Source organism: Athene noctua, chromosome 7 (assembly GCF_965140245.1).
Source record: "Athene noctua chromosome 7, bAthNoc1.hap1.1, whole genome shotgun sequence".
NCBI lineage: Eukaryota > Metazoa > Chordata > Aves > Strigiformes > Strigidae > Athene > Athene noctua.
The window spans coordinates 5,226,386-5,353,445 of NC_134043.1; the positions used below are offsets into that span (position 1 = coordinate 5,226,386).

At 39.0% G+C, this 127,060-nt stretch overlaps 2 protein-coding genes across 2 annotated transcripts in view; both read right to left on the minus strand.

Annotated features, from left to right (window-relative positions):
• ARHGAP15 (Rho GTPase activating protein 15) overlaps positions 1-27,916 on the minus strand; it is a 312,620-nt gene extending 284,704 nt beyond the window's left edge. The window contains exon 1 of the mRNA XM_074910919.1: positions 27,737-27,916. Coding sequence (XP_074767020.1) covers positions 27,737-27,901 — 165 coding nt within the window. The 5' untranslated portion in view covers positions 27,902-27,916. The remainder of the gene's footprint in view (positions 1-27,736) is intronic.
• Positions 27,917-62,175: 34,259 nt separating this feature from the next.
• On the minus strand, positions 62,176-117,359 carry KYNU (kynureninase). Its single transcript, XM_074910710.1, has 13 exons — positions 117,176-117,359; positions 111,729-111,849; positions 104,827-104,909; positions 99,078-99,139; positions 97,594-97,665; positions 96,138-96,212; positions 94,667-94,813; positions 87,225-87,323; positions 86,379-86,452; positions 68,975-69,027; positions 67,387-67,472; positions 63,816-64,046; positions 62,176-62,328 (listed from the first exon to the last, which is right to left on the minus strand). Exons 1-13 carry the CDS (start codon positions 117,342-117,344, stop codon positions 62,176-62,178), a joined length of 1,425 nt encoding a protein of 474 aa, XP_074766811.1. The 5' UTR covers positions 117,345-117,359.
• Between the last annotated feature and the right edge of the window lie 9,701 nt (positions 117,360-127,060).

Below are 127,060 nucleotides of genomic sequence, written 5' to 3' on the forward strand. Positions count from 1 at the left end.
TGTGTATGTGTATATATATTGAAAACTTTTACTGTTTAAATTCAGCGTCAGTCATTAATAATATAATATGGAGTTGAGATCCTGTGAAATTCAACGATTATCTCCTCTTTTTTTAACTGAAGCCAAAAAGCAAGCAACAAAATATAGTCTCAACTAGTTTCCACTGTATTCATCATAATGCATTCTCTTTTTCCCTATTAAAACAGAGTTAACCAAAAGTCATAATGTATTCTGTTTATATTCAAGTGTCTGAATATAGAAAATGTTCTTAATTAATCCAGAGGGCCACGCTTAAAAAACAGTTAAACATATTATGATCCCATATTTTTTCTGCACACATTGCTTTCATGTTTATTTGTAAGCACTAACATTTTTAAGCCTTGAAATCTATATCCTAGATATTGCTCTACTCTCCTAGTCAGAGCTAATGAGCTTAATGAATTATCAGTTCTAAATTTAATACAAACATTTCAAAGAAAGAGATAAAACATTCTTCACAATTCAAAAGTTTCTCTGACCTATTTATGAAGAATATCACTTAACAATTTCATTAAGGGTGAGTAACAGCTGGTGACATGGCTGTGTCCTAAAGTGTTTTTCTCTCTTAATATTCTGCATCTTAAGCAATCGAGCTTTCATAAGAAATACTTTAGTTAGTGGCAGTCCCTCCTTTGGGGAGAAAAAAAATGTCAGACCACATTTTCTGTATTTTGCAATCTTGTTTTCAGGAGTGTCATGTTCCTGTTTTATTAGCATGTAGGGTAAACAAGAATGATTTGCTGATGCTGTTGAGAGAACTTTTAAGATTAGAGTCTTTCTATTTAGATTTTGGATGGAACTTAATATTAATGCAAGCAGAGGCATGTATATAAATTCAAAATAAATGAATTCAATTTATCTTTTTCTTTATCTTTGCTGTTCAACAACTCTGAAGGTTCTATAGTGCTCATGACATATAACTAAACTATTCAGGTCTAGATCATAGAAAGTCTTTCTTACCCAGATCCCCCATTCTAATTATTCCTTAACATACAACAGAGCATATTGCTCAGCAATGCTTTCTAAAATATAGTCTTCACTCATCCAAATTAAATAACAAGACACACCACCACTCCACAGTATCTATTTTAACATTCAGCTGCTCTCTCCAGGAATCATACGTGTCTGTTGGGGGCCCTATATGCAACTGTGAAGTGTACAGCACCGATCAAGAGCTTTCGGTCTGGTCTTTGGTTCAAGGATCAGAGCATTAGCAATAGAAATGCTTACATTTGATACATGCTAAAAAGAATATAGCAGAAGCATTAAATCCATCCACAGCCAAATGAAGAGAGGAGATAGTAAAAAGTACTGGTTTTGTATTACTTTATTAGTGGTAGTGTAGTAAAAGGACAATAGTAAGATTTCCAGGAAATATGAAAGGAGAAAAAAAAAATCCAGTTATGGATCACATTATGTGCTTTAAAAACCTCTTCACTGTATGCAAAGCAGAAATGTCAAGGAAAACTGTATGTGTACAAGGAGAAAAAAAATAAAATTAGAACTCTTACCTGATTATTTAATGTGATACTTTTGCTAAAAAAGATGTTTCTCTCATAGGGCAAAAATAAAAGAAATTGCATTAATTTGTAACCCAGCCGTGAGCAATCTCACACAAGAAGCTCCGAAGTCTGAATCTAGTTACAGAAATACCACCAAAATCCACAACTATGTAAGCCAAGATCAAGGTCTTCTGGAAAAACACCCCAAATATTTGGCTTACAAATGGAATTAACGGAAACTTCAACAAAGTTCTTACTCATGTCTACCAGCCTTTTGGTTTAGAAATAGAACTTTTTAAAGAATGAATCAAAACATCTTGAAAAAAAACTCAGCACCAGAGGCAATATATTCTTTAAATCCAGTTTTATAAAATTCCAGGAGGCCTTACACAAATTTGGTCTTAAATATATTTTACAAATACTGCTGAATAAGTTTGTTATATCACTTTCTTTATGAAATATTTAGTTCAATGTTAAAATGCTCTTAGCAGAACCTGGGTGACAGTACTCAATATACCTATGTTCGAATATATTCACAATTTTCAGTAGCATACCAAAATATTCAGAGGGAAGTGTAGGCTCAATTGTTTTAATTCTTTCATTCAGTTTTTAATAGACAGACCATAAAGGAGATGCTTTGAGTTTTGTTTTTTTTCCTCTGTAGCTCCATTCAATTACCCTAATAAAGAGAAGAAAAACCTAAATAATATCTGTCACAAGTCCTCTACCTCACCTCCCAGGGTATGATGAAAGGCAGAGATTTACAGAAGTTCGTGAGATCCCTTTTTGGGAAAGGCAGCTTATCAGCAGTTTTCTGATTTGATGAACATTCTTCAGTCAGCAACAATGTCACCTGCAGCATTAAAAAATCCACTCTGCGAGCGCTTGCAAGTCTGTGGGCAAGTCTGGTTTTGTTAAATTCAGCCTCAGCCGGCCCCCCCTTTCCCTTAGCTAAAGGGTATCCATCTCCTACCAGAGTTATTTCAGCATCTAAGCACTAATCCGTCATCATCCTTTCTACAAAGGCAAAGCCTCCATTACATATGCCTGGTATCCCGGCGTGAAGGGACAACCATCTGACAACTGCTGTTTTAACAATGATGAAGTAAAATACAATAACCTGATGTTTAATTTCATTTCTTTCTGTGTTCCCATTTGTTCTTTAAATTCTCCTTCTTTTTGTGGGAATTCATCACAACCAACTCATTCCTACTCTCTTCAAATAGCGCGGCGTTGATTTAAAGAGAGACTTGGAGGACTGATTTGGATCTTATTTCCCATTACAAGCATATTTCTGACCTAATTCATCTAGTCAAAGAGAAGCAGCATACTTCTTTTTGATTTCAACCAAACCTAGCAAAATCAAATCACATTTCTCAAAAGGCCCAGACAGGCTGCTCTAGTGCAAAGTACAGACAATTAATTATTTCCTGAAACATCATTCTGAATTCACTTGTATCCCTAATTATTTAAGATAATTGTAAGACATTTTAAGTTGTTATCAAGATTATCAAATAAGTTATTCATCACAGGTTATTTGCCCACAGACACCACCTACAAGTAGCCTGGGAAAACTATAATTTGTTTGAACAAGCAGCACCTGGAGCAGCAGAGCTCTGCTTTGGATGAAAAACTCCAGGATGACATCTACCTGCTGTTTTCTCCATCAGTTGCTGTACTGCTCCATCAAGGAGAAGGCCGTTACGGAAGTTCTGTTAGATTTTTACTGAAAATATTGTCACTGTTCATGCTTTGACATGTCTTTTTAGGGATCTAACTATTGTTTTGCTTCATCCTACCCACACTGCAATCATGGATGTGGAGATTCCTGTATAAACACCCAAAAAAAGAGAGAAATCCCCTACTGTTGAACCCCTACTTCTGGATGGTGCTCTGCTCTGGACCTCATCCAGCAAAGCACTCTGCCACGGGCTTAAGTGTTTTTCTGGATCAGGGCCAGAACACTCCATTCTTTATAGGATGGAACTTACTGGTGGCAGCCTGAAAGTTTGCAATAAAAGTACAAACTGGTCACATAAACTTTTGTGAAAACCATTCCCTCAACAGAGAGGGAGGGGTGATACCTGATTTAGTGATGTCTGTGGTCATTTTGTTCCCAGTCACTCCCGTACTGCAGTGACAGCTCATAATTGCTTAGATAGAGAAACTTAACAAAAATGTATTGTAGCATTTCTTAATGGCCCCATCCCTTGAAAGACACCTAGGCAATGGGAAGTGAAAGGAAAAATCCTGTAACATTTCACTCACTGCCATGCTCAGAGTGGTTTGTTTTAAAGATCCAGTCTTTGGCAGTATGGCAAGCCCATTGGTATCTACAGAAGCTATTTGGAAACAGCTCTGCCATAGCATGGTTTCTCTTCTCCTGAAAGGCACGGAGAAAATCACACAAGGCTGCCCACTTGGAGACGTTTCTTTGTCATCTCAGCAGATAAGGGGTTTTGGTTCATCCTCAAGAAAGGGAGGCTCTCAAGAAACAGCGGGAGCAATTCCCTTCGCCCACCTGACCTGCGGCAGTGGATGCTCCTCGTGCACTAGAGCTGTGCAATAGCTCAGCAGAAGACCCCATTCTACCCCAGAGAAAGCTCCTGTGGCCCAGTGGGCTCCTTGCCTGCAGCTGTGGCCACTGGTGCTCCTGGCTTGCTCTGGAACCCTCCTATCACCACCCTCCACAGGGTTACATTAGAACCACATGTTTGGGGATTTTTTTTCCTCCTTGCTTGTCCCAAAGAGATTTCTTCAGAAGAAAAATTAATGGAGACTACAAGGCAGTATAAGGTGACATTAGCTCACTCTGGTTCTGTTTTTTGTAAGGCTTGCAGGGAGCAAGAGGCATGAAGTACAGTTTTAGTCCTGCCCCCCCCCCCCCCCCAGCCTTCATTTTCTCCTCACCCTCCATCCCCATCCCTAGGCCCCCAAAAACTTACTGTTATACAAGTTACCAAACATTTTGCTTGGGAATAGGAACTTGCATGGATGGAGTATTTGTGCACTGACTACAGACCAGATAATCTCTCTATGCATCATTTAATAAGAAAACCACTTCATAGTCCTTACAGGCTTGAGTTTGTTACATATGATATACTCTCAAGCAGAATCTGCAGACTGAAATCGGGGGGGGGGGGGGGAAAGCAGGTTTGTGTTGCATTCCCCCTGCATGTCTCCCTTTGAGCACACTGCCCTCTATACTCAGTTCAGATCTCCAGAGCCTGTGAAAATAATGATAATGGTTTTGCTTCCCTTGACCTCTTGTTCCCTTATAAATCAGAATCCTATAGACCTTTCCCACAGTGTGAGGGTCCTCCTTCGTATTCCAGCCTGTGAAGGTAGGTATTTGATATCAAGGCAATTTAATCATGTGGGCATGCTCCCCGCCTTCAGAACTTGCTTTAGACAAGCACTGCAGCACTTTTACTGCGGGAGTATCTCGATTTACCCAGCTGCTTCATTCTTGAAATAAGAGCAAAATAATTATTCAGATCCTAGTTTAAATTTCAGTGGGTATTAAGATGAACTGATTCTCTGCAATCAGAGACTAAATAATCATGAGTTTGATTACAAAGTATGGTCTGTTTGAAACTGTGTCACCTTCTTTCCCAAAATTGTTGAGGGAGTAATCCAAATTTGGGGTAATATTTTAACTCCAGGGTTAAGCCTACATCAGGCACTAGGTACTTTTTTCCATTAATGGCTTGCTGTTTCCCAGGAGCAGATCTTCCCTAGAGTGGGAGCCCTTTTGTTCCTCTCTAGTTACTCAAATGGACTTTGAAATTTGTCCAATTGATCCTTGCTTTGAGGGAGTCCCAGCTGATGTAGTTGGCTTCATTTTTAGCCTTTTCAAGAGTAGGACATCTGCCAAAACCATATGTAGAAGAGGAGACAGCTACAAAAGGTTCTTACCACCCATACGAGTTGAAGAAATCCTAAGGCTGCTCTAAATTTGACTGCGGGTCGCTCGGATTCACATACCTGGGGATCCAACTATCACAAAGAGACCAACAGCTGCGTTGCCTCTAATCCTCAGAATTTCCAGCTGGAAATCAAACTGGAACCTGGTCTCAAAGCTTTAATATGCTTTAATTGTATTAAATACAATACTCTGATTCAAGAAAAGAACATTTAAAGTGAGACTTTTTATGTATTTGTACTAGCCTTTTCTGTTACAGCCTTTAATACGTAACAAAATACAGCAACGTGCACACTGTGACAGTATTCATCCAAAATTCACATTCATAAAAATGTGTATTATAAAATAAAATATATTGATAAGTTTTCTATTCAGATTTTTCTATTCATCATGCAGTTGTTACTTTTGGTTCACCATGATATTAGAATATATTAATCTTAACTACTGCAAGTGCTTTGATAAAATTATAGATGAGCAGTGCACCAATGATAGAGGAAATAAGGAGTAAAAGTAGTAGGAATAAAAATGCCATAGACATCACTAATTCACTGCCTCTGACATCTGCATCTACAAAAATGTGTTCTTTGATGTTATGTCTATAAAAGGTAAAAATCAAAGTTAATACAGACAGAGGGTAATGATAGATAATCTTTTCATGTCCTCTTTGGATCTTAGAAAAATAAAGACAATAAATGTGAGAACTTAGTTATGACAGCAAACTGTGTCAGCAACTGTGACTTAAAATTGCACCCCAGAATAGGATTCACAGGGTAAGAGGCAAGCAAAAAAAAAAAAAAAAATCATTAAAACTTAGTAAATGTGCAAAAAAATCCAGGTTTCTAAATTGCCTTTATAAAAATCACATCCAGTACATACACTACAATCAAAATTCACTCAAAAGCTCAGTCTCTCCTGAAAGGACTGTCTTAACAGAAAGAGAGTAATTAACATTGATGTCACACTCCTGCGAGTCATCAGTTACTGTACACCATATAGATACCCTTGTATAAAATATTATTATTGTTCTAGACAAATGCTCATTCCTCTCTAGTGGACTCTACGTAAGCATATCTCTTTATCCTGCCTACCTAATTCTTTCTTTCAGATTTAAACAAGCCAAAAACTCACCTTATGCTACTGCAGAAGCAATTTTTATTTTTGAAGGTTAATCCAACTCAGCAGGATTTAGGGATGGCACTTTTGCTTGGTCGTAGGCATGTTGGCTCAGGCCAGACAGCTGTTTGGACATTCTCCACTGGGAATCTTGCCCTCAACACCCACAGTTGATGCACATACATGGTCTACTGGCTGCCTACTTCCATGCCCATCTGTTCAGATGGCATGGTGCCCACTCACAAGTTCGCTGGATCCTTGCCCTTAGTGTGTAGATGCCAGGCAATGATGGGCTTAGATGGGCAGCCTGCAAAATACTGAAAGTGATCATTTTTTTCCTGTAGGAAGTCCTTCCTCTGTGATAGCACTGAAGCATGGACACCACATGCTACCCTGCACTTAATAACACCTGTGGACATATACGTGCCAGAAACATGAAGGGAGGGGGGAATATACTGGGGAAAAAAAAAAATTAAATTGGAACGATACAAAAAATTGAAAGGATTCTTGTGTAAGGATACGTTCTATGTTGTTAATGGCAGTGAAGGGACACCCGGGCTAACTTGAAACAAACTGGCTCAAGCATCAGAGCAGCACAGCCACGGCCACCTGAACTGGGACCAACCTGGTTTATCCTGCTTCCCAGGCTAGCGTGCTGCCGGTACCCAGCTTAGCTTGAAACAACCTTGGGCACCACACATCACTCAGTGACCACAGTCTATAAAAATCAGAGGCAGATCATTCTGAAACCAGTGTGAACCAAATCCAGACCTGTCTCACATGTTTTGCCTTCAATTCACGTTCCATATATACCATACTGCAGAAAATATTCCATGATAAACGATGGCACCGGTAAAGGTGGCTAGTAAAAAAGTAATTTTAACAAAGATCCATTTTAATTTGTGTCATTGCCCTCTGAAATAATAACTGAGAACCTCCTACTTGGTAACAAGGGATTCTTTTTATAAAAATTAGCAGAGAAGAAAAACTGCTCTGGCTTTGATGGGGTTTTCTGAGTCCAAACCCCAACCTTATTGCAGATATTGTAGGAGAAAGCAAGCAATGTTAAAATTAAAATACCATTTTCTTCCAAATATAGTTTGATCATATCAGCACATAATAGTGTTACTAAAAATATTTTTGCTAACTAATCCAAAAGAATATATTTTATTAAAATTTAGATGACATTATTTGAACAACTTTATATGTGTACTTAAATCCCGTGGTATTTTTCCAGACCATTCGTAGTTCTATAGCTGTCCTTCATACACTGTGTGCAAGCCATTAGAAAAGTTACATACTATAGTTTCTGCTCTTCGATTAGATGACCAAAACTTCTAATAGGAGGGAGAGGAAAAATCAAAGACATCACTGCAGCAAAGACTATTTCCAACAGAGTCTTCCAGGACTCCTCCTTTCTGCCAACACTCTGGCGAACAAACTATCACACTTACAAACACTCATGGAAAATTAATAAAATGAGTTGCAAATACCCATGAAACAGATTCATAAAATTATTCTAACAAGTGTTTTTCTCTTTTTTTCTTCCCCTTCCCCTTGCTGAGTGCACCCCAATACTGCTCTAACTATTACGGACGCTCGCTAGCAGGCTAAAAAGAGATATAAAAGCTATGGCATGGCTGGGTCTGCAGCCTGGCTTGGGGCTCTCATCTAGTCAGCAGTGGAAGCCTGTGCTCGAAGGCACATTTAAGCTGTGTCTAACTTAGTGTTTACTCTGGGGTGACTGGATTTGAGCGTGCTGTCCCTACCCTAGAGAATTGTTTGCTGTGTGGAGACATCAGTCTTGTCTTTGAGCATGCTCCACCAAATCAGTCATGTGTGACTACTTGATCTGTTTTTGTCTGGACATATTGTCAAATTGTTGTGTCCAAGTTTCACAGGAGCGGTGCCGAAAAAGTCCTGGCTCCAGAATGAAATTAGATTTATAAAGAACACAAGCCAAAAAAAGTCGCTATGAACATCCAGTGACAAAAAATAAAAAAAAAAAAAATCAAAGAATCTGAATAAAAACTATTTTACTCTGACTTCCAAGCTTAGTTCAGCTTCTTTAATCTGAAGGGGAAAAAAACACTGAGACTACCTCCTTTCTAACTTTTAGGTTGCTGATTCCAGACAGCACAGAGGGAAAACATTGGCTTTTACAACGGTTAAGTCCTTTGTTTTTGTCAGTACAGGAATTTTCACAAAGTACAATTTTAATGTGATTGGAAGGAACATCTTCTAACACAGGTCACGGCTGACAACCCCATAGCTAAATCTTATTAAAAACTATTCAGAGATCAAAATTAAAGACTGTAATACAGAGCCACTTGGATACCTGTCAGCTTGATAATATCTAGATGGCCATCTAACTTGCCACCTGCTCCCCTTCCCTTTGCTCTAATAACCTGAGTAAGCTTGTGAATGCTTTTTTTTTTTTTTCTCCAGCTCTGTTGGCTCATATTAGTCCCATTTCATCACAACCTGTAATCTCTTAAAAAAACCCAGTATTGCTTATTAACATTTTTCAGAGGACCAAAGTGCATACACAGCAGAAGCAAGAATGAAGCAAAGTTTTCAAACAGACTTTCCCAGGTGCCATTATAAACACTAGCATGAAAGAAGTAATCAAAATAATAACTGATCTACTTCAAGTAGCTTTTTAAGCAAATGGGTAATTTTGCAAAGGTCAATTAGCAGGACGACTCCTTCTTATTCTATTTGACATCACAGTATTCAGCTAGGAAAAGAATGAAAATATTTGAAAGCTTAACTTTTCTTCACTTTTCCTTTGAGATTTCTCAGTTTTATATTTAATCACAACCTTGCAGAAAACCAGGTAGGACAGCAGTGATTGCTAATACTGTTACACAGCTCTGGGATTCTCCACTTGCAATTTGCCTTCATCTCACACAAAATTAATATCCTAGCACTATTACCAAAACCTGCTGACACAGGAAAAGGACTACAATTCAAAGGTTAGTGTTTGTTTGGGTGGGGTTTGTTTTTTTTTTTAATATCAGAATTAGTTCTTCAAATTTGTATTGGGCTTCCAGGTTCTTAATCTGATTGTTTGCCACACAGGCTAAAAATAAAATATAAAAAATAAGAAAAGAAAATGTCATGTACTTGCATCTTGGCAAAATAAGAAACACAATTGCAAAATTATGTTGTCCATATTGCTTAAATATTATCATTTGCCTTTCATAGACAAATACTTAAAATAATACGACAGTTCCTTTTGTGCTCACTCTACAAATTGGTCCATGTGCTGAAGACAACGTGTAGGAGAGGGAAGTGCATATTTCTGATCCCAGCACACTGAATCTCCTGGTTTTACTCTTGTGGCATTACACTGACAGCAAACCATATAACGTTAATACAGCAGCTAAAGAAAAAAAAAAAGAAATGGAATTATCCTGTTTGAAACTTCTGAAGTGTCTAGACAGACTGGAAATTGCCCTTGATTTGATTTTCCTCATTCTGTTCTGATAGAGAAGTCACCTAACCTACACAGAGTAGAAAACCCCCAACAAAACCAGATAAGAATCATCCACTGTCATCCAAAATGTGGACAGCGTATAAAGGCAGTACTTCAGGTACACTGCCAGAGAAGTCATTGACCTTATTAAAAAAAATAATAACACATATATAATAAATATTAAAAAAAAAAAAAAAAAAAAAAAGAAAGAAAAAACCAGCACCTCAAGAAAACAAACAAGCCAAATGTTATTAGAAGCTTTGGTGGCACATGAAAACAGAATTGTGAGTATACATTTCAGTGTCTATATACCATGCTGTACAGGCACATATAGCACACTGTCAGCAAAGCTGCAAATACACATCACATAACAGAGGGAAAAAGGCTTTGATTTATCACGTATGTGCTCCGTTTCTTCCTCTTTTGTCCCCAGTCCAATGAAGGCTTTCAAATAGCACCTGCCACTGTATCTCTTTGCTTCTCCACCCCTTGACATGGATGAGGAATCAAGATGGCACTGTTTATAGAAATGTTTATATAAATATTTTATCCAAACTATGCTGGACTTAGCCTAGGAAATTTCTCTTTGATATTTCTCTGGAAGGGATCCATTTCTTATTTGAAGGCATGAAAAAATGATGAATTTACCAATTCTCTTGATAGTTTCCCACTAGTCCTTGCAAAATGTACTGTAACTCTCATTTTATTTTGGGGGACTTCCAACTTCCAGACGTTTCATCTTGTATTGCCTTTTTCTGCTACATTAAAGAACTGTTTGGTGCCCAGTGTTGTCCCTTAATTAGGTAAGTAGGAAATCAATTGCTTTTCAATTTCCTTTGGATAATTTAAACATGCTGAGGTCTGTAGGTCCTTCATTGGCAAGACAATTTTCCTAACCTCCCATTCTTTTTTTTTTGGTTTTTTTTTGCTTCTTCCTTGCATAATCTTAATTATTTTAGTATGATTATTCTAGTTTCCTTATCATCAGTGTCATTGACAGACATGAGCGTTTGTCACCTCACTTCTTCTTTATCACTCAGAAGGGTCAGCTCAAACTTTTTGACACCAGAACAGCCCGAGGAGCTACATTTGCAGTAAAATCTCAGAATACAGTTCCTAGTTCTGGGAACAGCATGGCCTGTGTTTCCCATATATACATATATTTGGATAAATTAAAATGCACTTTCAGCCATTAAGCAATCCAGATCACTCTCCACAAGTGCCTTTACCCAGACCTATTTGCCAGTCCATCAATCTCTGCTTTATTTTAAAATGTTATTGGAACTGTTCTATTTACTTCCATATCATGGATAAAAAGAGTGATTAGTGTCAAGCTTAATACTAGTCCCTCGAGAACAACTCTAAAAATTCACCCTGTTGATCATGATTCCCCAGGGACTACTTCCCGAAATGTGTAAATTAATCAGTTCTTAATCCATTTAACGTGTTCTTCACTGATACAGCACATAGCTAATATTTAATCAGAATGTCACGTACTATTAAGTTGAGTGACTTAGAAAGTTTCACCACACTTCACAAATATGGCTGCCTTTTTCAACGAAACTTGCATCAAAAAGTAATTACATTTCCTTGGGGTTTTTTAATTTATTTTTTATTCAGTTATTGACATCAATTATATTCCTAACTTCTTTCTTTTTTTAAAAATGAAACCCTGCAATAATTTTTCCATTATTTGTCCCAATACTCTGTCAGGTTAATCTGCCTATAAAGTTTTCTGAGTCATGCCATTTTCTCTTTTTGCATATTGGCATAATAATTGCACTTTGTGAAATTTTTGTAATTTCCACGACAACCCAATATTTCTGATTAAAATCAACAGGCAAGAACCACCTTAGAAAACTCTTTAAGGCTCTAGCATGACATTTATTTAAGTTTCCTAAAATTTCGCCAAATACCATTAGTAGGTGCCATTCAACATGGTTTTCGTCATTAATAATAGCATGGAAAGTTCATCATCAATTTTTTGTAAGCAAATCACTCATGATTAAAAAACGAAACAAACAAACAAAAAAAAAACCCACAACCCCAAAACCCCACAAATATTTATTGACTGTTCCTGTTTTTTCTTTATCACTATTAACAGCTGCATCCTCTTAACAGTATGCCTGTAACAGCACAGCATTAAGCTCTCAAAATTAGAGATAAAACAAGATTCTTGAAATTATTCCTGTGCGTAGAGCTCCGAACTTAAAGAATCCGGAAGACTGCAGGACACAGTAAAAGCATCAGTTCGGTCCAACACTGCAGTTCTTGCAGGATTCCTCTCAGCGATACAATATCTGGGGTGAAGTTTATTACAGGGAAGATTTTACACACTGTTTAGCTTTTGGCTGCTTTTCACTGAGTAAAGGGCCTGTCTATCTCTATAACGGGTGCCATTACAAAATCCAGTCAATTAGTCAATATATCTCAGTTTATCACTACCTAGATTCAGTGACTATAGATTTATAAAATGGTGAATGCACAGCACGTTGCCTTATAGAAGGAATGAAACTACCTGGAATCTACAATTTCCTCAGTGCTAAAATAATGAAGTTGATTTTGCAGTGCACTGCATTTTATATAATCATCTCTTTAACTGTAAGGAAAGTCGCCAAATCAAAAATGGGGTAATTTGTCTCATTTATACAGGTGCACATACAATCGGAAAGGCAGAGGCAAGCTGGCATACTGCATCATGCTGATTTTTAAAATATCTGCTTATATCTTCTTGCAGGTTTAAGCATGTGCATGCGTTAAAATGGAACACAATGGAAGATAAATCCTCCTAAATTATAATTCCTTCAGTCATTTATTACACATTGCCATAGAAACTGATTTGCAAACTATTTTCTACGTGGCTGTAGAAGTATCAAAATTTAAACAATGCTTTGAATAAACATCTTAAAACGTTCAGGTGCCAGTATACAAAGGGTCATTCTCTTCCCAGCTCAAATATCCAAAATGCTGTAAGTGGAGACTGACCTTAAAAAAAAATCCTACTCCAGATGTGGAGATCATCAGATCTATTACACAGACCCATTCAGGCACAGATATAGCGGTGGTTGTAAATGTTCAGAAAAATTAACATAAAGGCACACGTAACTAATAGGTGATTAAGTACAACCAGTGGGAAGCGGGAAGGGTTGTTTGCTTATACACTACTGTGAGAATTCATCTATATGTGGTGCAAATGCATGCAGAAGTGAGCTATGGCGAATTCTTTTCCTAAAATTTATTCTTTCGATAATTACTGAAAGATTAAGAGATAGTCACAGGGTAGAGATGGACTTTTCTTAAAATTGCTCGCATATGCTTTGTAAGTGATATTTTTCTGAGCCTAACACCTTCTGTTTTGTAGGTCATACGGATATCTACAGACTGTGTGGATACTGAAGGCTCTTGTCCTTTAGCCTTCTGCCTCACCACATGATTGAGCATCCATATACCTTACAACCATACACCCTGTCGAGTGTTATTCTCTTACATATCACAATTTACCTCGCTTTCTCCACTCAAACATGCAACCAAGCTGAGCAACAAGCTGCTTCAGCTGCCATGTCATTTCAGTTTTTACACATCTTCTCTTTTTATGTGTGCTCTACATCTCCGTGATGTCTCATCTCCCCATTCCACTGCCATAGGCTACAAGTCAGGAACAAAGCTCAGGCTCAATGTCAAACAGAGTGAAAATGGGAAAAATCATAGAAAAGAAAGTTAATGGGCACAAACAGAGCCCTAAAACTTTCATTCTTGTGGGCTCTGCAACTTTGCCTCATTTCTTGGCAAAATTTGAAGTAGAAGAGAGTAATAGTCTTGTGTAGAAAATGCTTTAAAATATATTTATCTAATACAACTCAAAAAAATTGAAGTGGAAGAGTTATGCTTACATATTAAGGGACAAATAATCCCATGAAGTGAGCAATCAGCTCCCTTTTACCAGAAGCATTATCTTTTTTCCACTACCCACCATTCTCCTGCCTTCCCCTTTTCCTTGCCTGGCCACTGTGGCTTGTGGAGGTTCACATTTCCAAAAACACCTCAGCAAATTATGGTCCTGAGTCTAAGACACATAAACGGAGCCCACAACGGAAATCACAGCTTCTCTGCCTGAATGGAGGCCTCTCTCATTTCAAACAGGGAAATTTCAAGGTGAAACACCCTTGAAATCTCTCTCTTCTCAACAAGTTTGCTAGTTCTGTCTTTAGAACAAAAAAGTTACCTTTCATATATCATTGATTTTTTCCTGTAATAAACATTTCTGATTTTCTGAGGAAATTACTATGTTTGCAACCTACATTTAAAAAAAAAATTAAAAAAAATTAAAAAAACAAAACCCAACACCCAATATTTTAAAAATGGTTGAACCTACCCGCACTGATTTGGCTGGCAAGCACACAGATTTCCATTGTGTGGGATCATGGTCTTAGATGTCATTAGCCATTTGGTTACTATGAAATCTAATTCATGCCCTAAGTCTTTTTTTAAAAAAATAGGGATTGAATATTTCTGTAAAAAATTAAAGGTCCCAGGGCACACTAATGTATAATAAAAGGGGATAATTTATTTCTATTCCCACACTCTAGAATTATTTTGTTCAGAAAATACAATCTTGTTCAGAATCTCGTGTCTCTCATTCCCAAATGAATTTATATTTTTTTTAAAAATAACACTCCTCTTCTTATAGATCCCTAAAATCAAACACGAATAAATACTAATATGACAAACATTAACATTAGTATTTATTTGGATCCGGACACTTGATTTATCAGCTAAATTGTTCAGAAGGTAACACCATACTTTATGCGACCCTGCTTGTTATTGTGTGTAAACCTTACCTAAACATATGTAAGCTTAATAAACCCTTTCACTTTTAAATGTCAGTACTTTATCTTTCCACTATTTGAAGCATATAATTTATATTTTTGAACTAACATCCTATAACTGAGCTTAATGTAAATTATATATATATTTTTTTAACATCTTTCAGATGAGCAAGCCAGAGTGAAAAAAATAAAACGCCTTTCATTTGGGGGTGCATGCATTCATGATGTATTTTCAGTCTGTTTATTAAGTAATCATATCTGGGTACAAGTGTCAACACAATTTACGTTTTGAATAATGTGAAGCAGATAACCTCAATTAACAAGTAATTAGAGTCATTTTCCTATTAAGCAGTTTCCCTAATTGTTTTTGAAACCTGGAACTAAAATTGTAATAAATAATAAGCGGCCAAAACATGTCCCTGAATTAGCTTAATCTAGGCTCTTCCACTGGAGACTGGGAAAAACACATCAGAAATAAGGGCTGAATACCCACATGATATTGAGAGGAGAGGGAAATATTTTGTAGCTGTGGACCTCTGCTTAATCTAGTCTATTCTGTGTGGGTTTTTTTCTTTCTCTCTCTCTTTTCATCCCCATGATTTATTATATGAACATTTAATATGAAGTATTTGACTTAATCATTACTGTGAATTGACTAGAACTTATCAGGGAAAAAAAAACCATGCCAGAGCAAACATGTAGGGTATTTATTGTCTCTGTTGAACTACAGTTTATAGTAGTGCAAATGAATTTGATGTATTATACTACCTTGCCAGCATACTATAACTCTCTTTATGTAAAATAACAAATATAACCTGGTTTTCCCAAATAGAACAATTTGTGGATTTGCTTCTGGTCATCAGAAAAAAAAAAAACAAAACACAAAACACCACCAAAAACCACATTCCCTTTGATATCAGTCATTAAATAGATACATGCCACATATCAAGTACAATAAATGAGCTCAGAGAACATGAAGTTTCGTGTGTATTTCTCTGCTTACACTACATGAGCTCATGGAAAACACCTATGTTGTATTCTGTCTGCCATAGCCAAAAATAGGGAAAAAAAAAAAAAAATCTAGTTAAACACAAAAAGAAATCCAGCAGCTGCTCCTCACCCTAAGCCAAAGAAAACAAGCAAACTAAAAACTAACAGAAAACCTACCCAAAAGTCCCAGGGGAAAAAAAAAAAAAAAAAAAAAAAAAAAAAAGGCAAGTGCAATAATATTCTCTTCACCCACAAACTCTAGCCTAAGCCAAAGCCTCCTGTCTTGCAGATGCATCTATCACAATTGCAGCTGGAGAGCTGTACTGGTAGGATATACCATCTTCCCCTGAAGGTAAGGAAAGAGAGAGATTTCCCATAGCCCGTGAAGGAAGCAAAGTGACTGTGACTACTCAAAAAGGCTCTTAGTTAGTTTATATCTAACCAGACTTTCCTCTTCAACCCATAAATAGACACTTTGCTGTTGTCTCTATGTCTACAGGAAATTTTGCCAACTTGGAAGAGTACAGGGCTTATATATTCTCCATTTAAAAATAAAATAAATAAATCAGTAAGGTAATAAATCAAAATCAGGCCCCTAAAAATAAAAAGTGAAAACCCTAGGAAGATACCGTGAGAAATTCCAGGAAGAACTCTGGCAGCTATGGGAGGACATGAGCTGTTCTGAAGAATTACAAACATTTAAATAATATAACTTTCTGGAAATTAGGCTTTGTGAGAAATCCCATTGATTTCTTTTAAGTCATTTTATTAAAAGGTCTATTAATGCTTGGCTTGCACTTTGTGGCTATGAGAGATGTTGGAGTGAAGAGCTATCAAAGGTGGCTATCAAAGTTTTTTTTTTCTTTTTTTCCATTTAACTTTTTCTAACTATTAAGCTACTCATTTTGTGGAGACAATCATTAGTGTCTTTAATGTGAAACAAAGCTTCTGGATAAGAGCTGCTAGCTGAAGATCAATATGAAAGATATCATTTCAGTTACAGCTTTAATAACTGTAACAATAGGGAGCCTGGCATCGCCAGCTTTATGCATTAATGTAATTTAGAATCTACCAGGTACAAATCTTATCAAGCATTAGCAGTGGCTGCACTGGGATTTGCTAGGTAAGGAAACCGTATGATAAATGGGAAGTATTTTTAAAGGTAAACCTTCATGTAATCAGGCTCATCTGCCATAAAACCATAAAAGAATTTACATGAAAAAAACAAGTAAAACCAAAAGAGATTCTCAGAAAACGATGGCAGCTTTTAAGGAACTGGTGGTGCATGGACACATAATGTGCTCAGAGTATATTAGGATGCCTCTCTTGTTTAGATCATCATGAAAATCATATGACCATAAGATTGGAGGATTAGGAATTTCAGCCAAAAAAAGTGCAATTAAAGATTTTTCTACAAACAACCATACATAGAAGTCCACACCTACCTGGAGGCACATTGCAGAGCTTTTAGCTAAACCACAGAATAAACGAGGAGGTTTTTCCCACGCTGCCAGCATCGCACCAACACTGCAAACCAGTAGCACAACCCCTCCTCTAGCTAGGACCCACAGCTCTACTCAGCTGCAGCAAATTCACCTTTCCCACCTCATTTCTTCCAGCCCACCTGCCTCCAAATCCCTCAGCTCCCTACTTGCTCTGTGCTTTTCACAATCAGCCCATTGGTTCAACCTTTCCCAGGCTTTTGAGATTTGCATGGTGGTGTCATCCTTATTCTTCTGTAATGGTTTATCTATGATCAGCTTATTTCTTTTCCCAACAATTCAATGACTTCATTAAAAAAGAATAAAAATCACCACACACACACACCCCCAAAAAAAAAAAAAAAAAAAAAAAAAAAGAGAGAAAACCAGGCCTGAAAATGTTAAAACAAAAATTTTGGATCTTCCTTGCAAAGTTATTCTTAAAACCTGATGCAACAAATTGGCAGGTTTTTTTAAACAATTTGTTTAACTTGTGTCCAAATGTCTTCAGGTTTTAGTGCTTACAGGTGGCCACTTTAGATTTACACTTTAATTTTGAGAAAGATCTAAACTGGGAACACTGAATTTTCAGTTTATCATTTGCTGATAAAAAATGGAAAGCTCAAGGTTGAAGTAGCCAACTACTGAAAAGAGTTGGCACCTGGCACTTTAATTTTTAAACATTGTTTTTTGTGTGTAATGAGGTTGTAAAGTAAGAGTCTGACTTCAGGACCACAATCAAGAAGAATGAGCTCTTAAGGATGACAGAGCTGCTGATGTGAAGCTCAGTTGGTCCAAAACCCAGGTTTGGTCCAAATAAACACAGAAAAGTTTGGATGTTCATCTGGGTTTTCTACCTGCCTTGGGGCTAGAGATGTCATGAGAACAGATTCGCTCATCACAGCTGCAGCACTTCCAGTTCTGGCCATGGATGAAATATCCAGGAAAACAATCTTTCTTGTAGAGCTCTGGGGGAGTGGAGGGAAGTAAGGGAAAATGGGATAGGGTATTTCACAATCTTTCAAATTTTATTCCAAAACTGGGGGAAGATTCAGAGATTTGAAAGGATAGCACATTTTTTGCTTTATTTGGGTTTTGGCTACACTCTTAAATGCAACTTTTTACTATAACTGTCAGAATACGTGGCAGCTCAGATAGTCAATAATCATGAAAAGAAAGGCACAACTGTTTCTAAAGTTTATGCATATTCAGTACTGTCCTAAAGTAACAAACATAAATTATTGGTCTCTAAAATACAAAGGAAAAAAAAATAATTTTTTTTGTTCCACATGCTGTATACTGAAAAACGAAACTCCTTCTTTCTCTCAAGGTGTAGGGTCTTGGGCCCTTTGAAGGGGAAAGTTTCAATTCCAATCTTGCCATGGCTGGGTATGTATGCATACACACCCATAAAAACAAAATCACAGATGATCAAGACCTATTTCCATTAAGGCTATGAACCTCACCAAACAAGAAATCAAACAGAAAATAAAACGTTACCATGTTAGAATGGCTGGATCAGATCCTGCAAAAGAAAAAAGCTGACTTCAGAGGGAATTTGATCTGATTTAGAGCACGAGAATGCTGCTGTCAAGTATTTGTCTAAGAATAGGCACGTTGTCTAACAAGGACACTCTACTGTGTGTTTTAAAACCTCTTCTCAGTGTATTAAACAATATTTAATAAGCATGTCTGTATATTGTGCAATAGCACGTGTATTTAGGGCATGCACAAAATAATTTGATCCCGGTTTCATTGCATCAGTAGTGTAATTATTTCACTGTAGTAATAAAAAAGAAAAAAAAAAAAAAAGAAAAAAAAAAAGAAACCCTGGTTCTTTACCTCTCCTGTCATGTTGCATCGGGTCACTTTGTGTCACATGATGTGATATAATGTAACTCAATGCAAGGAGACACATGTCCCTTCTCATTGGAAATTTAAAGAAATGGAGCTTACTTTTCCCCTGTGGGAAACTATGCAGGTCAGGTGCCCAAGACTAGCTACGGGAAGTTTGATATCATCTCAGTTTCAGTACCTACATATTTCAACTCTTATGGCGTTTTGAAAGGAAATGTGTTAGATGGCACAATTTAGCTGTAATACAGTACTTAATAAAGATAGCGTAAGAGGAATATAATTCCACAGCTTATGTTCCTTGTCACGGTGTGCACTGACACATATTGACAAAGAGACTCTTTTAAACAATACTTTTAAGCATACTTTTTGAAATATACGCTATAAAACATGAAAGCCCTCAGAGAAACCTAATACCGCTAAAAAGCGTGTGGGTATAGAACCAAGGGAACAGAACTGATTAATGATGAAGCCAAAACAAGACTTTTTTTTGTATGAAAAATAGTGAAACAGTTAAGCACAGAGAATATAGATAAGGAAAATGTTTAGGACCTGGGGCCAAGTTCCCATCTCAGTTACACTAGCATAATTGTGGAATAATTCCATTTCAATTAATAGAGTTAATATGATGAGAATAGAATTATCGATGTAATGAGCATGATTGAAACATAACAGTCAACCCAGCTCTGAGGCAGACTCCGTAGTGTGTGCAAAGGACATATGAATCATCCTCAGTCCCATTTTACAGGTAGAGAAACAGAAGAAAGGCCTAAAAACCTCTCAGTAGGCCAATGTCCAAGACAGGACCAGGGAAACAGCTTAAAAATATTTTTTAAATATTTAGACCCTGCTTTCTATGAAACTCAAGGGGGTTTGCAGGCTTTGAGGAACGCATTGATCTTGTCCCAGAAAGATCCACACGCACTGATCTACCTCCCAAATTGTAGACAACTCTGTTAATGATAATACAAATGTTTCATTCTTTCATTAGGAGCTAGGGGAAATATTCACAGAGAGGACACAAAACTTCCCAGTAATGCATTCGGTCAGGAAGGTATTTCAATATTAAGCATCACTTCAAATAATTGTATTTTCAAGCGACGGATGATGGGAACATCAACACCTTGGAGTCAACAGCTCTTCTAGAGAGCATCTCCCCAGTTTTTATAAAAAAAAAAAAAAAAGCAAAAAAAAAAAGCCAAGCCATTTGGCATGGACTTGTGCTTCTGTAGCATCAGCTGCTTCACCTGTAATCTCTAGTGCTGCTCTGCCCCCTTGTGCTGCTGCAACCGCAGAGCAGCCGCCCGCCCGCCCGCGCCTTTGTGCGGGCACCCCACGCTGCAGAGCCCCCACTGTCACTTCTCACTTCTCCGGCAAGTTCAAGGTCAGTGCCTAGCTATTTTCAGCTCATCTCTTCTTGATCCATGCAGAGAAATGACAAGGTAACGTGATTTGGGGTCAGCTGTATTACAGGAACCGTTACATAAACGGGGAAAGTGGAAATCAATCCTAGCTGACAGTGTCTTCAGGATAATCAGCGCTCACTCCATGCCGCTGTCAGCTCTCCTGCATCAAACACCATGTTACTTCTGTCAGATCTCTTTAACAAAACCATATTCTCACTTTTGGCAAAGTAAATAAATATTTCACCCGGGCTTGCATTTCATTCATTGTTTAGAGGACTTTAACACTTTGGACTCGCAAAGAGTCCGCGTTTATTCGAGCAAAGGCGTCTTATCCTGTCATGTCCACTACTGCCTGCAAAGGGTGTTGGCAAAGATACAGTCGAGTCTTATGAAATACCCCATTCTTCATATTTTGTGCCCTATCTCTTCATGCAGATGATTGTCCTCCAATTCTCTGTATCGAGCAGACCTCGACTTCCCAAAGTCCTTACCTAACCCACGGTCATCCTCACCCCAGCCATATCAAGGCTTTTCCTCTAACGTTTTAGGACACCTTCCTCAATTTGTTTGATTATTATTACTTTATCTGAACCATTTCCTCCCCTAACTAGACATCTTCCCTAACGCAGAGTTATGAACATATCATTTCACAAGATGTGCCGCGTTAGCCGCGTCTCGATGACAGCACATGGTATGTCAGTTTAGGGAAAGAGCAGCAATTCTATCCCACCCACCTTGTGCTCCCATGAAACTGCCAAGCCCGCAGTACTCCGCCGAAGAACAATTTACCATAATATTAGTTGTCAGTAAATTCAAAGACGGAACTCCTAAAGCTATAAAATGGATTAGAAGCAATTTAAAAAAGAATTAACAAACTAGAGTAAGAGTATACTGTCAACAAACAAATGCTTCATCATAGCACTGTAATTTGGAATTTTAATTACCCCTCTGCTTCTGTAACAAAACAATGTCTGAACTGGCAGCCATTTGAATCTCTCACAGGTCATTGAGCATTCTAGTTAATTACTCTATGAATAGCCTGTTTTTCTCCCCTCTGGAAACACGTTTCTAATGGCAGTCAAGGTCTGACAAATGTGTCATCTACATAATTAGCTAGGAAGCAACACAAAACATTAAACATGCTTTGTGCCGACAACTATCAAAACATTTCATTTGTTGTCAATTATTCATTACTTTGTAGGTTCTGAAGGGGTTGTTATTATGAAAATAAGTCCAGATGCTAACAAGGTTAGAGTTTTTTATTCAAATTAGTAATCAGAGGACTAACTTTAAAAAATGTATCCCATGTACATTTATGGCAGCATTCAATCAGTACTAAATTATAAACGTATTTAGTTAAGTTCCAGTTAAAATAGCCATGGCAGAGCACATAGACTAATTTGTAGAGTTGCATCTCTCTTTGAAGTTTTAGGATCTAAGCTGAAGTAGCAAACTTTCAGAACCTTTGGCAAGACTAATTTGTGCTTGGTAAATAGAGTAAAGATTTTCACAGCATGAGATAATATAAGATTGAAAAAAAATAAAAAAAAAAAAAAAAGAGGTTTTTGAACCTTTTTTCTACCCTTCTGTCACACTGAGTAAAAGTCAAAATCAGCAATTCCAACTCATATAATATCTTGTCTGAACTTCAGTGTGGTTTAACAAGGAAGCCAAACCAGTTACATTCACCACTCCCCTAATAGAGCTGAAATGAATTTATCCTGGCTTTTAAGAAGAAATAGGTGCTGGTTATTTCTTTTTCCTATGATCTCATTATGATGCTGCCTATCAAGCTACGCAGCTGAAACGGTACAGTGAAAATGTTTGGAGGAGAAATAAAGGGGGAGTTTAACAATAAAATTAACTTCTTTTCAGCCAAGATTATTTCAGTTGAAGTGCTATAGTACAAATATACAATGAAGAATACCTTCTCACAGGGCATATATAAGAAAAAGGGAAAAAACATTCAGAAAACCAAAGGTTCATTGTGAGCCTGAAAAAACACCTGCACAATAAATGTTGATCCTGAAAAAGGGTTGGGAGGCAACTTGCCTTTTTCCATTGAGAAAAAATGCTTATTGAAGGTAAACTGAACCCTAAATTATTCTAATGCATTCATATTCTATGTTCAGCCTCTAAGTCAAAGGAGTTTCTAGTATGTAGGACATCCATGAGGATGCAGGGGCACATCTGGGAGCGGTGCCCAGTGCAGGCTGAAGGCCCCTACCCCGGAGCCGCTCCTCAGGTGGGCACCAAGGGACACGTGTAGGAAATGGCTGAAAAACTGGAATCGAGGGCAAAACGTGTCAGTCTGTAATCACGACACACATCTGAGAGCAGATCTAGGGTTTGAAAACACAAACCCAGCTTGATTACAGTAAGGGGACATATGACACCTTTCATTTCTCATTTTTCTGCACTAAAAAGGAGAATGACTAACATTACTCAACAAATTATTGGTTTTTTTAAAAAAAAATATTCATGTTGATGAAGCAAAACTGGACTGTGTTTATCATCTCACTGCTTTCATACCCGCCCTGAAATATTTGGAGGGAACAAGGTGTAAGCTTGTATTTATTAACAATTACCACACTTGTCACGGGAAGCTCATATACTTTTCTACATCTGTCCCAGTGTTATTATATGATTTGTGCAACACCTTGAAGGGTACACAGCTATTTCCTTACAGTGACAAAGGTAGATGCATCTGTTATGGACTAGTGTATGACGATAAAATTTTCAGTGAATAAAGTCTGAGCAGTCACTATTAGAACACAATAAAGGGAATATTTTTCCACTTCCACCTCAAATGTACACAGCTATGACAGGAGAAGGTTTTCTGCTTTTAGAAATATTTTGTCAAGTTTTGTTTCTTCATCCAGGAAAAAAGTAAACTGAGGAAAAAAAAGGAATCCTCAAAAACTGTCCCTAAATAAACTATACTATAAAAGAAGCTCTGATGATCTCTCAGAGATTGAAATAATCCACTTTCAGCTAAAACTACCCATAACGATGAAACTGAAAATACTCAAAAAGAGGGCTGGAGACTGTCTTGTAATTAACATTAAACAGATAACATATTTACGAGGAAGTCAAAATATTTTGGAAGCTGATAATCCTGTAAGCCTTAACATGGTATAAAAACAACAAATAAATGCAAAGTGTTACTGTTACACATGCCTGCCTGATCAATGGTTTTCACATATTGATCTATAAATGGAGTTGACAGTCTGTGTTGGCTGCACATTTTCCAAGCAGCTCTATTTTTGTACAAAACCAATACGGGCAATTACCTTTGTTTGAGATGCCAAGTCTTATCAATTCAATGTGATTTAGTGTCATTTTAATTAAATATCAGGATCTACTTCAGGACAATCTATACAAACAAAGCCTCAAACTTGACTATAAGCTTGATTTGAAGTAAACATGTACAAGCCCTGCAATTTCAAAATATGGCTCAAAAACTCTGCTAAACAGAAGGCTTATATTTTTAGCAATTTTATTTCTGTTTTTTTGGCTAGCCATAACTTTGGCAAGTGTTCTATGATCACAGGAGTAAGAAACAAAAGAAGATTGCTTCCCGTTTCCTTGATAATGTATTAGAGAGATAAATAAACCTACCAGTTTGTTTAACCTAATCAGAAAAAGCTCTAATACATTAACATTTTGGAATGTCTAAATAGGTTCTTATTCTTAATATAGACACCAATAAAAAAAAAGACATTTCATTGTTCGAAGTTGTTCTGAATGAAGCAAAATGCACTTCCCTGGGGTTTAACAGATGAAAATAGCAAATATTCATTTACATTTCTAGTTCAGACACTAACATTAGGCACAGAAAGAGCCCTTGCCTAACACAGTCTGTGTCCAGCTTCATGATTTGTGCTCTTTAAACTCGAACATTAATATTAGTTTCAACCTTTACACAAAGCTCAAGCATTTCCCTTTAAATAAATAGCATAAACCCCCAAGAATCTAGCTTTTGCGTCAGTTAGGCATTCCACATTTGCATCTTCACTACTATAAAATGCACAAGTGCATATGGCCCTGCTGATGTATGATGCATATCCTTCTTTGTCACAGTATAGAAAATAATCTGTCCACCTTCAGAAGTATAGCCCCAGGTATGCTTACAAGCATCACAGCAAATGTTTGAGAATACGACAAATCCCTTAGAGGAAATTATGTTTTTTCTTCTCTATAAATCACCAGTCATCTTTCTTGGGTTTTTGCCTGGGTTTTGCCCTTTATTATCCGGAGTATTCAGTTCTTTTCCAAATATGTTTTAGAAATATATATTTCTATTGATTGTTCAAAATGTGCCAAATGCTGATTGCCTTAATCCACTGAAGTCAGAAGGTTCTGCATTAGTCGAGTAAAAAGGATTTGACCCATTTATTAATAGAACACAGAGTATAGTGCACATGCCAAATAGGAGTGGTGAAAGAGTAATATGGAGTCCCTTATTCAGTTATTTCTAGTTTTTAAAGAGAAAAAAATATATCTGATGATACAATAAAAATATTCAGTCAATGTAAAATAGAAAATAAGCATAATCAGTGGATACCTTATAACCATCATCTAAACAGATGCAGGCTGTTAAAAAAAAAAAAAAATTCCAAATAGAAAAATCAGGATAAATCCTTTTTATCTTTGAGCACAAAATAATTACCTTTACACAACACACTGGTATTATGCGTCTTTTAGCAGGGATCTGTGTGCCTTTAAATGCAAAAGTCAAAACTGTGTATATAAGTGCGTTGGAAAAGAGCATCACGGATTTGAAAACAAGATTACTAAATGTAAGCGTGTGTGTATCAGGTGGACGCTGCTTTTTCAAGACAGTTGGACACGCAGAGACTACCCTCCTCCATTACTTCCCCCAAAATCCTTCACAAGTCACATGCACGGGTTCAGATATGTCAGCGTGCAATTGATACGTGCAATCGATATTTCACCAGTCTTTTAACTTGAATCTCACTGCATTTTAAAGCACGTATTTTGAAAACGTTTGGATCCTTAGAAATTTTGCTTTTAGTTTGGGCGTTAGCAAACTACTGTAAGAGGCTTATTTAAGTAAATACACCAAAACACTTTCAGGCTGTCAATATCTAGTCAGAATATTCTGCATGGCAAAAAGAGATGAAAAGAATTGAAATAGAAAGGAAATTAGTAGCATGGCAAGCTTTCAATCTATTATGTCGGAGCCAAGTTTGCTTGGTAAAATGACATATACTCAGTAAAATTCCACTTTTATATAATTAGCTACTAAACAAATGTAACACAAAGCAACTTTTCAGCTCTCAGCCAATGAACATATATTGTACCTGCTATGGTTATTGGAATGCGGCAGTGAATATTTATGTCTAATTTAACTTTTTAGAGCCCTTGCTCTGTAACAGTCCAGCATACTATCCCCAAAACTAAAGTTATGTAACAAGGTAATATCAACAATGAGAAACTGCATGATAAAATCCTGCCCAAAAGTGAAAAATGCTAATTTTGTCTCATTTAGCAGCTGGATACAGAAATGCTCATTAGTTTTAAGAGGGTTAATCCTTTTAACTTTTGCATATTGATATGCCAATTATGCCTAATTGTACAAGAGGCATCAGTCAAGGTAATAGTGCATAAACACATGAAAGTTATTAAGTACATCCCAACATGTAATAAAGTAGGTGTTAATTGGTAGCTGAGTTCTGCAGGCTATTGAGGTGGATAATTCATTGAGAGATGGATCACTTGTAATTTCTCTACATAATTCCTTTTGCAGTCTCATGCTGTGATGTTTTCATGCTTGTCAAAAACAACTGCAGCCTAGTGCCTTTTGTTAAACACAGCCAATAAAATATGTTAGGCATCATTAAATATACTTAACTTTTAAACTTTTTCAAAGGTACAGCTCTTCCTGATAATACATTATAGTATTCCCAGTAAATTACTATAAGCATCGTTTCAGGTTTGTAATGGAGGAACATTTCACGTCAGATAAAAAGGAAGAAACATGTACAGTGTGTCTGAGGCAAACAATATAGTTTAAATGGAAGGTAAATGAGTATCTTATCAGCTGCTAAGATCTAAACAGATTTTTTTTTTTTCCCCTGGAAATATAAGGTGAAATGAATTATGTTACACCAGAGAAATTAATGTTTAAAATAACGTTATTCTAAATAAGACTGAGCTTTAAGTTTGAAGTATGAGTAAACAGGGAAGAAAATACAGATGTTATTGTAGGCTTCCTCCGCTTAATAACTTTGTTAGAAAGCTGAATATTTCATAGGAATCCATTACCTCAACAAAACAAAAAAAGCAATGGTTGGCATGGTTGTGAGAAGTGACTGAGACCTGGGACTCTGTCCCCAGCTAACAGAGTTTTCTCCCTCATTTGCATTCTCTGAGAACAAAATGGATCTGGAGTCCAAAAAGTGGCTAACATTGCATAAATAATTTTGTAACATCATATGGCCTCAGCTGCAAGTTGCCACCATTATGGAAGAAAATTAACCAGGGGAGACTCATACCAATCAGTTTGTTTAGTAGCTCAGAAGGAGTACAGGGGCAGGGACACAACTGGCAATAGAGTTCATCACTAACCATTTAATTTCTAAAAAAAATGGCAATGGATAAAAAATTACTCAACTCTTTCAACTCTGTCAACTATTAAAATAATATCTTCAGTGTCGGGTGTTTTACAATTCATTCATTCTTATGGCAAGAATTGTTTTTGTTACGGACAAAGTTGTCCTTTATTTGTGGAGCTGTAATTTCCATTTCTTTTTCTTTTGTCTGCTTTTAGTTTGCTTTTTTGAGAAATCGTGACACATATCTAATACTGTAAGTACTATTCTCTACATCAGCCATACTTAAGTACTGTAACACTTCAGAGTTGAAATGTTGAATAGATGCTGGGATCACGACCACCAAAGCCAAATTTTGTCTTTCATTAAAGAAAAATTGTTATTCCAATGCCTAGCCATATTCCTAAAAATGTATTAGTACCATCAAATCCTTCCTTGCAAGGGTTGATCATGAAACCAGTACCTTTAACCACACTTAAAACAATTCCGTATTTTTTTTTAAATTGGAAGTCTCAGAGAATATTAGGAGTATTTTACTTACAGGCTCAGCAACTTTCACATTCTCGGACAGAATCATGGATTTGCTTTGGCTCAGTCTATCGTGGTGACTGTTGGTGTTTTTGATCCTCATTTGAACAGCCCCCGTATTGTGGTGGGAAGGATTAGGCTTTTCAGAAGCCGTATCAGAAGTTGTAGACCTTTCCATGGTTACTTGGTTAACCTGAAGAACATAAAATAAGAGCATTAGTCTAGGGAACCCTTCGTACAAAAAAATGTATCAGTGCCAGTTATATGTCACTGTAGTCAGGAGAAGAAGCTGAGTTATCTTTCTGGCAAGATCTCGATCATCTTTGAACACCAGGATAACTATCATCTGTGTCAACCTGTAGTTTTATTATTGTCCTTATCACTCACCCATCCAATCTGCCTTGGAAGAGTTAGTTTATGTAAAAGATTATCCTTATCTCAAAAGCCATTCTCCTCTATGGTGTAATCTCCCTGCAAGCCTCTGTCACGTCCAGCTGGCAGCCACTACACTTTGTCTTTGGCCCTGCTCACACTCCACATTTTAAATCTTGCAAAGGAAAATGACATGCTGTGAAGCCAATTAACATATCTTACCTCCACAGTTCGATACATGCATGTTACAAGTGCATTACAGGACCACACTGCAACCCAGGCTGTGTCCTAGATTCAAACCCAGATCAGATAAAATTTCCCTTAATTTTCACTGTTCTACCAACAGCGCAGATAAGATTTCTGGTTTTCTGTTCATTTTAAAAATTTTGAAATGAATAAATGGCTGAGCACATCAGCCCTCAAGCCCTTGGAGGGACCGGGGAGAACTTGCACCTTCCCTAGTAGTGCTGCTGTTCAACCTCCTGTCTCGGTTTTAGTACAACTCAACAAACTCCGTACTAGCTATTCAAAGTCCCAAAACATTTTTCATCAGCAAGAGTTGCTTTACATTACCTGTACAAAACATCAGGACAGTGATGTACAACACTTGCTCTATTTTCTCTTCCCCTAGTTCACCCTGGCACTACTATATGTAAATCATGGGTGAAGTAGTATGGTAAAAGTCACAAGAAAACTTACTATTTATATTGTGATGTAACTATATGAGAAAATGTGTAAGGAAGAGATACTATATAAGCTGGAATTGCTGGTTTCCCAACTATGGAGCAAGGGAAATGGAAAACCGTTTAAGCACAGTTATAGCATAAACTGTTGAAAATTAGCATTTTCCAAATGGGTTTGAAAAGCACAAGTTTTTCTCGCAACATCTCCCCAATTTCGGAACACTCCAAAAGATTAAATTCCCTGATTTCAAAAAAGTCCATTTCTATGAAGGCAGTAGAGTAGAGGAAGATGAGGTACTGGTGTGAAGGTGGGAGGGGGAGATGAGGAGCATTACTGGATGTCTCTGGGCAGGACCACAGCTCTTGTGCTGGTGGAAGGACAGTTCTCACAGCTTTGCCCTCTCCTGACCCTGATAAATCAATCCCTTACAGGAAACTGCCTCAGATGTAGAGGAAGATAATGAGAGGTCATGCAGTCACAGAATGGTTGAGGTTGGAAGACACCTCTGCAGGGCATTTGATCCAACCCCCTTGCCCAAGCAGGACCACCTAGAGGTGGTTGTCCAGGACCATGTCCAGAGGCTTCCTAATATCTTCAGGGGATTTAAAGTCATATAGCCAGAGATATGAAAACACGAGGAAACACAGCATTCTTCCAGAGAGAAATGAGAAGAAGAAAGTGCTTCAATATTAGCCATTACTCACTCAGCATTATGTGCCATGATAGAAACACTAACTTTAAGAACAGCAACAATAAAGCTTATGCTCATTGTCTGTTTCTTGCGTTGAATTAGTTACTCAAAGATCCCTACAGAACTTAAGCCACAGAAAGAGAGGAGAAAAATTTGACTAAAGCTGTGTCCTGCTACTCAGGAGCATGCATGCCTATTTCTGCTGCAGAGCTGGTATATGACACTGGGGAAAACTTTTTACGTGGACCACTGGTAGATGACACTGTGTGTTCTCCCCCCGAGACACTTCTCACACCCCTTCGGAGCAGTTGCTGCTCCAGCCCATGTCTCAGGGACACTTTGCCATTTTGGCAGTAAGGTCTGCAGCAGCTCTAAGTAGGAACGATTTCTTCCTCCTTCTAAACATGGAGAGCCAAACCATTTTGTATTTCATGTTGGTATCAAATCAAAATTGCTTCTCAACAGATTTTCAGTAGGCTCCAGGCTGGAGAGCTGATCAGACTCGAGAGACGAGAGCAACACTGGCTCTGTCACTGATCCAATGTTTGGCTGGAGCACATCTCTCAGATTTTCTTCTGAAATCTCCCACCTATAAAACTCTGACATATCTCTTCTTGAGAGCATTATGAGTTTTAACTGGGTAGTCTCTGTCTGGTGTTGTCAGTACATGATGTGCTATAAAAAAGTTTAATAGTATGACAAAGTCATGCCCTGGATCTCAAGTAGAAACACAGTCAGTAAATGACAAGTCTGCAAAGACTTCTGAAAATTTTTATTCTGATCTCGTTGAATCTTAGTTAATTTTCCACAAAACTGCCACTATTTCACACAGATCGGAGTATTGCGAGATTTTCTGAGGCACTACAATTACAGGAAGCACCATAAAAGAAAAGAAAAATGCCCAAACCCCAACATTTCCACCATCAGATTTTATTTGTCTTAGTGTAGAGCACGGCAAGTTCTCACAGACTATGACAGGAAAGGTACATGTGTCGAAAGTTCCTCCCTTAGGATTTCCAGGTAGAAATCCTTTGCTGTCCAAAATCCATTAAGACTCCTCACAGCGTTATCAGCTCTGCATGCCAGTAGATGGCACCCTGAATATGAGCTCCACAAACGCAACGGCATTGCATTCATATTTGCAAGAATTTAGTAGTACTTACACTCTGCCCTCTTTTTTTTTTTTATTATATTTTTAAAACTTAAAAAAAAAAATAACAGAGAGGAAGAGAGTCAGGAAACAGATCAAATATTAACAGAAAATATAAAAAGGATCCTATCTGATGCTTTTATGATTTGGTGCTTCCAAACTGTTATTAGCACCAGGGCCAAGTTTGGGCTGGTTTTGCAGGGGAATTCGTTTCACGTACTTTGGAAAGCAGAGCTGCCAAGCCCTGTGCAACTGCTTGTGAGGCACTCCATGTTCATTATATAATTAGCTAATTTGCCTTTTGGCAAATAGTTAGCATCTGGATATAAATTTTAGTTTTGAAACCTCCTACGGTTGATTTGCTGGAGAAAGGCATTAAACCAAGACAGACCTTCCCTGCCCCCCCTCCTTGTTGTTTATAGGGTTTCTGGAGCAAAAGGGCAACGTAACTTTAAGGCATTCACCTAAGAGAAGGGGGACAGGGAACACCCTGAAAAAAAAACCTCTTGGAAGTACCTGTTTTGGTGCACTGTGGAAGAGAAGTAGCAGGTTGGGCAAGGGTGGTGAAAAGTTGTTGGACAGTACAGGGACAAGAAAAATTCTTGACGTGAGGTTAGACAGATGATACACGAAGGGAAAACTGATTCATCGAGTAGGGAAAAAAAGGTTATGTTGGATATGAGAAAGAAGTTTAATTTCTGGAGAGTGGGTAAATCAGAGTGGGTAAATAAACCTTGCTTATGGGGTAAGAAACATCACTGAGATGAAGGGACAAAATCATCTTTCTGGCTAGGACAGCAAAAGCAATCCAGTCCTACACAGCCAGCCACTTTTAAAGATAACCTCAGGAGTTCAAAAGTCCTCACTGAAGGAGGAAGAGGTTCATACTTTAACTGAAATTCACAACCTCAGTGGGTGAACACTTGCAGGCACCTTCCCCAGAAATTTGTCCATGTGTTGGGGATGCTTGGAGAGGAGACAAGCCCTCTCCAGTGAGTAGCACAGCATCCCCACAGCGAAGCAGGCTGAGCTGAAGACAGAGCTCAGACAGTCACAGGCGTGAGGCAGCTGCTAAATAGCCAAGTGGCGTTTGACTTATCTGGCAGATCATTGGTTAAGATCCTAAACCCCTGGTTTCTAAATGTACGGTTAACTTTCAAACGCATAGTATGGAAGTAATGACTATCACAGAGATGAAAAACAGAAAAGTTATTGCAGATGCAAATCTGTACACACAGTAAAGCCATCCCATTTCTGAGAATCATGCCCAGGTTAAGGGAGTAACACAGCAAATTGTGGAGATCAGATCTCAGTCTTCCTCACAAAGCACTGCTTCTTGGCAAAACTAATTTTCACGTACATTTTCTGTAGCATTTCCTTTAAGAACAGTGCTTGCAGGAAATCTCGATGCCTGATAACCACAAAAATATTTCAATGATTTCTCATTTTCCTTTGATGGGGCAAAGTTGTTTTCTGCCTTTTGTCTTCAAAAAGAGAAAGGTGATGATAAAGGAAACAAAGTAGAATTGTTAACTTCCCAATGAAAAACAAAGCAAATCAAACCATTCCTTTTGATATTTACAATTTCCATGAAAAAAAGGAAAAATATACATTTTAGCTCTTTGAAAAAATTAAGACAGTGAATTGCTCATCTCACTGCCATTCTTATGTCTTTGGCAGCTTAATTATTGTTTTTGTCTCACAATAGTGGATGGTAACTATTCCCCTCCTACAGCAGCTCATGGAGCTAAAGGAACTTTTATATTGCATTTACCAGGTTTTTAATCCATTTTGACATGTTGCTTTGTCCAGAAATCGATCATATAATGAGTGGACTGACCATTATTACCCAAAAACCTGTATTTTATGAGTTTTGGTGCAGTATCGATAAAGTTAGTATATAGGTTTTCTACAAAGCAAAACAAAGCATTAGGTTCTTCAGGAAACAAGAGGACAGCAGTATTTCAAAAGTTTGGCTTGAGCTATACCTATGTTCTCTACAGCTACGTACAGTGAAAGACAGAATGCAAATATTCATTCATTAGCAACTTGTGCCAAGTAGTTGTAACAAGTATTTTTATCTAAGAAAGGAAAAAAAAAATCTATCCATGATTAATATAATGCGTTACATTTGTTATTCAGGATTATGAGATCTAAAACATTGTGTATATTTTTCAGTATTTCTCAATATAAGGTTTTAATTTCTTCAACTTTTTTCCTTACGACATATGCACCACTATCAAGTCAGAAGCATAACGAACGTGAAAGTGCTCAACATAGCAACGTGAAAACACCGCAAAATTAAAGCACATCTTTTTACATTCACTAACTCCATTCTTCTGCTGAAGAGCATACTGTATCTGAAGAGCATCCACTGAAACCTAATGCAATAATATTACAGAAAAATAAAATTCAACACGAAGTTCACCATTACACTAGACTTGTGAGCCTGAAAAAAACACAGAAATGGAAGAGGAAGTAAGAGTTAAATGAAAAAACAAGCTAATGCCACACACGTGGTGAGTCAGAGCATTTTTAAAGGAGAAAACGTATTGCTGTGTCTGTGAAAGAAGCATTAAAATCAACACACCTACGTAAATATTTCTGCTGTTGAGTTTTGCTCTTAGCCTTTGCTACACTGTTTGTTATCTCTGCCGAAGTACAGCTCAGGGGCAGTAAGTGCTTAAACACACAACTGATGGAAATAAAGGGGAACAGATGAAAAAAAATATCAGTAAAGAGAGGGGGTAACAAGTAAATTGCCACAGAGCTTTTTTCAATTATTCTTATCTGCACTCTGCTGTGTCTTTATTTTTTTCAACTCTCCCCACCACACTGCTCTCACAGCTAACACGTCACACATCTGCGCCCAGGGCACGGACACAAACAGCAGAGGCTGCTGAGGGACACGGTGTGCTGGGCTGGTGCCCAGAAGTGTCCTGAAGCCAGTTTATCTAAGTACTAGAAAAACAGAAAAATCCATTGTAATGAAAATACAAAGCAGATGTAACATTCCTATGCCTTTTCCTCTGCAAAAAGATGTCATCCAGCCTGGAATAACTTGTACTTAGGAACTAGCATTAATTCCAACCATCAGTCATATCTCTAGTCAAAGTAGGAGATCAGGAGCGACACTACATCACCATTGTCTGGGTTTTCACTCCAGTTTTATCCTTTTATATCAGATGATAGACAATAAAGCAAAATTTCGTGCTGAGTTCAGTCTGCTGTAAAATGTTAAATGTCCTAAACTCAACAGCACAATTTCCCTTATCAACCGAAACTGTAAGCTCAGCAAACATCAGTGAGTTGGTCGATACAACCCAAGTCTTACCAAAGCCATGCTCATCAGCATTAATTATCACAGCCCCTTTTAATTTTTTTTACCCGTTGCAACCATGTTAGACCTTCGGTGGTGTCTCTCAGAAGAGACAACACACTGAACAAGGATCACGGGGGTTATCTTGCCTCATGTGTCTAAAGGCTGACTTTGTAGTCATTCTTTTCTAGCCCAGTATTTGAGGATTTTCTGCAAATAAAAGCAGAAATAGCCCACAGAGTTCTTCAGGCAACTTTAATTTACATGTACAGCTACCCATGCCTCTCTTGCGGTCAAAGAGAAGAGTAAAACCTCTTTTTTGTTTTGTTTGTGGCAATATCTCACTGCCCAGCATTTCCCTGTTACCATGTGTGGAATGTGCTGCTCAGCCCATTATTCACAATTTTATGTATGCTCTGAGGTATATAATCCATTCTCTGTGAAGGATGCACCTAAAGGCAAATTTCTTGACATAGCTTGACCCAAATTATGACAAGCTTCCTAGGTAGTAGCCCAGTACAAAAAGTAAAGCATTTTCAAGCATTGCCGTTAAACAACTCTTAGGCTAAAGAATCTTTTATCCTTGAGATTTTAACTTGATCCTTGATATGATGATTATTTCAAACTTTTTGGTTTATTCTCTTATATTAAAAGAGGGTTATATTTTACAATAACACTTGGTTAATAACCACACAATTCTCGTGATTGAAATCTCACATACCAGCTTAATATCAAGTACGAATAAAGTGTGTTATCGTTTAAAATAATTTCTTCCTACTTGGTGTAATACAAGACATATGATTCCAGACAGGTGTTAAAGGCCTGATCCTGATCTCAGGTTCACACTGAACCCACCAAAGTTGATGGAATTACAGCCAAGCAAAAGTAATATCAAGCACACCTGAGGAGGAAAGCCAAAACATTTATTGCATTACTGAGCCAGGTATAGAAACAAACACTTTATAATAAGCTGCAAGATGGAAGGTTACAGAATTGCACCATTGTTTAGCAGTAATTAGGTTGTTTTATTTTGGGTCTAAGAACATACTGTAAGGTTGTTTTCATGACTGAGTTCCTAAGAATTAAAGTGTTAAAGTGCAGGACTTTATTTCTCATTCCTGGTAGTTACCACAGATATTAGGAATATGTGATTCTCTACTTACAGTACATCACATGGGTCCACACCGCACAATAACCTACACACTGTTACAGTTCGATGCTTCAGTGATTTCCTGCCCATGGACTGCAACACTAAAAATATGCGAAGCTTCCTGCTATGAAGATTGACTGTAGTGGTTTGGTTTTGGTTTTTGTTTTTTTTTTTTCTATTTTTTTCAACTAGTAATAGCACCATACACAATAAAAAATTAAAAGGATAAAATAAAATAAGAGAAGGCTGATGTTGGGTCCCACTTCCTAGCAGATGGCAGCAAAATGTCTTAACCAAATACACAGTTTCAGTGGAAATATTATTAATCTTTATAAACTGTTGCTCAATCTGTCTCAAGGGTTGGATGAAGAGAGTCATGAAGACAGAAAGTCTGTGCAATGACTATCAATGAGGATTTAAGCAGGGGGCTAAGGTCATCCTTCCTGTAATTCTGAAATTTTGTACAAGATGATAGCTGAAAGCCCCAGGATCTGTTCCCCGCTACATGTAGACCTTTAAAAATTTCAGGATCAGATGACAAAGAAAAACAGGGATCTGGAAAACCTACTTGTATTTTATGAGGCAGAGATACCCTATCTCTGAAAATGCTTTCCTGTCTGGATAGAAGTGGCCTGAGAATTAGAAAAGGAAGAAAATGGGAGACAGTGTTCCAAAGTTGTGCAGGTATGATGAACTCTTTTATATCCATATTTAATGACAACAAATCCAACTTTGCAGATCCACCTCTAATCTAATCTTGTAAACCTCCATGACCTGCTACCTACAGGACTTCCCTGCACAAATAAAAGCTTGCTAGAAAATATCGCTAGAATATTATTGTAAACAACAAAACCACATGCAATAGGGTAAAAGAGCTTCTTCAAGTCAGCAGGTGACTGCATATGGTCATGTCTCTTCTCGCATCACTTAGTTTCTTAATTAAATTACATGTGAAGGTCTCAGGGAAGGTAACAGTTGTTTCAAAAGTTCGTCTGTCCCAATATATCATATGGGATAGCATAATGGAGTCTATTTTCACCACTCCTGTGTCAATTTAATATCTCGGTTTCAAGTGGAACTTGAAGCTAAAAGTATCCTTTGTGTACAGTTTGGCCTGCATATGTTCTGGGAACATTCGTCCATAGTAGAAATTCAGTTGAATATGTAAAAGAACATGCCTGGGAAAAATTGCTACTTCTAGGTCTTCCTGCTTGGCAGCGCATTTCATTTCTTTCTGGAGTGCATCTGATCTGCGACACCTGCCTCCATTTTCCATGCTGTGCAAGCTAGACTACAATCCTTCAAACGATGAATATTGGTCATATATACACAGTATTAAAAAAAAAAAAAACAAAACAAAAAAAAAACAAACCAGCCAACAACAAACTAGGAATATCATCTAATGTGTAACATTTCTGGCGCATCCTACATCACTGAATAGCAGAACGAGTATGGTTTAGACATTAAACCAATGGCACCAAGTAGTTGAGAGCACCATAAAAGTTCGTAACAACTTAGCTGATTTCACACAAATAAGACCTAAGAAGTGCTAAAGGGGAAAGCTTGGTAATTTCTGACCTGCCCTTACCTAACACAAAAGGAAGAAGATCATTTCCTTCTACCTCCTTCCTTTCTGCTATACATTTCTATACTGCAGATAAGTACAGAGTAGAGTCATGGCTTTCCAACCACCACAAGTAAGATTGACCGGCTCTAAACTCATTTTACACCTGCATATGATGCTCGTCACACGGTAACTTTTTAGTTTAAAGCTGTCTAATTCTGAATTAAAAAAAAAATCCAATGTTTTCTCTAGGAAGATCACATAAGAATCACAAATTTTCTCCGGTGCTTGAAAGAAATCTGTTCCTATAGCCTAAATGTTCAGAAAAGTGTTGTTACTTTTAATGTTGCCAGATCTGAAGTGATGAGATACTATGGGAAAGGTTATTCTTGCAGTATTTACAGATACAAGCAGAAGCAGAAGTGACAGAAATTTCAAAGTAAGACTGCTTGAAATACTTCCAGCTCAATTTTGCAGAACTCCTCACAGAGATTCGGATATTCATCCAAACTTTCCATGCTTACCTGAACTAGACATGTGGTGATGGTAATTTTGGAACAGCCCAAACTCTCTAGAGAAGTAGAAGAGTTAGTACCACAAGACAAACTGATGTATTAGAAAAATATTATTTAAACGCCTGAAAGCTTGCTGCAAATAGCCAAAGAAACAAACTTCCTACAGGTTCTAAATTTCAGAGCTTTGCCAACAGAAATTTGAGTTTCAGTTTGACAGTGGCTATATGAACAAGTTTTCACAAGGCCAGCTTGGCTCGGACATTACAGCACCTTTGTGACCTGCACCACCTTTGTGTACGAGCACACGCTCCACTGGTTGGTCCACAGTGGAGGAAGCACCTCACGTTCATCACTGAGTAAGTCTTATCCCACTCTACCTCTAAATCAGTTACACACTACTGAACACTCAGAACAATTGTAAGTCACGCCTCAGTTTGCCTCCTGGTCCTTTGTTCCTGCAGCTGTAGCATCCCCATCACTAGGAAAAAATGCCTTCTCGAGATCTGTTAAGCCTTCGGTGAAGCTGTGGCAGTTGTTTTAATCTCTTAGAATATTTTAGAGTCCCTCAGTAGTTTAAATACACTTTTTCCATGTCTTAATCCGTTTACAGTTCCATATATCCATCATTCTAGAGCAGACTTGTCTATCAAACTGAGATACTGAGATTATTGACTAGGAAAGACTTCAAAGCTCCTCAGACTTTAAAAACAAATTAAAAAAATAAACTTACAATAAAACTATTCCTTTCTTTTTTGTTTCAAACTTACAATAAAACTATTTCTGACGCTGCCTGTCTCTAGTGCCTACAAGAGGTTTACCTCTTATGCAGATAGCAAGACCCCCTCCTTCCCAGTCCCCAGGATAACGTTCAAATCCCCGTGCTGTGCACATGAAACAGTCCCTCCTACCCTCTCTCAATCTTCCTCCATACATATCTGCAGCAGTTTTTGTGCTGTGATCCTGCAGCTGCTCCCTTACTTCTTCTCACTGCTCCCACTTCCCATCTGAGGGGGAAAAAAAAAGCTCCAGACACTTTTAATCTGTTCCCACACTCCATCTCCACTTTCTTTTGCAGATCTCTGGGTGCTGCTCTTGTAAGAGACACTGCTGTGAAATGCAGCAGAGCCGGCACCTACAGTTTTAGGAGAAAACTTTTCAGCTACAGCAGGAACTAGAAGGGGAAATTCTTTGTGGCTTGCATCAAGCAAGCCCCTCTTCTGCATTTCAAGGGGCCCCTGGTTTGCTTTCCTCACCAGCCACCCCTGCCCAAGCCCAGAGTGGAGCAGAAGGCAGCAGGAGTGCCTGTCTCACCGCGCTGCTCCTCGGCACCACGTGGCAAAGCGGGGAGAAGACAAAGGCGTTTGTTTTATCTGATAGCATCTGATATCACATCGTGTAGCTAAGATGTCTGCTTCCAGCAAAGGAGAAATACCAAGGGTACTGTGGTGTGAAAAATAGAATTTCTTTGATTATGCCAGAAGTTTGAGCATAGGCTCTGTTAATTATAACTAAAATTATTACTGCAGATGTACACGGTTTTGCGAGGGACCAAGGAAAAATTATTTCACCAAGGTGGTTCAAAATGACTCCAGAAACCATGTATGCATGCTTTCTGTGGGCCAGGAGACCCAAACCCACCTGTACCACCAGTGCCACCGCAGACGTGCTGCGCTTGGTAGGAGCAGCTAGTCAGCAGCGACAGCAGGAGCGTGGCGGTGCCAGATCCATGTGTGAACACCAACAGCCATGGTGAGAAGAGTGGCAGCCATTCATCTGCCCCCAACATTGTCAAGAGCAAAAATACTTAACAAATATTACATTTTCTGTTCGCTGTGGGTTTATTAGGTAGTGTGGTAACACGCAGAGCTGATGGACTCCTGGGATCCCTTGTCGGCTGAAATTGCTGCGCTCAGCTCAAGGGAGCCTTTGCAGTCCTACACACCTGAGTTAAAACGTCCTTACAGTGCATCAACATTATTCCCTGAACATCTGTATCTTGGTGCATGATACAGGTCTGGAAAGAAATCTCTGCTTTCAACTTTTTTTCATTCTTTTATTTTATACATTTTTTGCTCCACATCTTAATAGATTCCCTCTCTTCACTTGCACTCCAGGAAAGACTTTATAAAAAGACCCAAACTTTAGATGAAAATTACAACTAGAAAATAAGTTTTCCAATCAAAATCTCTGTGTAGCAATTCTGAATGTCTCAGGTCTGTATAACTGCACACTACTCAATCCAGAGCCAGTGCTAGACTGTCCAAAAGAAATTCAAGAATGGGTTGAAAAGACCAGTTTCTCTAAACCTCTGCTAAGATAGGGGTCCCTCCTTGCCTTAGCCATGGCCTAGGATTAATGAGCAAGGAGGACTTGTGTTTAGTTGAACTGTTTCTTCTTCCTTTACCCCTCTAAGAAGAGTGAATGGATTAATACCACCTCCTAGTCCAAAAATCACCACAAGAATTTGATTACTCATTATTACGGGTTACTATACTTTGCTCTTTTTTTTGCTAATAGTGTAACCAAGCATGCAATGTACTGCTGATAATAGAAACATTAATCTTTCTAGATCAAACCTCAGTGCTAATCAGCCCAAAGCACAAAAGTCAGCATGTGTCAGAGAAGCTCTGGCAGTTGTAAAGGCTGATGTAACACCTTCCTAGTGGAAAACGTTGATTCATTTGTAGCAAAGCTATTTGCTAGAAATGCATTTTGTCTGAGAGAGCCCAGGGAGGCTTCTTTTGGTGTTTGCTGTGGATGACCTTGGTGTTACCCTCAGACTCTCCTCCAGTGTGTGCAGGGGTTTGGCTCTGACCAGCATCACCATGCAGTCTGGGGATCCCCCCCAACCAGTGGGACACGCTGCCAGTGTTGGGTCCATTCCCCCACCGTGGGTTGCTCAGTTCCCCCAAGCAGACATCTGGCTGTCTCAGAAGCAGGTGCCTCCTGAGCCACAGCTGTAGACACCAGAAATTCTGGTGAGCATCCTGACACCCAGCAGGCTGGTGACAGACTCACCAGCCATGGAGGTGGTTCTCTTGGAGACCAAACTCCAGAGCCTCAATTGTCTTCACAAAATAACTGTCATTTCCCTCCTCACCACAAAGGGAGTTGAGCAACATCCTGAGCAGAAGACAAACAAGTACAGGTGGTAAGCCCTGTGCCTTGCCTAGTAGAGGCTTGGGTATCTGGTGCAGATAGGCATTTCAGTGTCTGATTCAGCACCAAATACAGTGGTGACTTTGATCAGGGTGTGGCAGGAAAAGAAATAAGAAACAAAAAGCATGCACGTACTTAAAGCACATCCCTTCAGCTCTAAGCCACATTCACTTCTCTTTTTCCTTCCTCCTTGCTTCCCCCTCCCCTTTTATCATGTTGCAGTTGTGCCGAAAACTGGTGGGTAACTTGGAGAAGGAAACAGAAGTCATTTTAAGCTCATTTGTTTGAGGACCTTGCCTGTTCAGTGTATCAGTGTATTTGGGAGAAATATTCATGAAAACCTACAGTACCAACAAGTGAATGATTTAATGCCGGTCAGGGTCAAATGGCAGGAAGTGTTACACTGCGTCTTAAACAACCTTAAACCACTAACCATAGCAATATCAAACTCGTTTAGTTAATTCATTGATGAAATGCTTTACTAGGTACCTGTGTACTGTCTGTGTTCGCGTTCTGTAATGTAACTTGCACATACCCCCAGAAGTTTAGAAGCTAATTTGGAGAGTACCAATATCTGTTTAACCCTCTGATAACTTTCCCACTTAATTCCCCAAACAGTTCTTTCTCATGCTAAGGTGAATGAAAATACAGAGAAATTAAGAGAACAAGGCTAAAATTTTAAAGCTGCATGAGTTCTCGCTTCCTGGCAAACAGGACTCCCTTTTACACATGCCAGACCTCAACACTTCCAGGCAACTTCAGCATGAGCCAGTAATGCACTGAAAATCTGCTCCAGCATGACCTGGCTGCCTTCACACACTGAGCTCTAGCATAAATTCAATTTGCCCCAGGGTCAGTTATCTAAATATCCATGCCCAGAAAATTAATGCCTGCTTTTTTCATTCAGACAGCCTTCTTAAAAAAAAAAAAAAAAATCCAGTAGAATTTCTTTTGCTTCTATTTCAGACAACCTGGAAGTTTGCTCCTCAAGGTGCTTCAAGTCATAATAAAGATGATGAAAGTCCACAGACCCTGTAATAAGAGGTCTCACTCCTAAAACGAAAATAGATCTGCACTGAGGAAGTCCCTGTGCAAATGAGGAGCTAACAGTGCTTGTTTTGTAGTGAGTCTCCAAAACAACTTTTTCACAGTATTTCTCAACTCAAGTAAGACTGACAGAGTCCTGTTGAGCGTGTGAAGGCACAATATTAACATCCAGCACAGCAAAACAACAACCACCTCTGTCTTTCAGATGTCAATAAGACAGTTGTCAGTGAAATTATTTGTTGAGATTGCTGGTTGAATCAGACCAACCTTACGAGGAGGTTTCGAAAGCAGGTGACACCAATGCCTCCTGACCTAGACCAAGTTCACAGGTTCCCAAATGCACACCCACAGGGAAGTGTGCTGTTGTGAGCAAGCTGAAGGCAGCAGGGCCTTCAGTCTACTCTGAGACTAGGAGGATATTACAGCAATTAGTCTGATTGAGATAAAAGCTGTTGGAAGCCACCACAGGATGGAAAAAGGAGACAGTTTTGTGCAGGTTGTGTAACTAGGTGAAGAAATCTGCTGTTGTGCTCTGGATTGATCCTGAATTGTCATGGAAGATACATGGTCAAAAGCAGGGCCAAAATTTTTGCCCATCTTTTTTCTTCATAACTAATGTTATCAACAAATGAAATCAGGAAAATGATTTCTTCATATAGATGGTATCCACCAGTACCAGCCTCTGTCTTTGTGACACTGAGAAATAGGCTCAATGCATCCATGTGGAAGTATTACTTAGGAGAAAAGTGAAACATGGAGACTTTAGCTAGAAATCAAGTGATGCTTGGTTTTTTTTTTTAAAAAAAAGAGATCAGCCCAAACAATACCTGTACAGGATTAGGATACACTGTACGACCACCATGTTTCAGGTTTCTAATTAAGAACACACTTAAGCACTAACAGATTTCTCCAACATCAAGAAACAGTTTTTAACAACATGCAGGCTTTAACAACTCAGTAAACAGTTAGCAAGTCATACCAGTTGAACTGGCACAGCACAGAGGCATCTAAAAATAAGTCAAGAAGAATAGGCAAGTATCAGACTTGCATATTGTGAGCCTCAAAAAATTCAGAAGATGCTGTCTATAACCCACAAAGCCCTGTGTGGCTTAGTAGAAACAGGCCATAATACAGTAATTTCCACTACTCAAAGTCTTTGGGACTGTTTAGCAGCAGTCAGAACCAGGGTGAAGTCTCAACACAACAAAAGCAATCCTCACTACAGCACTAGAGATCACGATAGGTGCTCCATCCTACTTGCATGGGATCCTGTGAAGCTCATCACTGAGAAGAAATAACAACTTTTGGGACCAGAAATAGATAGAGAAATCCAAATCAGAGCTGTGTACAGCTGTTTCAGTTAAACTAGCACCACATCGAAGGCTGTGGTGTTGTGCCACCCAAACTTCAGGAGAAGAATCAAAATGTGCCAGTCACCATTTTAATTTCTAGTTCCTGCCTCGCTGCAGGTGGTGGAGGAACATGCCCGAGCCTATGATCTGATACAGATGTCCCCTTTGGGGCTCTGGCAATCCCAGCCCAGGCAAGAGGGTCTATCAAGGGGACCACACACTCCTGCTTGGTTGGAAGAGGATGGAGCATCTCTTCAGAGCTAGGGTATCTCTTGTATTAAAGCAAAAGGAAGTTTCTACACAAAGTGCTGCCAAAAAGGCAAAGTTGGGTTGTTGGGTTTTTTTTTCGGAATTCAATAATAGTTTACAGCAGGAGCTTTAAAATACAGAGTGCTTCAGCTGTTCACTCTATTTAGAAAAGAAAATGAACAAATGTATGTTACAGATGTAATTGGATTGAGAGGTAAAGTGAACCAGAGATGCTGCTTTTAAATTAATTTCCTTTGGACACAAAGAGGTAAGTTTTGGGGAAGTGAGAAAATAAAGAAAAATAACTCTGAGAATTCAAACTACTTTACCAAATCTCACAGCTCTGTGGAAAATGCATTTCAAATGACTAAGACATTGCAGCAGTAACATAAAAACCACTACAAACACAGCCCAGGAAGAGAACATGTTCTTTTTATACAATTTCCCTGTCTGTGCTGATTTGTGTATGCAGGCAGGACAGCTTTTTTTCTCCAAAAAGTACAGAAAATTTGAAATGTAATCTTACAACACTACACTAAAATCTGTCTCCAATTAGCATGCACGATTTCAAAATGAGCTTCAAGCCACGTGTGATATCTTTCAACTCTGACCCATATTTCCAAAAGAAAAACAAGTTGCTCCTTAAGATACGGCTATCAGTTACAAACACGAGTACATGTCACAAAGTTTGCAGCAAACTACATGTTACCAGGAAAACAAATCTTCACCATAGAACAAATCTTGCTAATTCTTTCTCTCCTTTATGTCACCCACAATCAAAGCATTATATTGTGCTATTTGATTATCTTACTAGAATTATTATTTCCTTGTAAAGCTCTGAAGGGCAGAAAGCAGTGTTTGCCCACTGACAGCAATGCAAAGTAATCTTTTCTGATGGAAAGCTTTGAGTGAGACGGGAACTCAGGACACACAACCTTTTTCTGGCCAGTTCCGAAGCAGAGGAGGAATTAGTCTGGATCTGAACAGCCTCATGCAGGAAACATCCTACCATGGCATCTCCACTGAACAGCTCCACGAGGAACAACATTGAGAGTTTCCGTAGGCAAACCAAGGATATTTTTTGTACAGTGTCCCTCCTGTCTACCTGTGTCCTATTCCTATTAGCACCACCGAGGAATAATAGAGTGGTACCAAATTTTTGATACCAAACAGGGCAAGAGATCCCTCTATCGATCTCTTCAGTCTCTAGTGTATCAACTAAATACCTACCCTCACCACTCACTAACCCTTACAGTAGCCACTGCTACTAATCACCTCCCTCATGGTTACCAGCAGGGAAGCCACTTAATCAAACAGAGCTAAATTGCACCTGGAAAAGGCAAACGCTGGGAAACGTGATCTAATCTCATTTCCCAGCCAGTGTCACCAGCCTTTTCTACCTTTTGGGGACAACTAGCTAGTACCAGCAGGGGTAAGAGAAGTGATTGGTGTCATGGGATACTAGAGAGGGTCAGATATAGCTTGCATAGGATGCAACAACTTCGCTAGATTCTGAATACTAAATTTGCCTTCAAAACATCATTTTACATCTGTACCCTCTACACTGTTGCTTTCAAATTCACAAATGCCAACAGAAATGAAATAATTGCGTAATTAACATAATCCATATTGAACTCATACAAAATACACGCAGTTATAATTATTTTTAAAAACTTTAGCAACGGGTCTCCTAAATTGCATTAAGACAAATTTAAGGCTCCTTACCTACAGCCTCACAGATGTCGTCGTCTCATCTCAAACTGCCATCAACCAGCAACAGTTTTAACTATTTCAAAAAACGGAAAACATCTAGGTCACATGTCTATAGAGAGCATTTGGGTTAATCTCCCACAGCTCGTAAAGATAGAAAGAAAGCAGGAAAGAAAAGTAAAATAAAACCACTTCCTGCAACAGCAGAAACTAACCATCACACCAGTGAGCAACTTACACCCAGGTTTAGTGCAAAACTCTTCTGGACTGGATAAAAAGAAAAATTTTGAAGTATGAAAGCAACTCCCCTGTTAAAATTGCAACAAACAAGTTTTTGCAGAAGGTAAACATGAGGTTTAAAAGGAAATGCTGAAAGGAATTACGATTCTAAGCCTCAAGACAACTTCCCTTTTCTTACCTTCAATGAAACCCTTTGAGTACTGAAATAAATAGCTTGCAACAAATCTGCTTTGCTATTTTGAACTGTAGCTTTAGCAAACGTGACACTTAACCATACTTTAACTTTAGATTTATAAAATAGCAAATTCTAGCCAGAGAGTTTGCTACTAAAAAACCCCATGACTTGTACTATTTGCCTGGTGAAGGTTGCCCAGATCAACACTTCTCTTTCTTTGATTTTCTGTTGTAACACTTCTCTAGGAAGCAGCCCCTGGAGAAGCACAGGCACACACAGCTGCTGCCCTGCTTCGCTTCCTGCAGCATCTCGCACGTAATGGTCCCTCCTAGGCAGGGGAACCCAGAGAACCAGCAGATTCAGATGCAGCTCTGCACCTTCGGGTCTGTAGAAAAGCTGCTTCCTCTCATATCCCTTCACTAGTGGTTTACCCCGTGGCCTTTTTTTTTTAGCAAGGAAAAAATATCTTTCTGTTTTTTCTAGCTTGACTTACAAAATGAGGGCTCATCTCCCCGGTGGAGTTTCTCTTTCAGGGCAGGGTGTTTGTGCTGTGTATAAGAGGACCATCACAATGCTGGTCAGGCTGCAGAGCCCTCTGTTGATGCTTTGGAAGAATAAGGGGATCTTTTTTGGTTGTCTCTCACAGTAAAGCAAAGAGCTGCCATACAACCTGAGAAAAATCAAGGCCATCCTGAAGTTTAGGGATTTCTCCCAACAATGAAGTAAAATAAACCCTATTGACAGGGGTTGCCAAAGGAGTTCCTCAGGAAGATGTGCTCCATCTGTGCAGATGTCCAGCAAGAAAGTCACTGGGTGCCCTAAAGAAGGATCCTGCAGAACATCCCATGGAGAAAGGGGAGAGATAATTAGGAAACAAGGGCTGGGGTGGAGAATGGAGTGGACCTTAGGAAGACCTAGAAAGGGATCATGAAAAATCTTACAAGGCTGCAAAGAAAAGACTGTTTTACAGGCAAATCATTTCATATTGCGGAAAAGAAAAAAAAAAAATGCAAGAAAGTTCCTGTAGAGAACAGCTTTAGTACATCATGCACTTACTGAAGCATATGGGAAGCAAGACCTTCAGGGACTCAAGAAGACCAGAAAGAGAAAGTGGGAACATCTCATCACTGAAGGAATGGCAGAGTCATTAGGCTACACAGTAATCTTTACATTATTACTGATTTCATAGAAATTTCTACAACCTCCATTTCATAGCCAAAGATCCAACTGTGTTAAAGGCCATACAAAGGCAGAACCAAGCCCATCCTTGTTCCCAAACGCTCACTACTATGCCAAGAAGCAACACACACGTACAGACAGCAGAGGGAGTTGAACAACGTGACAGTTGGTCTTCACCCTTCTAAACTAAAATATCATTTCTCTACAGGCACTGCATTTTAGGGCTGTACTGCAAAGATGGACTTTTGGAATAAAAAAAGTGGATGTTGTGTATGAATGGTGATGAGTTGTTTCTCCTGGGTGTGAGAAGGTGAGAAAGCAATACTGTGCTTTCCTGAAAACTAACAACAGCTAGTGCTTAAAGAACCTGCAGCAGCACTAATTAATTGCTAGCTCTTATAAAAACAGTATCTGTTTCAACTTTGTCATATGGGATACATTTTAACTGAAAAATTGTAGCCGTGTAGATCTGAAGATTTTTCTCAAATAAACCCATCAATAACATTTTCACAACTCCAAAATATTTGTGAAGTGTGGACAACAGAACTTCAACAGTAAAATGTGAAGAAACCATCAGCAAACCTTTGAAATACTGCAGAACTTGCCTATGTTACCTTGCCCAAAACCTAGATTACCGGGGACGTGACATTTTTCATGAAAATGTCTTTCACTGTACACCTAACATTTCAAGTCAAGTTGCATACTCCGTCTGATTTCCTTCGCATCCATTTGACAGTATGTCAGTAGTGACAAAATTCTATAAAAGGATGGCAGCTTTGCATACTGCTTAAACTTATGCAGCACAAGCTTCCTGTGTGATCTCTGGAAGGCTGAAAATACTTTAGATGTGCAAAAAAAAAAAAAGTTTAGCAATATCTAAGAGCTCGTTTAATCTAAGTAAAACTAAACAGGAAACAGAACCTGCATAGACATCACCTGGAGCAGATCTGCTGCTCAGTAGGTTGGGTTTTGCGTGTTTGCTGTGCGAGTTAAAGATGGAGTATCATTTCTGAAGCTCAGATTTCTTGTCCCTATTTCAGTGACTCATGGCGTCATTGCTTATGAGACATGTCATCAAGCTGGTGAACATCCAGATTTCCACATCTCATAACTGAGAGCACAGAGCATTAAGGCTAAAACAGCAGTTTTAAAAAAATCTCTGAGTTGACTGAGGATGTTGAATGCCCAGCAGCTGTTACTAACTCTGCTACAATAAATTCAAGAAGTGCCATAATTTTCATCAAGTGCTTGAACAGTGATTCCAAGACTTGTTCTAGACCAGTAATCTCCTGAGGGGGAAAGAAAACTTGACTTTTCTTCTTTCTGCCTAGTTCAGCCTTTAATCCCTGTTGGGATGACCAACAGGCAGCCCATAATCTACCTTGTATAGCAGACATCCAGAGGCAACTCTAGTTCAACGGGTAAATCAAGCTGTAATAGACAATACTAACCTGGACAGCATGCAAGCACAAACCTGGAAGAATAACTGTGCATTCAATGGCTGGTTCCAGAAGAAAAATAATCTTTTGTTAATGAAAATGGATAAAGTTCCAAAACTTTGCAATTCACTGGGAAAAACCCTAGGAAACCAATAGAATATGTGATAATGGAGAAATAATTTATTATTTCCCACATTCTTCACCAGAGAAATATTTTTCATATTTGTAGTAGGTTTTAAAATATTTAAATTAAAAAGGAGAATAAAGAATTATGTATCTATGGACAGTAATTTATATTCTTGCTCACAGCAATTGTTTGCTCAGAGAGAGCTGATGTCCATTCAGTAGCTATTTTTTTTTTTTTTTTTTTTTTTTTTTTAAGGGCATTGAATATTCAATCCCAGCAGAAACATCTCTAGGAGAACATTCTTATGTATCAAGAAGACCATGCACGTGGCCATGTAACAGCTCCAATAGTTTATAGTCCAAGCTAAGAGCAGTCCCAAATATTACCTGCTTGGGCAATAAATGCTTATTATGTAGGAGCTTGTATGGAAATGTCAATGTTAATATACAGTAATGGTTAAATTCACACAGCCCTCTCAACCATAACATCCATTATAAACATTCTGGGACCATCTTCCAAAACCTTTTACTCTGACCTGTTTTCCCCCCTAAACAGTCCATTTTACTTACCACAGTCTTAAAAGCACAAAAGATATATTTTAGAGAAATTGTCACAGGTTCTAGAAAATAGATCTTTAGAGATTCTCCAGCAGTTTCATGTTGACTGTATGGAAGGAACATTTGCACTGTGACTTGAGGTCTAAAACCCACAACACTCAAATTTTAGGAGACAAATCATCTTGCATTGAAACATCTCCTAATAGTTGAGCTGCTAAACTTTGTAACAGAAATACTTTACAAAGCAGCAGAGAAGTTTAGAACAGGCTTCTCCAGGCATTTGCTTCCTTGCAAAGATCATTTCACCTTATAATGACGTTTGGATTTAGAAATATTCATGGCTAAGGAGATAACATATTTATTTTTACAGCGATCATTTTCCAAGCCTACCTAATGTAATTTTGCACTCTTAAAAAAAAAAAAAAAAGGACACTGACGTTAATGAAAACTACTAGGTAAGAAAGTTCTCCATAAATCCAAACTGTTCCTTTTCTCTCTCTTTCCCAGGTGTTTTAGGGATCTTGAAACTTATTTTAAAGGCCAGCCTTGCCTAGGGCTATTTTTAATAACAGAAAAGCCATTCCAACCCATTGTATAGATATACTATACTAAAAAAGAGACAAAAACCCAGCATATGTTGATGCATTATGTAAAGACTTTCCTTGACAAGATTTAGTTACATGCAAGCTTTAAATGCAGTGTAAATGCATTTTATAGAGTGTTAGGCCTCCAAATGCTAGAAGTGCTACAATACCAAACTGCCAAAAAGGTGGTTTTACATCACACAATAATGGACCTTAAAAAGACAAATGAGTCATGCACATTGGGTGACAATATCTTAATCTATGCACCCATGATCAAGTCAGAGTTAGAAAGAGGTGCCAGTAAAACCCTCCTCAAAGCTCTTCTCTTCTCTCTGTTGTTCCCTACTGGCTTCAGGTGTGACCCAAACTCTCCACACCAATAGCTTGTTGACTGGAGATGTTCCAAAAATTGACAGTGTTTTCACCGTAAAGGAAGTATGAAGTGGCTGTCCTTGATATAAAACTGATAGTCCAGCCAGTGTTTTTTCTACCTCTATTAAAAAAGCTTCAGCTACATGGTGGATAACAGCGAGGAAAATAACAAGCCCTGTAAAATCCCCTGCCGAGGACGACTGCAGAAGAAAGCTGAGATGTTCTGGGATATTCTCTTCTTTTGCTTCAGCCCTTGAGGGGAAATAAGCTCATTGCTACAGTATCAAATCCCACATTCACAAAAAGATAAATGTAAGCACACAACACCACAAAGCGTTCACAAAAATGAAGTAGCCCCCTTCAAATCTAGTGGAAATAAGAATTACTGAAGTCACCGCTTGTCTCTTCCTAACACAGCTTTTATCGGTGTGGTAGGCTCTGCTCTCGCGCTGCTCCCTCCCACACTGCCATCACAGTGAGTCAGAACTGCCCGGGCAGTTGTGCCAGAAGAAAGAAGTCAAGAAAAACATGAGAAAATCAGATGTAGGAAGTAAAACTCCTGCGCAGACAGATGATTGTCCTCGCTCACGTCCAGCAGCTTTCATGGGAAACTGCTGCCCAAAATGGACTGAGAAACAACAAAATATGAATCAGTTTATCCAAGACTTGAAGCAGTTAGTTGAATTAAATAATTTAGTATGTCAGTTCCAATCGCTTCTTATGATTTTATTTGTCCACGTATGTTTTGCCAGTTATCAGGCCTAGCATAAAGGACACAGCCAGCATAAAGATGAACCAATAACCAGATTGTATTTGATACAAAAGGGTCAGTACCTGGGTGAGTGCTGGGGGTACAAACAAGTCAATGAGGTTATACATAATTGACGTCAATCCCAATGATCCCAACAACAACACCACACGACCAACAATGGGTGGAATAACCAGTGAAATGCAGTCTCCCATAAAAGGGACGGGAGACAGCCAGGTCAACAAGCCAAGTACATAAGACCAAGGAAGCCACATACTGAATCCCCACAGAGCCCACATTTACAAAAACCAGACCTGACTGGAGCCCAGTCCCAGGGAGGCAGGAGGTCCTTCCCCAACAGAGAACTCTGCACAGGACATCCACCTCACAGATAGACACTGCCCCTCCTGCAATGGTCCCAGCTTTTATCCCTCAGTGGGACACCTGACCTTGGGTTACTTAATACAGGACACCTGGGGCTCATTTACCCAGTGGCTCCATCTGCAAGGCTGCCGCACCCTGGGGGGAAGCCTAAAGGGAAACTGACACCCCCTTTGTGAAGGGCTGTGGGAATCACCCATATGCCAACCTTAATTTGGGGCTTGGGGTTGAAACCCCAGCATTTCAACGTAATCCAGGGATGCTTCTAGTTTTTGTACCTGGCTGTACACTGTTGCCCTTTTCCCCAGTTCCCTCCTTCTGACAAGGAATTGCTTTATACATTCTCATATGATCTGGGAGATATCAGGAAATCTTATTGGTTATTGGTGGACAGAGGTACAAAGATTTGGAGATGGAAAAAAAAAAAAAAAAAAAAGAATCGTGCCACCAGGTTGAATATTAGATATGTTGGCTGTTTGCACTTCTTGGAAGACTTCTTCACAGCCAGCAGCCACCTATATAAAATAAGGAGGTCTATACTCAGACCATTCCAACATGTCTACATGAATATTTTTAATTTCATCTTGCTTCAAGCAGGCAAAAATAGAAAACTGATGGCCCTCGTTCTATAATTTTTGAGATTTTTCCAGGTTTTCTGTTCCTTCTAATTTCTAGAGTCTGTGGTCTCTGAAGTCACATATATCCTTTTCCTTTGTTTTTCAAACCATTTTGTCTTCCTCATTCCTCCGATTCATGCTTGTAATCTTTCTTTTATGAACCTTTTTTAAAAATTCTATATCTGCCAAAATTAACAGGGGCTCCCCTAAAGCAGGTACACAGCACCTTCATCTTAAAATCATAGAATCATTTATGTTAGAAAAAACCTTTAAGATCATCAAGTCCAACAGTTAACCTAACACTGCCAAGTCCACCACTAAACCCTGTGCCTAAGCACCATGTCTACATGTACTTCTGACGCTGTAGTTACCTATGTACATTATCACAGAAAAAAATCACTTTTTCGCTACAATAGTAGGTGCCTGGTGCCATGTTTTACATCATGTCCACTCTTGCCTGACGTGGGGGAGTGTTTAGCAAAAAATTTACAATGCTAATTTCTTACCAGCCAAAATTGTACCTTCTGAGCTGTGAAAAGCATTCCTGGAGATCCATCACTTGTATTAGTCCAGACTTGCTGTACAATAGGACAAAGTGTATCATTAGGAGCTCAAAAGGAAAGTGGTATTTAGGGTTAGGGAATATTTTTAGGGGTTTAGGGGTGTTTTGGATTTAGGAAAGAGGAAAAGAGGGAGTTTATGACATTAGGTGTAGCACCCACTCCTTGGTCACGCACCTGGACAGGTGTGTCAGCAGAACGACCTCTCTGCTGCGGCCTCCGTGTGCTTACAAAGACTCAATTAATTACTGTCCCTTTAGCCCACCTCCCCACCTGTGGTATCAGTTCACCTTTATTTCAAGCTTCAGTTATGATGACCCTATTAGTTCTTCCGAGCAAAAAAAACATTGAAAAATACACTTGTTGGGAAAAATATTCTCCGTGAGACTTTTTAATCCTGGTTTATTCTTCCCTTGGAACAGGGTCTGCAAAAACAACTTGCACTCATTACTCATTTCTTCACAGAGCCAAGAGGGTTTTCTGATAACCTTTAGCAGCGACAGTGCGATGGAGGCACCGGCCCTTCTCCCCTCATGCACAAGCTTGAAAATCTAAAATAGGACTTAATGAAAAAATTCAAACATTATAACTCTGCAGTGTATGTCATTATGATATACTGAATGCAAAGCAGCTGTTCCTAACAGATTTGGCATATAACAGGGGTAATATAATTTTACACCAATCATTATGTTCATTATATTAAATTAATAGATTAAAAATAGTTAGCAATGTTTTTTAAGACAATCTTATCCATATATCCCTTTATCCTTGTATTCTAAGGGTTGGTTGTTTTTTTTTTCTCTCCTCAATATTCTGTGCAGAGGACACAAATGCCCATATCACTAGGAACATAAGCCCCTAAATTCATGGCTATTGAGCCTCTTCCAATATAAGCATCTGAAGGAAAGGTACTTAAGAGAAATAGAAAATGACATCATTTTTTTCCTGATCTTTTGAAGATTGAAATATCTTTTTTTCCCATCCTACAGAAACAGATTCTGGACTAATTTTTCCTACTAAAGGCTTTAAAGTCTAAAATTCATCAAACATCTTGTCCTCAGAGACAATGTCATCCAAGTTCAAAGGATCTATAGCCCTGCAAAACTGATGTCTTATTTCAGAGCTAACATCTTTGTTTTCATTCAATGTTTGATTTCATCAAATTAAGCCACTTCTTAATACTTTTATAAATGTGGAAAAAAAAATGAAAGACAGAACTAAACCTCTTGATTCTCTGAAGCAGAGCATACGTATACACACATAAAGCTGTACATATATATCTCATATACATACCATTGGTATGTTTTTCCACCTAATAGTTTTCTAGGATAGATTTATTGTAGATTATGGGTTTTTTCAGAGGTTTTTTGAAAAGCCTTTGAATTGAAAATAGTAGTCTTTCAAGGCATTTGTTTTAATGAACATCATTATAATTAAGAGCATGCTTTTCGTAACTAAATACAAAAAGAATCTTTTTCAAGTGAAGTCTGGGTCTGATCACTGATAGAGAAACTTCAAGATCTTTTTTTTTTGCTAAGCATTTCAATATTCATTCAGAAAAATGTCAAGATAACAGACTTTAGCATGTAATTTAAGTGATTCATACTTTTTCTGGTATTTTATCACTTCGGTTTTAATATCCAGTTAAAGCAAGAAAGTTTGAATAAAACAAGAATACTAATGGAAATGAAGCAGTCATATGCTACATCCATACTTTCCCAGAATTTAGAATCTTCCAAAAATTGACCCATAGCGTTATCCTTCACCCATATCTGATACAGAGCAATAGTCTTTGATTTATTAGTTAAATTTGAGAAATTGAGAGTAATTTCTTTCCAAAATTCAGTGTAATTGTGAATCCTGCTTTGGTCCAGGAGGTGTTTACCTTACCAAACTCAAGTTCTGTCAACTATAGATTAAATTTAGTTGCTATAAAGAGGTTTATAAATTCATTAACCTGCCACTGAACTATGTTCAAACTAGAAGTCATAAACAATGATAATGAGTGGGATTTTCACATCAGTTTAAGAGTCAAATTCCACTATTTTTTAGTGTGCCACTCTACATGCTGTATGCCATTATCTTAATAAGCCATTTTTTGCACAACTGTAAATTAAACAGGATATGATCTAGGAAAGGAGAAAGCATAATCAACCATAAGATTCTAGAAACCAAGTGTGAAGTCTCAAAATGCACTTTAGTACAACTTCATAATCAGTAGAACTGAAATGCCTGACACCAGGGTGGTGAACCATAGAAATCAAGCTGTTTTCTTAGGTTGCCTGCTTGGTGGAGAGGAGGGGAGGCACAGCTAAGGCAGGCTACACCACCAGGGGAGGGAACTGGGCTTCAGCAGGGCTTTCCACAACCCCTGCACTGAGCAGAGTTACCCTAAATTTAGCAGTGAAAAGTGTCTCTAAACTTTTGGCCAGTTCCTGCTGGGCTTAATGGTTTTGGCACACTTGGCAGCACACCTCTATAGGTTGAAGCTCACATGTTACCTGCTTGTCGTCTGTCACCACAGCTGTACAGATTTGCAGCTGTTGGTTAGCACCTATTTAAAAAAAACAAACAAACAAACAAACAAATTAATTCCCTTAGGTTCTCAGGGTCGTGGTCCCACCACTGAGCTCTTCCTAGTAAGGTTGATGGCTGCACTACACCTTTTCTACTAGCACAACTAGCATTGCTTTACTTACTGCTGGGTTTTTTTATCCAGTCAGGATGTTCTAGGAACGTTTTTTCAATACTTGCTTTGACTTGGCTGCTCAGGAGATCAAAACACATCTTTGGTCCTGAATCATGAAGGGTCAAGCCTTCTGGGTCAAGCCTTTTCCAAGCTGATGTGCTGAAGAACTTCTGAGATAGCCTGTCGTAAAGAAATTTATGTTATTAGCCATTATATTTACCCCTCACTCTTCCAAAATTCAAACTCTTTAAGGGAAGAAACACAGTAAAGCTTGTTGACATATTCAGACCCTAAAGAAGAACAAAACAAAAGAGTAGTGAGGGGTAATCAGAGCTGTGTTTTTAAAATTATACAGTGAATGGCATCTGCTGTGGGCAGAGGCTGGAAGAACACCACTGCCGTTGCTGTAATCATACTGAACAAATCAGTTTATAGAGACCTTTCATTTCTTAAACTGAAGTTTTCCTTTCTCTACACCTAACCAAAGAGCGTTGTACTTACAGATTCTAGCTGTCACATCAAAACCAGTCTCAGTGGTACAGGAACTCAGCTGTAGAATCAGGAAAAATAACCCTTTTGGAGGCAATTAAGAGAACTCAGAAGCAGGTGAATCTCGACTTTCACTCACAAACAACTGCTCTAAACATGCACCCCATTTTTCTCTGTAAATAAAAGCAGAACAGAAAGGTCTAGCAGCAACCTTAAAGTGGAATACCCTCATATTCACAAGTTACACAGCTGCAAGTTGTTATGTTGGGCAGAATATGTTGTCTCTTGGCCAAAATGGTTTAAATTAGACATTGCAGACAAGAAGACCTGAGCATTTTGTATAAACCTTCAGCTAAGATATTAAAGCTGCTTCTATGTCCTATCTGAAGGATGAATATTTCTAAACATTTCCTTTCACCTCCCAGGTGGAAATTGAAATAAAACATTCATAAAAAAGAAACACAGTGTCAGTATGCTTGACATACTTCACTGCTAAAATAAAAAGTATATTATAAACACGTATCTGTTGAGATTCATAGAATCATAGAACGGTTTGGGTTGGAAGGGACTTAAGGATCATCTAGTCCTACCCCCCTGACACGGGCAGGGCCACCTTTCACTAGCCCAGGTTGCCCAAAGCCCCGTCCAACCTGGCCTTGAACCCTTCCAGGGAGGGGACAGCCACAGCTTCTCTGGGAAACCTGTGCCAGGGCCTCACCACCCTCACAGGGGAGAATTTCCTTCTTATATCTAATCTAAATCTACCATCTTTCAGTTTAAAACTGTTATATCTTTTCCTATCCCTCCACTCCCTGATAAGAGTCTCTCCCCACCTTTCCTGTAGCCCCTTTTAACTACTGGGAGGCTGCTCGAAGGTTTCGCTGGAGCCTTCTCTTCTCCAGGCTGAACATCTCCAACTCCCTCAGCATAGAGGAGGTGATCACTGACTATCAAACAGCTTTCTTGAGTCCCTCTTATGCTACTCTGCTGAGCAGATCCCTGAAGAGGCCAAAGTCAGCTCTCCTGAACTCCAGGGTACTGAGCTTGTTGCACACCCTCCTTGCTGCCCTAAGGGTCTTGAACTCCACCATTTCATGGTCACTGCAGCCAAGACTGCCCTTGAGCTTCACACTCCCCACCAGCCCCTCCTTGTTGGTGAGAACAAGGTCCAGCACAGCACCTCTCCTCATTGGGTCACTTGGGGAAGGAAGTTATCATCATATGGAACATACTTCATCATTTTCTAGTGCTCAGAAGTACAGATTGGTTGTGAAAAACTAATTATTGATTTATCATGTAGTGCTGGAAGAATGCTCAAACCCTTTAAGAGCCCTTTGAAATTCCTAAACAATCCTTTAAATAAAACAGAAAAGGCCATTTTAATCCTTTAAATAGTTCCAAATCTATTTTTGAGTGTATGGGAAGAACTTACCAATTGAAACATGTAGATGTCTAGTTTTCTTTCTTGATGGTCCATTTAGTTACACATCCCTCACTTAGAAAGACGTTTTGCATCTTGGGGCATTTGGCACAGAATTTCTTCCAAGTTCTCTGCCTTGTTCTTGTAAACTGTGACACTCCACCTTCCACCTAGAACAAGGGTGAAGAAGAAATACATTTTAATAGCTCTCAGTTCTTAATAACTTGTGCTCAAGTATCGGTGTGAACTTTGCAGAAGTCCCCTCCCAATTACTCTTGCAACAACCACCCCACATCATGCTTTCTCCCAGATGGTTAAACTGAGGCACCAGGAAACCTTGCAAAGTTGCAAGATGGACCCATGAGGCTCGATTGGTACTTTGCTACCACAAACATATTTTAACACCTGTCCCACTAAAGACAGTCTCTCCAGTAGCAGAGAACTTGCTCTGTGTTGCACTAGGTGAGACCATGAGCCATTTTGCAATCTGTATGGGTATCTACACAACCTATACCCCGCCAGGTGGGTGGCACCCCAGAAGGCATAATTCCTGTCCAGATGCACTGATATCTCTAATACTCAGATGTTTTTCTTTCATTCAGAGCATGCTTTGTTCTGAAGGCAGAATTGGAAAAGTTTTCATATACATCTTCATATTTAGACCTGCTACTGTGATAAGACTGTCATTTGCTTTTATTTCAAACGAAGGGTTTTCAAGTGCTACTTGCCCCCATGCTTATTTCAGAAGCCTGTATAAATCTTGCCCCACATGGGAGTCATTTTGAACGTATTAAATAATGATTTTCCTATGCCTCTCCCACTTTGATGTAGCCTCCTAGGAGAAAGAACTACCGTCTATACACGATTTGGTCATGTTTTAACAATTTGATGATCTCGTCAAAATCCTTCAATAAAATGTAAGTTTTAAAAAAAAGAACTTCTGCACTTAGCTCAGTTGATAAGAGGCCATGTCCCCCACAAATTATAATGTAATGACTTTTTGAACATAAACTTTAAATTCACAATTCGTTTCTTATTTTTAAAGCTATTTTTTTTTTATCATTTGATTAATTGCTTAAAACTGTACACAAAGATAAAGGGAACTTTGAAATTCATACCTTGGAGTATTAATATGTACTCAGGACTAGATGTAAATGTCAGAGAGAAAAAAGATCTAATGAACTCTTTATTGGTGAATTACAGTATTGAAGCTGCCTAGAATTTTAAATGGTTTGTAGCTAGCTCCAAAGAAAAATAACTACAGACGTTTACTTACAGCATGGACTCTCATTCAGCATTTCTAATGTCTTCTTCCAGGGGAGATGGAGGCCATTTGTTTTGCAAGAAGTTGCAGCTACTTCTATTTTGTTGAAGTTTAGTGGATCCTTTTAATGTTAACAAAATGTCAAAAAAAAAAAAAAAAAAAAGTGCAACTGCACTTTCTGTCTAGAAAATTACACAACCATAAGTTTTCCTTTTCCCTGATGTCTTCTCTGCCATAATAATGGCTTCAGGATTTAAATCCTTTGCTGCTATTGTGACTTCAAAGCCTTAAAACTGCAATTGAATGAAGTAGTTCATCTGTCATTATTCAAATATGAAGCAATTATGATGAAATAAAGATAGAATTCCATTGAGAAATACCTCAATCAATTCTCACTTATATTTAACTAGAAACATAAAATGATGCTTAGAAGAGTAAGTTTAGGTAATAAAAACTTGGAATATAAGAAGTATGAATTACTGATCTATAACTTACTCATTTCTGAATGAGCTTTCTAAATATATTTCACAAATATTGACAAAAGTTTAAGCTTACAATGCAAAACTGTCTCTCAGCTTGTCAAAGAGAGTTACTGGCTTTTCAGAAACATATTTTCATCACTTTGGGTGCCCAGAGGTCCAGATGAGAACCTGCTGAGATTTTTAAGGGTCTCTGAGCAGGTCAGCTCCCTCAGAAACATTTTAGATCATGACATATTAATTGCCTCTGGAACGATTGGGTTTTATAAGTAAGTCTATATATAAATAAAAGTATGTATAAGTGAGAGAAAAGGAGGCTTTGGGGAGACCTTATAGCAGCCTTCCAGTACTTAAAGGGGGCCTGCAGGGAAGGTGGGGAGGGACTCTTGATCAGGGATGTACAGATAGGATGAGGAGTAACAGTTTTCAGCTGGAAGAGAGTAGATTTATATTAGATGTAAGGAAGAAATTCTCCCCTGTGAGGGGGGTGAGGCCCTGGCACAGGTTGCCCAGAGCAGCTGTGGCTGCCCCCTCCCTGGAAGGGGTCAAGGCCAGGCTGGACGGGGCTTTGGGCAACCTGGGCTAGTGGAAGGGTAGTTGGAACTGGATGAACTTTAAGGTCCCTTCCAAACCAAACCATACTATGATTCTATATGAAATAACACACCTATCTATCTTGGCCATGTCTCCATTACATTGCTGTCAGTGCTTTTATGTTTACACATCTGGTAAGGTCCCTCTGCAGATTTAGCCCTAGGTGTTTATTTTCACCCCAGTGAACACAAGACAAGGCCCATCCCTATCCCTGGAGCTAGAATTTCATGAGGAATTCCCACCTGTACCCAGTTGTATTTGGGAACATAAGCATAACATAATGTAACATGGGTTAAAAAAGTAATTATTTTGTTTTATTATCTTCCATCCTTTCTCCTTTTATCTTTCTTGCTCAATCTACCAATGTATAATACTCTGCTGATAGAAGAAAACCAAGGTGGTTTCTGCAGACTAAGGGCTCCCAGTGTTTTGTATGTTAAACCCTTCCGATGCTTTACATCCTTCCCATCCTCAGTCATGCAACAAGCTCGGAGGAGAAAATAAATATACGCCATACCTTTCTCTTCACTCATAGTGTACCATTCTTTTGAAAAACAAAAACATCCTTTTCTGCTTCTGGAAGAGAACTTTGCCTTTTCTTTAGTCTTCCCATGGCAAAACGGGGTAAAAAAAAAAAAAAAAGTACAAATGGATCCTATACTATTTTTCCCTCACGTTTTCAGCAGTTGCAGTGAGAGCTGTATAATATTAAATTTTGCTGTGCTGAGAAAGATCACATACAGACAGGGATCCACATATTCACATTTATCTTCCTTCATTTTGTAAGCATTTTATCACTCCACCTGGGTATCAATTTTCTGTCATCTACAGACCCTCATGTCTTTCAGTTTAATTTGAAAAAATGTAATTTCTTCAGACAATTCAAGAACTAAATGTTATCACACTTAGAAAGCAGTAGTACTTAATACTGAATTTTAAATCAGAGATGTAACTAGGAAGAAACATTCGAGGTACATACAATTAATTATTTCACACATAATTATGCCTGATATTACTCTAACTGTGATAACTTAGAGCATTTGAAAAAACAGACCGTATTATTATTCTTTTTTTTTTTTTTGCACAGCTCTTTCACTTGATATTCTCTCGCTAAATAATATGTAAAATGCTGACACCTAATGTTAACTTTCAGTATTATTCATTTTGCGAAACTTTTACTACAAGGAGGGAAAGACCATGTGAAAGTGGTGTTTATGCCGCAATTTTGTTTCAGTAAAATGCAATATAGCCTTCTCTCACTTTTGGGGAATAATTCTCTGAATTTTTATACATATGCCTATAAAAGCAAAGAGCTTTCATGTTTATCTTCACAGCTCACAGGTAAAAAACAGAGAGTAACTCAGAAAAGTTGAAATGAGTGAGTTTTGATGCACTTTATTTAATCAAATCCATCAAATGGAACACAAATGCTTATTTTTCGAGTCAATATTTGTACCCGTAGCCTGAAATGTTACTAAAAGACAAAATACTATAAAACATTTATTAATAATCTGTTATCTTTCAAAACCTGGACTGTATAGTTACAGTAAGCACTTCACCTACCCTACTCGTTTCACTTTACTCAGAGGCACAAGGAATTGTTTTCACAGTTTGTGAATTTAATGCTGATACCAAACTGCGACCTCAAAATTCACCACTCATTTCCCTGTAACTTCCACGACAGCTAGTCCAAACCTGATGTCTAGGTGCATGTTAGGAAGAGATTTTGAAGTTCTTACTCTTCCTGCATTTGTCGCACAACCCAATATCAAAATGAGGTACTTTATAATATGACCTATCTTCCTATCTGGATTTACATTAAGCTGGCCTAACTTTATAGGAAAGACATTAAGTGACTGCTAGGCAGAGCTGTCACAAGTGCTTCAAAGGCACTGGCAGTGAACTAAAACCTTTTTCAACACCGTGGACTATCACAGTTTTATATTCAGTGTTTTTTTCATCAATAGTCACTTTATGGAAAATGGTCCTTTTCTAAGATTGTGTCACTTGACAGATGAAAGTAACTGTGCTGCAGATGCAAGTGTAAAAATAAAACTGCAGCCACTGAAATGCAGATACCTGGTCTGCCATACAATGATACAGTCTCAGCTGAATTAAAGAGCAATGACATCAACGTAATCAAAACTTCCTGAGTGAGCCAGAGCTTTCCAACTGATTAAGACTCCCGTGCTATTCTTTATAACAGGATTCTAGCTTGAGAAGCTGTATTTACTCTTCACAGGTGCTAAAAATACCAACAAATGCCTTATTTGTTGTTTGTTTACTTTTCCCCTACACGTAACAGCTAATGAAATAGTTATTACTGCAGCAAGGATTTTAAAACTACTCATCTTTGGGGAATTTTTGAATACAGACACATACTGTGAAGGCCCTTGGGTTTCTCTGTGCAGCAGGAGATACTCAAAGAGTGTGAAACTTTCAACTAGGAAAAACGCCCTTGAGCCAAAATGGTGTAGACCTCAATTCTTCCCCCAAATCCTTTCTCACTCTTGGAGTAGAATTAAAAAAAAAAAAAAAAAGTACTATCAGAAGTAATTTTTTAGGTTTTATATCAAAAATCATACACATTGAGTATCATCAGAGACAAAGTTTTAGTTGATTCTTGAAAAAGGGCAGGTGTTGAATAGCTACAGAGCTACTTAGGAGCTTTGTTGCCAATTATGCCAAGTGTTACTTAAGACTTAACTCTTGTGCAAAATGCTGGTTAAACAGTTTTTCTTCATTGCTCTTAGCTGCCTAGTGCAAATCTCTGTAAAAATTTGGGCCATACTGTAAGTTAGCAATGAGATATTTTTGCTTAAACTGTTCGTTTTGCCTAGTCTGAAATAAGCACTTGCAGCAAATGCTCATACAGCCCTTCACACTGGCTTACACAAATTCAAAATTTTTCTCAGCTTTCTCAAGCATATCATCTCCAACATAACTACCTAGAAAGACAAAGAGTTAATATTTTGTTTTAGCCAACTATCACACCAAAGAAGGTAATGAAGTGTAAATTCATTCTTCAATTAAACCATTAATTAAACTAGAATTTCAAAAATTTGGGCCCTTTGAAAAATTCAGTACGCAGCAGTTAACAGTTTTGAAACAACTAATTGTTCAACTTTTACTTTTCAACTATACCATGTACTTTAAATAGAACTGATAAATTAAAAATGTAAATTGGACTATATCTTTTAACAGTTGGTGATTTGTCTATTTTCCATTTTTTATTATGCATCAATTTTATAATAAAGAAGGGATTTTTTTTTTCATTCCTGTTCTAGTTGATAGCAATTCTTCCATGCTTCTCAAAGCTAATGTAATGAAACTACATAAAATGTTTAAGAAAAGCCCCATTAAAATATACAAAGCATACTAATTCATGAAGTCAAAGTCAAAGCAGAGTGGAAATATGAGCTTTAATAAAACTATGTCTGTTGTAAATAACTATTCAAGCACAGTCATTTTTTTGCAAATTGCACGGGATATAGCTCAGTCTACTCGAAGCAAAGAATCGCTCAGCGGGATAAATGCATCTTAGTCAGAAATAGATTAAAAGATACAGTTGAGCCATCAATAAGAACCAGATAGCGCAGTATTGTTTGCTGTTTGTTTTGAAGATGTAATTGCAGATCCCAGGATTTCAATAAATCTGTGCACATCATGGAAAGAATTGTAGAGAGGAACTGGGGCAATGCGAAGAGCATTTGGTTCTCGCATGTCACACTGCAAAACAGAGAGGGAACGCTTAGTAAATTCAGGTCACTTCATATTTATCTGTCAGACTGTATTTTCAAATGTCAGCCTTGTGTTCAAGGAAGAATGACTGGACCAACAAGGAGACACATGTAAAAACTTTGGGACCCCCAAGAAACTATTGTGAGGAGCGTTGTGAAGAACACAGCAAGAAGAGTGGTGTGTTACCTAAAAAAGGATGCAAGGCTCAGGATGGGCAAAACTCTAGCAGTGTCACTGAGGGGTTCCAAACCAGCTGTGCATCTCCATAATTTGCGTTAGCACCTATAGCAACCCATGGTTGAAGGAGCACACAGGTGACAAAAAACACCACCACAAAACAGAAAAATGCCAGTGGGATAGAGCGTCTTCTAATACAGGTACAAGTAATGTTGCAGAGCATGCAGTATTTTTCTTCCTCCCTCTTGTGAATTTGAGCATTTCTCTGAATAGAATAATCTTTCATATTTGAAGCATATTACTGCATCATGAAGACGAGCCAACAGTGTAAGGCCCCATGCCCTCTAAAAGCAGCAGTTCCTGGAATTCCCTGGCAGCACCAAAACAGGGGCATATTTAGCCTAGAAGAGTTGCCCTTTGGGGATACAAGACACCAGCAGAAATAAAACTCATATATCATTCACATGGCATTATGCTATCAGCCTCACCTCCCAGCACTTCTGGATCACCAAATGTATGATCTTAAATTTAGCTTTTATTCTTTTTGAGCAGCGCTCACCAGTAACTGTGCCGTTCTGCGTGCTAAAAACACATCTCTGAGGAAACGGCAGCTTTTAAATCCCTCCTCCTCAATGCCTCGCAAAGAGGGAGGGTTTGGCCATTTGCAAATCAGGAAAGGGCCTGGTGGAGGCTCAGAGCTCCTTGCCACGGTCGGGCGGCAGGTGTGTGAGCTGTGGCATTGAGGATGGTGAGCACCACCTGAGCGCTGCTGACTGCCAGCACCCCGGGGGGGCTCGGACCCCCTCTTTGTGGACACTGGGCTCATGTCTGGACCCACAGGAGGGGACCTGGACAAGAACACTGAACAGGGGAGGCGTGGGCAGGCAGTACATTGCACTGGACAGCTCTAACATATTTATGTTTTTCCGGTGATTTGGTTTTTTTTGTTTTTTCCTGTCTTTCCCGTTCAGACCACCAGCTTCAGATCCATAATGCCTCCCACCACAACGCACCCATAAAGCAGCTCTAACCTCAGTAGTGACTCCTGGGTGCTTCTTGCAGAACTACTGGAAATAATAAAGGACAATAAACAGACTAGCAAATAGTTTATAAAATAACTCTACTTAGTTGATTATTCACACAAATAAAGACTGAAGATGCTACGTAAGCAATTTTCATCATTCCCAGTCTTTTTTGGCCCTGTATAAGACTATATTTGAATAAAAGAAAAATCATTATTTTGTTATGGTACAGGTTCACAAAACAGTGCATAAGAAGATAAAGTCTGATTTACTCACAGCTACTCCTCTCTTCTCCAGCTCTTTAAACACAGATTTGATTGGAAGGGAAAACGATAGTGTGAGTTGGCAACCTCTTTCCTCAATCTGAGATGGTGTGATTATTTTTACAAAGGGCTTCTCTGGATTTGTTTTATCCTCATTATAGTAATGTTTTATCAGGTATTCCAAGTAACCGGTGAGTAGAATGGATTTCCTTCTCAATGCCTTCATTGTAGTTTGACCAAAAACCTATAATGATTTCAAATCATTAGGATGATAATGCGTTGCTATAGAAAATAAAAAGGAAGTAAAGAAGACTAAATGGGTAGCAGATTTCTCTATATATTATCACGGGAATCAAGTGGTAATATCAGATAGACATTATACATAAACATGGCAGGGTTGGGCTTTTGAAAACACGGGATAATGTTATTACTTTAGATAATGAAAGACATTTCTGTCTACTGTTAAAAGTTTTACACACATCCATATCTGCATAAATGAACTTGCACACAAAAACAGTTTGCTAAGAGAGTGTTCATTTGCATCTCTTCAGAGGACCCATAAATCCTCTATAGATACAACAGGGCTGTATGAAACTCAAAAATCACATACAAGTTTTCCTTTTTATGTACCTCAAAATCCAAGGGTCAAGACTGAAACATCCTGACTGATTTACAAATTCTTGCCTTTGAAAACACAAAATTTATCCTAACACATTGACTTTACGGCTTTAGGTTCTGTACAGTCTCTGTAAGTCTCTGCTAGCCCGCATGAAGAGAAAATATGCATGTGATCCTGGTTTAATAGCTCCATGCTCCTACACAGCTACAGGGACTGGCGAGCTGCAGAAACTCAAAACATCATGAGATGTACAAAAGCAATTACTTAATAATGGCAGTGCTACTTTGCCACACAGACAAGAACAAAGTGGCAGAAGAGTTTGGGAGCAGGAGAAGGCGAGACAGCCTCTTCTTGTGGGAAAGGCTCCGTTACAGGAAATAATGGAAAATATGACGCAGGAAACAATTTACCTGTCCCTTCCTCAAACCCTTCCTTCTCTTCTTCTCATGCAAGCAGGTAAAAATGATTAAATATAGACATGCTAGTACCCGATAGTCACTTCAGATCACATTTTGGCACATAAACGCAATATCACCGCTCATGGGCAATTGTGCCTTCACTGGCTGCAGGCTGAAAAAAACAGGCAAGGCGGAGGTCCCGTATGAAAATCCATGATCTTCAACATTCAAGAAAACACTGAGGGAGTAACACTTTTAAGATTATTTATATCATAACCTGGAAGACTATATAAAGAGGAAACAGAAATCCTACTCAAAAGCACAAGTCGGCTTTCTAGTAGCACCTGGAAACGACTCTTTTGTAGAAAATCCCAAGTATTACTCCATGATGCTATCACAACCACTAGATGCTGCACAAAACCAAAAGCCCCTACATGTGTTTTCTGTGAAACAAAATATGGCTGCTGTAAAACAGACTTTGCATGGAGACGGTGCAGTCACAGGGCTGAATGTGACAGGGACCAGAGCTGTCAGCAGTCAGTACTTGCACAGGTCAGCAAAAATCTAGAGGTGCTTCCCTCACCATACAGACAAAGAGTAAACAGGACTGTTCAGCTCATAACTGGAGGTAAAATGGAGACCTGCCTCCTATTCCTCTGGGCTTTGGAGCAGTATGAGGGATGGATCTCCTTAGGCTGCATGCAAAAATCCGTTTGCTCGGGCTTTGTGCAAGGAATATTTGCCCTCCTGGGTGACATTTTTTGAAAAAGATCTTTTAAATGTGGCTGTAGAGCGCTCCCCTTTTTTCCATAAAAGGGAGCAGCCACTGCCATAACAGTCACTTTAAGCATTATTGAGGAATAACATCCATTAACACTTGCAGTTTTCATTGTTTCCATTGGAAACACTGCCTTCTGCTTAATGTGTCCCAGTGAAGGTGGCATGCAATTTCACTAGCCATCTCTTGCCAGACGTGAAAACTATTTTGTTTCCCACTGTATTAGAGCAATTAGCACTGGGAAATCCTGGCTGTGCCAAAAGGTAATGCAGGCACGGAAAGGGGAGGCGATGGAAACTGCTCAGCCCTCATTGTTTGAGGCTCCCTGCAGTGGGCTAAATGACATCAACCCACACAAACTGGAGCACTGACAATCTGGGTCATAGCAGAATAGCTTTCAGCTTATCTCGAAGGTCACATAAAGTTTAAAAAAATATATTGGATGTTTAAGGACTAAGAAAATAAATTGTCAGGCAGAACAAGAAGCATTGCTGTGCCCTTTGCAGTCCTTCAGCGTTGCATGTAAGCTGGAGAGAGCACAACTGGCAATTTTCTGACTTCGTTTGCTTAAGATACTGTTTTTTCAGTAAATAAAGAAGAGGGACATACGGCGTATGGACACTGCCCTTTGTTCCAGCATCAGCTTTGCCGTCACACTAACATTAACGGAATGCTAGCAGAAATAAATTTCTCCCATTTTTGCTGGTGGCAAAACCTGGCTAACCAAGGCTGGCTTGAAAAACAGCTTAGGAAAAATTTAATATAGTAGCATATTGTAGGGAAATCTACGTAAATCACAACTTCTCTTTTCTGAACACTTTGAAAACCGTCCCTCTCAGCCACAAAGACCTGCAGAGTCCTGCGTTTCAGGGGTGAATAATCCATAAGAGAAATGCTGCTACATCTCGATGTGAAACGCAGCAGGGTACAAGGTGTTTGGAAAACAGCTGGATGCCTTCAGACAGGGCTGAACTGTGCTTTCCAAGGTGGACCAGAGGTTTTCAGCACAGGGCTCACACCTTCCTAGAAAGGATTAGCTCTGTACGGCAGGACTGCCCTTTCCACAGCTCAGTGATTTGGGCAGAGATAGGTCAGAGATGGGACCTGCTCCTTTGGCCACCAGAAAACTAATGGAGGGATGAAAGGAAAAAACAGTTTGGAGCTATCCTACACTCATGAATTCCCCTTTTAGGAAGCGTTCACAGACAGCTGCTGTCTTTTCTGTTTGTTATCAAAGAGCCTACAGCAGATGAGAGGTTCCCTAAGCCACTAGTTCAGCTCAGGCTCCAGAACACCCAGTGCCCACATCCATTTTCTTTCCTAAAGGAGCTAAGTCTGCTTTGCTCAGGGAAATATATGTAGAAGCAACTTGGGATGCAACTTTTCAGAGTTAACGCAATTCCTTCATAGGAAGATCTCAAAGAGCATCCCTCACGAGTTGCACTGAGGCAAGCTCCGAATATCTCCATGGGAAAAGCTGCTGTTTGTACTGAGCCCTGAAAAGCCGGGACAAGCAGAGTGCTCGAGGTCAGGCTTGGAGGTACAAACCTCACGTACACTGGGTCCAACAGCACAGTTTGTGGGAACAGCGAAGGGATTAGCATATTAGAAGCCTGGGTCTCTCAGGGTTGTGAGGTTATTTTGTTTGGTTTTCATTCCCTCCCCTCCCCCTTCGCTTTTTAATTATTCTGCACTTTTTTTTTTTAAGGGAGACAGCAATGATACATGCAACATTCATTTAACATTTTAATACTCTTAAATTCAGGCTCAGAGTAAACCAGTCACTTACCTCTAAACTAGCTTGCAGAGAACAGACCAGTAAAATTGGAGGATTTGATAACCGAAATCCATTAATTCCTTCACTTAGTTGTAATTCTGAAAAATGAATAACTTATGTTAGTGGTTTTGTTTGCTTCCTTTTAATGAATTGAACCTTATCTTGAAGTCCATCCTCACACAATAAAATATTTCACTAATGTGGCCTGTAGGAATCAGTCATTAAAAGGAAATAGCAATCTACTCACAGCTAATACTCTTAACTTTAAGAGCAGCCCAATTTTATCCAGCAGAAGACCTCATTAGCAGCTTCATGGGAACTAGAGAACTGCAATTAATTTGTTTAAATGGTGTGTGTTAAAACAACCTTTACACTTGAATCTCTTTTAACACTGGCACAAACCAGAGAAATTCCAAGTCAGCAGAGGCACGCTCATGCGAAGCTGCGGTGCACGAGCAGGGAATCATGTTCCTTAACTTTATTAAACTGACGAGACACATGGGAGACTGCGGATGCAGCTAAGTGTAGCTTCAGGCCACGTAGAGAAGTTGTATAGACTTTAGGCTGTGAAATTTCACAAAAATCTATTTAATAAATCTATAAAGCCTCGCTGTAAGTTCTGTGTCACCGTTTATATTTTATGCTCCAGCACCAGAGCTGGATGCTGCGGAGGAAACGCTTTTCATGCGCAGCAGACTGGCTAATTTTATAATGATCACTGCCCAACTTCTCCCCTATAAACTGCCTATAGAAATGAATAAAGGTTTTTCTTCTTCTAGCAGTATTTCAAGGTAATTTGTGTCTCCTGCTGGCTTTCCATAATGCCACTCTCTTACATTTGGTCAGAAAACAAAGAGCAGACTGAGGCTATTAAAAGAGGTGTTCTCCAGCCAAAGTCACATCAATAGGCACTGCCACTGAAAATTAAAAATATATTAAAACCAAAACAACCAATCAAACCAAAAAGCTCTTTTCTCCTTCTCATCCCTCAGGATGTTCTGTCTGCCATATTTTAAAATGGAGCTGAACAGTCTGTCAGATTTGTGAAGGAGTCCTCATTTCATATTGGCGCAATAAATACTTATCTATTTCAAAGCAGATTTGGTTTTGTCTTATAACTCATCTTTTGCTAGTGCGAGGAATTTGGAGATGCTGAAACATTAGCGGTACTTCGTGACTTATGTCAGGTTGCCTTACCTTTATTTATATAATTTTTCATTAATTCTAATGGAACTAATCCTAAAGAAAGATATTACCCAAGCAAAGGATAGCAGATCCTTGCTCCTCAGAGACTTACGAGTTTAATTCACTGAGATATTTTGAAAGTTTCATCCGTATTCTAGATTTGCATTTTGAAAGTATTTTAGCAAAATGCCTAGAAGCAGACAGTCAGACCCATATGCCCAGAGACCAGATTTATTCCCACATTTGTTTTGTTAACTCCATTGCATTAAATATTTGGGATTAATTTATCTTAATAACTTTAACGTAAGTGAGGAAATGCAAAGCTCTATCCTTTCTAATCAAACTACTATAAAAGTGAGCTGGTTATATATAAATACATCAAATAAGGTAAAATTGAAAGTGCAAAAGTACATACTGTTTTCCATGAGGAATCGTGTTTTGAAGTCATGGCCCCACCAGCCAATTAGCCTAAAATTTTGTAAGGAATTTAAATTAATATCAATCTTGGTATAATATCTTTTAACTTAGATGTCAGGGTTAAGAAATACATAAGATTAAGAAACATATACATTTCTATTAATACATTGAATTTCTAACAATGACATAGAAATGTAATAAATTCTATAAATAGCTAGCACTAAAAATTTAATTTTATTATTTGGGAATTTCTTTTTAACTACTAATGGTAAAATGTACCACATCTTTCAATTAACTATTGATTTCTAACAATATCCATTTTGTCCGAATTCATTTCATAAAAGAAAAAAATAGAACAGAAATATTTCCACTGTTTTTTTTCCAAGGCATTAAATTCAAACCCTCTCCCTCAGTTTAATGAATATTGAAAGCTAAAAGGTGTTATAATATCTGACTTCTTTTCACCAAGAAAATAGCGATGAACAGCAGACAGACAATAGGACCTCAAAATATGAATTGTGTGGGCATTGCTTCTTCCTTACTGTTGAGACAGCAGTGTGGATGCTGAGTAAACTTTCATTCTCCTGAACTTATTCCTCGAAAGCTTTCTTTGAAATAAAAACCAAACCAGTTCAATGAAAAAAATAATTTTTAAGATCATCTCTAAAAAATAAAAAAAATAAAAAAAATTTCAAAAAATCATTTATCCAAGCTTGTACATCACGATGATACTACATTAACAACTCATATTTGCTCAAAAATATGCTCAAGGAGATGGCTATAAACAGTTTTCCAAAGCAGCTGGATGCACTGGATCACACAGAGCCCAAGGTGCTACAGATAAAGTCAATATTGTAAAATCAAGGAGTCTCTCCCCACCTCCTTTGGGTTCCCTAATTCTTAGCACAGTACACGATAATATTGGTGACTAATAACATCAGTACTACTTGAAATTTCCCATGTATCAACATTATTACGATACTGGGATGTCACACCACAGTCTCCAGGACTGGACATATTGGACATGATTTCTTCCAAGGCTTTGCTCAGGTTTTTCTTCGCCACTTAGCAGAGTTGTTAGGAATGAAGCCTGGCAACTGTTCAAAATTTGTAATAGTAAAAAAAAAAAATAAATCTATAAGTAAACCTGATGGTAGAGCAGCCTTCCTGGAGGTAGAGAAGGAAAAGGAAAGTCATTGCCCTTCTCTAAAGCAGGACCACTTCTTTGCAGTATGCTTAAAAGAGCTTAGCTCTGCAGAATTTAGTCCACGTTTGAGTTAAAAACTTGTTATATGAATACTGCAGAGTGTAAAATAAAGTACTTCATATTTCTGTATAACAACATAGGTTTTATGTTTACTTCTATGAAAGGCTCTGAGCTGCATCCAAACATAGTGTATACAGAAAAAGCATACTTTTTTCCTTTATTGCTGCGTGATGTTTTTATTATTCTAAGGCCCATGAAAATCAATAGTGCAATATACATTCATTTCAAATGAGATATTACATTGCCAAAATGAATATACACCAAATAAAGTATAATGCATCTTCTGCCCAAGTGACTCAGTTACTGACGCTTTGAATCATAAAAGATATTCCAACTATATAACATGAACTGCATAATATATATATAAAACATTTTACTATAAGCCCTGAATATTGTATGTTACTACAACATGATACTACTAGCACACACACTTCACGAATTCCAAAAGTTTTAAACAGAAAAAATATCCATGGGAAGTATGACATTTGGACTACGTAGCAAGAAGAATACTATGCTACGTTCTATTTGGACCACATCTGAAAGTCAAAGGCAAAATAAACATCAACCAGAATATTACCCAGATAGAGCCTGATGAAAAGCACTCTGGTTGCATTTTGAATACTCAGAACTTGCTAACTCTGAGGCTGGCTTAAAACCAGCTCTCTGCTGCAGCACCACATTTGCAACTTGGAAACTGAAATTTCAGAACTTTTCCAAAATGACAGAATGAAGGATTTTTTTAAAGACAGTTTTAGCTGTCTTGCCCTTTCCTACCATAACATTGACAATTTGCTTTTTTTCTTTTCTTTTTTTTTTTTTTTTTTTTGGCTGTTCTAGAACTTCAGAGGTGTCACTACAGGATGTGCACTTTGAGGCAGCTCTGGTCCTACACTCTCATTGATCTAATGGTCCATATGGATGTCACATTATTTGACATTTAAGTTGACAGGCTTCAAAGTGTGGAAATTAACAAAATCTTTTCAAATTAGCAATTTGCTGTTTACAATTTTCTGTGAAAATTTTGAAATGAAGTTGCCACTGCTATGCCAAATTTCAACCTGTTACGATGGGAAATAACTAAGGTGTTAAACCCCAAACATAAGGGTTTATAAATGCTCGCTAAAAATAATAGGCAATAAAACTGCACATTAAGATACTGCAGTAAAATTCCTTATTAAAGTGATGTTACTCTGCATGCAAAATGAGTATTTTGAAATGCAGTCACCATTTTGACTATCCCTGCTTCAAGAACAAAGGCACCAAGATCTAAATTGATTTTGAATTCCAAACCATAATCTTTACAAAATCCATAACTTTGAAGGCTCTGAAAAGTCTTATGTGATGTACTTGTGTTTAAAAATCCCTTAAACTTGTTAGTAACAGGGCTCTAGAGTTACATTCGTTTCATTGCAGATAAAATGTGTTTTGTGAAGTGGGTTAAAAATCAGTGTCTGGGGAGAAAAGGGTCTGATTTTGCACATGTCCCACTATAAATCTTGAGAATAATGTTTTACTGGTCACTGCCCTTGACATGTAAATGTATCCCAGTATGTAAATGTTATCCCAGTGCTGGCCAGCTTGTGATGTGTGCCCCGATGGCATCCTGCTGCCAGGCACAGGTACCCTCAGCCTCCCAGGGGTGGCTCAGCAGAGATGCTCCTGGAGCAGCCTTATAGCCAACATCTCTCTATCCAGCAGCAAAAACATACATGAAACCCATTGCAATCATGCCAAAAAGGAAAGTAGATTAACCCAGAATCAGCTCTGGGACATTCTGCGAGGTGTGCATGTTCTTACAAACCCACTTCTATAAGAAAATAACTTTTTAAATAGATAACGCACTGTTTTATTTTATACCTCAAATAAAACCCGTGTCTTCATGATTTGATAACACTGAAATAGGGAATTCTGCCGCTTTCCAGTCTATACTGTTCTACAGAACAAATTTTTAAATCATAGAATGGTTTGGGTGGGAAGGGACCTTAAAGATCCTCCAATTCCAACCCTTCTGCCATGGGCAGGGACACCTTCCACTAGAAGTGCCACATTAAATTTAAAGCAATCTGTTACTAGCTCAATTTCATAAAACAAGTTGGCATATAATGAATGTGGCTGAAAGATTTTCAAATTCCTTATTTTTACCCCAAAATGTTCTCGTATTTCATGAATCAATGAACAAAAATTTGCTGGGTTGGAAAAGTGACTCCAGAAGGGAACAGTATCCTCTCATTTAGTCATGCTCCCTTTAAGTGCATTTACACCAGGGAACAATCCCTTCAATAAGTAGTTTTATTTTGTTCATTTTCCTTCTTCCTATCTGTCTGCTTTAGACTGAAATGCTGGTTGTTCATAATTTGAGTCATCTCGTTTGTAGTTGCATTAATGATGCAAGAGTGGGGGATATAATGATCATGATGTATGTGCAGTGTAAACATCAAAGAAGATCCAGTTAAAGAACACAGAAGAAAATACAAAAAAAAAATCCTTTGACCTTTGCTTCGAAGTTACAGATGATCATGCTACTCATTTATAATTTACAGCCTGAAGCAACATGGGTCTCATTTCCTTTCTTGGCATGAGAAAAAAAAAAAAAAAAAAAAAAAAGAGTGATACAGAAAACAAGGAAATACCATTAATGCAGCCTAACTTTCACAATCCAGGGCAATGCGCTGGAAGCATCCTGTCATTATATTGTGTGAGAAATATTTTCATGTCCATGAGAAAGCACATTGAAAAGCTCCAACAGGAATGCAGTGTGAAATCAGTAATACTTTATATTACACGTGCCAGCTTCACTGGGCACGGAACAGTTTGTCTTCTCTCTGTTATCAGGTCACAATGCTATCTGGAAATTTCATATTCATTACTTAGATTATATCTATATTAGGAGCATATACCAACAAAGCATGCTCTGTCTATGAAACCACAGACTAAGGTAAACCATAAACAGGCAGTTTTGGGGTGGACTGTGTCCACAAAGCAGCTGATATAGCTGCCGGGTGGCAGCGAAGTTCTTCATTCACCCATTGTTTTATTTTCGCAAAAACTTCCAGGTGTTGGCAAAGATTTCTTTGAGTTTTCATCCTGCTGTTCTACCTATGAGTAAGAATCAGCTTTGAGGAGTTAATGAGACATCTCCCTGTGCCCAAATTTTATTACAGAGAACTGAGGCAGATATTGTACTACTATACTATCTGCAAAGGCAGCCTCGTGCAGAAAAGGAAGGAAAGGGCCAACGATAACCATTAAGTTGAGTTTCTTGCAGTCCTCTATGTCCATGACACAACTGGCTGGTTGAAGAGCACATCCATGCCCTGTGCTGATGTCTCATGACACCCTTAACACCTCTAACAGACAACCAGGAGCCACAACACGGTGTGACACAAGTTTAGAGAATAAAGGTTAACTGTGTCTCCAATATCACACTATCAGCAGGAAAATAAACAACCCAGGAGGTTTTAGGAATTAGACTACAAAAGAATACAGAAAGCTTGGAGGCTGGAGCAAACTACATCTGACCTCACTCATGGTGATTTGGCCATGTTTGATCACCATCCTGCTGCCTAGGAGAACATGGTGGTACCACATCCAAAGTCCAGTTCTGCCCAGCTTTCATGTTTCAAAATACAGGTTAAAAAAAAAAAAAAAGTACAGTCAGCTCCCAAAGACAGAAAATATCCCTTATCATGTCTTACATCCATATATAAATCTCTAGTTCAACTGAAAGTTTAATTCCATATCTTGAGGTATATTCATCCTGGGCTCCACGTAGCACAATACAGATAGAAAAAGTAGCCAGGACTCGGGTCCTGAGCGAGAACATCTCTTAATGTTTCTGCACTCAGACAGAAGTCAATCCCAGAAGACAAGCTTATATAAACAGTTGTATCACCCCCTCAAAGCCACCTCACTCTCACCCAGATTTGCAAACAGCTCTTCACAAACTCTGAGCACAGAGGCCTAACAGCTGGGGCACAGTCTTTGCATTCTACTCTGCATTAATTTTATTGCAGTTTACTAACTGCAGCTTTTTGATATATTTTAATTTCATTTTTATTGCATTAATTTTATTGCAAGCGCACGAGCATGATTGTGCTTCTTCATATTGAATGCCAAAATTCAGGATGACTGCCTCCTCTGCCCCTCCCTTGCCCAGGAAAACAAGAAAAAAACCCCACAACCTGTTCATTGCTTTACATAGTGTATTTCTGGCTCACTGACTAGAGTTTGAGAAGGAGTTTCAATTTTCTTTGCTATCACAGACTTGTCTGATCATGGATGAGTCATTTAGTCTTTCCATGCCTCAAGCCCTCATCTGTAGAAATGCTGCTCAGTACTGCCCTAACTCTCAGGAGAGTGGGGAGAATAAATTTGTTAAAATGTTTTCACATACTTAGTAATGAGGGCCATGTAAGAATGGGGAGGAAAAAAAAAAAATTCCTTGGAGTATCTTACACTGCATTTGTTGAAATACAGATAGGGATGCTGCTAGGTTTCTTCCCTCTTCTCAACCTTTCCCAAATTGTCCTCTCAGGCTCAAAAGTTGTTTCCAGTGGTAGGTTTCTGCTGATTTCAGACCTTAATATTTTTCTTGATCCACATCACCTATCTGGCACTTAAGGAAAATAAAATAAAAATCAATATTTCTATTGTTTAATTCCACCTGGTGTTTTACAGCTCTGCCGAAACAAAACTAAAGCCAAGTGGATGGACAACGTTGTGTCCCTGCAACTCCATCCTCTCGATAATCAGTCCCCACAAGAAAGCTCTGCTCTGACCCAAGCTCCCCTGCTGACAGCTCGCTGGAAGGGAAAAAAAATATTTCAAACCATATTTGCTGCAGTGATGAGCATTCTGTTTAATCAAAACAAAGAATAATTGAAAAGTGACTCCCAGTCTCATCACTGAAATGCAGAATGCAAAGACTTTAACCCTCTTGTGCAGGTGAAATTCTTCATATACTGTGAAGTTATTAGTTATGGAGTGTACTTCATAGTGTGTATATATATATATATATGGGCTACAATTTGCATGGGAGTTTAAGGGAGTTAGCAGCTAGTCCCTGTTAGACTTCAGCAATATTTGGAAACCTAACTCTCACTATCTCCTTCAGAAAGCCTTGCCAAGATTGCCAGAAGCTATATTTAAAGGCTTTTTTTCCCCCCCTCCTTCATATCTATTTAGATATCCTTCATCCCAAATGGTACAATTGGACTTCTTTCATTACCCTCTTCTGTGCGATGTCTGTTGTTAATTTTAAGTAGGATCTGTTGTTAGAATTTGAAAAGCTTTTGAAGCCCAGGTAATTATTAGCCTCAGACTTCTGCAGTTTTGGACTCGCACATACTCTGATGCTTTCCTTACCCTTTTCAACTCATTACAAATGTTTCCTAATTATTAAGCATATGTGACTTGTGAGCAATGCCATACATTATTAATGGACCAGTCTCTTAGAACTCAGTGGAAAAATATCAAAACTCCTTATGAAAAGTTGCTACTGTGAAAGTAGTAACTTTTCATGTTTAATATCAATGAGGCTTTACTTTGTCAAAAGACCAAAGTAATATGATTGTATTAGAGGCTAATAGCATGACATTCCTCTTCTGTTAAATAGCTTGCATTTTCAGCACCAGCTAAAGGGAGACAATTTTTCTCTTCTATTTTGAGGCTTGTCTTTGTTAAAAAATAGCTAAATTCACTTTCTGCCTAGCAGCAAGTTTTAACAGCAAAGACCAAAATCCCGAAAAACTGTTTCATAATCTAAACAATGACACTTACTTCACTATGCAACTGTGATGGGTGAAATTAAGAAATCTCTAGATTTGAGTAATCATCCTTTTTCCAAAAGTAGCTGTGCAGCTCTCTGCTTCCTGAGCTTCACTGTTCTCTGAGGTGGGAAATTTGATGCAACTGTTGCCACAATTAGAGAGACTCTTGGGTGAAAAACCTAGGCTGTTTGGTCAATCAAGTGCAAGGCGATCTACAGCTGATAGGTATTTGAAGATAGAGGGCACACACACTCTTCTTGAATTGATTTTTTTTTTCCTTGTTAGTCTTTTAGACTCAAGACAAGTGGGAATACACCAATTTCAACATGTCCCTCCATGTTACCCCTCCAGGTCAAAACAAAAGGAGATTGAGTTCACTTCTGTAGCAGGAAACAAGTTGCTGTGATCAGGGCATGAGAAAGAGAAATGGCTGCAATGCTGCGAATCCAATCAGGGCCCCTTGGAGTCGCACAGAGCTCTCCGCCAAACCTTGAAGGCGCTTGCGATGAGGGATGATAATTTCATTCGCCATGATCAGGCAAAAGAAAGGTATGATCAAGCAGCAGAGAAAATTGGAGTCTAAATTAAATCCCAGGAAAAGATCTCACAAAAACAACCCCTCTAAGGCTAATGAAGTTGAATTAAAAACTGTTAAATCAGCTTACGAACAACTATTATCACAAAGTCCTCATATATCACTTCCACTAGCCAAACATCAGACATATGAAAAGGGGGAATACAGCCAACAGTGTGTTAGCACATTTAGTAAGGGGAAATCGAATATTCTACCTAACACCAGAAATTAAAAATCAAGCAGGGAGCCAATTTACTCACAGAGATATTAATAAAGTTCTCAGTGATTTTTATAAAGTATTGAACAGTTCCCAATTATATTACGGCGATAAAAAAAGCATATTACATTCTTTAAGATATCAGTAATTTTTTTTTAGACTGTTTCAAATAGATTAAATTAAAGAAGAATTGAAAGCAACAGTCCCTCCTAGAGCTACTTCTAAATGTGAATTCTGACTTAAAGGAGACTTGGGTAGTTTTGATTACTATGATGCATTTACTGAACTATAGAGTCTCCTCAATCCCTTGGATGAATCTTTGAGAAGTTGATATCTAGATAGATCTCTAAATAATACATGTATCTGACTGAACTATAATATAAAAATTTTAAGATCTGGGAAGCTGCACTTCCTCAGGTCTTTGTTGTTTTTGAATACAGCAATCACAATATTAATGCAAGACCTTTATCATACTAGAATCCTTATTAGCTAAAATGTAAGGACTATCACCTCTGCTCTTTGCCTCAAACAAGAAGCAATCCACGTTAGATGAGATTTTTATTTATTTTTTTTTTAATGTCAGTGGCTGGAACTAATTGAATTCAAAGTTTTAAGTGCCAGCAGAGTTGCCACAGAATCCAGTAACTGTGTTACAAAACATCTACTAACTCGAGGAGAAAAGAAGTCAAATGAAGTCTATTGAGTTGAAGTCTAAGACATGAAATCATTAAGGGAGAACAGAAATGGGGAATTTTCACAAGTTATTTTAAAGAGCCCCTGCTCAAAAAGCTGAAATTTCATCCATCACCAGAGAACGAGAGAAATGTGACTTAGGGACATTTCTTTACAGGGCGGTAGTTGTCCTAATTTTCAGTAGCACATAAACTACCAGTGTTTTGGGCCCTAAAAAATTTTGACACAAGGCCAAATGTTGACATGAGGTCCAAAACCAGTTTCAGGAGCCCCCAGGCTTTTCTTACTTCAGAAGTAGGTGAGAAGCCATCAGATAAGGATGCTGCTATGGGTTTATTCTCCTGTCACATACTAACCGTATCTGCAACACTGCCCAAATCTCTCTGCACTTGCTTACAATAGGTTGCCAGAAAGTCAAGTCAGGATATTGTCAAGAAAACACAGGAATGTTGAAAAACTAAGATTAAGTCAGGAAATTGTTAGACTTTTGCTCAATTAACTGCACACTGCTGAAGAAATTGATAACTCATTATTCACTTTGAGGAGCTGTTTTTCATGCCATGGGACAGAAGGAACCTAAAAGCCTCCCAAAATTGTTGTACTGATGCGATTAGGTCCCAAATTTGACGCCATGCCGACTGAGACATTTGGAAAAGGAAGGGAAAGAGAAGGATAGAGTGCCCCTCTCAGCATCTCACTGGCAACTGCTCTTCAGACACTTGAGTGAGCATTATATTGCTGTAGCTGCCTTATTGTTTCCACAGTAGAAGGCAACAAGAGGCAACTGCCAGCACACGCTGCCAACAGCTTCAGTGACAAATGAGGAGTAGTGACTGTGATAGTAAGAATTTACCATCAGCAGCAAACAGCAGTGAAAATATTTCAAAAACGGAAAGTGAGAGGAAGGATGGCTTAACGTAAGTGGGCAAGAAGAAACAATATATGTCATGAAGGTTTCTCAGAAGCTCCTGTCTCCAAGATGAGTGGAGATGGGCAAGAAGTAAAGGACATCAAGCTGTGGACTTGTCTTGCTGGATTTACCAAAAAAGCAGCTGACATGGGGGCAGACAAAATGGTCTAGCTTGCCCACAGCAATGATGAAGATAAAATGGATTTGACTAAAGGAGCCCAAGGGAAAAGAAAAATATGAAATGTATGATGAGACCTTCTTCTCCTGGCTGAGCACTGGAGAGATGAAGGTTCAGCCGGGAGAAAGAGGGGGTATGAGGACCAGAACTGCCATGAACAAGCAGAAACAAAAAGTCACAAGTGGTAAACCAAGCAAGATAAACTCACACACAATCCCTGCAGTGCACACACACCAACTCTGCAAGAAATAACGAGACTGAATTATTTCCTTAACCTGGGGAACGACCTTCCAATTACCTTTAAAAACGCTTATGGTTTGAATCAGGTGCTGGCTGTGATATGAATCACAATATGAGCTGTATGTGTGATCCCAGAGCTGTGGCTGAAGCCAGAGAGGTATTCAACCAGGACAGGGACACAAATATCTCTGGGAGACATACAGTGCAGGAGACCCCAACTGAACCAACAACTGACAATTACAGGAATACACTCCAGGGGACATAAATGAAGAAAAAAAAAAAAAAAGGCAACTGTATTAAAGGCACAAAAGCATAATGGCTATTGCTGGTACTTTCAGCTTAGAGAAATTTCAAGGCTTACCATGATTTCAAAGCACATTCAGTAAGGAAAAATTAGAAACAATTCCCCACTGTGGGCTAATGAACTAATACAAAAACATGAGCAAATCTCATTTTTAAAGGATGTGTAGACTACAGCTTTAATTGAGAATAATAGGAGGAAATCTTCACTGAAAGTACCAAAAGTGGGAATCTGAAGTACAAAAAAGTGAAAAATGATCTAATACTGAAAGTGAGTCAACATCTAGTAAGAAATCCCAAATGCAAAATTGCATTAGTTCCAGCACATTTCTGCACAGAGGTAAGTGAGCTCTTAGTGGAAACAGCAGAAGATTTACTTGACATTTTTTGTTGAAAATAAACTTTTTCCTCCCTAAGAGAGAAAGGTTCTGTGAGGTGGATACAGAAACATACAGATTAAGAGATAAGCATAAGAAGGGAGATAATGTCTCTCTTTGTGACTTATTAAAAAGGCAGGCAAAGAATGTTTTCTCTCCATTTTGCTAGAGGTCGAATGTTGCACCTCTGGAAGTTAATTCAGCACGAGGGAAACTAACTCACTGCCTTCTCTTACTGGGAAAAGTCAAGACACAGCAAACTGCTTTCAAAAAAACCAGTCTCAGAGTGGAGAACTGAGGCACAAAGAGCAGGCAGCGAACAACACACTTCCTTTGATGTGGGGAAAAAATATCACAGCAACCATACAGACTCGGAGGAGAGCCCCAGGATCTCTTCCTCGCTAGTTAACAGGGATGCAAGAGTTGCCCCCAGGCTACATTCACCTTTCCATCAGGCTAAGCCTGTTGGGTTCCTTTCATGTGTTCAAGAAGTTGTGTCTTACACCATCTGATAAGAAAAGCAAGAGGCGGCAGATGGGAAGCCGCATCCGCAAGGAACTGAGCCACCTCCCTCTCGTTTCCAAGTCTGGGAGTGGGAAAGGGCCATGGCAGAGCAGACTAAGTGGTGTATGTCCCATCACGGTGGTCCAGAAGGAGACATGCATAAGAAATTTTAATCTGCTTAGGTCTAACATGTAAACTCACTGGTTTAGTGAGTGATTACTGGAGAATGAATACCATCAAAGACTTACTGCAAGAATTTGACTAGCCTCAGTCTTAAAATAAAAGTGATTTTAAAAAAAGGGGCTGCTACAAATATCATGCTTTGAATGACATTTCTTCGTACTGTTGCTGGAGTTTGGGACAAAAGAAAGCTCAAGTTGTCAGGCAAAGATTTAAATATACATAAAGTCCCCAAATCTGTCCCCAGGATATCTGCAGCCGAACGCACTTATGCTATAAGCACTATTTTGGAGAAGATGACTCATGAAAGCTAAGTTCTTTTGTTTATTTGTTTATCTCCACTTATACCAGCACTTTGATGCCTTGATAACAGGCACGAAAAGCAGGAATCGGTCCAGCATCACACTTTTTTTAAAAACACTACTTTATATATTTGAGAAATTTTACAGGAATCAAGTCTCTGTTTTTCTACATGCTCCATTTTAAGGCTTGAGTTTTCAAAATGAAGAGTGTCTAGGTGGCATGGGCGTACGTACAGGGAATGAAAACAGCACATTACTTTCACAGTCACTCCAACTATCCTATAGGTGACGCAGACTTGATATACAGCACATTTACTTATACATAGACCCATGAGTTTACAGCTCCTCTTTCAAACACCTTAAAACCTAACCAGGGCAAAGATGACAAAACATAAGGGAAGACCTTCAGGGAAGAAAGAGAAGATTATTTATAATGAGAAAAGCAGCAAGATTGCTTGAAGATACAGCTTAATTACAGGGGAGGATTTGAAGGAAGACAGAGAGAAAATGCTTGACAGAGAACAAGGAGACAATCATGGGAGTCACATAAAAGGATGTACAGAGCTGAAGAAATGAGAATGGGAATAGATTATGTGAGTGAGTGCACATTAACCTCTTTTTTTTTTTCTCCCAGAGACTCACTCTAAAGTTAAAAAATGCTCTTGGATATTTGCCATTCAGTCGGTGAATCCGAGAACACACCCCTGCAGGCCCATCATGGGTCTAGATTGGCCTAATAAATCACTTGTCCCAAGACAATGCAATTAAGCCTAATTAGCCGATGCCTTTATTCCTAAACAGCCTCTTCCCAAGAGAGGTTTTAACTTTTGGTTTCTAAATTAGCTCAAGGAGCTAAATTGCTCTCATCTCCTTGGCAAAGAAACAGTTCATTTCTACCTTAGTACAGGATACTTTATGCACTCGGGGGACACGTGTTGCACTCCACGAGTAGTTTATCCATACATAATCCTTTTAATCATAGTCCACAATTTGGGTCCACCAGCACCAGGGACAAACCCTTCTGGAAACAGCAGTGTGTGCACTTCCATCTGTGACCGCTGACTTCCCACCTTGCTGCCCTCAGCGGAGCTCCCTGGAAGTCTCGACACTGCTCCCCAGATCCTTTCCTTGGCCAAGCTAGGGTGCTCCTTTCTGCTAAAACTACCTTCAGTAATGCTGAGATAGTCAGAGCCGGTAGAATCCAAAGACCATTGAGAATTGGACCATCTTGGGCTATTATTCTTAGAAGCATTTTAAACAGGAGCAGCTTTAGTTCTTTCCAATACAGTAGATATAAACTTTCCCAACATTTTTGTGACTGTCCTTTGCTCCCAACTCACATTGCTCCAAAACTCCATTGGGGTTTTTGTTGGGGTTTTTTTTCTGTTTGGGTTTGTTGTTGTTTCACAGAAGTTTCAGCTATTTAGTTTGGGGATTATGTCTCTAATTCAAAAAAGGAATAATGTGGTATCTCCTCATAAATCAAGAAAATAACTAAAGAAAAACTCAACAGGAGCTACCAACCCTGGAAGGTGCTGAGCAACCTTTTGCAAAACAAAATTACTGGGCAGAGAGGGTCTGCACTGGAGGGGGGGGGGGGGGGAACCCGGATCACCTGACAAAAATGCAAAGGAGAAGATGTGTGGAGATGGAATAGTGTACTTTTGTTTATCTCATGCCAAGGTAAAAGTTCCCATATCAAAAAAAAAGTGCAGGTCTCTACAAAGAAGTAGTAGAAAGCCATTTGTCCTCTGGTATTTTCACTGGAATCAAGATGCCAAAAAGGAAAATGGTCTAAGAGAAAGGGTTGATATCTCAGTTCTGCCTATGAAGAAATTGTCTGAAGATATGTTGTGTTTCTCAAAGCTGGTTTGAAATAGTTGCCTTTTTGTTTCTTGTTCTTTGATACTTTTTTTATCCTATAGTAAAAGCTGCCATGCTCTTTGGACATCAGCTGCTTCCTGCATATACAGCATTTCTTCACATCACACAAACTTTTTATTTTTAAACTCTACCTGCTGCTAGTCTGTGCTAAAGTTAAGTCTCGATAAATCCTTTCATTTTAAACACTAGACTGTGTACAATTTTCATTTAATCCTCTGCCAAGGCTTATCTATTATTCTCCTGGCTGCTTTACATACATTTATTTCTCTTTCATCTTTTTAAACTGTGCCTTACTTTTTCATACAGGGATTTGACTAAATCAACTTTTATTTTTATTATTCTTCTATCTCAGGACTCTGAGTTTGTTCCTCCCTTTTTCTTATGCCAGCTGACAGCAGAGCTGAACTCACTGCACATTTACAGCTGGAGATGCTCTGTTGTGAACACTTGAATTCTCCTGTACTTCTATCCTGTGTGCTCACAAACATTCACCTTTCTGTATAGCTAACTTGCTTGGTAGATTTTAGTTGTCCTCCTTTTTATAAATGGAGAAATTGAGAAAGAGGGGAAGGAAAAAAAAAAAAAAAAAAAAAAAAAGGCCACTTTTCTGCAGCCCAAAAAGCTAGTCAAGCAAAATTTCAGTATTAGTAGGTCACCTTAGTGCTCTCTGTGTCTTGGAAACCTCCCCTCTGCAATATAACTGCATTTGTGTGGAAACTTGGTGGCACAGGATCAGCCTGCACTGACCAAACGGTTTCAGTAGTGTTTCATAGCTCTGCCCTGGTCAGGTCTTTTTTTTTTTTTTTATTTGAAACCTTCCCACAGAGAAATCACTCTAGCACAATTAGCCAAGAATATATTGCATGGTGATATATAGAACAGGTATTAAAAAAAGCTATTTGAGTATTAAAAGACTTCAGAGGAGGTGAGATCATGAGAGAATAGGGTATATTGGACCCGTATATGTCAGATTCATTCAGTTTTACTGCTGTAGGAAGAAAGATAGGGGACTAGCAAAGGACTACCCAACATACTTGGGTACAGATGTTAATTAGGATGGTTACAACATGTAACTTCTAGAAGCACTGCCCTTGCAATGATTTAGAGAGCTATCCCTAATTAAGCCAGAGAGTGCAGGACAGTACTTGTGGTTACGTAGGGGACATACAAGTCTGTACTGTCCATAGGCTCCATCTCCCAGCCATCAGACCCAAGGATTAAACCTTGCTCTTAGGCAAGTTAGTGAATTACCAGCTTCCAAAACTCTTGTAGGAAGCTTGCACATCCATGAAGAAGAGGAGTGGGATTGGTGTTGCCTTTTGGCTGCTGGGATGTGCTGTGGTTTGGGTTGCAGAGATTAGCAGTTAGGCTGCCACAGCCTTGGTCTGCAGACTCAAAGCGGAAAGCAGGTTTGGCATGGCCCCAGCTGCTGGTAGTGAGGTTATTAAATAAATTAATACCTCTCTCCCAAGTTGCATTTTAAAAGAAAGCAGCAGCAAACAAGCGTTTTGCTGTCCAGGAAGCAGGCTCTGGATGGAGCAGCACCCATGGGAACCAGCTGGAGGGCAACCCAGTTTCTGACACAGGGTGTAACTACAACTCCAGCGCCTGTTTGCTTACACAGCTCTTATTAGCAAGACTCTGGGCAAGGACAAAATATACTCACAAAATTAAGGGATGTTGAAATAAAATACTGAAATGCCTTTGGTGATGGGCAGTCACTGGGCTTGGGGGTTTAAAATTAGAATACTGGATCAAGCTGTTTAGTTTTCAATTAAGTCCTTCGTGCCCCCACCTCAGACACTAACAGGCAAAGGCACTTGGCCAACATTCTGGGTCTGCCTCTCTGAATTATGGTCAGAACTTACACTTTTATATTAAAACACAATACATTATTTTGATATAAAAATAACTTCCTAGTCAATAGCTTGCAGAAAATATGAAGGATGAGACATTAAAAAAATCTATATAGGTGGGTACAGTGACTTGCATAACATTGGCTATGAGTTAAAAACTACATTTCAGATAGTTTAAATGACAAAGGATATCAGCTGGATTGGAATTTAATTACCTGCTTACATGTGGGCTGAAATGCGAAGAAACAAAATTGTTTGGTGTTTCTGTTTTTTGAGTGAAGTTGTCTGGCCACTGGGTGTCATCCTTGATTCAGATGACAGTCAAAGACTTTTTAGATACAACATAAAACCTGCAACTTCCAGAGCAGTTAAATTCCACTCTATTTGATTGTACAACATACAGCAAATTGCTCTGCATTTAAATCAGCTATAAAATTGAATACTTTGACATAGACAAATTCCCCTTTGTCTCACTGCCTTATTTGGAGACCTGAAATGGCTGTCTGATGCGGAAAAGAAAGAAAAGTAATGCAACAGGGGCATATTAACCACAATTTGATGAGTGATTATCAAATCTCAGGGAATATGAAATAACTATGAGAAAATAATGCAAAGGGTCTGTGCAGGAAGTTTGGAATTATATCCTTCATTGGGCCCTGGCTGAAAAAGCCTATTTCATACCAGCGACTGTATTTAAGATATTCAGTATCCAAATTCAGTACACAAGTTAATATCTATGTATGAAGAAGCTGGTTCAGGAAAAACTAATTTAAGCTCTTACCGACAATACCAAGCTAGAACCCTCACAGAGGTCTCAACATTTCATCAAGAAGGAAAAAAAAAAAAAAAAAAAAAAAAGAGTCAAAGTCCTTGAGATGTATTAATTCCTCTTATTGTTATTCTGTGATTTCTAGCCAGCCCCTTTTTTTTTTTTTTTTTTTCCACTGCTCATCATCTTCCCAGCTCCCCGCAACCAGGATCCAGAAGTGTGGCCATGGGAGTAATACCTACACCTGGCTAATGGGCAACCATTAAAAAAAAAAAAAAAACACCACTTTCCAGAAGAAATATCCAGATATTAGGAATATTTTGCCAGTGTTCACATGTGAGGAACAAATCAGCTCACAACAGGCCGTATGTCATCCTAATGAGTTTCCTGTTATAGGTGACTGAGAAGAACTTACCGGCGTTATTTTGTTATCTCCTGAGAGTCTAGACAGTCTGAAACCAGCACATAGTGCAGCGGATCTGCTTATTATAATATTATTTCTCTCCGAAACCTGATTTAGCTTGCCTTCTTCAAGCTAAAATAAAAGTGCCAGCAATTTCTCCGAGCACTATAGCCAAAAAGAAATGTTTACATTTGTTGGTGCATTAAAAGTTTTGGTCCTACTGTTCTCAATATACGTACATAGAGTACAATCATATAACATTTTAAATAACAAGTTTTTTTTTAATTCAGCTAACCTCAGTTGATAGGACAGAATTTCATGGATTATACAGCCTTTGAGAACACAGATCTCCATGAAATGCTTCCTAGCTTTACTGGTGGATAGCATTTCAATAAAAACATGCCAGTATTAAAGAGCTATTAGACACAGACTTGAAATTGCCTTTGATTTTTTTCACCAGCCAATGATTTTTAAAAATCCATTTTTTTTAAAGGAAGATGATAAATATTCTCTTTACATTAAGCAGTCTCACAGGCATTATTTAAGTTACTTGTTTTTAGTATTAAAAACATTCTCTTTTATGATTATATTTAGTTTAGAACTGGTAGCAGACTCCACGGAGAGAATGTAATTAAGATGTGAGCATGTACATTAACAATTTCAAAATTTACTAAAATGAAAATAAAATAGTCCATATGAGGTAACAAATTCAGATAACCAAATTAACTTTCTGCTTCATTTTTCTTGCATCTTTTTAATTGATGCAAGAAGCCAGTAACAAATAATAGCCTAATGAGGGTTTTTTGAAGCAGGGAATTTCTTCTGCATCTTTACATATATGCATACATATAGACATAGACACACATGTCTGTAGTCTGTGACTAGGAATCTGTACGCTCATTTTCAGATGTCAACTAAAAAAGATATTTTCCAATTTAAACTTCACAGCACCTTTTATTTGGGTATAGATATCTACTTACGCTGGTTTAATACTCTGGAAATGCTTCTCATGAATGTAGGCACCAGCGAGGCCTCCTGCTCCAGAATTTAAATACTGCAAAGAATAAATCAACACATACACATCATGTTCATTATCTGTAACATATTGTTTTCCTTCCCTCATCCCACTCTAGAAAATAGACTAATTTTAAGATTTCTAGTGCTTTCTAGTAGGAGATCTTAGCATTTGTCTCAAAGTGCTGATGTAGGTAAAAGCAGATATATTTTTTCAGATTAGTTCTAAAAATAATTTTCTTGGCTTATATATGATATTTGAAGTCTAACAGACAAAAGGCTAGAAAATTGAAATAAGGCTGAAACAGTCCCATGTCATAACACATATGGCAAAGTCATCAAACAATTAATCTGAATATATCTTGTCAATTCGTAAGAGAAGTCAAAGGAATTAAAGATACCTTTTTCTATGACCTGAAGTTATTTAAGTTTAGGCAAGAATATTCTCTTCTTTAGGGACCACTTGAGAAAATCCTATAGCCACAAGACCTTCTCAGTGTGGGAAATAAGAGTAGAGACTCTGATACTGTGGCTGCATAGCAGAGTGTGCTTCAGAGCAGATATTTAACCACCACTAGCATCCTTCTCACATCCACCAGACCTTGCAGGTCATTACCACTATTATCTTTTGGAACCTCTCGTAACATAGCCACCACTAAAGTCAGTGTCCATCTCCTTACTGTGGCTGGTTCAAACATTCAGCCAGTCTTGATCAACAGTTCAGGTACAGTTCGTATTCATCTGACCTGTTTGCTGAACCATCATGTAAGTAACATTATGGAAAATAGTCTCAAACAACGAATCTATTTTACCTTGTAAGAGCACCAGCAGGCAAAATCTACTCCCCAGTCATGCAAACGAAGCTCTACATTCCCAACAGCATGAGCCAGGTCAAATCCAACAAAGCAACCCTGCAGCAAAGAGATAATTAATATAACACTTATCAAGATAATCATCACTATAAAATTATTTTGAAAAAACATCTTTAGAGCTTTACTCGCTCTCTATATAGGCATGCTATCAAGTCCCATCTGTTTTGAGTTATTACTAGAAACAAGTTTTCTATACCCTAGATACATGTAGAAATTGTTAATCGTACTGTGGGCTTGTCTTCAAGGACACTTGGATATGGTTTAGATGCTTAAGTTTTTCCTCATGCATTAAAGCGGAATCACTTGAAATAAGTATTCAGAAAGAATGCATAATTTCAAACTGTTGTATGGCATCACAAGCTCTAGGCAGAGACAAAATAGTAATGTACATAATGATGCAGGTCACTCATGAACAATTACATTCCATTATATACTTATATTTAAGGTCTCCCTGATATTTAAACTGTGAGGGTCTTGGTCTTTGAGAATCCAAACTGGTGAGATAGCAGACTACGCAACACTTTGATCTTTAAGGACTTTTGTACTTGCCCCTGAAAAGTTACAAAAGCATTCTGTCAATTCTCTGTGAAAAGTGTTGTATTTGTCATAACCACAATTTGCATAGGGCACTGGGGGGGGGGGGGAAGGAAAAAAAAAAAAAAGGCATGTAAAGACCACAGAGGTATAGCGGTTTTACACACAAAATAACCACTGGATGGCAGCATTTTTAAACTAAAAAGTTCTTCCAAGCTTTGCTATTTATTTAAGTGCAGAGAAATAAAACTGTCTTTTGTGCCTGGACTACAAATGAAATGCTATTTTGCATTTTGCTTTTAAAACACAAACAGCCGACTTGCAAACAGCATGGTAGGAATAAGAGTGAGAGCAGAGGCTTCAGAAAAAATCAACGTCCGATAATAAAACAAAGGATTTCTTTTAAGAATCTCTTGCTGTTTTCTTGCATGAAGGGAGCCTTAGCTAAATTATTTAAACAGTACTTTGGTATATTTAATCTTCTGTATAAACTAGATAACAATTTGAACAAAGCAGCATTTTAAAATGTGACACACTATTCTAATGGAGGCGTTGGTGAAGTTACCGGCTTGAGAAGTTGCTCCAAAAACGATGGGAAGATAAACTCAGTGACATCATTTGCACGATAGGAAACAAAGTTCCAATAACTAGCCTAGCTTTCGTACCCTTGGTGGCTTGTCTTCAAAGGGACACACAGAAGTGAATTAAGACAAATCAACTGAAATGGGGAATTAATGCAAAGAAGCTGAATGCCTGTGGGAATGCTCTCATTCGGAGGTAAAGTGGCCTTCGTTCAGAGAAATTAGACACAGCAAACTCAAGCAAATCTGCTAGTGAATGAGAAGGTTTTCATAGGGTTTTAAGGCATTAACTTCAAAACTTCAGTGGACTGGATTTCAACATTTACAGCTATCCCTTCATGCATACATACATCCCACACAAACTTTTTCAAACTTTTTTTGAAAGAACTTCTATGACAGATTCGCTGGTTGCAGTAGAAACCAGGAAAAACAGGATATGCTTAGAGTCTTGCAGAATGTCTGTGCGTGGCAGTACATTAACAAAACAAACAAAAAAAATCGTAGTTGTTCATAAGAAAAAACCTGTAAGGAATTTAATTCTATGCTAAGTCTTGTGTTAAAAATTAGTTGCCCTTTCCCTGTCAGTAAGTGATAAACTCCATTTAAAAACATGTTCAAGCACAAGATGACAAGTTAGGAAAATACAGTAGATGGGAGGGAAGACAAGACTCCTTAGGACACCAGCAGGTTGGATGTCCTCCTGGTCAAGGTAGTGTAACGAGCCTCTGTAGCCAAGTCTATAACCTGTAACCTACGTACCTGTAACCTCAACACACACAAACTTTCTGGGGCACTGCCACGGGCTGGAATAGATCATCCTGCACCCGCACTGTGGATTTGTAGCCCTCAAACAGGACAGGCACCAACATACCACCCATGGGTTGTCTTCCTGACAGCTTTAACTGCTTCCCAACGCTTTGAAATTAGTTAGTAAATCCTACTGGACACTTACTACGAGACATAGCCTGAAAATCTGGGTTCAGTGCTGACAGGTTTCCTGCACTGCCTCAGGAACACCCACTCGTACCATTTTGTTCGAGTCATCATCTGCAAGATGGGTGGTGCTGGTTTGCTTTCCCGGGGAGGCGTCTGGCACTCGAGTCGCACAAACAGCAAATGTTTAGCCACACAGATTGCATGGAAAAAGTAAAACAAACTGAAACAGCTCTCCCTACACAAGCCACGCAGAACAAGGACTGCGTGGGAATGTTGCTTCCCTAAGACTCGGGGGAAAACAGAGCTCTCCATCTGCTCTGGGCAAAGAAGAGGACATGTGCTCTCCCCTGCCTCTTCTGTTTTATTCTAACATCTAAAAGTCATTTCTGCAAAGTGTCTGGGTAGCTGCTGGTAACCAGCAGGTAACAACTCAGCATGGACAATGACATTTGGAGAGAGGAAGAGAAATGACAGCTTCACACCAGCAAAGCTGGGACATTTAGAAAGAGAGACAGGAAAAGAAATGAAGATGAAGGATCTTAAAGCTCTCCCTACTGGGACTCAAGAGATTAAAATACTTTACATACGGTACAGAGTCAGTGGAAAGTACAATATAACTTACGAAATGAAAATTATATTTGAAAGCTAGAGTCTCCTAGAAGTCAGCCATTTCTTCACTTGCAGAAGAATAAAATGACTCAACTCCCTCCATCCTCTAGAGCAAGCTCAAAAGTACGAAACAAGGAAAACTGTTACATCCTCTTCAGCCTGCTGATGAGTCTCTTGCACAATACGTAGTAATTTTGATTTATCTGAGAGACCTAAGATGGAAAAATAGCCTGAGGTAATTTTTCAAGCTTAATTTAGTTCATTTAATATTTAATGACTTAATGAAGCTGTCTATGTGCAGAGCTTTCACTCTGGGAGGAATCTTAACGTACGTAGAGAACTTAGGAAATTGGCTTAAAAAATGTAAAAGGGAATCAGTAACTTAATTCATAAATGATTGACCTCAAGAATCCTAGGATATTTTCCAGACCTCCTGAGCTCGCAGCTCAAATCTCTAGCCAAGCCCTGATAGGGCACAACACTGCAGATTTTATTTCAATTGTAGATTAAAAGAATTATTAAGACCATCTGTGTAGGACTTTTCTCTCTGCTACTCTGGCTGACAAGTCATTTTTTTCCTTCTCAATTGACAATTCCACCTTGTATTTTCCCCTTCTGACTTTCTTGCTTGTCAGCTCTCCCCACCCTATTTTCTGTCCATAAGCGTGGAGTCAGTCACCACTCCTCAGCACCAGGAAGAGGAGCCTTGCATTTTTGCTATGAACGTGACTTCTCGGGTTTATACTCTTTTAATATACATTTTAAAGGACTTCCAGCCTTTTTGGGATAATATATCATGTATAAGATAATCATTCTAACCACTGCTGGTTTCATCAGGTCCCGAAGCACTGGAAGGAGGTGTGGTCTTTAAGTCCACACACCTACTGTCCTGAAAGCTTGTCAGCCTGGGGACAGGGACTGGTTGGATGCCACCAACCAAAAATTAAGCCCATACACGTTACATAGATGCTAATAATTCTTGTTCAGCAGTTGTTTTTTTGTTCTCCTCTAACCCAAAGGCACCTCCCAACATCAGCTCTGAACCAGGCAAAGAAGAGAGGAGCCAATGGCTTTTGAGCATCCAACATTTTTGGCTTTTTGGTAACTAGAAGCCCTGAGACTAAAAGAAGCAGCAGGTTGCAGAACTACTTCTTTACCAATATTAAGACAGCAAACTCTTCATGAATCACTGATTTAGTAGCTGTTCAAGCAAATATTTGCCATATGCAGATGTTTAAGTGTGGTGTAGCAGTATGTTGCACAGTAGTTTGTAGAAACATATAAACATCACTTAACTAACCAGGGGACAGGATTCGTAAAGACATTGAGCTGAGGGTAACACTAGGGACATAAAACCAGGGCTAGCTCATGCTTTTCAAACTTCATGGGTACTCAAGCAGTTCTTCAGGCTGAATTGCTTTTTAAAGACACTTGATAACATTTTAGATCATGAATCTACCTGAATCCCAGTCCTACATGCCTCTAACCACAAAGGGGCTGGCAATTAAATTGGTTGGAGAGGGGAGGGAGTGTCCCCTTTCAAAAAATTTCTAGAAGAGATTAACCTCTACATTATGGCATTTCCAACAGGCATGCAGGTGGAAACGGGGCTTTGACATCTATCTGAGCCTGCTGGAGGACTGAACTGCTGTCAGAAATTGCTCTCCTCTTCAGTAACGTTATTCAGCCTCTGCGTAAGTATGTGGTGTCTATGTGGAAGCACATACCTCTGAGTTAATATTATTATTTGCACTACTTAATAGACATTTTAAGCTGTCTCCACCAAGTCCTGGTTATCTCCTCAGATAATATAAACACCAGATCCGTTTTAGCTCTGTATAATGAGCTATCAGTGACTGTTTTTCCCCAGAACACAGATTCTCAGCCACTTTGGGGTACTTTACAGCTTTCAGTGAAACTGCATCATCTCCACTCATCTAAGCCTGCGTCCCACAGTCCAGAGAGCATCTTTAGAGAGGTGGTAAGGTGACAGGCTTTTCCCAAGTTGTTGATATTTACAGCAGAGAAAAAAGATTTCTCTCTTAGACACATCACAGAGAAGATTTCGAGGAACAAGCACTGTAGGCAGGTAGGCATTGGTGGCTGAACAAAAGCTTTGCTGCCACCAAGAGTGAAAACTAGTGGGTGGCATTGTCTTATTAATAACCTATCTCCTCTTTCAAACATTTCAGTATAGCCTTTTGATTATTAGTGGTCAACAAAGAGTACTGGAAGACCCTCAAGGGAGACACCACGAAGGTGTTGCTCTTAGAGCTGTGTGAAGCTAATACACAGATACATTTCCTCCTGAAGCTGACTCCCCGCCTTTTCCTTCTTCCTTGGTTTTCTGCATCCATGTCAGAAGTCAGTCTTGTTTTGTACTGTGTTCAGGACCAATTTTGTTGCCAGGTGCTGCTCTGTGAGAACATTCCCATTTCATATCCCATGGGCCCTGCACTAGCTCTCACACCTGCTCTGCTCTCCCGGGGGAGACTTTACCTTCACTTTCCAGCAGCATAACTTACTCCCTGACCTCCAGAAATATTTCCACTGCCAAACCTACAGCAATAGAAGATGTACAGCCTGTTGTGAGCCAGGAACCTCTCCAGAGAATTAAAACATCAAATATAAATAGTTAGCTGTTTTGCCAAAATCCAGTAATACTAAATAAGTTTATCCTTGAGTGGTTTAATCTCATATGAGACAAGTTACATCCAGTAAAAGACTGCCCCTACAGAAATTCTGGTGACCTCCTATTGATAAGAAGACTTAATTAAAAACTGTTTTCTCCTGGATTCCTAAAGCAACAGAGATGGTTAAAGAAGTTTTACAGCTATGTCTACAGAGCACACTGCCTGCAAGCTCCAAAGGCTGAGTCATCACTAAAATACAGTCATCTTGTGATGTTGATATGCTCCACATTGTGCCTGTCTCCAGAAAACTGAATAGCTCAGTCTCAACACTGCTGACTCCGTGGGGAGCTCACCTCCCTGCTCACTGGGGGCAAGAACTGCCACAGCGTGGCTGCAGGAAAAGAAGATAATCATTAAAGTCTGCCAAAAAAAAGCAGAAATCTAACACAAACTAAGTTTTAAAGAAATTACTGAGTGCACCCTCAGCAAGTTCGACATGCTGTGTGTTGTGGTCAAAATCCTGGAGGGATGTGCCATCCAGAGGGACCTGGACAGGCTGAAGAGGTGGGACTGTGCAAACCTCATGGAGTTCAACAAGGCCAAGGGCAAGGTCCTGCCCATGGGTCGGGGCAATCCCCAGCACAAATCCAGGCTGGGCCATGAGGGGATTGAGAGCAGCCCCAAGGAGAAGGACTTGGGGGTGTCAGTGGGTGGAAAACTGACTGTGAGCCAGCAATGTGCACTCAGAGCCCAGAAATCCAACTGTGTCCTGGGCTGCACCCAGAGCAGGGTGGGCAGCAGGGCGAGGGGGGGGATTCTCCCCCTCTGTTCCACTCTCGTGAGACCCCCCTGCAGTGCTGTGTCCAGCTCTGGGGCACCAACAGCAGAAGGACATGGACCTGATCGAGTGGGTCCAGAGGAGGCCATGAAGATGCTGGGGGGGCTGGAGCACCCCCCTGTGAGGACAGGCTGAGAGAGTTGGGGGGTTCAGCTGGAGAAGAGAAGGCTCCGGGGAGACCTTAGAGCGGCCTCCCAGTACTGAAAGGCGCTGCGGGAAAGGGACTCTTGATCAGGGAATGGAGGGATAGGACAAGGGGTAATGGTTTTAAACTGAAAGAGGGTAGAGTTAGATTATTGTGAAGGTGCTGAGGCCCTGGCATGTTGGAGAATGGCTTGCAGAACAAGGCCATGGGTCTGTGCAGGAGCTGATTACAGCCATATGATGTTAAGAAGGAAAAAACCCAGGGTACAGTTATGCTAACAAGAAAGGAGATTCAGGGCACAGTTATGCTAACAAAGGACTGTTATGCTAACAAAGGGAGAAACTGAGGTACAGAACAGCCTTGATTATGATGGTAAACAGCTTTGGAAAAAAAAAACAAGCCAGAAGGAGGATGTTGTGACATACCTGAAATGCCACAAGGGGCTGGGATATTATAATGTAACCTTTTAGATGTATCCAGTAGATTTATGATTAGTGTGCATAATTATAGTTAGTGCTTATATAAGGTGTGATTTTTTTCAATGAAGTTGAAGCTCGCTTTATCATTCATATTGAATCGACTGCTTGTTTCCTCTGTCCACCGCACTGGCACAGGTTTCCCAGAGAAGCTGTGGCTGCCCCCTCCCTGGAAGGGCTCAAGGCCAGGTTGGACGGGGCTTTGGGCAACCTGGGCTAGTGGAAGGTGGCCCTGCCCATGGCAGGGGGTTGTGACTGGGTGATCTTTAAGGTCCCTTCCAACCCAAACCATCCTGTGATTCTACGAATCAAGCTGTGATTATTTCCTCTCTCGCCATTGAATCTCTTGAAATTCTGCCCTTCAGGAAAAGCCCTGTAGAAGTTAACACTAATGAATTATCTCTCCATACATTTAAGTCACACGTGCAAATTGCTCTCACAGGGCTATTTCTTCATGCAGCAGACAGCCCCCAAAGGATCTAGGCACAGAATGCTTTTCCTTTTTATAAGAGACCCACAGGTTTCCATGTGTTCTCTCTTTTGTTCCACAAAAAGTTGAAATTAAAAACATTTCACGAAGAAAACTGATCTAAAATTGATGTTAAAAGGACAGGTCTGGAGCAATCCTACCTTTTCTTGGCCAGCCTTTGTTATTCTAGGGATGTCAAACAACTGTCCTGTGTAGTACTGCACCCCACTGAACAGAATGACAGCAATAGAGTCCCCTTCCTTCTCAATTACAGCAAGGATATCTTCAGTCCTCAAGGTCTCCTCCCCCTAAAACAAAGTTAAAGCACACATTTCACATTAACTCTGGCAGTAATGAAACTGTCATTTCTTATTTCATAATCTATATTTTACCATGAGCTGTGCCACTTGCATAAGGAGATCAAAAGCAAATCCTTAGCATGGTAATGATATACAAAGGTAGTGCTATGAAGTAGCCTATGAGTAAGTTACCTCACAAAAAAAAATCATTAGCAAACTTATCTTGAAGGTACCAGTTATAAAAAGTCTATTCACTTCGTATTCTATCATGCTTCATACTCTTTAATATTCCAGACAGTTTTAATTTACAGTAAAAAAAAAAAAATCCTGGTGCAAACAGCATCTATAATGATTTTTATGTGGCATCTGAAATTTGTGGCACCGACAAGACTTGAAAGTTATCTATCAGTTTCACTCTGTACTTTTCTGATAAACTTTGTATCCCACAGGAAGCTATTATAAGCCTGCCATATTTATATTTCAAAAACAATAAGTTTCACATCATCAAAAGTACAAAAATCCCCAAACCTGGGGTCATTAAATATAGAGAAATCTCAACCAAAATAAAACCCCTCATTCTTGATTCTTTATGCGAAAATTACTGCCCCATCCTCCTCTCGTTTTCCTAGCAAGGGATCATATAAAATATACCACCACCTAGGGATCAATTAGGCAGAGAAAACCTAGAATTAAATTAGAATTGTTACTGAAAAGAGCTTGGGCAAGATTGTTGAATTGCAAGTAACTGTTACTATCTCAACAATCTTTGCAAATCTATCAAGCGTTCAAGAGTGGGCTCTTTACTCACAAGATGACTCAGATTTCAGAAACAAAAGGTCACCATCAGTTTATAGATAGGTGGCAAAGTTCTTAGTACTGCAAAAGTGAAGCAAGGCAGTCTTTCAAATTAATCTGAATTGCATATTACTCAGAGCAGACCTTTCCCTCAGCCTGTGCTGATACAGACTGCTGCTGTTCATGTTAGAGCAATCTTTTACCTTAGGACATTAAAAGGACATTGGGGTTTCTCAATGAGCCACTATGGTTTTGCAGTTCTGTTAGGATGCTGTCATTGTTTTGCAAACAGGAAAAACAGAACAACAAAAAAACCTGTTTTCTCTATAAGGCAAATGTACTAGTTGAACCAGACAATTATTAAATGGGTTCTAACATCAAAAAACATATCCAGAAACAGAACATATGATTCATCATTTTTACCTAAAAGTATTGGTAGAAACAGATTATAACTTCTGCAGACAGACACTAGAGAACATATGAAATATGCTTCTGCACTTAGCAATAGCAAGCAGAACTGAACATATTTCTCACCAACCTCCCGTGGTTGCATCATGAGCATGCATTTCTCCACATCAAGTCCGTGAAGTCGAAGTTGGGACTCAACAGCATACTGGAAAAGAGTTCCATGCAGAACATGTTAGCACAATTACATGAGAACTAAAAGAAAAACACATCGGAACTTCAGAAAAGGGATTCAGCTGCCTGCCTTTCACTAAAATTAACACCTGAAAGCCTAATACAACTTCACTGAAAACTGTCTGGATTTTCTTTGGTTTGAAAAAGACACAAACCGGCAACAATAAAGTCAAAGTCTAAATCCTACAGGATAAGTTCATGGAGCAGAATGAGTGTGGAAATGTGGTGGTGGATGTGCTTTACCAGATTCCAGCAGGCAAAGTCCACCGGATCACAGCCAGGGAGAAGACTGAACATTGCCTCTCCAGGAGCCCTGGGTACCCAAGTTGCTTGGTAAAATGTGTTAAATCCCAGGCTGTCACATAAGCACAGCTGCCAACACAAACGAGGTTTGGCCAGCACATATAAGCTGTCCCATGCTATCTCACATCTTAGATTTGATGCACGGCTGGGAGGAAATGAGAGCTCTCAACTCTCAGGCTACTTTTTAAAATCCTAACCACTGATTTTATCAGTAAAGGATGGTTCTGGAGATAGCATAAAAAAATATTGAATAATACTAAAAAATAGCTCAAAATTACATAACAGGAACGGAAGTGATGATGGCTGCACAGGTTATTGCTGAAGTGCCATAGAAATTTAGGAAATGGAGTCCAAATGTACAAATGTACCTGGAACAAACACGGGATTAGTATGAACGTTACTTAGAATAAAGGCAGTTTGAAGTTTATACCTCTGTGCCGCCATCTTCATTACAAATAAACCTGTTAGTATCTTGAGTCATTTTTATCTCACCTTAGAGAACAAATTTGTTATCAATTTCCATGAGTTTACGGAGTTGATGATAAAGTAGCAGTGGGCCACAAACCCAAAGATTAATTTGCTCTAAGCTGTGATGCACGGGCTATTGTCTCCTATTTCACAGCAGACAAATTATGTTTGAACTAGTAATCTAAAGTGCTAAGAACAAACATTTCCATCTCTGTCTGGGGATATATAAGCGTTAATGTTGTCAGTTTGTATTGATTTGGTTTCATAAAGTAAAACAGCAACAAGAATTAATAAAACATTTACAACTTCAGTTGATTTAGGCCAGTAGTTTGCTCAATGTCTTTAAAAAGACTAATAAATCAATGTACCCATTCAATCTTTTCCTCTTGTAACATTTTTTATTTGAACAAAAGGAATAAAGCAACAATCTGTAAAATATGCTGAACTCAAAAGCTTCTGACAGATTTTTTTTATTGTAATGTTACTTGGACAAGATGAGCTAATAAATATTCAAATCAGGCTACAGATATTCTTCGGAAAAATATGATTAATAATACAAATATGGTGAAATATTAATTTCTTACATGGTCAGAGGGAAAGGCTCTGGCTTCTAGAAGAATTTTACAGCGTCTTGGAGTAGGCTTAAAGAAAGATAGCTGTTAAGAAAAAAAAAAATAAAAATGTTAAAATGTATCTAAGCAGAGATGAGAGATGCTCCCAGCATGTAACTTAATAAAGACTGTTTTACTTTCATGCAGACTACAGAGAATCCCCTAGAAATTACAAATATTTCTTTGTCCATATAACATTTATCAAAGTGGGAAAGCGTTACAATACTGTATTTCATATATCCATAACAAAGGCCACAAAAATCCAGCAGTGAAAGCTTGCACTTACAGGAATCGATGGCAAAGCTTTGAGTGCGGCCAGGGAAGCTGGGATTTCACCCAGCTCCATCCCGCAAGCAAAAGCAGCAGCTGAAGAGGAGCAAAGAGTGAAAAGGAATTGATTTCCATTCCTGCCCTAAAACATTAGTTATTAAATCATCTGCCCCTCTGAAACAAGCCTGACCAAAGGACTAAGCTTTCTGCAAAGATCTCATTCTCATCCATCTCGGTACCTGTAGGTAAACGGTCTTTCCTTCTCAGCTCCTCTCGTGGAGGCAAGCTGGGCTTGCCACCACGCTGAGAAGTCTAGGAGAAGATTTACAAGCCCTCATGCTCATGCTAGCAGTGGTTACTCTGAGTCCAGCATGGGCTGCATACCCGGAGCAGCTTAGCACGCGTCTGGCTGCATTGCACCTCATTCAGCACACGCCAGCCAGGTAAATTGGCTTGTACTTAGCCCCATCCTTCCCTGCCTCCGGTTTCTTAGTTTAACAAAGGTCAGAGACATGTTACAGAGGAGTAGATCTGAGTAATATATCTTTTTGTGTGAACCACACACAATGAATCTTCAAGTCTTCATTCAACTGAACTAAATTTTTGGAAATACAACAGAACCAGAAACAGGCTGTATGTAACCACAGAGAGACCTGCACTTAAGGAAACCACATTTATGGCCACTACATAAAAATAAAAATCACATTTACCACATTTTAGGTGTATATAAACCGGAGTAACTCAAAATGCCTTCTTATGTATGCAACTGAATTTTAAGCTTGACTGAAATTACAGCTTTGTCTTGCTCACAGTTGAGCTCTTGTTTCTTAAACTCTGAAATTTGGTGTGAAATTAAAATTTGAGAAGTCATTTGTAAATGTTTCTTAAATAATAAGGTCTCTTCTCTGAGGACTGACACACAGCACATATGAAAACAGCTCAAACTTCCGATATTGAGTCCCTGAAAATACTTCTCTATCCAAGTTTTCTGCTTAATATTAAGTGGAGACAAGTCTCATACAAGCCAAAGCATCATCCAAGATACAACTCCCAGGGCTTACAAAGAGTTAGGCTATCATCCAGTGCTGACTTTGTGAGGTCCTCAGAAAACAGTTTGTTTACATTGACAAAGAAGGGAAAACAAATATTTTTCAACACAACATCGAATAAACATTGTAAGTACATACCATCTGGAGGTGCAAGTTAACAGTCAGCCCATTCATTAAGGCTACTTCATGTCTTTGGGCCCCTGAAATAATAACAAAAAAACCCAACACCTGCTTAGGGGTTTTCTTTATTGTTTCAGAGAAATCTAGTACAGAGTTGAGAAAGCAAAAGTATGTTTTCAGTCAATGTCTCTCTAAAGACTAGAAAGTAAAAAAAAACCTTTGAGGTGTCATAACCGCGCAGTAAAAAGATTTCTTGTCTGACTCACTACACCACACTGGCAGGAAAATATTTATTTTTTTCAGGTCAGTCATAGAAAACAAAAAACAATTAAGTATTTCCATTTCCTGGCAAACCACCAGTGGATTTATTATCATTAATACATCAGACAAAAATCAGGTCAGAAGACTAAACGTAAAACAAGATATGCAGGCTTACTTTTGTCATAAGTTTAGATGTAAAGCAAGTCAGAAAACATGTTGAGACAATCATCTATTGTAAGTGGTTACTGTAATGTCAAGCTAAATCTCATCCCCAATACAAAACCCAAGCAAAATCGGCCTATTGAATATAAACAGACCATTATTAATGCAGCAACTTAGCATGAAGCAGCCATACCCACATAGCTCCAAGGAGGTTAATAACACATGCCTTTTGGCTGTGGCTAATCACAGGCAGAGCTAATGGAGTAACAGCTAATTGTTATTACAAAGTATTTAGTAACAAGTTCTTGAACTCTTATCAACCACTGGTGAAAGGTTTCAGGCGGGATGAGGGACTGTGCATTGAGCAGGGCACCACTGAGATACGGAGAAAAATCAATTCCTGGTTCTTTCTGTTTTGCCTGATGTCTGTTGTTGAAAAGAAGTAATTCACCCTTGACATAAATCAGTGCTTTGGGAGCCTTCTTCAGCTGGAAGATGGGCTCATGTGCCTTCCCCTAGTCATCGCCCCAGCAGTAGAGGTCACCAGAGGTGGAAACAGGAAAGGGAGGGATGAAGTATAAGCAGACAGAGAGGGCAACAGCCACCTTTAAGATAGATAAAGGGGAAATAAAAACATAATATTGAGGTAAAAAGCGTAAGAAGAATTACAAGACACGGACAGGTGAACCCTGGGTTTCTCCTGTCCCTGCCTTGGAGGGCACACAAGGTCCCAACCAACACAGGGGAAGGACAGCAAGAACACCAAGACACTCCCACCATATCCCACAGAGTTTAGGTTTATGGAGTTGTTATACCTTGTCAGCTTAGGAAAAAGACATAACCATTTCATAATATAGAAAACAATACAAGAAAATATAGGCAAAGAACATGGAAATCTATAATTCATAATTCCTTGCCAAGGTGGCCTCAGCTTCTGCCGCCACAGGAAAAGACAAGAATCATTCTGATCAAGGTTGAGGTATTCAAGGGCTTTTCTTTGTGCTGCTGAAAACTCCAAATATTAGACGAAAGGCTTTGTCAGCTGTTGTCAGGGACTCTGGAGGACCTGTCCAGGGAATGAGCCAGGAGTTAAAAGAGATGTCACAAGTAAGTTCCCTCTTTTAGACACAAGGAACATCATCAAGTTTGTAGAAAAAAATATAGGTAGACCTAGATCTTCACAGGGAAAAATAAGGTCTTTTCCTCACTTTTACTCCTCTCCTTTGCTTTCTTTTCTTCCCTCTGATAGCACTGCATCTGCAGGCTCCATGCTGCTGGAAGAGGTCACCTTGTAGCTGTTCTGCAGATACAGAAGACGGCTAGAAAGAGTGATTGCAGCTCAAAACAGTATTATTTGCAGTCTTAATATTTCTATGGAACTCTTGAGGCTGAATAAAAGGAGAGCATCAAGAAATGGTATTGTTCTTTTTTCTCCCTTTGCGCCTTCCATGAAATCTGTGGCTTTCACAGCAAATTCTGCACAAGCGATCCTCTGCCTGCTGCACTGTTTCCATATAAAACAAATGGTTAATCTGTAGATCACTTGTAGCTGCATGCTAGCATCCCAAATTAAATATGACACTACATTTGTCATGTAAGTCTTGGTCTTCCGTAAATTATATATTTATTAAAAGCTTTCCATTATTGAATTTCATGCCCACAAAACAAACCTCATCCGTGTCATTGGAAAACTGTTATCCTTTATAACCTGTGCTGCGTTTCAGAAAACAACCTTTCTATGATCCAATTAACCTATTACAATATTCAAAGACCCCGCACATGGGAGACAAAATTATGTTTGCTTTCTTTATTTCCTAACTTTATACCGTATCTCCAAGACAGGCTAAACCCCGTATGTTCTGCTTGATAAATCTCCTCTTTAATAAAAGGAAGCAGCATTTGCAAAGTACAACTTCAGAGACAATTATGATTGCGTTAGGCAGACACTGCCATCCTTCTCCTCTCTGACTGCAGTGGGAGCCTGATCCTCACCAGAGTAAGTAAAAAGCATTTTGTAAAATGATTGAAAAAAGCCTAAGGGCCCCAATTCTGAAAACAGTTTGGTTATTTCAAATAATCCTTATCACTCAAAGTCACTACAAATCTGCTAAGCATTCAGTCTTCCCTCAACAGAGACCTGCCTGAGCACGTTGTACGGCAGCAGCCATACAGTTAATCTTGTTCCATCAGAAGGTGATCCTGCCAAGGTTGTAATGTTTTAATAAAGTCTGGTAGGAGAAGCAGAGATTACCGTTACCGTGTTATGCCACTCGGCGTGAGCATAGAAAAAAAAGCTTTGGCATCCATTGACCTTGACTCTGCATTTCACAATGTATTTACTACTGTAACTTTCACTGAACAAGAAAATGTGACTGCATTTAATAAGCAAGGTGTTATAGCACTATAAACCATTAAATAAAGATATTTTACAATCTTTAGTCCATTCCTGAATAAATCTCACCAAATAATTTTTACTTACTACTATTACTTAGAGTGAGAAATGACAATTCCTCCTCCTCCATAACATATTAAATATTCAGTAAAACACAAGGTAAAATTTTGTTTATATTCTTACATTAAATTCACTAAAAAAGTAACTTCAGAATTCACTCAACTCATACATACTCAGTATTACACTTTTTTGGAAAGCAGTCCTCAATTGTAGTGGAAGAGAGCATTTTAAACACAACGTTTTTTCTGCATTTATTCTCTCAGCCTTTTCATTATTACCTAAAATATTAAAAATCGGGACTTGACACCGTGCATTCATTATTAATTCGTTTGCGTTCTAGGAATCACTCACCTAGGTCCTGAAAAAAATAAAACCCTGTTGGCACGTGAATCTGAAGGCCAGATTTCAGACCAAACCATACTTTATAGTTTGATTAACCAAAGTCCGAAAAATCCCGGAGAACAAAATCCAATCTTATAATGCTGACATGCCCTTTACTGCTGAGGAAAACAAGACTATGAAACACTTCCCAGCAACGAATTTTAAAAACAAAAATAGGTTAACGATAGAGTGACCTCAGTCATAACTTTTATAAAAAAAACTTTAAAATATGCTTTTAAAATTAATAAAATTGTAGTAAGTTCAGTGTAGTCTGGCCATTGTGATAAAAAAGGAGTAGTGTCATTTAAAGTTTGGAAAAGAAAAATAAGGAGACTGACAAGCAATTACAAGTTTAAACAAAGCTCTCATTTCCCTCTCCTTACACCCAGAATATGTCTTTTAGTTAAATATTATAATGCACACTGAGCTGGCAGCCTCTACATAACAGATGGCTAAAGGGAAAAAAAAAAAATCCCAGCCTGACTACCTGCTCTCTGCAGTGACTCTTAACCTAAAGCTGAGGCCAAACTGGCCCCGGCACCAGCAGGAGGCTGGTGCTCAGCCTGCCCCAACACCCTGCGGGGAGTTCAGGGGGACCCACAGTTTGCAAACAGAGCAGTGGCAAACATTCACAGGTGGTGATGCAGAGAAGGATGATAATTCAGGTGCTTCGGGCTGCCTTTTGGGTGATCTTGGCTCTCTCTCCTGGTTATGTGAAGAGCATTGATGGTCTACCTTGTTACTTTACCAATGGAAGTGTCTGTAAGTATGTAGTGTAACTGCTCTCCCGTCCCCATAAGACGTCAGATAAGTTTTTCACCCTCCAGTTAATTAAATTCAAGGTTTCTAATTTAAAAGGCCTTACTATGCATCGGGCTAGTTGTGTGATGGGTCACATTTCACCACCTGCCCACAGCTTCCCAATGGTACCCAACCAAAACAAGAACATCCACTTGCCAGGAAAAAAAAAAAAAAACAGTCAAACTAAAGAAATCCCTAAATCAGCTGCATTCAGCATTTCAGCACCCTCCCCCACTTTATATTTTCACATTTTTATGTTCTATGTTAGTTAACAGATGGATGTACTGATCTTGCCCTTTAATGTAATGGAAACAAAAAAGTAATTTCTTAACCTCCCGAACAATACCAGGTACTACAGTAGCAACTTCCAAATCAAAACGACCAATCTGCATTTTGGTTTTTATTCCCATCTTCAGATGGGATTGCTCGGCATAGCCCAGTGATGCCCAGTAGCCAAACTCATATTTATGTTATCTGAGTGCTTACAGCATGAACAGATCAACTATAACAATATTTTCTTATATTTGTTCTGCTTCAATAATAATTTCCAGTATTTTAGCTATTTGGAAACTTCATGAAGTCAGGAAATGATTTGATTTATAAATATATAAATAAATTGTCATGAAATTCCTAATGTCTTCGTTTCCAGTTGTTCAGACTCCATTTGCTTCTCTTGAAGGAGAAAAAACATAACTTTCTCATTGAACACTTGTCTATAGTTGGAGGAGAAATTACAAGACAGTATCTAGCATATAGTAAATCAACTTAACCATAACATTTTTCCTTACTGAAGGCACAAATGAACACATAACAATTCAGTTCAGACAGTCAGTATTGACAGTTGCCTTCAACAGCTATATTGAAATACTGGCAAAATCTCACTAAAAACTACTAACCCAATCTTGACAATTGGCTGCAAGGGGTGTGGAGAAAAAGGGTCTGTGAGAAACCCTGCCAAGATCATTTCTCTTCCCTCTTCTGACAGCAACAGCTCTGAAGGAAATCCCAGTGAAAGATTATTTCAGCAACTACACACAGGTCAGTGCAAAGAGACGGCAGAAGAAATTTGCATTCGGACTCAGACGACTGCTTTCATGGCTGGCAAACTCACCAGAAGTCTCCAGGGCTCCTTCTCAATCTCTAGACTAACCAGAAGCATTTACTGCCGAGGTCCTGCAGCACTGCAGACTCCTCAAGGGGTACAGCGGGGTAATGGGAACTTACAAATAGCAGGTCCTGCCCCAATTATCTGCTTCATTGACATAAGCAGTTCTCAAATATGAGACTGGATTTAGTGGCAGAGGAAGGAGGAAAAGCAGAAAATGTCTAGATAGAAATAATTTTTCAAAGGCGAAAGTTCATTGATTCACTTCTAGGAGAGAGTCTGAGAATCTGTAATGCCAAGTGCCCTTTAAAAGGGCTTCACGTGTTAGACCAAGTGGTTTACGATGTTCTAAGAAACCCTTTGCTGCAATTAGTTTCATGATATAGATACGCTCATATATTATCACATACATTCATCTCTTAAATCACTTGCAGCCTTAAAATAAAATGTTAGTCCATGCACAAGGCAGTCAGGAAAAACTGCTTTAAAGCAAAAGAATGCAATGAACTAAATTCTGGTTACACAGTTTCAGGACTTTCAATCTTAAAAGAAACCAAATTCTTTTTCTTTTCTAGAGAAAGCTTTTCCCCACAGTTCACACCTACCAACCAGCTCAGCCATCAGGTCCAGGATGCACTCGTCTGCCAAAGCCCACGGGCGCTGACCGTTAAAATGGCCATGAACACCTCTGAAAAGGAAGAGACAAACGATGAAAACATAATGCTGTTCCCTTTGGATCAGTCCTAAGAAACGTTCCTGATGTGGAGATCCCACACTTGGAGGAGGGAGGAGGAGAAGACTTGCCTAAGCTGAGCACGACGTCTCTATTATGTCATTAAAGCTCTTACCAAAAGCAATTCATTTGTTGCTTTCTGCCAAGTTTTCAACTGTTCGAAAACTATTTATTTTGGCCCTCAAAACTCCTCTATAAAGTCATTAAAATTAAAGACGACAGCTTTTTCACAAGCCCTCTGGAAGTGGCTGCAGGGGTACAAGAAGCCTCTGGGAACAGGCGTGGTGGGAAAGGGCACAGCGGTGCTGGAACTCCAGCTCACACATCCTACACAGAGAGCAGAGATCACCCTGCAAAGTTACTCCACCTGCATTTCTAGCTGAATGTTGTATGGCGCAGAGGATGGTAGACTTGAATACTGCCTTGCTCTCGGACAGAAATATTTCTTGTCAAAAACAATTTCTATCCTCCTGAACCTCCTGTCTGAACTCACCCTTCTGCATAAACCAGCAGGTACTTAATGTATATGCAGGGAAGCACCTGCCCAAACAGAGCTGCTTGCTAATTTTTATTGCTTCTCTTCTCCCTGCCAAGTTGTTCTAGATCTAAGCATGCGTAAAGCTTTTTGATTTGACAGAGGGCATTAAAAAAAACTTTATTTTGCAAACTGTTCCTGTCTACAGTGGATCATATGGTCACCTTAAACCTGAATGCATCACTACTCTGAAGTGACAGGTATGTACATTCAGTTCTGGATTAAGTGCTCTGAAATAATTTTTGCTTCAAATGTGACAGAGAACTAAACTTCTAAGGTAGCCACCGTGCATATATAAATAAAAAGTTGCAAAGTTTCTTAAACATTCAGGATGTAGTTTACAGATTTAAATGCAAATGAAAGCAGATTGAGAAAAGTAATAATGGTGCTAATCCAGGGGAACATTGCTCTGGGCTTCCATCTCACACTGGATGATTTTCATATTTGCTGAGCACCACGGGGTACTTGGAGTAGAGAAATGCCAGGCTGCATGCAGCTGAGGGAAACCAAGTATAAAGCTGTTTCAAAACAGGGACAAAACAAGGAGGAAACCGAGTAGAGAGCACACCCCCCCCCACCCCCCCACCCCCCCCCCAAACTCCACAAAACCTAAAATTCTGAAAGAAAGAAAGAAAAGAACAATAAACCTTTTAAAGAACAGGCCCACAATGTTCACTCAAAATCATAAGACATCTGGCTGATTAAGACATGAGAAAGGAGGGTGTATGAGACGCTACCAGCTAGTCCCCCATGCTTAAGGCTATTTAAAAGATTGGTTTTCCCTATCAACCTCTTACTTCCTCTTCTCAGGTAGAATTTTGTTCTGTCTCCCACACAAATTACCTGAATGTTTTACAGTCAGACCCTTTCTGATTGACTTGAGTCTAATTCACACCTCCTAGGGATATTTCCAAAAGAACCACAGTCCTAAAGAAAAGAAGAATTGTTGCAAAAAGCACAATTTGTGTTAACCATTTCATGAATCTCATCCTTGAAAAAAAAAAAAAAAATTTGCTTTTGGACTAGTTTATGTCTACAGGTGACGAAGGGCAGAAGTACAACTGAATATTTCTTACAGCTAAAATAACCTCCCTATGTTCAACAAGTCCAACCCTACACAGATGACAAGGAGGACCCTGATCCCTAATTTGGACAAGGTCATGGTACATTAGCTGACCGCTCTTCTCCGTTTTAGAATTGCTCTCTGATGATAACTTGATAGCAGAAATCGGACAGTGTGAAATAACACTCATTTACAAGAACATTTCATAGATGAGGAATAAAGGCAGTAGGTGGGTAGGGGAGAAATTGTGGTAAGGGGCAGGATTAGTGTTAAAACTTCCTCCCTTCTATTATACCATAACGCAGCTGCTTTCCCTGAAGACAATGGTATGTGTTTCACAAACAGCAAGACAGTTATTGTTAATTTCCCTTCTTATTCTTAACTGTAATATAGTAACCAAGGGACTTTGAGGCAATATGGACTGTTAAAATAAAAACCCAAAGATTTTCAGTGGCTCTCGGCCCAAGGGGATCTGTATTTCTGAAAGAGAATAGCGAACATAATAAGATGGGAAAAAAGAAGCCCTAACTACCTATGGGATTCTCTTTCATTAGCTCTCTCTGATTTTATAGCCATTAGTGTCCTTCTAATGGGAATTTACTGATGAAAGCTCTCTCTACCAGCACATAGGACTAACAAAATTTCAGAATAAATTTCCAAGTTATCATGAAAACAAATACGAGATCTTGGGCATAGGAATATTTTCTTTTGAGAAGAAAACATGGAAACTTAAGTATACTGAAAGAAAGGAGAGGCAACATTAATTATTATTCATATTATTATTATTATTACAGCACAGCTTACAGCTTGGCTCCCTCTTGATGGCCAATATAAATGCCAAGAGACAAAAATTATTGCAGCTAAAATGGTAGTTAAAGGCATATTCTTGGACCCTTTTTTTTATTTTAATCACATGAAACTCTGTAGCCTTTGCTGATGGCACAATACATCCTATTACACTTAGGTTGTAAAATTCTATGCTCTGCCTCAGAGAATTTATATCTCTGTATATTATGCCACCCCTCTCTCAGCTCTGGTAGGCACTGGGGGTAATAATCTTTAAGGACACAACTGCAGTGCTTCTGGCATTCCCCTCAGACATGGATAGCCTACATCTCATTTTGTTTCCTCTGCACCCTGGGTAGCAAGAGAGAGATTTAAATCGAGGTACCCAAATTAATGAATACAAAATGTGGCCCATTAAATCATAAAGCATCATACAAACAGAATTATTTCTTAAACTACTGCAAGAGCTCCTCATTGTGCAAATTAATTTTTAGTCGGTTACCATTTTATTTTCGATTTGGCAAGAAATCACAATGCCACGTTTTATTCGCCGAGGTCTGGTTGATTTAAAGCTCGCTAGGGGAGCTAGAAACACATTTTCTGATATGATCCCAGGGTTTCAAAGGAGGTAACAAAAGGGATTTAAATTAATTGCAGCTTCAGGAATCTTCTGCGCTCATCCAGATCTTGTTCAAGTGAAAATTTCCTTCTTGCTTCTTTGCCAAAAATGATGCAAGGCATTTAATGAGCCAATACAGACTCTTAAGTTTGATGATGATTTCAAGCAAAGAAATAGCCAGAAGAAAGGAAAAACACATCCAAAGAAGAAGAACTGTATGGACCAGTAGATTGAAGGCAAAACTAAAAATCCCAGGGCATTAAACCAGGTGTTTACAGCTCTAACATACAACCTGCTGAAAGGTACGACGCAGACATGACTCTTGCCACCAAATGGCAGAAGCGGCTTTGTCAAACAGAATATGACCAAGCCCCACCAAGCTCCACTCCTGCTTGCAGGGCTGTTCTACCTTGCAGGAGTAGTTCAGCACATAAAACCTTCAGCACAAAGATACCTTTTGACTCACCAAAAACAGTCCTTTGCTACTGCAGGTGCTATATTATAAAGTCCTCCACAGACTTGGACTTTTTGTCTACTATGCTCATGTCAGAAGCCTGTTGCCAGACTACTTCAATGCTTAGAAGCATATATACGTATTTAGTTTCTAGCCTAAATTTATTAAGTACTAGTTTATATTTACTGTGCCAGCATGTTATTTCACGGAAGTGGCTCCTTTTTTCCCCCCTATGCTTACCCCTTGGAACATTCACAGAGAACCATCATTTTTCCTTTCAGCCTTCATTTTGCTCAACTAAACAACTCTAATCCTCAAGACTTCCATGCAGCAGGTTCTCCACTCCCCAATCGCCCTACCAGCCCTTTACAAGAGCATAACAAGTGGCCACATCAGACTCCCTTCTGTTTTAACAGTTCCACTTTAATGAGTTACTCAGACACGAGAGACATCGCCCGCTGCAGTGAGTATACTCACACGCAATAATGATTCTATAAAATACATTGCTTAAACAGCCGTGGCAGGGGAAAGGGAAAACAAGGCACTGCAAAGCACCTGTTGGCCTTTCAAGCAAATCACACTGTGGTTTTTTAGATTTCCAAAAAATGGATTACAGCCTACCCTAGGCTAAGCATGGAAGAACCAACTCTCATCCCTTTTTGCCCCTCATTCAATAAATCTTGAATTTAGCTGAAATCAAAACAGAAAGACAGATGAAGCTTCAAAGGCTGTTTTAAAATCCATATTAAGAATGCCAGTGGCTTGGATTTGTAGTCTTTATACATTAGCATAAAAAATAGGACTGAGGAATGCAGAAAGAAAGAATACAAAACCAGAACAAGTATGTGGGAGGCAGATGTAAGAGAAGAGAGCTATAACCCACCATTTAAAGGCGGGGAGAGAAAAAAGGGACAGTGACACTGTAAGAAAAAGAGAACACAACAATAAAGAAATGCATGAAAAGGTCTCTTTCTCTCCAGGCCTTACTCTAATAAGTTGCCATCACCACGCAGAGCTATATGAGCTTCCCTGCCCTTGACAACAGCTACCAGGTAATCTTCCTTTTCACTCTTGCCATCAGCTATAAGCAGTGAAAACCATTTAAATAGACAAGTATAGTAGCTATTTGAGATGAGTCCCAAGACACAACAAACAGAAAATGCGATAAACCAATTTATAAGGGAGCCAGAATCTATATCACTGCCGACTTGAAGGATGTACCTAATTTGCATGCCATTTCTTAGATTCTCTCTACTTATTTATCTAAGATACAGCCACTAAATTCCACGATGCCAACACACGAGCTATTGAACAGGCTGCAGCTGGTAACAGCTACTACCTTAGACTGGATTTTGCTGAGCTGTCCTTGGTGACTGGAACAAAAGCATCCATGTGTACATCTCCAACATCTACCTTTTCCCCTTTGCAGCCTCCAGCACCCGATACTGCCCACCAGCTTCTTTAAGCATAAATTGCTCTGTTCAAATTCAGCTTAATCTCACCCCGACTTCCTCTGTTGCATTAGGTGCATCTGCAACTAGCAGGATTTTGTTGTGGGCTTTGGTGGTTTGGCTTGTGTTTGGTTTCAGGGTGGGGGTTTTTTTTGAACGTTCTGATCTATTCTGGGTAAGGTGTTTCAGGTTGAGTTATATTTTTAGCAAACAACCTTTCTAGATTTGCTCCCTCTCTTCTGATGGCTTGAAATCATGTTCAGTCATATTTCTCCCTTAGATACAGCTGCTGAAGGCACTTTTGATGTTCTGGAGAAACATGTTGCTTACCCTTTTCTTTCAGGTTTTTATAATCATTGAGAAAAAAAAAAAAACACAAAAAAAACCAAAACAAACAACTTTTACTGTAGCGAAGACAAACATAAGAATGGAAGTGAACCAGTGAAAAGATACAGTGAAGGAGCTGAAATATGTTTGCACTCCCAGTGCATCACTCTAGCAGATAAGAGCACTATCTGACTTTTAGCTTTTGAAAGAGCTCAGCTGTTTCCCTGATAAAGTAGGATAATCATACAGAAATGGACAGGGTTGCAATTTTTTCAAATGACTGGAGAAACTGCAGCGCTGTGCTGAATGAATAACCAGGAGGAACGAGTGCTTCCAAAGTTCACTTTCATTCCCATTCATTCTCAACTTTCTTCTCACTTATAAGAATGCAAGTAATAAATAGAAAACAGTAAACCATTTTTATTAACCCACAGCATTCATATATTAACGAGTGAAAGAGCAGCTACAGACTTTTCACATTTACATTGTGAAGCCTCCATCTAGACTGTTTCTACTGAAACAAGGCTTCCCAGTTAGCAGAATGAGATTTTTCCTCTTCTGCTTCCCCATATTTTCGCTGCTCTCTCACCATGAAATCACATCTGTTCCACTCATATCCCACACCCTCTGAAAGTGTTTGTCTCTCTCCCAGCTCACTCATTCATCTGGATGTTATTTTCCTTTCCTGCCTTCAGCTCTCTGGTTTTTATACTTATCCCTTTCCTTACTTGTCCCTGCTCCAGCCACTCAGGCAGGTGCTGGACACCTCAAAGCACAGACTCTCCATGGAAACAAAGTATAATATTAATCAATTAATCAATCTTCCCTCCTATATATTAAAAACTTTCCTATTTGTTATGATGACAATGCCCCTTTCCTGCAACGCTGAAACATGTCCCTCTTTTGTCCTCCTGTCTCTTACCTCAGCTCTGTTCGACAGAGCTTGTTGCAATCCACCCTCAGCTGCTCGCTGAGATGCTACTGAGAGGACAGCAATGCTTTTTTCTAAGTAAAATTAACTTGTCAGGCAGAGACCTGGTTTAAGAGAAGCCAAAAACCTGCCAGCACTGGCAGCAGCACCACCTGTGCTCGGTGTTATTTCAAGGGGAACTGCCCATTGCAAGGCCTGCAGGGTGAATCACACGCAGTCAAAAGTACTAATTAGAAAATCACAGGGCCTGAAACTGAATCACGTTCACCAGCCAGCAGCAGTAACCAAATGAGTTTGTGTGGTTTGTGTATAAACACACATAGGAATTGGATGGGGATGGTTAAACTGTAGAGGTCCTCCAGATGAGCCAAAGCAGATCCACCATGCACAGCACGGGTTATCACAGCTGGAAGATTCTCTTGGCCTGTTTTACCGCTCATATCTTTAAAGGAGATATAAATAGTGCTGGGGAAACACTGAACATGTTTTATTCCTGGGCTGTAGTGCTTTTAACATTCTTCTATTTGAAGATTTCCAAGGCAGATCCTAAAATAAAGCACTCGTCTGAAGCAGGGGTTAGCATCTCACATACCCTGTGGTGTACTCACGTTCGAGCCCACTTGTCCAGTTCTTCATCCAAGTAAGTTTTAACGTTTCTGGGTTGGAGCCCGAGAGAGTTCCCAGCAAAGTATACGCAGCTCTCCTCTCCGTTCACCAGGCTCAGATCTGCTGTGGAGGGAAACCACACGCACGTGGGAGTGAGCACAGGAGGGACAGCACACGTGCACACACACACACACGCGCCACCACCCCGAGCTCTGCCCGTTCCACGTCTCCCTGGAACATCGTGGTTCTCACACATGAGTGGAGGTGCCACATCCTGCTCTTCCTCCCAGGACACCACTCAGGTGACACCCACCAAGGGGTCCAAGGAGCAGGATAATAGCAGTTACTCCCCTCATTCTCCTGCAATTTTTGGCTGAGTCCATCTGTATCTGTTCTGGATCTAATGTGAGTTAAGGCAGCATAAAATCCCCAGGTATTTGGGGCTGTGTGGGCACAGATCTTGTCATCTCTGTAACCAATGGTGAGTGAAGAGGGAGCATCTACCTGACCAGGCTATCCACTTTTCTTCCATCATTAATATATTCCTACACCGAGTTGTGAAACTACCTGAGTTTATTAAAAGCTAAGACTAGGTAAGTCTGTGTCTTTCCTGTAAGTTCTCCCTGCATGGTTAAATCACTATTTAGAAAAATGTAGTCGTTGCACAGAATATTTTAAGGCAGTCTCAAAAGTTCTTGTCTTGTCAGCATATACTGTGGGCTGCACTTCATGTCATCATCATCTGAGGAGGAGGAAATCTATGTTGACAAATCCTTTCAATGATTAGGAGAAAAGCAAGGCGGTACAAATTTATAAATAATAGCTCTAGTGAGGTTCTGAACAATCTAATTACCCCATGTCATCATCTATCAATTCAAACACTGCCTTTTCCTATTATTTCTTATGTTAGAGATTCTTGGAGGGGGAAGTGATGGTGACCTTCTAGAAGTAGGAAGTAATTTGCATTCATCTATACGTATACTTACAATACCACAAAAGCTAACATTACAGGTATTTTTGGTAAATATAGCCCATATACCTCAGGAAAGTGATCAAATGAAAAAAATATGTTCAGATACATGCTGAAAAATATTATAAGATTGCATTTCTGTCTGTGAAAATATTACGTTAGGGCTGTAGAAAAATAGATTAGATGCCTGGAAAAGGTCTCTTACAAACTTTTGCACTAACTTCATTGAACTTCACCAGAAACGCATTTTTCAGAAGTATAGACAGCTTGGGTAATTTCTTAATTAAAGCTTTGGAAGCTTTTAAAAAGCGTAAGTCAGAGAGCAATTTCAGCCTAATCTGTTTTACAGATACAATGTCTGTTTTTCATCTCTATTCTAATACGAATGAAAACAGAGAGGCATAAATATTATCCATGCTCCTAAATTGGTTCTATTAACAGTTCTTTTCCTATCAAGAAATACAGTAATACTCTCTGTTTGGGAATAGAGAGAAGTATCTTTGCTCAAGAATTTGGAACTCGTTCTCACTAATACACTTTATACTCCCATTAAGCATTTGAACAGGTAACAAGTCATAATCAAGCTAGTTTTTCTTGCACCACAGCCCCTTCTAAATAGAAACGTCTCTTGGGTCACTGTTGGAGAGAGATGGCTTCACCATTTTGACAAAGTGTATTTTTCTACTTTTATGCCTGTTACTTTGGATATTCTTTTCTTGGCATGTTATCAACCCTGTATTGGGCTGAACCTTTTTTTCCTTTTGACAAAAACCAGTTTACTTCCCCCTCTCTGACATCATTAAAAGACTCATTTTGGACCACTGCTGCTTCCCAAACTAGGCTTGGTTTTTGCAGCATCTTTGTCATTTCACAACTTGTTCTGACCAGCACACCGCTGTTTCCTCCGTCACTGTGTTATTCTTTACAGTGACACATTTGTTTTCTTAAGAGTAGCACATGTCTTTCCCCAGATTACTCTGCCTTAATTTTTTTACAGTATTGGCCCCTTTTATTTCTGAATAAATATATATTGAAATATTCGAATAGAACATAAGCACAGTTGATGAAATAAAGGCTAGTGCAAAACAAACAGGAGACAATAGTTGAAATGTGTCCTTAGAGTATCCTCAAAAAAAACCAACACATGAACAATAATTTACATTACGATTAATTGGGTACATTATAGATTATTCTTACACCTACTCAGATTCATGCAAACTGGTCAGATCTAATAACGTACATTATTTTGTATACTAAATACATCCATGCTTTTACCTTAAAGACGTATTTGTCTAGCTTTCAAACCTCAAGCCAAAAGCAAATTTATTTTCAGAAATATTCAGTCCAAACAAAAGGGAAAAATATAAGGTGTTTATTAACCAGGAAGGAAGGACTAAATCTGCTTCTACATATCTGAGTCCTATCCCTTGTTGAAGGATAAAAGATCACCTCTTTCACACCTTCCTATAGCCCCCCCATAAGCCCTCCAAACAATGAGCCAGATTTATGATTAACCACTAACTTTAGCATTCTCTTCAGGGAAATAGCGCTTTTTCTTTCACTTCCTTCACTTTCACTCTGGGACATCTTTTTATTCCCGAGAAACCCAAATGACGCTCCATTCCTTTACAAGATGACAAAGCACAAGGCATAGCCTTAATCAGATTGGTGATTTGGTGCCCGACTGCCAACTACAATTCAGTCATTCCTACCTTCTCCCCACAGTGCACAAAGAAGCATTAAAAAGACTTTGTCAGCTCAAAGAGAGCAAGGAGATCCAAGTATTTCTCTAAATCTTCTGCTGTCATCTTTTCCTATTTGCTCACCTGAGCTTCATCCCTCATTCTTGCACATAAAAACTCAAAGATATGCCAGGGAGTTAGTCTGCTATTGGTTTCCACTTGATTGATATAACAAATAAACTGTTGTGACAGTTTATAAGTTGATAACTAAATTAAACTATTATCATCACTTTCTAAATATTTTTACGTACTTCATCTTACAGTTGTCTCCTATGGACGTTCTCCTCTGCTTCTTGTAAGTCTTCATTTTAAAACCTCGTTGTAATGTTTTATGTAAATACATAAAGAATATTTGATGGCTAATATCTGTAATGACATTTATCTTCAGAAGCACATTATCTAGGATCCGCGTCTGTGCTCAAATAAATGTCATGGCAGATCCATTTCTATGGTATAGACACACAATGTAAATATATATTTATTTACACCCCTGCTGTTTTTCAGCAGGGAAGCTGTTCGTGATGACAGCTGAAGCACAGAAAAGAGAGAAAGGGGAAAAAGAGGAGGAAAAAACCCTTCAATTTAGGAACACAAGAATGATGGGTTCTCTGTACTGTTCAACTGGCACTACTTTGTAGGCTGTTTATCTTCAATAAAATATATATATCCACAGTCTCAGGACTAAATATTATAGTCACCGCAGAAAAAACCCACATCAGCAGTCTTTGGGTCTAAACACTGTGGTAACTGAAAAACAAACAATAATGGAGGTTGTAAGAGAAGCAATGAAAACTGTCACAACGGCATCAAAACCTCTACGTACTTCTCAGAAGACTTCTTTAAGCTGAAGGTGCTGTGACAGTACACTGAAAAGCGACCTCTCATAGTCTTGAGTGACATTCGACACGCTGCAGTCAAAGACACGGCTGCAGTTCAGGTGCCCTACTTGAGCTGGATTTCAATAGCACGGCCAGATTAAGAGCAGCAGGGCAATGGCCATGTGAGCTGCCTTCTGGCATCTTTCCAGCTTTAGAGGGACATTTTGCAGTGGCATGGTGGCAGCTGAAGTGGCTTTGAGTACAGAATAGTCATACCCAAACAAGCAGATGGGGTTTAGGAAACCCTCTTAAGTAACCAGTGGAGGAAAAAAAAAAAAAATTGCTTCTTGGCAGACAGGCTGCGAACATCTCCTCCATGCGGAGGAAGAATCTAGTTTAAATATTTGTAAAGTGTCCAGTTCTGATCTGAATAATATAAATAGCAAAACACAAGGATTTAAATGTGTCCAAAAGATAAACCAGTACTACCAGTACATCGAGAACTAAAATTTATCATCCCCATGTCCTAAGGGCAGCAGACTGCATTCCCAATGTTCACCATTGCTTCGCAGGAAGATACTGAAGGTAAGGACAGTTCCAAAAGATGTCCAGGCAATTGATAGCATTTTGTATCACAGATTTTTACTGGACATAATTTGGTGAATAGACCTGTTATTTCTCATGTGTCATCAATACTGTTCAGAAAAAAAGTCTGCAGAAATTTTTATCTGCATTTATTAGAAAATGAAAATATTTTGCAAGACAGTTCTATGTTGTTTTTTTTTTTTTTCTTCGATTTTTAATAGATGTTGTCTGCCAAAGCACAAAAGGAGGAGAGTGACTATGCCTATAAATGTTTACCATCTAAGGATGTTACATGTCATTTCTTCAGCATTCAGCATGCGTGACCAGGGCCTGCAGAACAGGCTCAGCTTTTGTTCCCCATGTATTTGAGATGAGAGCTGAAAATAAACCCAGATGGGTCTTGGGAAGCAGGAGAAGACCTCAGAACCACGCTGTCTCCACAGGTGGGTGCTCCTACCAGCTTTCCCTTCGTGATTATGGCCAGACACAGCAGCAGCAGCGGGTACAAAACCACCATGGAAGTGGTTTGTGCTTTTGCTGGGCTGGGAGTGCTGACCCAAAGCAACCGCTTCCCTCTCAGCTCGCCAGCTCTCCCACAACCCCTTCTGCCTCCCTGCCTGCACACCAAGTCCTCTCCAGGCTCCTTGAAACAACCTACAGGCCACGAATGAAGCAGAAAAATTTCGAGAACCATTTTTCACGGCTACATTGAATCCGTGTGCAGCCATCTATTTGTAGGCAATTCATGAGGAAAGTGGGAAAGATCTTCAAATAAAAGGTTTCATTATGAATTATTTGCTCGGATCAATTATTTGTTCTAAGGCACAGTCTTTCATTTGGCCTCAGGAAGAAAACAATCTCTACTAGCAGCAATAAGGAATAAATGTTAATATAATATATGTACCCTCTCTTTCATTAACTAAATTTTAACTAGATAGATAATACCAAACTATATTATACCAAGGAAGCAACTGCTCTGAACTATTGTAAGCGACATTGCCGTTTCAAACCATTAGATAGAAATGCTTCTGCCTATAATTTTCAATCAGTCACTATATTGTTCAAAGCAGCTGACTGACAGCATAAGCACCATCTAAGTACTGTATCCTCACATTTTATTCAGGATGGGAATGAGAGCATAAAGCTTTTGGTGCTAGAATAAGTTGATGGATTGATTTAGCAACACCAGGGACATACTGTGCTCAGATATGACTGCAATTGCTCAATTATCTCATAAGTAACAGTGATTTCCAAAGATTTGTGATAAACACATGCAGAAGATATGAAGTCCCACCCTTCCCCCCCCCCCCCTTCACTGTAATTATAATTCTCACTTGGAGGCAGATCCTTGACTTTTGGGATACAGAAACATTCACGAAGATGCTTTAACTCATCTTCTTCATCTAAGTGAAAAGCAAGTTTCTTGTCTGTGGGACTGCATCCTAACCGGAAGGCAGTTTGTTCTAAAATGGTTGCTGGGAACACAGGAGAAGATGGATCCATTTTCAGGTCATTCAGTTTCACCTTAAAATGAAAAATGCCACAGTTTAGCTTCTGCAGTATGCATATTCACGAGTGGCTGATAAGCAGCCACTAAAGCTGCATCATTCAAGACCCAAACTTACTTGATTTAAAGCTTTTAAAAAGTGAAGTATTTGAATAGAATTGTAAAACTCATCAAGCATTTCCAACATTGCTGTAACCCCCAAAGGCTTTTCCCCCCCCCCGCCCCCCCTCTATAGATACGATGCTCTTCCCTTTTTAAGCCATATCAGCAGCTTTTAAGTTCTCCCACCAGACCGATAGCAGTTACAAACACTGAACTGTCATTCACAATTTTGAGATCTCAAAGCCAGAGGCGGCATTATTGTTTCTGCAGTCTGTGCTCCTAAAAATAGCAGGTGCACAGCTACACTTGAAGTTGTTTCCAAGGCTGTGCAACGTTCAGCCTCTTTCAGTTTTACTGCCTTAAAAGTAGGAGGGGGTGTTTGCGTACAGCCACGCTCACGTACAAGGGCAGAGCAGGCAGGATACAGATGGCAGACAAAGGCATCGTTAGAAATCTAGCTTTCGAGACCAGGACCTTGAATTAATATTCCCTTCTAGCTAAACAGAGTATCCTGGGGTTTTTTAGCTCCATTTGTCCTGGGAAAGGAGAGAAGCCCAAGTCAAGCTGCAAACGTGACAGATCATAGTTTCTAACAAAATATCCGAAACTGTAACCGCAAAATTTACAAGCTCATTGATCTTGATAAGAAAAATAGTTCTGTAACTGTAATGCTCAGAGACACCACTGTGTTCAAGACAGCATTTGCGCACTTGGCTTTACAGGAAGAAAATTTCTGCCCTGAAGTAAGTGTCATAACTTTACCAGTGCTGCTTTCTATTGCAGAAGGTGGTCAAGAGGCTCACTGAGGTGCTTAGTGGTTGCCCCACTTTAGGGAACTGTATAGTTAGACCACACAATCTGGGCCTTTTTACTATCCCCAAGAGTTTTGGTCTAACAGAAAAACTCTAGGGGATAGGCTGAAATAGGATAGATTAGCACGCAATACGCAGCACAGAGCCACTAGAGAATATAATTTTTTTTTTTTTTTTGAGAAAGAAAACCCTTTAGGTACATATCCTCCAAAATTACGAGCTCTCTTATCTTAAAACCGATAGTAAACTACAGATAGTTACCCAGAAACAAGCTGCGGATAGAAGACAACAATTAAATGCATTGTAACCAGCTGAGCACTACATTCATTGTCACTTAACCTAGCTTTGTTTTTTGTGGAAGAGGGGTTCTGAGTCACTGTTGTGGTATAGTCCAAGTTTTAGATTTTTTTTTTTAATTAAATCCCTTATGACACATTTGTCTTTATTCTTTTCTCTGCAAATACATAAATGCAGATTGGTGGGTTTTATCAATTTTTTATGCCAAGCCCTGAACACCATCCAGAAGAGCTTCGTCAACACATATGGGAAGTACAACAGTTGGTATTTAAATATAAACCCCTAAACAGCACATCCTCATTAGTGCCAATTAATCCAAACCTGTTTATGCTCTAGCCAAATAGCCAGCATGATGCTAGTTACCTGGTTTAATTTGCTATCATTTAGTTTACGACGAGAACATTTTCTTTTTCCCTTCCAGACCTGATATTTTACACAGCAGTAATTCTTCCTCTCCCACCACCACGTAGATTTAAAAAAAAAAAAAAAACAAAAACACAACAAAAAGACCACAAAAAAAAAACCACAGCAAAATGCCAGTAGAGCTTTAAGACAGCAGTTTTCATTTAACTAATGCTTGCCCTCTCCTGGGAGGTATTGGAGATGTCCTATTTTTGTGCTGTCTCCACACAGGTTGTTCACACCTCCTCATTGTCACCAAATTTATCATTCCCACTCATTCATCCTAATCACCTCTTAGACGGTAAAAAGGAAAATAAAATGGTAAAAATGGTTGAAAAAAGACAAGCTAACATCTTGGTTCTCAGAGCGCTTTTCAAGGCTTCTAGAAAGAAAAGGGCTACACCTAGACAAGTGGTTGGGTGTGATGCTAAAGTGGCTGAGCTGGCTGGAACGAATACACCCAAGCAACCACCTCCCTGAAGAGTTGTCACCCACTGAAAGCCCTGCCGAAGGGCTGACCAGGCTCCCTATTCCCCAGAGAGCTGCTTCTCAGTTCCTCCACAGCTCAACAGCAGGTCCAAGACCTCACCTCTGCCAGGTCCCCTGAGGGGGTATTGGTATTAACGTGTTGTTACCAACATTCTGGCCTGTAGAAGAGCACTGACCTTCTGGACCTCATTTGGCAGACATCAGGGATGATAGTTTAGAGATCTTTATTTCTTCCAGTAGATGTTGTGAAATGTCTAGAAAAGCAAGATAGGTTCACAGAGGTTATGGGCATCACTAATACAGGCACCTCATTATAATCTAAAGACACTGTAAGGTAACTTCAGTTTCACTTCTCCAAGTCACAAATTTTAAGAACCTGTGGGCTTAATCAGTAAATCTGGGTTTATTATCAAGCAATATTTGGATCAGCACTCAAAGTAAAACTACTTTTTGTTTTAAAGGCTTATTTCTTTAATTTCCAACACCAGCACGGGTGTCCTGATCCCATAAGCATTATTAAAGCATGTCCAGTACATACTCACATAATCAAAATATAGTCCTCTATTTTTAATAACAAGTACTTAATGCAAATTATGGAAATAATCTTCAGAGAAGGAGCTGGAAATCATGTCTCCCTATCTCCTTCCAGACCACACATGGTCTGGGTAGTCTTTTCTACAGAGGCAACTCCCTTTCCACTCAGGTTGATGTCTGGGGTTTTTTTTTCCCCATTCCCCAGTGACATAGTTCCTGAAGTAAGGGAAGGAGCCTTTTAATCTCTCTAAAAAGACGACTCACTTGAGTTTGGGATATTTGTTCAGCAATGTTCAGCCTCCCCCCCCCCCCCCCCTTGGAGGGGGACCATGCAGCTTTGGTATTGCCATCCCCTACATCCTCTCCTAGCTACAGCCCACAAGGAAGGTTTGGGAGACTCCATCATTTATCTCCTGGGGCCCACACAATCAACACCAGCTAATTCCCCCATAATTTATGATCAGGAGATGGATGATAAGGGTGATTGAAGGACAGTTTGATTTTATACACCGGATTCCTCTCATCTGGTCTGTAGATTAGAGAATTTACACCATGTGAAGACAGTGCAGCATCCTATAATTTGTTTTACTAGTCACCATTTTTCAGTAAGGACACAGTTATTACAGTGGATTAATGGCTATCATATTCCAGGTCATCTGCTGACCTGCCTGGCAAGCAGAGACAGGTTTTGTTTCCATTTGAGGCCTGACCCTAAACCCACTGAAGTCAATAGGTGTCTCTATTACAGACAAAGATTTCTGGAACATGCTTTTTGTTCCCTGTCATTGCTGTAGTTTGCTGCATCTGATCAATGACTTCCATTTATTGTGATTCTTATTTATATTAAATTCTGACAGCAAATATAATATTAAATACAAAGATCTAGAAGTTAAAAATGATTAAGTGCTTAGAGGTATCTGATTTAATACAAACGTTATGAAATAAGATAAAACTACTAAAATAAAATCAATCAAAATCCTATTGAGGAATGAAATCCCAGAGATCCAATTCTAAGACCAGAATAAGAAAGTACTTTTGTCATTCGAACGGGAATTAGGCTTCATAGAGAAGGAATCCCAGAATTGCTTGGTATTTGGGGTTTTTTTGTTTGTTCTTTTTTAACTCTGACATTACTGCATTTTCCAATTGCTACAGAATGGAGTCCCATGCAATTATTTTACAATAATTCATGAGTCATTTGCTGTTTTCTACATGTATAGCAAATACATTTGTATAAGAACAGCACACCTTTATTCCATCTAATTATCTTCATTTAACTGAAAATTGTATTCTGTATCCTCTTCAAATTAAAATTCAGACCCATCAGTGCAAAACGCAGTTCCCACCTTCATAAACATGGTTCCTTGTCAGGATTTTTTTTTCATGCAATTTAGAGTAAAAATAATTAACACTTTAAAAGAAACAGCTTGCCTCCACCATCTACTCTGAAATAAAACATTCAGGTGTTTTCTTCTTCCTTTCCTTGAAACTTTATTACACTTTTTGACTTAATAGGTATAGATGACATGAAGTCAGCTTTTTTTTTTTTCCCTTTACTTTTTCTTTGCTCTTTTGACTCTTCAACAGAATTTGCCTGTACTGCATACTGATTTAATGTAAAGAACTCACCAATGACTGTTGTCAATCTTTCACTTTCAAAAAGAACACGTGTAACTTAAATTAAGAAAACGGTCATTATTTCATATTTTATCAGCACAGATATCCGCCCTGCTAGTTCATCTCTCATTTTAAAACTATAAAAGACAATGGATGAGAATTAGTCAGACACAAGTGACGCAAATGTCTGGGTGATTATTTCTGTTTTGTCCTTTATGCATAATTTAGTGACTAAATAGAAAAAAAAAAGTGTGAATATTACTAAGTCATCTTATCAAACTTACACAGGAAGGTCCATTAGGCTTAATTATAAGAATGATAATTTGTCCTATTTTTAAATCTACTAATGATATTTTTATAGATCTACCCTCTGTCTATAATTATACCTTGATGTCTTTTTTTTAAAAAAAAAAAAAAAAAGAACCCTCACCCCCCTTAAACATTTTCTTTAAATATTCTAAGATGTTACTCACAGTCTTTCTACCCAGCACAGTGCTGACAGGCATGCAATGAATCCCTACTTAAAAATCTGTATCAATATCCTCAGAGAGGAAGAGTTTGTCAAGGAAGTCACATGTCCTGCACTTTCTGCCCACCAATAGCTGTTTACCAGGTTGCTGAACGCAGCTCAGCCCATAGACCTTTGACATTTTCAGGTTAGCATCCAAATGAACTCTTTGGAAGGAAAACTGGGGGTGTGCACAGGTATAAACATGCAAGTTTGCAGTACAGGTCCACGCTGTCAAAATACACCCACTGAAAGCACCAATAGCACTGTGGATTGAAGTTCCTTTAAAAACAAACAAAGAAAACTACAGAAATGCACAGTGCATAAAGGCTGATTCTCCTTCCCATCTTTACGTGAACAAAATTACTTTGGTGAATACAGTTTTGCAGAAAGAAGTTCCTAAAAAAGCACAGCCTAAAGCAACACACATTGTAGATTACTTCAGGTTAAATACACTTCGGTGAGTTTGTTTAAATTACAGAACTGAAGAGGAAAAAAAAAAAATTCTAAATATTCATAACATACCCAACAACAGACACACCGTGGCAAACACAACTGTATAATTAAGTTACACAGCACAGTGTCACAGCTGCAGCAAGGGAATGTGACAGAGAAGAATTATAATAAACTCAGTTACTTAGAGTAATTTAGGCACATATTGACCTTCATGTCAAGAAGTGTTACGATGTTAGAAGTAATTTTACATATAAAACTCATCTTTTCCCCTCCACAGTGAAACCACGTTACCCTGCGGTTGGTAGTTGTTCCTGAGAGAGGATGATGAAATTCTTGTGCAAATACTCGGCACTGCAGGAAGAAACAGCCACAGTCACGTGCCTGCTTCTCCAGACTCTGACCCGCACGGCAACACATGACCTCCGAGAGTTAACCAAAAACCAGGTGTGTGTATATTTTTTGTTGTTGTTGTCGTTTCCTTCCCATCACCATTGGCAAAATTTAAAGCTCTGATTAAATTAAGGTGACACCTTTCTCCCATACAGGCACAAGAACACACACACAATTACAATGAAAAATGTTTTAAGCCAAACTTTCACTTTAGTGAAAAAGAAGATGGATGGTGCAACAGCTAGAAATCAGCAGTGTTCACAGCAGGTAGAGGGAGTGGTGGGAATCTACATGGAGCATAGATTGGCCAAGGGTGGAAAACAGAAGAATTAGAGGTGAAATTAGAGAAGAACAGAGTTGATATTTCTCTTTACTCTCTGTAAACATTATCTCAAATCAGCCACATGGTAGCCCAATACCCTCAGCTCAAGTTCGAATGACACCCATTCCTACACAGAAGATAGTCATTTAGAAGCCACAAAAATAGTTTCTAATCAAATTCTGAAGGGGGGGGGGGGGGGGAGATTTCCTCCCAACCAAATAATGAGGAGAAATGTAGGAGCAGAGGGGTCAGAGTTGTGTACTAACAATGCAATTTAGAGATATAACTCCATCCTGGTGTTCCACATGCACAGACCCCTGCAGTAATGCTTGTTTATTATCTGTATTTCCATTTTCTGTAAGCACCAATATATTTGACACTCTTGAACTATAACATTTCATCTTCTTGGCTAGGAAAAAAAAAAAAAAAAAAAAAAGCAACAAAACAACCACATAAGGCACTTGATATTGACCAAAAATAAAGCTAACCTCTATCCATCAGTGCTTGCAGTCTCTTTACCCTGTTTTGTACTGTCAAATAATTTTCTGGACTTCCCACTAACTTGCCTTGTTTACTCCACCATCAAGACAACAGGACTGCTGCTCAAGAAACTTTGTACCACCAGGAATTAGGGCCAAGAAAGAGAAGCAGGAGGTTGAGGCCCTTCAGCTACTGAGGCAAGAGGGATCCAATGTCAAACTCAGCCCAAAGGGTATTTATTTCTTGCTTGGTTGGCCATTTAGATCAAATCAAGCTGAAATACACGGCAACTTTTTATTTTGCCTGTGAAAATAAAACTACATGAACAGGAGAATGAAAGTTTTCCCACTGCATTTTCCTTTGAAAACATGTCTTGAGTTTTACCCTTGATTGTCAATGGTGGCAGGAAAACAGCTATGCTGGCAAAGGCCATAAGTAGACTTTCATGAGAGTAGGAATATTGACCTCTTCTTCCCAGATATTCTTCTCAACTCTTCAAATGGAATGAAAGAAAAAGAAAGACAAAAAGCTTCGCCCTTAAATTCAAGGGTCAAAATTCAACAAACCTATCTCCTTGGTCCCTTTTTTATCTGCAGAACCAATCTAATAGTCTGTTTTTTTTTTTTTTTCCTGTGATGCTGTGAAGTAACCAGAGGGCAAGAAGAGAAAAAAGGATCCACTGGAAGCCACAGTGAGACCAACATGCAAGGGAGTGAGGCCACATGAGACAGCCAAAGTCCCAGCTGGCACTGACTGGTGTGGCAGAGAGAAGGCAGAAAATGCAACAGAGGTCAACCCTGCCATCACCTTCTGAAAGGAGCTGTAAGAAGAGTGATGGGAAGGCTGTGACATTTGACAGTCAGTTTAGAGAAGTAAAAAAAAATTAAAAATATTTGCAGCTTTGTGGGAAGACAGCTCCGCATGGCTGTAACTGAGGGCTGTATGAGGTGGAGAAGGTATTAAAGGGTGGACAGGCAAACACATTTCTCATACTAACAGCTTCCCCCGGTTGTTCAGAGGTGCTTAACCACGTTAAGCCACACCACAGACTACCAGACACATCCACAAGCATGCTGGTACTGCTGCATCTCGTCTTTCACCCCAACCACTTACCGTACCCGTCTGCCATCCGTCACTGCCAGCCCCGGGCTCACTGGAGCACATTCAGGACCTTGCCATGGGAGCCTTGTCCCTTGACTGAGAGAAATTATGTGAGCTTTTCCTCAGGAACACAAATAAAACTTGTAATGCATTAATTCGACAAAACATATGCCTTCTTTTCAACAGCAAATAACCAAGGGTGCCCTGAAGCACACACCCCATGCCAGATGGGATGCCAGGACACTTGGTTCACCAGGTCATGAAAGCTGGCCTTGGCACTGCTAGCCCAGAGCACTCTTGCTGTCAAAAGGGTAAAATGATCCAGAAAAAAAAAAAAAAAAAAAAGGATTCTAACAGAAAAAGGCAGGTCTTATCCAGAATGAGATGGCCTAGAAGACCCTCAGGCAGGAAAACACTGAGGCTTCTACAGTCTGAAAAAGGAGCAGCAAGGCCGTGATGTGTCCAAGCAGCACATGCTGCACCTGTAGCAGAGCTCTGCTCAGCACACAGATGCTTAGAAAACCTAAGGTTGTCTGTATCTATAAGGCAAGGCCCACAGCTATTTTTTAAAAGCATACCATCTGCACCTTATGATGGCTTGATGCATCTCACCTCAGGTCTACCACCAATGACTTGGTAAACAATAGCATGAAACCTTTGATCTCCTTTCTGCTGAGCTTGCCACACCAACTTTCTTACCATTTGTCTCTTCTCTCCATCCCATCAACACTTCTGCTCTACCTGGAAAGCTCATCTTTTACCTCAGGTTGCATTGAAGCCCTACTTGATCAGGATGCCTTACATCTGCTCTCACTCACCTTGTTCTCCTCCCTCCCAGACCCTAGGGAGTTGTATTTTGCTTCTGAAATAATTGAAAGAGAACGTGCACATTTGGCCTGTTTGCAGCAGTGGATCACTCTGGTTGTGTGATTCTGTCTTCTGGTTAAGACTGAAAAAACTCACTCAGTCCATTTAGCTTTACCTTAGAGAGATTTAACATAATTACCTTACAGAGAGTTTGTCTGAGGAACTTTTCCCTATTTTATTTTCAGCTGGACTGTTAGGCACACCTCCTTAAATACATATGGATTTTTTTTTTTTCCCTTTTATGTGACCTGCTCCTAATATTATTTTTCTTCAGGCTCTGTATCAGTTATCATTTTCATTCATTTCCATGCCTTTAAACATAGTATTTGCCCGTTAAAATCTATTCTTAGAGTCTCTATGAAAAAAGAAATGGAAATAAGAAATAATTTACTTCTCCACAGTAACTTCTAGGGCAAAATATTGCACCACTTCACTAGTAATAGTAATACCCAACAAGGGAATCAGGGCCAAGTGATTTCCATGTAAAGAAAAACAAGAACAGTATCTCTCCCTGGCTTTGATAACTCTGGTAGCTGCAACAGCAGGAGAACATATTATGAACGGATGAAACCCTTGTATCTCTCCAAGTTAGCTGTTACTAATAAAAGACAACTGTATGTCTGATGCTCTCACCTGCATTTCCAGATGGAATGCACATACACATGTGTTTTTAAAAGCCTCTTGCTATAAGGAATGGTTTACCTCTGTTGTTTATCTTAATGATTTGCTAAGGATACAAGCCTCGCCCCCAGTCAAATATTTGGTGTTAAAGTTTTTGTTAGGGAGGACTTTTTGACCCATTTTTACCAAACTCAGAGAGTGGAGGGGGGATGTACTACTGCTCCTTCAGGAAGGGATGGATACGACACCAAAGGGGGAATTTGAGGCTGAAAGTAAAATGGGGGACCTGGCACCCCCTCTTCTCATGGCAGCTACTTGCTACATTTTGCATAACCTTCTTAAAAATAAACGTGAGTGCTTAGGGAATGGATTTATGGCAAATCTCCCAACTGCTCTTTCTCCATGTTCCTCTTGAATACAGCTAAACGTGCCTGCGTATCAGATACAGTCTCTTATCTGTACAGCCATTTTTTCATCTGAAGGTTCTCACCAAAAAAAAAAAAAAAAAAAAAGACGAGCAGCTGTTGTCAACTTCCTCATCTACTCGGAGCACATTTCCTGCCTGTGGTCAAATCGCTTCTGAGAAAGGGGAAATCAGAAATCAGCGACAGGCCAGATGCAATGGGATAAGGATAACAAGACCTCACTGAGAGGCTCCCCACAATACCAGAGCTTTCTTTTTTTCTTAAGTATTTGTGTACCATGTCTTTTACG

Excerpts from the sequence above, each read along its gene's own strand:
- KYNU (XM_074910710.1), bottom strand. The coding sequence starts at position 117,344 with ATGGATCCATCTTCTCCTGTGTTCCCAGCAACCATTTTAGAACAAACT. Across the intron at positions 111,850-117,175 it reads AGTCAAGGATCTGCCTCCAA|CAGATCTGAGCCTGGTGAAC; the intron begins GTGAGAATTATA and ends TTCCCTCCACAG. Across the intron at positions 94,814-96,137 it reads TCATGATGCAACCACGGGAG|GGGGAGGAGACCTTGAGGAC; the intron begins GTTGGTGAGAAA and ends ACTTTGTTTTAG.